We start from the raw sequence: 144,179 nt of genomic DNA on the forward strand, positions 1-144,179 counted from the left end.
AAATTAATGCTCATTTAGGCTTCAGGTGGTCATCCTGAACTAAATACATGTTGAAGTGTGTGCATAAGTCCTTTGGTTTAGGCGTGACACTCAATTTGAGTTTTTATTGCTTTAAATGCATTTTCAGCCTGAGCTGAGCGCGCTTTCTGACTTTGAATGTATCTTCATAGGAATGAGTTGTGTGGTCAAATTATTGCTCATTTAGGCTTCAGGAGGTCATCCTGAACAAAATACATGTTGAAATGTGTGCATAAGTCCTTTGGTTTAGGCGTGACACTCAATTTGAGTTTTTATTGCTTTAAATGCATTTTCAGCCCGAGCTGAGCACGTTTTGTGAGTTTGAATGTATCTTCATAGGAATGAGTTGTGTGGTCAAATTAATGCTCATTTAGGCTTCGGGTGGTCATCCTGAACAAAATACATGTTGAAGTGTGTGCATAAGTCCTTTGGTTTAGGTGTGACACTCAATTTGAGTTTTTATTGCTTTAAATGCATTTTCAGCCCGAGCTGAGCACGTTTTTTGAGTTTGAATGTATCTTCATAGCAATGAGTTGTGTGGTCAAATTATTGCTCATTTAGGCTTCAGGAGGTCATCCTGAACAAAATACATGTTGAAGTGTGTGCATAAGTCCTTTGGTTTAGGCGTGACACTCAATTTGAGTTTTTATTGCTTTAAATGCATTTTCAGCCCGAGCTGAGCACGTTTTGTGAGTTTGAATGTATCTTCATAGAATGAGTTGTGTGGTCAAATTAATGCTCATTTAGGCTTCAGGTGGTCATCCTGAACAAAATACATGTTGAAGTGTGTGCATAAGTCCTTTGGTTTAGGCGTGACATTCAATTTGAGTTTTTATTGCATTAAATGCATTTTCAGCCCGAGGTGAGCGTGTTTTGTGAGTTTGAATGTATCTTCATAGGAATGAGTTGTGTGGTCAAATTAATGCTCATTTAGGCTTCAGGTGGTCATCCTGAACAAAATACATGTTGAAGTGTGTGCATAAGTCCTTTGGTTTAGGTGTGACACTCAATTTGAGTTTTTATTGCTTTAAATGCATTTTCAGCCCGAGCTGAGCGCGTTTTGTGAGTTTGAATGTATCTTCATAGGAATGAGTTGTGTGGTCAAATTAATGCTCATTTAGGCTTCAGGAGGTCATCCTGAACAAAATACATGTTGAAGTGTGTGCATAAGTCCTTTGGTTTAGGCGTGACACTCAATTTGAGTTTTTATTGCTTTAAATGCATTTTCAGCCCGAGTTGAGCACGTTTTGTGAGTTTGAATGTATCTTCATAGGAATGAGTTGTGTAGACAAATTAATGCTCATATGGGCTTCAGGATGTCATCCTGAACTAAATACATGTTGAAGTGTGTGCATAAGTCCTTTGGTTTAGGTGTGACACTAAATTTGAGTTTTTATTGCTTTAAATGCATTTTCAGCCCGAGCTGAGCACGTTTTGTGAGTTTGAATGTATCTTCATAGGAATGAGTTGTGTAGTCAAATTAATGCTCATATGGGCTTCAGGAGGTCATCCTGAACAAAATACATGTTGAAGTGTGTGCATAAGTCCTTTGGTTTAGGCGTGACACTCAATTTGAGTTTTTATTGCTTTAAATGCATTTTCAGCCCGAGCTGAGCACGTTTTGTGAGTTTGAATGTATCTTCATAGGAATGAGTTGTGTGGTCAAATTAATGCTTATTTAGGCTTCAGGAGGTCATCCTGAACAAAATACATGTTGAAGTGTGTGCATAAGTCCTTTGGTTTAGGCGTGACACTCAATTTGAGTTTTTATTGCTTTAAATGCATTTTCAGCCCGAGCTGAGCACGTTTTGTGAGTTTGAATGTATCTTCATAGGAATGAGTTGTGTGGTCAAATTAATGCTCATTTAGGCTTCAGGTGGTCATCGTGAACAAAATACATGTTGAAGTGTGTGCATGAGTCCTTTGGTTTAGGCGTGACACTCAATTTGAGTTTTTATTGCTTTAAATTAAATGCATTTTCAGCCCGAGCTGAGCGCGCTTCCTGACTTTGAATGTATCTTCATAGGAATGAGTTGTGTGGTCAAATTATTGCTGATTTAGGCTTCAGGAGGTCATCCTGAACAAAATACATGTTGAAGTGTGTGCATAAGTCCTTTGGTTTAGGTGTGACACTCAATTTGAGTTTTTATTGCTTTAAATCCATTTTCAGCCCGAGCTGAGCACGTTTTTTGAGTTTGAATGTATCTTCATAGGAATGAGTTGTGTGGTCAAATTATTGCTCATTTAGGCTTCAGGAGGTCATCCTGAACAAAATACATGTTGAAGTGTTTGTATAAGTCCTTTGGTTTAGGCGTGACACTCAATTTGAGTTTTTATTGCTTTAAATGCATTTTCAGCCCGAGCTGAGCACGTTTTGTGAGTTTGAATGTATCTTCATAGGAATGAGTTGTGTAGTCAAATTAATGCTCATATGGGCTTCAGGAGGTCATCCTGAACAAAATACATGTTGAAGTGTGTGCATAAGTCCTTTGGTTTAGGCGTGAGACTCAATTTGAGTTTTTATTGCTTTAAATGCATTTTCAGCCCGAGCTGAGCACGTTTTGTGTGTTTGAATGTATCTTCATAGGAATTAGTTGTGTGGTCAAATTAATGCTCATATGGGCTTCGGGAGGTCATCCTGAACAAAATACATGTTGAAGTGTGTGCATAAGTCCTTTGGTTTAGGTGTGACACTCAATTTGAGTTTTTATTGCTTTAAATGCATTTTCAGCCCGAGCTGAGCACGTTTTTTGAGTTTGAATGTATCTTCATAGGAATGAGTTGTGTGGTCAAATTATTGCTCATTTAGGCTTCAGGAGGTCATCCTGAACAAAATACATGTTGAAGTGTTTGTATAAGTCCTTTGGTTTAGGCGTGACACTCAATTTGAGTTTTTATTGCTTTAAATGCATTTTCAGCCCGAGCTGAGCACGTTTTGTGAGTTTAAATGTATCTTCATAGGAATGAGTTGTGTAGTCAAATTAATGCTCATATGGGCTTCAGGAGGTCATCCTGAACAAAATACATGTTGAAGTGTGTGCATAAGTCCTTTGGTTTAGGCGTGAGACTCAATTTGAGTTTTTATTGCTTTAAATGCATTTTCAGCCCGAGCTGAGCACGTTTTGTGAGTTTGAATGTATCTTCATAGGAATGAGTTGTGTGGTCAAATTAATGCTCATTTAGGCTTCAGGTGGTCATCCTGAACTAAATACATGTTGAAGTGTGTGCATAAGTCCTTTGGTTTAGGCGTGACACTCAATTTGAGTTTTTATTGCTTTAAATTAAATGCATTTTCAACCTGAGCTGAGCGCACTTTCTGACTTTGAATGTATCTTCATAGGAATGAGTTGTGTGGTCTAATTATTGCTGATTTAGGCTTCAGGAGGTCATCCTGAACAAAATACATGTTGAAGTGTGTGCATAAGTCCTTTGGTTTAGGTGTGACACTCAATTTGAGTTTTTATTGCTTTAAATCCATTTTCAGCCCGAGCTGAGCACGTTTTTTGAGTTTGAATGTATCTTCATAGGAATGAGTTGTGTGGTCAAATTATTGCTCATTTAGGCTTCAGGAGGTCATCCTGAACAAAATACATGTTGAAGTGTTTGTATAAGTCCTTTGGTTTAGGCGTGACACTCAATTTGAGTTTTTATTGCTTTAAATGCATTTTCAGCCCGAGCTGAGCACGTTTTGTGAGTTTGAATGTATCTTCATAGGAATGAGTTGTGTAGTCAAATTAATGCTCATATGGGCTTCAGGAGGTCATCCTGAACAAAATACATGTTGAAGTGTGTGCATAAGTCCTTTGGTTTAGGCGTGAGACTCAATTTGAGTTTTTATTGCTTTAAATGCATTTTCAGCCCGAGCTGAGCACGTTTTGTGTGTTTGAATGTATCTTCATAGGAATTAGTTGTGTGGTCAAATTAATGCTCATATGGGCTTCGGGAGGTCATCCTGAACAAAATACATGTTGAAGTGTGTGCATAAGTCCTTTGGTTTAGGTGTGACACTCAATTTGAGTTTTTATTGCTTTAAATGCATTTTCAGCCCGAGCTGAGCACGTTTTTTGAGTTTGAATGTATCTTCATAGGAATGAGTTGTGTGGTCAAATTATTGCTCATTTAGGCTTCAGGAGGTCATCCTGAACAAAATACATGTTGAAGTGTTTGTATAAGTCCTTTGGTTTAGGCGTGACACTCAATTTGAGTTTTTATTGCTTTAAATGCATTTTCAGCCCGAGCTGAGCACGTTTTGTGAGTTTAAATGTATCTTCATAGGAATGAGTTGTGTAGTCAAATTAATGCTCATATGGGCTTCAGGAGGTCATCCTGAACAAAATACATGTTGAAGTGTGTGCATAAGTCCTTTGGTTTAGGCGTGAGACTCAATTTGAGTTTTTATTGCTTTAAATGCATTTTCAGCCCGAGCTGAGCACGTTTTGTGAGTTTGAATGTATCTTCATAGGAATGAGTTGTGTGGTCAAATTAATGCTCATTTAGGCTTCAGGTGGTCATCCTGAACTAAATACATGTTGAAGTGTGTGCATAAGTCCTTTGGTTTAGGCGTGACACTCAATTTGAGTTTTTATTGCTTTAAATTAAATGCATTTTCAACCTGAGCTGAGCGCACTTTCTGACTTTGAATGTATCTTCATAGGAATGAGTTGTGTGGTCTAATTATTGCTGATTTAGGCTTCAGGAGGTCATCCTGAACAAAATACATGTTGAAGTGTGTGCATAAGTCCTTTGGTTTAGGCGTGACACTCAATTTGAGTTTTTATTGCTTTAAATAGATTTTCAGCCCGAGCTGAGCACGTTTTGTGAGTTTGAATGTATCTTCATAGGAATGAGTTGTGTGGTCAAATTATTGCTCATTTAGGCTTCAGGAGGTCATCCTGAACAAAACACATGTTGAAGTGTGTGCATAAGTCCTTTGGTTTAGGCGTGACACTCAATTTGAGTTTTTATTGCTTTAAATGCATTTTCAGCCCGAGCTGAGCACGTTTTGTGAGTTTGAATGTATCTTCATAGAATGAGTTGTGTGGTCAAATTAATGCTCATTTAGGCTTCAGGTGGTCATCCTGAACAAAATACATGTTGAAGTGTATGCATAAGTCCTTTGGTTTAGGCGTGACATACAATTTGAGTTTTTATTGCTTTAAATGCATTTTCAGCCCGAGCTGAGCATGTTTTGTGAGTTTGAATGTATCTTCATAGGAATGAGTTGTGTGGTCAAATTAATGCTCATTTAGGCTTCAGGTGGTCATCCTGAACTAAATACATGTTGAAGTGTGTGCATAAGTCCTTTGGTTTAGGTGTGACACTCAATTTGAGTTTTTATTGCTTTAAATGCATTTTCAGCCCGAGCTGAGCGCTTTTTGTGAGTTTGAATGTATCTTCATAGGAATGAGTTGTGTGGTCAAATTAATGCTTATTTAGGCTTCAGGAGGTCATCCTGAACAAAATACATGTTGAAGTGTGTGCATAAGTCCTTTGGTTTAGGCGTGACACTCAATTTGAGTTTTTATTGCTTTAAATGCATTTTCAGCCCGAGCTGAGCGCTTTTTGTGAGTTTGAATGTATCTTCATAGGAATGAGTTGTGTGGTCAAATTAATGCTCATTTAGGCTTCAGGTGGTCATCCTGAACTAAATACATGTTGAAGTGTGTGCATAAGTCCTTTGGTTTAGGCGTGACACTCAATTTGAGTTTTTATTGCTTTAAATTAAATGCATTTTCAGCCCGAGCTGAGCGCGCTTTCTGACTTTGAATGTATCTTCATAGGAATGAGTTGTGTGGTCAAATTATTGCTGATTTAGGCTTCAGGAGGTCATCCTGAACAAAATACATGTTGAAGTGTGTGCATAAGTCCTTTGGTTTAGGCGTGACACTCAATTTGAGTTTTTATTGCTTTAAATGCATTTTCAGGCCGAGCTGAGCACGTTTTGTGAGTTTGAATGTATCTTCAGAGGAATGAGTTGTGTAGTCAAATTAATGCTCATATGGGCTTCAGAAGGTCATCCTGAACAAAATACATGTTGAAGTGTGTGCATAAGTCCTTTGGTTTAGGCGTGACACTCAATTTGAGTTTTTATTGCTTTAAATGCATTTTCAGCCCGAGCTGAGCACGTTTTGTGAGTTTGAATGTATCTTCATAGGAATGAGTTGTGTGGTCAAATTAATGCTCATTTAGGCTTCAGGTGGTCATCGTGAACAAAATACATGTTGAAGTGTGTGCATGAGTCCTTTGGTTTAGGCGTGACACTCAATTTGAGTTTTTATTGCCTTAAATGCATTTTCAGCCCGAGCTGAGCGCGCTTCCTGACTTTGAATGTATCTTCATAGGAATGAGTTGTGTGGTCAAATTATTGCTGATTTAGGCTTCAGGAGGTCATCCTGAACAAAATACATGTTGAAGTGTGTGCATAAGTCCTTTGGTTTAGGTGTGACACTCAATTTGAGTTTTTATTGCTTTAAATCCATTTTCAGCCCGAGCTGAGCACGTTTTTTGAGTTTGAATGTATCTTCATAGGAATGAGTTGTGTGGTCAAATTATTGCTCATTTAGGCTTCAGGAGGTCATCCTGAACAAAATACATGTTGAAGTGTTTGTATAAGTCCTTTGGTTTAGGCGTGACACTCAATTTGAGTTTTTATTGCTTTAAATGCATTTTCAGCCCGAGCTGAGCACGTTTTGTGAGTTTGAATGTATCTTCATAGGAATGAGTTGTGTAGTCAAATTAATGCTCATATGGGCTTCAGGAGGTCATCCTGAACAAAATACATGTTGAAGTGTGTGCATAAGTCCTTTGGTTTAGGCGTGAGACTCAATTTGAGTTTTTATTGCTTTAAATGCATTTTCAGCCCGAGCTGAGCACGTTTTGTGTGTTTGAATGTATCTTCATAGGAATTAGTTGTGTGGTCAAATTAATGCTCATATGGGCTTCGGGAGGTCATCCTGAACAAAATACATGTTGAAGTGTGTGCATCAGTCCTTTGGTTTAGGTGTGACACTCAATTTGAGTTTTTATTGCTTTAAATGCATTTTCAGCCCGAGCTGAGCACGTTTTTTGAGTTTGAATGTATCTTCATAGGAATGAGTTGTGTGGTCAAATTATTGCTCATTTAGGCTTCAGGAGGTCATCCTGAACAAAATACATGTTGAAGTGTTTGTATAAGTCCTTTGGTTTAGGCGTGACACTCAATTTGAGTTTTTATTGCTTTAAATGCATTTTCAGCCCGAGCTGAGCACGTTTTGTGAGTTTAAATGTATCTTCATAGGAATGAGTTGTGTAGTCAAATTAATGCTCATATGGGCTTCAGGAGGTCATCCTGAACAAAATACATGTTGAAGTGTGTGCATAAGTCCTTTGGTTTAGGCGTGAGACTCAATTTGAGTTTTTATTGCTTTAAATGCATTTTCAGCCCGAGCTGAGCACGTTTTGTGAGTTTGAATGTATCTTCATAGGAATGAGTTGTGTAGTCAAATTAATGCTCATATGGGCTTCAGGAGGTCATCCTGAACAAAATACATGTTGAAGTGTGTGCATAAGTCCTTTGGTTTAGGCGTGAGACTCAATTTGAGTTTTTATTGCTTTAAATGCATTTTCAGCCCGAGCTGAGCACGTTTTGTGAGTTTGAATGTATCTTCATAGGAATGAGTTGTGTAGTCAAATTAATGCTCATATGGGCTTCAGGAGGTCATCCTGAACAAAATACATGTTGAAGTGTGTGCATAAGTCCTTTGGTTTAGGCGTGAGACTCAATTTGAGTTTTTATTGCTTTAAATGCATTTTCAGCCCGAGCTGAGCACGTTTTGTGTGTTTGAATGTATCTTCATAGGAATTAGTTGTGTGGTCAAATTAATGCTCATATGGGCTTCGGGAGGTCATCCTGAACAAAATACATGTTGAAGTGTGTGCATCAGTCCTTTGGTTTAGGTGTGACACTCAATTTGAGTTTTTATTGCTTTAAATGCATTTTCAGCCCGAGCTGAGCACGTTTTTTGAGTTTGAATGTATCTTCATAGGAATGAGTTGTGTGGTCAAATTATTGCTCATTTAGGCTTCAGGAGGTCATCCTGAACAAAATACATGTTGAAGTGTTTGTATAAGTCCTTTGGTTTAGGCGTGACACTCAATTTGAGTTTTTATTGCTTTAAATGCATTTTCAGCCCGAGCTGAGCACGTTTTGTGAGTTTAAATGTATCTTCATAGGAATGAGTTGTGTAGTCAAATTAATGCTCATATGGGCTTCAGGAGGTCATCCTGAACAAAATACATGTTGAAGTGTGTGCATAAGTCCTTTGGTTTAGGCGTGAGACTCAATTTGAGTTTTTATTGCTTTAAATGCATTTTCAGCCCGAGCTGAGCACGTTTTGTGAGTTTGAATGTATCTTCATAGGAATGAGTTGTGTAGTCAAATTAATGCTCATATGGGCTTCAGGAGGTCATCCTGAACAAAATACATGTTGAAGTGTGTGCATAAGTCCTTTGGTTTAGGCGTGAGACTCAATTTGAGTTTTTATTGCTTTAAATGCATTTTCAGCCCGAGCTGAGCACGTTTTGTGTGTTTGAATGTATCTTCATAGGAATTAGTTGTGTGGTCAAATTAATGCTCATATGGGCTTCGGGAGGTCATCCTGAACAAAATACATGTTGAAGTGTGTGCATCAGTCCTTTGGTTTAGGTGTGACACTCAATTTGAGTTTTTATTGCTTTAAATTAAATGCATTTTCAACCTGAGCTGAGCGCACTTTCTGACTTTGAATGTATCTTCATAGGAATGAGTTGTGTGGTCTAATTATTGCTGATTTAGGCTTCAGGAGGTCATCCTGAACAAAATACATGTTGAAGTGTGTGCATAAGTCCTTTGGTTTAGGCGTGACACTCAATTTGAGTTTTTATTGCTTTAAATGCATTTTCAGCCCGAGCTGAGCACGTTTTGTGAGTTTGAATGTATCTTCATAGGAATGAGTTGTGTGGTCAAATTATTGCTCATTTAGGCTTCAGGAGGTCATCCTGAACAAAACACATGTTGAAGTGTGTGCATAAGTCCTTTGGTTTAGGCGTGACACTCAATTTGAGTTTTTATTGCTTTAAATGCATTTTCAGCCCGAGCTGAGCACGTTTTGTGAGTTTGAATGTATCTTCATAGAATGAGTTGTGTGGTCAAATTAATGCTCATGTAGGCTTCAGGTGGTCATCCTGAACAAAATACATGTTGAAGTGTATGCATAAGTCCTTTGGTTTAGGCGTGACATACAATTTGAGTTTTTATTGCTTTAAATGCATTTTCAGCCCGAGCTGAGCATGTTTTGTGAGTTTGAATGTATCTTCATAGGAATGAGTTGTGTGGTCAAATTAATGCTCATTTAGGCTTCAGGTGGTCATCCTGAACTAAATACATGTTGAAGTGTGTGCATAAGTCCTTTGGTTTAGGTGTGACACTCAATTTGAGTTTTTATTGCTTTAAATGCATTTTCAGCCCGAGCTGAGCGCTTTTTGTGAGTTTGAATGTATCTTCATAGGAATGAGTTGTGTGGTCAAATTAATGCTTATTTAGGCTTCAGGAGGTCATCCTGAACAAAATACATGTTGAAGTGTGTGCATAAGTCCTTTGGTTTAGGCGTGACACTCAATTTGAGTTTTTATTGCTTTAAATGCATTTTCAGCCCGAGCTGAGCACGTTTTGTGAGTTTGAATGTATCTTCATAGGAATGAGTTGTGTGGTCAAATTAATGCTCATTTAGGCTTCAGGTGGTCATCCTGAACTAAATACATGTTGAAGTGTGTGCATAAGTCCTTTGGTTTAGGCGTGACACTCAATTTGAGTTTTTATTGCTTTAAATTAAATGCATTTTCAGCCCGAGCTGAGCGCGCTTTCTGACTTTGAATGTATCTTCATAGGAATGAGTTGTGTGGTCAAATTATTGCTGATTTAGGCTTCAGGAGGTCATCCTGAACAAAATACATGTTGAAGTGTGTGCATAAGTCCTTTGGTTTAGGCGTGACACTCAATTTGAGTTTTTATTGCTTTAAATGCATTTTCAGGCCGAGCTGAGCACGTTTTGTGAGTTTGAATGTATCTTCATAGGAATGAGTTGTGTAGTCAAATTAATGCTCATATGGGCTTCAGAAGGTCATCCTGAACAAAATACATGTTGAAGTGTGTGCATAAGTCCTTTGGTTTAGGCGTGACACTCAATTTGAGTTTTTATTGCTTTAAATGCATTTTCAGCCCGAGTTGAGCACGTTTTGTGAGTTTGAATGTATCTTCATAGGAATGAGTTGTGTAGTCAAATTAATGCTCATATGGGCTTCAGGATGTCATCCTGAACTAAATACATGTTGAAGTGTGTGCATAAGTCCTTTGGTTTAGGTGTGACACTAAATTTGAGTTTTTATTGCTTTAAATGCATTTTCAGCCCGAGCTGAGCGCGTTTTGTGAGTTTGAATGTATCTTCATAGGAATGAGTTGTGTGGTCAAATTAATGCTCATTTAGGCTTCAGGTGGTCATCCTGAACTAAATACATGTTGAAGTGTGTGCATAAGTCCTTTGGTTTAGGCATGACACTCAATTTGAGTTTTTATTGCTTTAAATGCATTTTCAGCCCGAGTTGAGCACGTTTTGTGAGTTTGAATGTATCTTCATAGGAATGAGTTGTGTAGTCAAATTAATGCTCATATGGGCTTCAGGAGGTCATCCTGAACAAAATACATGTTGAAGTGTGTGCATAAGTCCTTTGGTTTAGGCGTGACACTCAATTTGAGTTTTTATTGCTTTAAATGCATTTTCAGCCCGAGTTGAGCACGTTTTGTGAGTTTGAATGTATCTTCATAGGACTGAGTTGTGTGGTCAAATTAATGCTCATTTAGGCTTCAGGTGGTCATCCTGAACTAAATACATGTTGAAATGTGTGCATAAGTCCTTTGGTTTAGGCGTGACACTCAATTTGAGTTTTTATTGCTTTAAATGCATTTTCAGCCCGAGCTGAGCACGTTTTGTGAGTTTGAATGTATCTTTATAGGAATGAGTTGTGTAGTCAAATTAATGCTCATATGGGCTTCAGGAGGTCATCCTGAACAAAATACATGTTGAAGTGTGTGCATAAGTCCTTTGGTTTAGGTGTGACACTCAATTTGAGTTTTTATTGCTTTAAATGCATTTTCAGCCCGAGCTGAGCACGTTTTGTGAGTTTGAATGTATCTTCATAGGAATGAGATGTGTAGTCAAATTAATGCTCATTTAGGCTTCAGGTGGTCATCCTGAACTAAATACATGTTAAAGTGTGAGCATAAGTCCTTTGGTTTAGGCGTGACACTCAATTTGAGTTTTTATTGCTTTAAATGCATTTTCAGCCCGAGTTGAGCACTTTTTGTGAGTTTGAATGTATCTTCATAGGAATGAGTTGTGTGGTCAAATTAATGCTCATTTAGGCGTCAGGTGGTCATCCTGAACAAAATACATGTTGAAGTGTGCGCATAAGTCCTTTGGTTTAGGCGTGACACTCAATTTGAGTTTTTATTAATTTAAATGCATTTTCAGCCCGAGCTGAGCACGTTTTGTGAGTTTGAATGTATCTTCATAGGAATGAGTTGTGTAGTCAAATTAATGCTCATATGGGCTTCAGGAGGTCATCCTGAACAAAATACATGTTGAAGTGTGTGCATAAGTCCTTTGGTTTAGGCGTGACACTCAATTTGAGTTTTTATTGCTTTAAATGCATTTTCAGCCCGAGTTGAGCACGTTTTGTGAGTTTGAATGTATCTTCATAGGAATGAGTTGTGTAGTCAAATTAATGCTCATATGGGCTTCAGGAGGTCATCCTGAACAAAATACATGTTGAAGTGTGTGAATAAGTCCTTTGGTTTAGGTGTGACACTCAATTTGAGTTTTATTGCTTTAAATGCATTTTCAGCCCGAGCTGAGCACGTTTTGTGAGTTTGAATGTATCTTTATAGGAATGAGTTGTGTGGTAAAAATTAATGCTCATTTAGGGTTCAGGTGGTCATCCGGAACTAAATACATGTTGAAGTGTGTGCATAAGTCGTTTGGTTTAGGTGTGACACTCAATTTGAGTTTTTATTGCTTTAAATGCATTTTCAGCCCGAGCTGAGCGCGCTTTCTGACTTTGAATGTATCTTCATAGGAATGAGTTGTGTGGTCAAATTATTGCTGATTTAGGCTTCAGGAGGTTATCCTGAACAAAATACATGTTGAAGTGTGTGCATAAGTCCTTTGGTTTAGGCGTGACACTCAATTTGATTTTTTTATTGCTTTAAATGCATTTTCAGCCCGAGCTGAGCGCGTTTTGTGAGTTTGAATGTATCTTCATAGGAATGAGTTGTGTGGTCAAATTAATGCTTATTTAGGCTTCAGGAGGTCATCCTGAACAAAATACATGTTGAAGTGTGTGCATAAGTCCTTTTGTTTAGGCGTGACACTCAATTTGAGTTTGTATTGCTTTAAATGCATTTTCAGCCCGAGCTGAGCACGTTTTGAGAGTTTGAATGTATCTTCATAGGAATGAGTTGTGTGGTCAAATTAATGCTCATTTAGGCTTCAGGTGGTCATCCTGAACTAAATACATGTTGAAGTGTGTGCATAAGTCCTTTGGTTTAGGCATGACACTCAATTTGAGTTTTTATTGCTTTAAATGCATTTTCAGCCCGAGTTGAGCACGTTTTGTGAGTTTGAATGTATCTTCATAGGAATGAGTTGTGTAGTCAAATTAATGCTCATATGGGCTTCAGGATGTCATCCTGAACTAAATACATGTTGAAGTGTGTGCATAAGTCCTTTGGTTTAGGTGTGACACTAAATTTGAGTTTTTATTGCTTTAAATGCATTTTCAGCCCGAGCTGAGCGCGTTTTGTGAGTTTGAATGTATCTTCATAGGAATGAGTTGTGTAGTCAAATTAATGCTCATATGGGCTTCAGAAGGTCATCCTGAACAAAATACATGTTGAAGTGTGTGCATAAGTCCTTTGGTTTAGGCGTGACACTCAATTTGAGTTTTTATTGCTTTAAATGCATTTTCAGCCCGAGTTGAGCACGTTTTGTGAGTTTGAATGTATCTTCATAGGAATGAGTTGTGTAGTCAAATTAATGCTCATATGGGCTTCAGAAGGTCATCCTGAACAAAATACATGTTGAAGTGTGTGCATAAGTCCTTTGGTTTAGGCGTGACACTCAATTTGAGTTTTTATTAATTTAAATGCATTTTCAGCCCGAGCTGAGCACGTTTTGTGAGTTTGAATGTATCTTCATAGGAATGAGTTGTGTAGTCAAATTAATGCTCATATGGGCTTCAGGAGGTCATCCTGAACAAAATACATGTTGAAGTGTGTGCATAAGTCCTTTGGTTTAGGCGTGACACTCAATTTGAGTTTTTATTGCTTTAAATGCATTTTCAGCCCGAGTTGAGCACGTTTTGTGAGTTTGAATGTATCTTCATAGGAATGAGTTGTGTAGTCAAATTAATGCTCATATGGGCTTCAGGAGGTCATCCTGAACAAAATACATGTTGAAGTGTGTGAATAAGTCCTTTGGTTTAGGTGTGACACTCAATTTGAGTTTTATTGCTTTAAATGCATTTTCAGCCCGAGCTGAGCACGTTTTGTGAGTTTGAATGTATCTTCATAGGAATGAGTTGTGTGGTCAAATTAATGCTCATTTAGGCGTCAGGTGGTCATCCTGAACAAAATACATGTTGAAGTGTGTGCATAAGTCCTTTGGTTTAGGCGTGACACTCAATTTGAGTTTTTATTGCTTTAAATGCATTTTCAGCCCGAGCTGAGCACGTTTTGTGAGTTTGAATGTATGTTCATAGGAATGAGTTGTGTAGTCAAATTAATGCTCATATGGGCTTCAGGAGGTCATCCTGAACAAAATACATGTTGAAGTGTGTGCATAAGTCCTTTGGTTTAGGCGTGACACTCAATTTGAGTTTTTATTGCTTTAAATGCATTTTCAGCCCGAGTTGAGCACGTTTTGTGAGTTTGAATGTATCTTTATAGGAATGAGTTGTGTAGTCAAATTAATGCTCATATGGGCTTCAGGAGGTCATCCTGAACAAAATACATGTTGAAGTGTGTGCATAAGTCCTTTGGTTTAGGTGTGACACTCAATTTGAGTTTTTATTGCTTTAAATGCATTTTCAGCCCGAGCTGAGCACGTTTTGTGAGTTTGAATGTATCTTCATAGGAATGAGATGTGTAGTCAAATTAATGCTCATTTAGGCTTCAGGTGGTCATCCTGAACTAAATACATGTTAAAGTGTGAGCATAAGTCCTTTGGTTTAGGCGTGACACTCAATTTGAGTTTTTATTGCTTTAAATGCATTTTCAGCCCGAGTTGAGCACGTTTTGTGAGTTTGAATGTATCTTCATAGGAATGAGTTGTGTGGTCAAATTAATGCTCATTTAGGCGTCAGGTGGTCATCCTGAACAAAATACATGTTGAAGTGTGCGCATAAGTCCTTTGGTTTAGGCGTGACACTCAATTTGAGTTTTTATTAATTTAAATGCATTTTCAGCCCGAGCTGAGCACGTTTTGTGAGTTTGAATGTATCTTCATAGGAATGAGTTGTGTAGTCAAATTAATGCTCATATGGGCTTCAGGAGGTCATCCTGAACAAAATACATGTTGAAGTGTGTGCATAAGTCCTTTGGTTTAGGCGTGACACTCAATTTGAGTTTCTATTGCTTTAAATGCATTTTCAGCCCGAGTTGAGCACGTTTTGTGAGTTTGAATGTATCTTCATAGGAATGAGTTGTGTAGTCAAATTAATGCTCATATGGGCTTCAGGAGGTCATCCTGAACAAAATACATGTTGAAGTGTGTGAATAAGTCCTTTGGTTTAGGTGTGACACTCAATTTGAGTTTTATTGCTTTAAATGCATTTTCAGCCCGAGCTGAGCACGTTTTGTGAGTTTGAATGTATCTTTATAGGAATGAGTTGTGTGGTAAAAATTAATGCTCATTTAGGGTTCAGGTGGTCATCCGGAACTAAATACATGTTGAAGTGTGTGCATAAGTCGTTTGGTTTAGGTGTGACACTCAATTTGAGTTTTTATTGCTTTAAATGCATTTTCAGCCCGAGCTGAGCGCGCTTTCTGACTTTGAATGTATCTTCATAGGAATGAGTTGTGTGGTCAAATTATTGCTGATTTAGGCTTCAGGAGGTTATCCTGAACAAAATACATGTTGAAGTGTGTGCATAAGTCCTTTGGTTTAGGCGTGACACTCAATTTGATTTTTTTATTGCTTTAAATGCATTTTCAGCCCGAGCTGAGCGCGTTTTGTGAGTTTGAATGTATCTTCATAGGAATGAGTTGTGTGGTCAAATTAATGCTTATTTAGGCTTCAGGAGGTCATCCTGAACAAAATACATGTTGAAGTGTGTGCATAAGTCCTTTTGTTTAGGCGTGACACTCAATTTGAGTTTGTATTGCTTTAAATGCATTTTCAGCCCGAGCTGAGCACGTTTTGTGAGTTTGAATGTATCTTCATAGGAATGAGTTGTGTAGTCAAATTAATGCTCATATGGGCTTCAGGATGTCATCCTGAACTAAATACATGTTGAAGTGTGTGCATAAGTCCTTTGGTTTAGGTGTGACACTAAATTTGAGTTTTTATTGCTTTAAATGCATTTTCAGCCCGAGCTGAGCGCGTTTTGTGAGTTTGAATGTATCTTCATAGGAATGAGTAGTGTGGTCAAATTAATGCTCATTTAGGCTTCAGGTGGTCATCCTGAACTAAATACATGTTGAAGTGTGTGCATAAGTCCTTTGGTTTAGGCATGACACTCAATTTGAGTTTTTATTGCTTTAAATGCATTTTCAGCCCGAGTTGAGCACGTTTTGTGAGTTTGAATGTATCTTCATAGGAATGAGTTGTGTAGTCAAATTAATGCTCATATGGGCTTCAGGAGGTCATCCTGAACAAAATACATGTTGAAGTGTGTGCATAAGTCCTTTGGTTTAGGCGTGACACTCAATTTGAGTTTTTATTGCTTTAAATGCATTTTCAGCCCGAGTTGAGCACGTTTTGTGAGTTTGAATGTATCTTCATAGGAATGAGTTGTGTAGTCAAATTAATGCTCATATGGGCTTCAGGAGGTCATCCTGAACAAAATACATGTTGAAGTGTGTGCATAAGTCCTTTGGTTTAGGCGTGACACTCAATTTGAGTTTCTATTGCTTTAAATGCATTTTCAGCCCGAGTTGAGCACGTTTTGTGAGTTTGAATGTATCTTCATAGGAATGAGTTGTGTAGTCAAATTAATGCTCATATGGGCTTCAGGAGGTCATCCTGAACAAAATACATGTTGAAGTGTGTGAATAAGTCCTTTGGTTTAGGTGTGACACTCAATTTGAGTTTTATTGCTTTAAATGCATTTTCAGCCCGAGCTGAGCACGTTTTGTGAGTTTGAATGTATCTTTATAGGAATGAGTTGTGTGGTAAAAATTAATGCTCATTTAGGGTTCAGGTGGTCATCCGGAACTAAATACATGTTGAAGTGTGTGCATAAGTCGTTTGGTTTAGGTGTGACACTCAATTTGAGTTTTTATTGCTTTAAATGCATTTTCAGCCCGAGCTGAGCGCGCTTTCTGACTTTGAATGTATCTTCATAGGAATGAGTTGTGTGGTCAAATTATTGCTGATTTAGGCTTCAGGAGGTTATCCTGAACAAAATACATGTTGAAGTGTGTGCATAAGTCCTTTGGTTTAGGCGTGACACTCAATTTGATTTTTTTATTGCTTTAAATGCATTTTCAGCCCGAGCTGAGCGCGTTTTGTGAGTTTGAATGTATCTTCATAGGAATGAGTTGTGTGGTCAAATTAATGCTTATTTAGGCTTCAGGAGGTCATCCTGAACAAAATACATGTTGAAGTGTGTGCATAAGTCCTTTTGTTTAGGCGTGACACTCAATTTGAGTTTGTATTGCTTTAAATGCATTTTCAGCCCGAGCTGAGCACGTTTTGTGAGTTTGAATGTATCTTCATAGGAATGAGTTGTGTAGTCAAATTAATGCTCATATGGGCTTCAGGATGTCATCCTGAACTAAATACATGTTGAAGTGTGTGCATAAGTCCTTTGGTTTAGGTGTGACACTAAATTTGAGTTTTTATTGCTTTAAATGCATTTTCAGCCCGAGCTGAGCGCGTTTTGTGAGTTTGAATGTATCTTCATAGGAATGAGTAGTGTGGTCAAATTAATGCTCATTTAGGCTTCAGGTGGTCATCCTGAACTAAATACATGTTGAAGTGTGTGCATAAGTCCTTTGGTTTAGGCATGACACTCAATTTGAGTTTTTATTGCTTTAAATGCATTTTCAGCCCGAGTTGAGCACGTTTTGTGAGTTTGAATGTATCTTCATAGGAATGAGTTGTGTAGTCAAATTAATGCTCATATGGGCTTCAGGAGGTCATCCTGAACAAAATACATGTTGAAGTGTGTGCATAAGTCCTTTGGTTTAGGCGTGACACTCAATTTGAGTTTTTATTGCTTTAAATGCATTTTCAGCCCGAGTTGAGCACGTTTTGTGAGTTTGAATGTATCTTCATAGGAATGAGTTGTGTGGTCAAATTAATGCTCATTTAGGCGTCAGGTGGTCATCCTGAACAAAATACATGTTGAAGTGTGTGCATAAGTCCTTTGGTTTAGGCGTGACACTCAATTTGAGTTTTTATTGCTTTAAATGCATTTTCAGCCCGAGCTGAGCACGTTTTGTGAGTTTGAATGTATCTTCATAGGAATGAGTTGTGTAGTCAAATTAATGCTCATATGGGCTTCAGGAGGTCATCCTGAACAAAATACATGTTGAAGTGTGTGCATAAGTCCTTTGGTTTAGGCGTGACACTCAATTTGAGTTTTTATTGCTTTAAATGCATTTTCAGCCCGAGTTGAGCACGTTTTGTGAGTTTGAATGTATCTTCATAGGACTGAGTTGTGTGGTCAAATTAATGCTCATTTAGGCTTCAGGTGGTCATCCTGAACTAAATACATGTTGAAATGTGTGCATAAGTCCTTTGGTTTAGGCGTGACACTCAATTTGAGTTTTTATTGCTTTAAATGCATTTTCAGCCCGAGCTGAGCACGTTTTGTGAGTTTGAATGTATCTTTATAGGAATGAGTTGTGTAGTCAAATTAATGCTCATATGGGCTTCAGGAGGTCATCCTGAACAAAATACATGTTGAAGTGTGTGCATAAGTCCTTTGGTTTAGGTGTGACACTCAATTTGAGTTTTTATTGCTTTAAATGCATTTTCAGCCCGAGCTGAGCACGTTTTGTGAGTTTGAATGTATCTTCATAGGAATGAGATGTGTAGTCAAATTAATGCTCATTTAGGCTTCAGGTGGTCATCCTGAACTAAATACATGTTAAAGTGTGAGCATAAGTCCTTTGGTTTAGGCGTGACACTCAATTTGAGTTTTTATTGCTTTAAATGCATTTTCAGCCCGAGTTGAGCACGTTTTGTGAGTTTGAATGTATCTTCATAGGAATGAGTTGTGTGGTCAAATTAATGCTCATTTAGGCGTCAGGTGGTCATCCTGAACAAAATACATGTTGAAGTGTGCGCATAGGTCCTTTGGTTTAGGCGTGACACTCAATTTGAGTTTTTATTGCTTTAAATGCATTTTCAGCCCGAGCTGAGCACGTTTTGTGAGTTTGAATGTATCTTCATAGGAATGAGTTGTGTAGTCAAATTAATGCTCATATGGGCTTCAGGAGGTCATCCTGAACAAAATACATGTTGAAGTGTGTGCATAAGTCCTTTGGTTTAGGCGTGACACTCAATTTGAGTTTTTATTGCTTTAAATGCATTTTCAGCCCGAGTTGAGCACGTTTTGTGAGTTTGAATGTATCTTCATAGGAATGAGTTGTGTAGTCAAATTAATGCTCATATGGGCTTCAGGAGGTCATCCTGAACAAAATACATGTTGAAGTGTGTGAATAAGTCCTTTGGTTTAGGTGTGACACTCAATTTGAGTTTTATTGCTTTAAATGCATTTTCAGCCCGAGCTGAGCACGTTTTGTGAGTTTGAATGTATCTTTATAGGAATGAGTTGTGTGGTAAAAATTAATGCTCATTTAGGGTTCAGGTGGTCATCCGGAACTAAATACATGTTGAAGTGTGTGCATAAGTCGTTTGGTTTAGGTGTGACACTCAATTGGAGTTTTTATTGCTTTAAATGCATTTTCAGCCCGAGCTGAGCGCGCTTTCTGACTTTGAATGTATCTTCATAGGAATGAGTTGTGTGGTCAAATTATTGCTGATTTAGGCTTCAGGAGGTTATCCTGAACAAAATACATGTTGAAGTGTGTGCATAAGTCCTTTTGTTTAGGCGTGACACTCAATTTGAGTTTTTATTGCTTTAAATGCATTTTCAGCCCGAGCTGAGCACGTTTTGTGAGTTTGAATGTATCTTCATAGGAATGAGTTGTGTGGTCAAATTAATGCTCATTTAGGCTTCAGGTGGTCATCCTGAACTAAATACATGTTGAAGTGTGTGCATAAGTCCTTTGGTTTAGGCGTGACACTCAATTTGAGTTTTTATTGCTTTAAATTAAATGCATTTTCAGCCCGAGCTGAGCGCGCTTTCTGACTTTGAATGTATCTTCATAGGAATGAGTTGTGTGGTCAAATTATTGCTGATTTAGGCTTCAGGAGGTCATCCTGAACAAAATACATGTTGAAGTGTGTGCATAAGTCCTTTGGTTTAGGCGTGACACTCAATTTGAGTTTTTATTGCTTTAAATGCATTTTCAGGCCGAGCTGAGCACGTTTTGTGAGTTTGAATGTATCTTCATAGGAATGAGTTGTGTAGTCAAATTAATGCTCATATGGGCTTCAGAAGGTCATCCTGAACAAAATACATGTTGAAGTGTGTGCATAAGTCCTTTGGTTTAGGCGTGACACTCAATTTGAGTTTTTATTGCTTTAAATGCATTTTCAGCCCGAGTTGAGCACGTTTTGTGAGTTTGAATGTATCTTCATAGGAATGAGTTGTGTAGTCAAATTAATGCTCATATGGGCTTCAGGATGTCATCCTGAACTAAATACATGTTGAAGTGTGTGCATAAGTCCTTTGGTTTAGGTGTGACACTAAATTTGAGTTTTTATTGCTTTAAATGCATTTTCAGCCCGAGCTGAGCGCGTTTTGTGAGTTTGAATGTATCTTCATAGGAATGAGTTGTGTGGTCAAATTAATGCTCATTTAGGCTTCAGGTGGTCATCCTGAACTAAATACATGTTGAAGTGTGTGCATAAGTCCTTTGGTTTAGGCATGACACTCAATTTGAGTTTTTATTGCTTTAAATGCATTTTCAGCCCGAGTTGAGCACGTTTTGTGAGTTTGAATGTATCTTCATAGGAATGAGTTGTGTAGTCAAATTAATGCTCATATGGGCTTCAGGAGGTCATCCTGAACAAAATACATGTTGAAGTGTGTGCATAAGTCCTTTGGTTTAGGCGTGACACTCAATTTGAGTTTTTATTGCTTTAAATGCATTTTCAGCCCGAGTTGAGCACGTTTTGTGAGTTTGAATGTATCTTCATAGGAATGAGTTGTGTGGTCAAATTAATGCTCATTTAGGCGTCAGGTGGTCATCCTGAACAAAATACATGTTGAAGTGTGTGCATAAGTCCTTTGGTTTAGGCGTGACACTCAATTTGAGTTTTTATTGCTTTAAATGCATTTTCAGCCCGAGCTGAGCACGTTTTGTGAGTTTGAATGTATCTTCATAGGAATGAGTTGTGTAGTCAAATTAATGCTCATATGGGCTTCAGGAGGTCATCCTGAACAAAATACATGTTGAAGTGTGTGCATAAGTCCTTTGGTTTAGGCGTGACACTCAATTTGAGTTTTTATTGCTTTAAATGCATTTTCAGCCCGAGTTGAGCACGTTTTGTGAGTTTGAATGTATCTTCATAGGACTGAGTTGTGTGGTCAAATTAATGCTCATTTAGGCTTCAGGTGGTCATCCTGAACTAAATACATGTTGAAATGTGTGCATAAGTCCTTTGGTTTAGGCGTGACACTCAATTTGAGTTTTTATTGCTTTAAATGCATTTTCAGCCCGAGCTGAGCACGTTTTGTGAGTTTGAATGTATATTTATAGGAATGAGTTGTGTAGTCAAATTAATGCTCATATGGGCTTCAGGAGGTCATCCTGAACAAAATACATGTTGAAGTGTGTGCATAAGTCCTTTGGTTTAGGTGTGACACTCAATTTGAGTTTTTATTGCTTTAAATGCATTTTCAGCCCGAGCTGAGCACGTTTTGTGAGTTTGAATGTATCTTCATAGGAATGAGATGTGTAGTCAAATTAATGCTCATTTAGGCTTCAGGTGGTCATCCTGAACTAAATACATGTTAAAGTGTGAGCATAAGTCCTTTGGTTTAGGCGTGACACTCAATTTGAGTTTTTATTGCTTTAAATGCATTTTCAGCCCGAGTTGAGCACGTTTTGTGAGTTTGAATGTATCTTCATAGGAATGAGTTGTGTGGTCAAATTAATGCTCATTTAGGCGTCAGGTGGTCATCCTGAACAAAATACATGTTGAAGTGTGCGCATAAGTCCTTTGGTTTAGGCGTGACACTCAATTTGAGTTTTTATTAATTTAAATGCATTTTCAGCCCGAGCTGAGCACGTTTTGTGAGTTTGAATGTATCTTCATAGGAATGAGTTGTGTAGTCAAATTAATGCTCATATGGGCTTCAGGAGGTCATCCTGAACAAAATACATGTTGAAGTGTGTGCATAAGTCCTTTGGTTTAGGCGTGACACTCAATTTGAGTTTCTATTGCTTTAAATGCATTTTCAGCCCGAGTTGAGCACGTTTTGTGAGTTTGAATGTATCTTCATAGGAATGAGTTGTGTAGTCAAATTAATGCTCATATGGGCTTCAGGAGGTCATCCTGAACAAAATACATGTTGAAGTGTGTGAATAAGTCCTTTGGTTTAGGTGTGACACTCAATTTGAGTTTTATTGCTTTAAATGCATTTTCAGCCCGAGCTGAGCACGTTTTGTGAGTTTGAATGTATCTTTATAGGAATGAGTTGTGTGGTAAAAATTAATGCTCATTTAGGGTTCAGGTGGTCATCCGGAACTAAATACATGTTGAAGTGTGTGCATAAGTCGTTTGGTTTAGGTGTGACACTCAATTTGAGTTTTTATTGCTTTAAATGCATTTTCAGCCCGAGCTGAGCGCGCTTTCTGACTTTGAATGTATCTTCATAGGAATGAGTTGTGTGGTCAAATTATTGCTGATTTAGGCTTCAGGAGGTTATCCTGAACAAAATACATGTTGAAGTGTGTGCATAAGTCCTTTGGTTTAGGCGTGACACTCAATTTGATTTTTTTATTGCTTTAAATGCATTTTCAGCCCGAGCTGAGCGCGTTTTGTGAGTTTGAATGTATCTTCATAGGAATGAGTTGTGTGGTCAAATTAATGCTTATTTAGGCTTCAGGAGGTCATCCTGAACAAAATACATGTTGAAGTGTGTGCATAAGTCCTTTTGTTTAGGCGTGACACTCAATTTGAGTTTGTATTGCTTTAAATGCATTTTCAGCCCGAGCTGAGCACGTTTTGTGAGTTTGAATGTATCTTCATAGGAATGAGTTGTGTAGTCAAATTAATGCTCATATGGGCTTCAGGATGTCATCCTGAACTAAATACATGTTGAAGTGTGTGCATAAGTCCTTTGGTTTAGGTGTGACACTAAATTTGAGTTTTTATTGCTTTAAATGCATTTTCAGCCCGAGCTGAGCGCGTTTTGTGAGTTTGAATGTATCTTCATAGGAATGAGTAGTGTGGTCAAATTAATGCTCATTTAGGCTTCAGGTGGTCATCCTGAACTAAATACATGTTGAAGTGTGTGCATAAGTCCTTTGGTTTAGGCATGACACTCAATTTGAGTTTTTATTGCTTTAAATGCATTTTCAGCCCGAGTTGAGCACGTTTTGTGAGTTTGAATGTATCTTCATAGGAATGAGTTGTATAGTCAAATTAATGCTCATATGGGCTTCAGGAGGTCATCCTGAACAAAATACATGTTGAAGTGTGTGCATAAGTCCTTTGGTTTAGGCGTGACACTCAATTTGAGTTTTTATTGCTTTAAATGCATTTTCAGCCCGAGTTGAGCACGTTTTGTGAGTTTGAATGTATCTTCATAGGAATGAGTTGTGTAGTCAAATTAATGCTCATATGGGCTTCAGGAGGTCATCCTGAACAAAATACATGTTGAAGTGTGTGCATAAGTCCTTTGGTTTAGGCGTGACACTCAATTTGAGTTTCTATTGCTTTAAATGCATTTTCAGCCCGAGTTGAGCACGTTTTGTGAGTTTGAATGTATCTTCATAGGAATGAGTTGTGTAGTCAAATTAATGCTCATATGGGCTTCAGGAGGTCATCCTGAACAAAATACATGTTGAAGTGTGTGAATAAGTCCTTTGGTTTAGGTGTGACACTCAATTTGAGTTTTATTGCTTTAAATGCATTTTCAGCCCGAGCTGAGCACGTTTTGTGAGTTTGAATGTATCTTTATAGGAATGAGTTGTGTGGTAAAAATTAATGCTCATTTAGGGTTCAGGTGGTCATCCGGAACTAAATACATGTTGAAGTGTGTGCATAAGTCGTTTGGTTTAGGTGTGACACTCAATTTGAGTTTTTATTGCTTTAAATGCATTTTCAGCCCGAGCTGAGCGCGCTTTCTGACTTTGAATGTATCTTCATAGGAATGAGTTGTGTGGTCAAATTATTGCTGATTTAGGCTTCAGGAGGTTATCCTGAACAAAATACATGTTGAAGTGTGTGCATAAGTCCTTTGGTTTAGGCGTGACACTCAATTTGATTTTTTTATTGCTTTAAATGCATTTTCAGCCCGAGCTGAGCGCGTTTTGTGAGTTTGAATGTATCTTCATAGGAATGAGTTGTGTGGTCAAATTAATGCTTATTTAGGCTTCAGGAGGTCATCCTGAACAAAATACATGTTGAAGTGTGTGCATAAGTCCTTTTGTTTAGGCGTGACACTCAATTTGAGTTTGTATTGCTTTAAATGCATTTTCAGCCCGAGCTGAGCACGTTTTGTGAGTTTGAATGTATCTTCATAGGAATGAGTTGTGTAGTCAAATTAATGCTCATATGGGCTTCAGGATGTCATCCTGAACTAAATACATGTTGAAGTGTGTGCATAAGTCCTTTGGTTTAGGTGTGACACTAAATTTGAGTTTTTATTGCTTTAAATGCATTTTCAGCCCGAGCTGAGCGCGTTTTGTGAGTTTGAATGTATCTTCATAGGAATGAGTAGTGTGGTCAAATTAATGCTCATTTAGGCTTCAGGTGGTCATCCTGAACTAAATACATGTTGAAGTGTGTGCATAAGTCCTTTGGTTTAGGCATGACACTCAATTTGAGTTTTTATTGCTTTAAATGCATTTTCAGCCCGAGTTGAGCACGTTTTGTGAGTTTGAATGTATCTTCATAGGAATGAGTTGTGTAGTCAAATTAATGCTCATATGGGCTTCAGGAGGTCATCCTGAACAAAATACATGTTGAAGTGTGTGCATAAGTCCTTTGGTTTAGGCGTGACACTCAATTTGAGTTTTTATTGCTTTAAATGCATTTTCAGCCCGAGTTGAGCACGTTTTGTGAGTTTGAATGTATCTTCATAGGAATGAGTTGTGTGGTCAAATTAATGCTCATTTAGGCGTCAGGTGGTCATCCTGAACAAAATACATGTTGAAGTGTGTGCATAAGTCCTTTGGTTTAGGCGTGACACTCAATTTGAGTTTTTATTGCTTTAAATGCATTTTCAGCCCGAGCTGAGCACGTTTTGTGAGTTTGAATGTATCTTCATAGGAATGAGTTGTGTAGTCAAATTAATGCTCATATGGGCTTCAGGAGGTCATCCTGAACAAAATACATGTTGAAGTGTGTGCATAAGTCCTTTGGTTTAGGCGTGACACTCAATTTGAGTTTTTATTGCTTTAAATGCATTTTCAGCCCGAGTTGAGCACGTTTTGTGAGTTTGAATGTATCTTCATAGGACTGAGTTGTGTGGTCAAATTAATGCTCATTTAGGCTTCAGGTGGTCATCCTGAACTAAATACATGTTGAAATGTGTGCATAAGTCCTTTGGTTTAGGCGTGACACTCAATTTGAGTTTTTATTGCTTTAAATGCATTTTCAGCCCGAGCTGAGCACGTTTTGTGAGTTTGAATGTATCTTTATAGGAATGAGTTGTGTAGTCAAATTAATGCTCATATGGGCTTCAGGAGGTCATCCTGAACAAAATACATGTTGAAGTGTGTGCATAAGTCCTTTGGTTTAGGTGTGACACTCAATTTGAGTTTTTATTGCTTTAAATGCATTTTCAGCCCGAGCTGAGCACGTTTTGTGAGTTTGAATGTATCTTCATAGGAATGAGATGTGTAGTCAAATTAATGCTCATTTAGGCTTCAGGTGGTCATCCTGAACTAAATACATGTTAAAGTGTGAGCATAAGTCCTTTGGTTTAGGCGTGACACTCAATTTGAGTTTTTATTGCTTTAAATGCATTTTCAGCCCGAGTTGAGCACGTTTTGTGAGTTTGAATGTATCTTCATAGGAATGAGTTGTGTGGTCAAATTAATGCTCATTTAGGCGTCAGGTGGTCATCCTGAACAAAATACATGTTGAAGTGTGCGCATAGGTCCTTTGGTTTAGGCGTGACACTCAATTTGAGTTTTTATTGCTTTAAATGCATTTTCAGCCCGAGCTGAGCACGTTTTGTGAGTTTGAATGTATCTTCATAGGAATGAGTTGTGTAGTCAAATTAATGCTCATATGGGCTTCAGGAGGTCATCCTGAACAAAATACATGTTGAAGTGTGTGCATAAGTCCTTTGGTTTAGGCGTGACACTCAATTTGAGTTTTTATTGCTTTAAATGCATTTTCAGCCCGAGTTGAGCACGTTTTGTGAGTTTGAATGTATCTTCATAGGAATGAGTTGTGTAGTCAAATTAATGCTCATATGGGCTTCAGGAGGTCATCCTGAACAAAATACATGTTGAAGTGTGTGAATAAGTCCTTTGGTTTAGGTGTGACACTCAATTTGAGTTTTATTGCTTTAAATGCATTTTCAGCCCGAGCTGAGCACGTTTTGTGAGTTTGAATGTATCTTTATAGGAATGAGTTGTGTGGTAAAAATTAATGCTCATTTAGGGTTCAGGTGGTCATCCGGAACTAAATACATGTTGAAGTGTGTGCATAAGTCGTTTGGTTTAGGTGTGACACTCAATTGGAGTTTTTATTGCTTTAAATGCATTTTCAGCCCGAGCTGAGCGCGCTTTCTGACTTTGAATGTATCTTCATAGGAATGAGTTGTGTGGTCAAATTATTGCTGATTTAGGCTTCAGGAGGTTATCCTGAACAAAATACATGTTGAAGTGTGTGCATAAGTCCTTTTGTTTAGGCGTGACACTCAATTTGAGTTTGTATTGCTTTAAATGCATTTTCAGCCCGAGCTGAGCACGTTTTGAGAGTTTGAATGTATCTTCATAGGAATGAGTTGTGTGGTCAAATTAATGCTCATATGGGCTTCAGGAGGTCATCCTGAACTAAATACATGTTGAAGTGTGTGCATAAGTCCTTTGGTTTAGGCGTGACACTCAATTTGAGTTTTTATTGCTTTAAATGCATTTTCACCCCGAGCTGAGCGCGCTTTCTGACTTTGAATGTATCTTCATAGGAATGAGTTGTGTGGTCAAATTATTGCTGATTTAGGCTTCAGGAGGTTATCCTGAACAAAATACATGTTGAAGTGTGTGCATAAGTCCTTTGGTTTAGGCGTGACACTCAATTTGATTTTTTTATTGCTTTAAATGCATTTTCAGCCCGAGCTGAGCGCGTTTTGTGAGTTTGAATGTATCTTCATAGGAATGAGTTGTGTGGTCAAATTAATGCTTATTTAGGCTTCAGGAGGTCATCCTGAACAAAATACATGTTGAAGTGTGTGCATAAGTCCTTTTGTTTAGGCGTGACACTCAATTTGAGTTTGTATTGCTTTAAATGCATTTTCAGCCCGAGCTGAGCACGTTTTGAGAGTTTGAATGTATCTTCATAGGAATGAGTTGTGTGGTCAAATTAATGCTCATATGGGCTTCAGGAGGTCATCCTGAACTAAATACATGTTGAAGTGTGTGCATAAGTCCTTTGGTTTAGGCGTGACACTCAATTTGAGTTTTTATTGCTTTAAATGCATTTTCACCCCGAGCTGAGCGCGCTTTCTGACTTTGAATGTATCTTAATAGGAATGAGATGTGTGGTCAAATTAATGCTTATTTAGGCTTCAGGAGGTCATCCTGAACAAAATACATGTTGAAGTGTGTGCATAAGTCCTTTTGTTTAGGCGTGACACTCAATTTGCCTTTTTTTTTTTGCTTTAAATGCATTTTCAGCCCGAACTGAGCACGTTTTGTGAGTTTGAATGTATCTTCATAGGAATGAGTTGTATGGTCAAATTAATGCTCATTTAGGCTTCAGGTGGTCATCCTGAACTAAATACATGTTGAAGTGTGTGCATAAGTCCTTTGGTTTAGGCGTGACACTCAATTTGAGTTTTTATTGCTTTAAATGCATTTTCAGCCCGAGCTGAGCGCGCTTTCTGACTTTGAATGTATCTTCATAGGAATGAGTTGTGTAGTCAAATTAATGCTCATTTAGGCTTCAGGAGGACATCCTGAACTAAATATATGTTGAAGTGTGTGCATAAGCCCTTTGGTTTAGGCGTGACACTCAATTTGAGTTTTTATTGCGAAATGCATTTTCAGGCCGAACTGAGGGCGTTTTCTGAGTTTGAATGTATCTTCATAGGAATGAGTGTGTGGTCAAATTAATGCTCATTTAGGCTTCAGAAGGTCATCCTGAACAAAATACATGTTGAAGTGTGTGCATAAGTCCTTTGGTTTAGGCGTGACACTCAATTTGAGTTTTTATTGCTTTTAATGCATTTTCAGCCCGAGCTGAGCGCGTTTTGTGAGTTTGAATGTATCTTCATAGGAATGAGTTGTGTAGACAAATTAATGCTCATATGGGCTTCAGGATGTCATCCTGAACTAAATACATGTTGAAGTGTCTGCATAAGTCCTTTGGTTTAGGTGTGACACTCAATTTGAGTTTTTATTTCTTTAAATGCATTTTCAGCCCGAGCTGAGCACGTTTTGTGAGTTTGAATGTATCTTCATAGGAATGAGTTGTGTGGTCAAATTAATGCTTATTTAGGCTTCAGGATGTCATCCTGAACAAAATACATGTTGAAGTGTGTGCATAAGTCCTTTGGTTTAGGCGTGACACTCAATTTGAGTTTTTATTTCTTTAAATGCATTCTCAGCCCGAGCTGAGCACGTTTTGTGAGTTTGAATGTATCTTCATAGGAATGAGTTGTGTGGTCAAAGTAATGCTCATTTAGGCTTCAGGTGGTCATCCTGAACAAAACACACGTTGAAGTGTGTGCATAAGTCCTTTGGTTTAGGCGTGACACTCAATTTGAGTTTTTATTGCTTTAAATGCATTTTCAGCCCGAGCTGAGCACGTTTTGTGAGTTTGAATGTATCTTCATAGGAATGAGTTGTGTAGTCAAATTAATGCTCATATGGGCTTCAGGAGGTCATCCTGAACAAAATACATGTTGAAGTGTGTGCATAAGTCCTTTGGTTTAGGCGTGACACTCAATTTGAGTTTTTATTGCTTTAAATGCATTTTCAGCCCGAGCTGAGCACGTTTTGTGAGTTTGAATGTATCTTCATAGGAATGAGTTGTGTGGTCAAATTAATGCTCATATAGGCTTCAGGAGGTCATCCTGAACAAAATACATGTTGAAGTGTGTGCATAATCCTTTGGTTTAGGTGTGACACTCAATTTGAGTTTTTATCGCTTTAAATGCATTTTCAGCCCGAGCTGAGCACGTTTTGTGAGTTTGAATGTATCTTCATAGGAATGAGTTGTGTGGTCAAATTAATGCTCATTTAGGCTTCAGGTGGTCATCCCGAACAAAATACATGTTGAAGTGTGTGCATAAGTCCTTTGGTTTAGGCGTGACACTCAATTTGAGTTTTTATTGCTTTAAATGCATTCTCAGCCCGAGCTGAGCACGTTTTGTGAGTTTGAATGTATCTTCATAGGAATGAGTTGTGTGGTCAAAGTAATGCTCATTTAGGCTTCAGGTGGTCATCCTGAACAAAACACACGTTGAAGTGTGTGCATAAGTCCTTTGGTTTAGGCGTGACACTTAAATGCATTTTAAGCCCGAGCTGAGCACGTTTTGTGAGTTTGAATGTATCTTCATAGGAATGAGTTGTGTAGTCAAATTAATGCTCATTTAGGCTTCAGGTGGTCATCCTGAACTCAATACATGTTGAAGTGTGTGCATAAGTCCTTTGGTTTAGGCGTGACACTCAATTTGAGTTTTTATTGCTTTAAATGCATTTTCAGCCCGAGCTGAGCGCGCTTTCTGACTTTGAATGTATCTTCATAGGAATGAGTTGTGTGGTCAAATTATTGCTCATTTAGGCTTCAGGAGGTCATCCTGAACAAAATACATGTTCAAGTGTGTGCATAAGTCCTTTGGTTTAGGCGTGACACTCAATTTGAGTTTTTATTGCTTTAAATGCATTTTCAGCCCGAGCTGAGCACGTTTTGTGAGTTTGAATGTATCTTCATAGGAATGAGTTGTGTGGTCAAATTAATGCTCTTTTAGGCGTCAGTCGGTCATCCTGAACAAAATACATGTTGAAGTGTGTGCATAAGTCCTTTGGTTTAGGCGTGACACTCAATTTGAGTTTTTATTGCTTTAAATGCATTTTCAGCCCGAGCTGAGCACGTTTTGTGTGTTTGAATGTATCTTCATAGGAATGAGTTGTGTGGTCAAATTAATGCTCATATGGGCTTCAGGAGGTCATCCTGAACAAAATACATGTTGAAGTGTGTGTATAAGTCCTTTGGTTTAGGCGTGACACTCAATTTGAGTTTTTATTGCTTTAAATGCATTTTCAGCCCGAGCTGAGCACGTTTTGTGAGTTTGAATGTATCTTCATAGGAATGAGTTGTGTGGTCAAATTAATGCTCATTTAGGCTTCAAGGAGGTCATCCTGAACAAAATACATGTTGAAGTGTGTGCATAAGTCCTTTTGTTTAGGCGTGACACTCAATTTGCGTTTTTTTTTTTTGCTTTAAATGCATTTTCAGCCCGAACTGAGCACGTTTTGTGAGTTTGAATGTATCTTCATAGGAATGAGTTGTGTGGTCAAATTAATGCTCATATGGGCTTCAGGAGGTCATCCTGAACTAAATACATGTTGAAGTGTGTGCATAAGTCCTTTGGTTTAGGCGTGACACTTAAATGCATTTTAAGCCCGAGCTGAGCACGTTTTGTGAGTTTGAATGTATCTTCATAGGAATGAGTTGTGTAGTCAAATTAATGCTCATTTAGGCTTCAGGTGGTCATCCTGAACTAAATACATGTTGAAGTGTGTGCATAAGTCCTTTGGTTTAGGCGTGACACTCAATTTGAGTTTTTATTGCTTTAAATGCATTTTCAGCCCGAGCTGAGCGCGCTTTCTGACTTTGAATGTATCTTCATAGGAATGAGTTGTGTGGTCAAATTATTGCTCATTTAGGCTTCAGGAGGTCATCCTGAACAAAATACATGTTCAAGTGTGTGCATAAGTCCTTTGGTTTAGGCGTGACACTCAATTTGAGTTTTTATTGCTTTAAATGCATTTTCAGCCCGAGCTGAGCACGTTTTGTGAGTTTGAATGTATCTTCATAGGAATGAGTTGTGTGGTCAAATTAATGCTCTTTTAGGCGTCAGTCGGTCATCCTGAACAAAATACATGTTGAAGTGTGTGCATAAGTCCTTTGGTTTAGGCGTGACACTCAATTTGAGTTTTTATTGCTTTAAATGCATTTTCAGCCCGAGCTGAGCACGTTTTGTGTGTTTGAATGTATCTTCATAGGAATGAGTTGTGTGGTCAAATTAATGCTCATATGGGCTTCAGGAGGTCATCCTGAACAAAATACATGTTGAAGTGTGTGTATAAGTCCTTTGGTTTAGGCGTGACACTCAATTTGAGTTTTTATTGCTTTAAATGCATTTTCAGCCCGAGCTGAGCACGTTTTGTGAGTTTGAATGTATCTTCATAGGAATGAGTTGTGTGGTCAAATTAATGCTCATTTAGGCTTCAAGGAGGTCATCCTGAACAAAATACATGTTGAAGTGTGTGCATAAGTCCTTTTGTTTAGGCGTGACACTCAATTTGCGTTTTTTTTTTTGCTTTAAATGCATTTTCAGCCCGAACTGAGCACGTTTTGTGAGTTTGAATGTATCTTCATAGGAATGAGTTGTGTGGTCAAATTAATGCTCATATGGGCTTCAGGAGGTCATCCTGAACTAAATACATGTTGAAGTGTGTGCATAAGTCCTTTGGTTTAGGCGTGACACTCAATTTGAGTTTTTATTGCTTTAAATGCATTTTCACCCCGAGCTGAGCGCGCTTTCTGACTTTGAATGTATCTTAATAGGAATGAGATGTGTGGTCAAATTAATGCTTATTTAGGCTTCAGGAGGTCATCCTGAACAAAATACATGTTGAAGTGTGTGCATAAGTCCTTTTGTTTAGGCGTGACACTCAATTTGCGTTTTTTTTTTTTGCTTTAAATGCATTTTCAGCCCGAACTGAGCACGTTTTGTGAGTTTGAATGTATCTTCATAGGAATGAGTTGTATGGTCAAATTAATGCTCATTTAGGCTTCAGGTGGTCATCCTGAACTAAATACATGTTGAAGTGTGTGCATAAGTCCTTTGGTTTAGGCGTGACACTCAATTTGAGTTTTTATTGCTTTAAATGCATTTTCAGCCCGAGCTGAGCGCGCTTTCTGACTTTGAATGTATCTTCATAGGAATGAGTTGTGTAGTCAAATTAATGCTCATTTAGGCTTCAGGAGGACATCCTGAACTAAATATATGTTGAAGTGTGTGCATAAGCCCTTTGGTTTAGGCGTGACACTCAATTTGAGTTTTTATTGCTTTAAATGCATTTTCAGCCCGAGCTGAGCGCGCTTTCTGACTTTGAATGTATCTTCATAGGAATGAGTTGTGTAGACAAATTAATGCTCATATGGGCTTCAGGATGTCATCCTGAACTAAATACATGTTGAAGTGTGTGCATAAGTCCTTTGGTTTAGGTGTGACACTCAATTTGAGTTTTTATTTCTTTAAATGCATTTTCAGCCCGAGCTGAGCACGTTTTGTGAGTTTGAATGTATCTTCATAGGAATGAGTTGTGTGGTCAAATTAATGCTTATTTAGGCTTCAGGATGTCATCCTGAACAAAATACATGTTGAAGTGTGTGCATAAGTCCTTTGGTTTAGGCGTGACACTCAATTTGAGTTTTTATTTCTTTAAATGCATTCTCAGCCCGAGCTGAGCACGTTTTGTGAGTTTGAATGTATCTTCATAGGAATGAGTTGTGTGGTCAAAGTAATGCTCATTTAGGCTTCAGGTGGTCATCCTGAACAAAACACACGTTGAAGTGTGTGCATAAGTCCTTTGGTTTAGGCGTGACACTCAATTTGAGTTTTTATTGCTTTAAATGCATTTTCAGCCCGAGCTGAGCACGTTTTGTGAGTTTGAATGTATCTTCATAGGAATGAGTTGTGTAGTCAAATTAATGCTCATATGGGCTTCAGGAGGTCATCCTGAACAAAATACATGTTGAAGTGTGTGCATAAGTCCTTTGGTTTAGGCGTGACACTCAATTTGAGTTTTTATTGCTTTAAATGCATTTTCAGCCCGAGCTGAGCACGTTTTGTGAGTTTGAATGTATCTTCATAGGAATGAGTTGTGTGGTCAAATTAATGCTCATATAGGCTTCAGGAGGTCATCCTGAACAAAATACATGTTGAAGTGTGTGCATAATCCTTTGGTTTAGGTGTGACACTCAATTTGAGTTTTTATCGCTTTAAATGCATTTTCAGCCCGAGCTGAGCACGTTTTGTGAGTTTGAATGTATCTTCATAGGAATGAGTTGTGTGGTCAAATTAATGCTCATTTAGGCTTCAGGTGGTCATCCCGAACAAAATACATGTTGAAGTGTGTGCATAAGTCCTTTGGTTTAGGCGTGACACTCAATTTGAGTTTTTATTGCTTTAAATGCATTCTCAGCCCGAGCTGAGCACGTTTTGTGAGTTTGAATGTATCTTCATAGGAATGAGTTGTGTGGTCAAAGTAATGCTCATTTAGGCTTCAGGTGGTCATCCTGAACAAAACACACGTTGAAGTGTGTGCATAAGTCCTTTGGTTTAGGCGTGACACTTAAATGCATTTTAAGCCCGAGCTGAGCACGTTTTGTGAGTTTGAATGTATCTTCATAGGAATGAGTTGTGTAGTCAAATTAATGCTCATTTAGGCTTCAGGTGGTCATCCTGAACTAAATACATGTTGAAGTGTGTGCATAAGTCCTTTGGTTTAGGCGTGACACTCAATTTGAGTTTTTATTGCTTTAAATGCATTTTCAGCCCGAGCTAAGCGCGCTTTCTGACTTTGAATGTATCTTCATAGGAATGAGTTGTGTGGTCAAATTATTGCTCATTTAGGCTTCAGGAGGTCATCCTGAACAAAATACATGTTCAAGTGTGTGCATAAGTCCTTTGGTTTAGGCGTGACACTCAATTTGAGTTTTTATTGCTTTAAATGCATTTTCAGCCCGAGCTGAGCACGTTTTGTGTGTTTGAATGTATCTTCATAGGAATGAGTTGTGTGGTCAAATTAATGCTCATATGGGCTTCAGGAGGTCATCCTGAACAAAATACATGTTGAAGTGTGTGTATAAGTCCTTTGGTTTAGGCGTGACACTCAATTTGAGTTTTTATTGCTTTAAATGCATTTTCAGCCCGAGCTGAGCACGTTTTGTGAGTTTGAATGTATCTTCATAGGAATGAGTTGTGTGGTCAAATTAATGCTCATTTAGGCTTCAAGGAGGTCATCCTGAACAAAATACATGTTGAAGTGTGTGCATAAGTCCTTTTGTTTAGGCGTGACACTCAATTTGCGTTTTTTTTTTTGCTTTAAATGCATTTTCAGCCCGAACTGAGCACGTTTTGTGAGTTTGAATGTATCTTCATAGGAATGAGTTGTATGGTCAAATTAATGCTCATTTAGGCTTCAGGTGGTCATCCTGAACTAAATACATGTTGAAGTGTGTGCATAAGTCCTTTGGTTTAGGCGTGACACTCAATTTGAGTTTTTATTGCTTTAAATGCATTTTCAGCCCGAGCTGAGCGCGCTTTCTGACTTTGAATGTATCTTCATAGGAATGAGTTGTGTGGTCAAATTAATGCTCATTTAGGCTTCAGGTGGTCATCCTGAACTAAATACATGTTGAAGTGTGTGCATAAGTCCTTTGGTTTAGGCGTGACACTCAATTTAAGTTTTCATTGCTTTAAATGCATTTTAAGCCCGAGCTGAGCACGTTTTGTGAGTTTGAATGTATCTTCATAGGAATGAGTTGTGTGGTCAAATTAATTTTCATTTAGGCTTCAGGATGTCATCCTGAACAAAATACATGTTGAAGTGTGTGCATAAGTCCTTTGGTTTGGGCGCGACACTCAATTTGAGTTTTTATTGCTTTAAATACATTTTCAGGCCGAGCTGAGCACGTTTTGTGACTTTGAATGTATCTTCATTGGAATGAGTTGTGTAGTCAAATTAATGCTCATTTATGCTTCAGGAGGCCATCCTGAACAAAAGACATGTTGAAGTGTGTGCATAAGTCCTTTGGTTTAGGTGTGACACTCAATTTGAGTTTTTATTGCTTTAAATGCATTTTCAGCCCGAGCTGAGCTCGTTTTCTGAGTTTGAATGTATCTTCATAGGAATGAGTTGTGTGGTCAAATTAATGCTTATTTAGGCTTCAGGAGGACATCCTGAACTAAATACATGTTCAAGTGTGTGCATAAGTCCTTTGGTTTAGGCGTGACACTCAATTTGAGTTTTTATTGCTTTAAATGCATTTTCAGCCCGAGCTGAGCACGTTTTGTGTGTTTGAATGTATCTTCATAGGAATGAGTTGTGTGGTCAAATTAATGCTCATATGGGCTTCAGGAGGTCATCCTGAACAAAATACATGTTGAAGTGTGTGTATAAGTCCTTTGGTTTAGGCGTGACACTCAATTTGAGTTTTTATTGCTTTAAATGCATTTTCAGCCCGAGCTGAGCACGTTTTGTGAGTTTGAATGTATCTTCATAGGAATGAGTTGTGTGGTCAAATTAATGCTCATTTAGGCTTCAAGGAGGTCATCCTGAACAAAATACATGTTGAAGTGTGTGCATAAGTCCTTTGGTTTAGGCGTGACACTCAATTTGAGTTTTTATTGCTTTAAATGCATTTTCAGCCCGAGCTGAGCACGTTTTGTGAGTTTGAATGTATCTTCATAGGAATGAGTTGTGTGGTCAAATTAATGCTCATTTAGGCTTCAGGTGGTCATCCTGAACTAAATACATGTTGAAGTGTGTGCATAAGTCCTTTGGTTTAGGCGTGACACTCAATTTAAGTTTTCATTGCTTTAAATGCATTTTAAGCCCGAGCTGAGCACGTTTTGTGAGTTTGAATGTATCTTCATAGGAATGAGTTGTGTGGTCAAATTAATTCTCATTTAGGCTTCAGGATGTCATCCTGAACAAAATACATGTTGAAGTGTGTGCATAAGTCCTTTGGTTTGGGCGCGACACTCAATTTGAGTTTTTATTGCTTTAAATACATTTTCAGGCCGAGCTGAGCACGTTTTGTGACTTTGAATGTATCTTCATTGGAATGAGTTGTGTAGTCAAATTAATGCTCATTTATGCTTCAGGAGGCCATCCTGAACAAAAGACATGTTGAAGTGTGTGCATAAGTCCTTTGGTTTAGGTGTGACACTCAATTTGAGTTTTTATTGCTTTAAATGCATTTTCAGCCCGAGCTGAGCTCGTTTTCTGAGTTTGAATGTATCTTCATAGGAATGAGTTGTGTGGTCAAATTAATGCTTATTTAGGCTTCAGGAGGACATCCTGAACTAAATACATGTTCAAGTGTGTGCATAAGTCCTTTGGTTTGGGCGCGACACTCAATTTGAGTTTTTATTGCTTTAAATGCATTTTCAGGCCGAGCTGAGCACGTTTTGTGACTTTGAATGTATCTTCATTGGAATGAGTTGTGTAGTCAAATTAATGCTCATTTAGGCTTCAGGAGGACATCCTGAACTAAATACATGTTGAAGTGTGTGCATAAGTCCTTTGGTTTAGGCGTGACACTCAATTTGAGTTTTTATTGCTTTAAATGCATTTTCAGCCCGAGCTGAGCACGTTTTGTGAGTTTGAATGTATCTTCATAGGAATATAGGCTTCAGGAGGTCATCCTGAACAAAATACATGTTGAAGTGTGTGCATAAGTCCTTTGGTTTAGGTGTGACACTAAATTTGAGTTTTTATTGCTTTAAATGCATTTTCAGCCCGAGCTGAGCACGTTTTGTGAGTTTGAATGTATCTTCATAGGAATGAGTTGTGTGATCAAAACAATGCTCATTTAGGCTTCAGGAGGACATCCTGAACTCAGTACATGTTGAAGTGTGTGCATAAGTCCTATGGTTTAGGCGTGACACTCAATTTGAGTTTTTATTGCTTTAAATGCATTTTCAGCCCGAGCTGAGCACGTTTTGTGAGTTTGAATGTATCTTCATAGGAATATAGGCTTCAGGAGGTCATCCTGAACAAAATACATGTTGAAGTGTGTGCAGAAGTCCTTTGGTTTAGGTGTGACACTAAATTTGAGTTTTTATTGCTTTGAATGCATTTTCAGCCCGAGCTGAGCGCGCTTTCTGACTTTGAATGTATCTTCATAGGAATGAGTTGTGTGGTCAAATTAATGCTTATTTAGGCTTCAGCAGGACATCCTGAACAAAATACATGTTCAAGTGTGTGCATAAGTCCTTTGGTTTAGGCGTGACACTCAATTTGATTTTTTTTTGCTTTAAATACATTTTCTGCCCAAGCTGAGCACGTTTTTTGAGTTAAATGTATCTTCATAGGAATGAGTTGTGTGGTCAAATTACTGCTCATTTAGGCTTCAGGAGGACATCCTGAACTAAATACATGTTGAAGTGTGTGCATAAGTCCTTTGGTTTAGGCGTGACACTCAATTTGAGTTTTTATTGCTTTAAATGCATTTTCAGCCCGAGCTGAGCACGTTTTGTGAGTTTGAATGTATCTTCATAGGAATGAGTTGTGTGATCAAAACAATGCTCATTTAGGCTTCAGGAGGACATCCTGAACTCAGTACATGTTGAAGTGTGTGCATAAGTCCTTTGGTTTGGGCGTGACAGTCAATTTGAGTTTTCATTGCTTTAAATGCATTTTCAGGCCGAGCTGAGCACGTTTTGTGAGTTTGAATGTATCTTCATAGGAATGAGTTGTATGGTCAAATTAATGCTCATTTAGGCTTCAGGAGGTCATCCTGAACAAAATCCATGTTGAAGTGTGTGCAGAAGTCCTTTGGTTTAGGTGTGACACTAAATTTGAGTTTTTATTGCTTTGAATGCATTTTCAGCCCGACCTGAGCGCGCTTTCTGACTTTGAATGTATCTTCATAGGAATGAGTTGTGTAGTCAAATTAATGCTCATTTAGGCTTCAGGAGGCCATCCTGAACAAAATACATGTTGAAGTGTGTGCATCAGTCCTTTGGTTTAGGCGTGACACTCAATTTGAGTTTTTATTGCTTTCAATGCATTTTTTGCCGAGCTGAGCACGTTTTTTGAGTTTGAATGTATCTTTATAGGAATGAGTTGTGTAGTCAAATTAATGCTCATTTAGGCTTCAGGAGGACATCCTGAACTAAATACATGTTGAAGTGTGTGCAAACGTCCTTTGTTTTGGGCGTGACACTCAATTTGAGTTTTTATTGCTTTAAATGCATTTTCAGGCCGAGCTGAGCACGTTTTGTGACTTTGAATGTATCTTCATTGGAATGAGTTGTGTAGTCAAATTAATGCTCATTTATGCTTCAGGAGGCCATCCTGAACAAAAGACATGTTGAAGTGTGTGCATAAGTCCTTTGGTTTAGGTGTGACACTCAATTTGAGTTTTTATTGCTTTAAATGCATTTTCAGCCCGAGCTGAGCTCGTTTTCTGAGTTTGAATGTATCTTCATAGCAATGAGTTGTGTGGTCAAATTAATGCTTATTTAGGCTTCAGGAGGACATCCTGAACTAAATACATGTTCAAGTGTGTGCATAAGTCCTTTGGTTTAGGCGTGACACTCAATTTGAGTTTTTTTTGCTTTAAATGCATTTTCAGCCCGAGCTGAGCACGTTTTGTGAGTTTGAATGTATCTTTATAGGAATGAGTTGTGTGGTAAAAATTAATGCTCATTTAGGGTTCAGGTGGTCATCCGGAACTAAATACATGTTGAAGTGTGTGCATAAGTCGTTTGGTTTAGGTGTGACACTCAATTTGAGTTTTTATTGCTTTAAATGCATTTTCAGCCCGAGCTGAGCGCGCTTTCTGACTTTGAATGTATCTTCATAGGAATGAGTTGTGTGGTCAAATTATTGCTGATTTAGGCTTCAGGAGGTTATCCTGAACAAAATACATGTTGAAGTGTGTGATTAAGTCCTTTGGTTTAGGCGTGACACTCAATTTGATTTTTTTATTGCTTTAAATGCATTTTCAGCCCGAGCTGAGCGCGTTTTGTGAGTTTGAATGTATCTTCATAGGAATGAGTTGTGTGGTCAAATTAATGCTTATTTAGGCTTCAGGAGGTCATCCTGAACAAAATACATGTTGAAGTGTGTGCATAAGTCCTTTTGTTTAGGCGTGACACTCAATTTGAGTTTGTATTGCTTTAAATGCATTTTCAGCCCGAGCTGAGCACGTTTTGAGAGTTTGAATGTATCTTCATAGGAATGAGTTGTGTGGTCAAATTAATGCTCATATGGGCTTCAGGAGGTCATCCTGAACTAAATACATGTTGAAGTGTGTGCATAAGTCCTTTGGTTTAGGCGTGACACTCAATTTGAGTTTTTATTGCTTTAAATGCATTTTCACCCCGAGCTGAGCGCGCTTTCTGACTTTGAATGTATCTTCATAGGAATGAGTTGTGTGGTCAAATTATTGCTGATTTAGGCTTCAGGAGGTTATCCTGAACAAAATACATGTTGAAGTGTGTGCATAAGTCCTTTGGTTTAGGCGTGACACTCAATTTGATTTTTTTATTGCTTTAAATGCATTTTCAGCCCGAGCTGAGCGCGTTTTGTGAGTTTGAATGTATCTTCATAGGAATGAGTTGTGTGGTCAAATTAATGCTTATTTAGGCTTCAGGAGGTCATCCTGAACAAAATACATGTTGAAGTGTGTGCATAAGTCCTTTTGTTTAGGCGTGACACTCAATTTGAGTTTGTATTGCTTTAAATGCATTTTCAGCCCGAGCTGAGCACGTTTTGAGAGTTTGAATGTATCTTCATAGGAATGAGTTGTGTGGTCAAATTAATGCTCATATGGGCTTCAGGAGGTCATCCTGAACTAAATACATGTTGAAGTGTGTGCATAAGTCCTTTGGTTTAGGCGTGACACTCAATTTGAGTTTTTATTGCTTTAAATGCATTTTCACCCCGAGCTGAGCGCGCTTTCTGACTTTGAATGTATCTTCATAGGAATGAGTTGTGTGGTCAAATTATTGCTGATTTAGGCTTCAGGAGGTTATCCTGAACAAAATACATGTTGAAGTGTGTGCATAAGTCCTTTGGTTTAGGCGTGACACTCAATTTGATTTTTTTATTGCTTTAAATGCATTTTCAGCCCGAGCTGAGCGCGTTTTGTGAGTTTGAATGTATCTTCATAGGAATGAGTTGTGTGGTCAAATTAATGCTTATTTAGGCTTCAGGAGGTCATCCTGAACAAAATACATGTTGAAGTGTGTGCATAAGTCCTTTTGTTTAGGCGTGACACTCAATTTGAGTTTGTATTGCTTTAAATGCATTTTCAGCCCGAGCTGAGCACGTTTTGAGAGTTTGAATGTATCTTCATAGGAATGAGTTGTGTGGTCAAATTAATGCTCATATGGGCTTCAGGAGGTCATCCTGAACTAAATACATGTTGAAGTGTGTGCATAAGTCCTTTGGTTTAGGCGTGACACTCAATTTGAGTTTTTATTGCTTTAAATGCATTTTCACCCCGAGCTGAGCGCGCTTTCTGACTTTGAATGTATCTTAATAGGAATGAGATGTGTGGTCAAATTAATGCTTATTTAGGCTTCAGGAGGTCATCCTGAACAAAATACATGTTGAAGTGTGTGCATAAGTCCTTTTGTTTAGGCGTGACACTCAATTTGCGTTTTTTTTTTTGCTTTAAATGCATTTTCAGCCCGAACTGAGCACGTTTTGTGAGTTTGAATGTATCTTCATAGGAATGAGTTGTATGGTCAAATTAATGCTCATTTAGGCTTCAGGTGGTCATCCTGAACTAAATACATGTTGAAGTGTGTGCATAAGTCCTTTGGTTTAGGCGTGACACTCAATTTGAGTTTTTATTGCTTTAAATGCATTTTCAGCCCGAGCTGAGCGCGCTTTCTGACTTTGAATGTATCTTCATAGGAATGAGTTGTGTAGTCAAATTAATGCTCATTTAGGCTTCAGGAGGACATCCTGAACTAAATATATGTTGAAGTGTGTGCATAAGCCCTTTGGTTTAGGCGTGACACTCAATTTGAGTTTTTATTGCGAAATGCATTTTCAGGCCGAACTGAGGGCGTTTTTTGAGTTTGAATGTATCTTCATAGGAATGAGTGTGTGGTCAAATTAATGCTCATTTAGGCTTCAGAAGGTCATCCTGAACAAAATACATGTTGAAGTGTGTGCATAAGTCCTTTGGTTTAGGCGTGACACTCAATTTGAGTTTTTATTGCTTTTAATGCATTTTCAGCCCGAGCTGAGCGCGTTTTGTGAGTTTGAATGTATCTTCATAGGAATGAGTTGTGTAGACAAATTAATGCTCATATGGGCTTCAGGATGTCATCCTGAACTAAATACATGTTGAAGTGTGTGCATAAGTCCTTTGGTTTAGGTGTGACACTCAATTTGAGTTTTTATTTCTTTAAATGCATTTTCAGCCCGAGCTGAGCACGTTTTGTGAGTTTGAATGTATCTTCATAGGAATGAGTTGTGTGGTCAAATTAATGCTTATTTAGGCTTCAGGATGTCATCCTGAACAAAATACATGTTGAAGTGTGTGCATAAGTCCTTTGGTTTAGGCGTGACACTCAATTTGAGTTTTTATTTCTTTAAATGCATTCTCAGCCCGAGCTGAGCACGTTTTGTGAGTTTGAATGTATCTTCATAGGAATGAGTTGTGTGGTCAAAGTAATGCTCATTTAGGCTTCAGGTGGTCATCCTGAACAAAACACACGTTGAAGTGTGTGCATTAGTCCTTTGGTTTAGGCGTGACACTCAATTTGAGTTTTTATTGCTTTAAATGCATTTTCAGCCCGAGCTGAGCACGTTTTGTGAGTTTGAATGTATCTTCATAGGAATGAGTTGTGTAGTCAAATTAATGCTCATTTAGGCTTCAGGTGGTCATCCTGAACAAAACACACGTTGAAGTGTGTGCATAAGTCCTTTGGTTTAGGCGTGACACTCAATTTGAGTTTTTATTGCTTTAAATGCATTTTCAGCCCGAGCTGAGCACGTTTTGTGAGTTTGAATGTATCTTCATAGGAATGAGTTGTGTAGTCAAATTAATGCTCATATGGGCTTCAGGAGGTCATCCTGAACAAAATACATGTTGAAGTGTGTGCATAAGTCCTTTGGTTTAGGCGTGACACTCAATTTGAGTTTTTATTGCTTTAAATGCATTTTCAGCCCGAGCTGAGCACGTTTTGTGAGTTTGAATGTATCTTCATAGGAATGAGTTGTGTGGTCAAATTAATGCTCATATAGGCTTCAGGAGGTCATCCTGAACAAAATACATGTTGAAGTGTGTGCATAATCCTTTGGTTTAGGTGTGACACTCAATTTGAGTTTTTATCGCTTTAAATGCATTTTCAGCCCGAGCTGAGCACGTTTTGTGAGTTTGAATGTATCTTCATAGGAATGAATTGTGTGGTCAAATTAATGCTCATTTAGGCTTCAGGTGGTCATCCCGAACAAAATACATGTTGAAGTGTGTGCATAAGTCCTTTGGTTTAGGTGTGACACTCAATTTGAGTTTTTATTGCTTTAAATGCATTTTCAGCCCGAGCTGAGCGCGCTTTCTGACTTTGAATGTATCTTCATAGGAATGAGTTGTGTGGTCAAATTATCTCTCATTTAGGCTTCAAGGAGGTCATCCTGAACAAAATACATGTTGAAGTGTGTGCATAAGTCCTTTGGTTTAGGCGTGACACTCAATTTGAGTTTTTATTGCTTTAAATGCATTTTTAGCCCGAGCTGAGCACGTTTTGTGAGTTTGAATGTATCTTCATAGGAATGAGTTGTGTGGTCAAATTAATGCTCATTTAGGCTTCAGGTGGTCATCCTGAACTAAATACATGTTGAAGTGTGTGCATAAGTCCTTTGGTTTAGGCGTGACACTCAATTTAAGTTTTCATTGCTTTAAATGCATTTTGAGCCCAAGCTGAGCACATTTTGTGAGTTTGAATGTATCTTCATAGGAATGAGTTGTGTGGTCAAATTAATGCTCATTTAGGCTTCAGGTGGTCATCCTGAACAAAACACACGTTGAAGTGTGTGCATAAGTCCTTTGGTTTAGGCGTGACACTCAATTTGAGTTTGTATTGCTTTAAATGCATTTTCAGCCCGAGCTGAGCACGTTTTGTGAGTTTGAATGTATCTTCATAGGAATGAGTTGTGTAGTCAAATTAATGCTCATTTAGGCTTCAGGATGTCATCCTGAACAAAATACATGTTGAAGTGTGTGCATAAGTCCTTTGGTTTGGGCGCGACACTCAATTTGAGTTTTTATTGCTTTAAATGCATTTTCAGGCCGAGCTGAGCACGTTTTGTGACTTTGAATGTATCTTCATTGGAATGAGTTGTGTAGTCAAATTAATGCTCATTTATGCTTCAGGAGGCCATCCTGAACAAAAGACATGTTGAAGTGTGTGCATAAGTCCTTTGGTTTAGGCGTGACACTCAATTTGAGTTTTTATTGCTTTAAATGCATTTTCAGCCCGAGCTGAGCACGTTTTGTGAGTTTGAATGTATCTTCATAGGAATGAGTTGTGTGGTCAAATCAATGCTCATTTAGGCTTCAGGTGGTCATCCCGAACAAAATACATGTTGAAGTGTGTGCATAAGTCCTTTGGTTTAGGTCTGACACTCAATTTGAGTTTTTATTGCTTTAAATGCATTTTCAGCCCGAGCTGAGCGCGCTTTCTGACTTTGAATGTATCTTCATAGGAATGAGTTGTGTGGTCAAATTATCGCTCATTTAGGCTTCAAGGAGGTCATCCTGAACAAAATACATGTTGAAGTGTGTGCATAAGTCCTTTGGTTTAGGCGTGACACTCAATTTGAGTTTTTATTGCTTTAAATGCATTTTTAGCCCGAGCTGAGCACGTTTTGTGAGTTTGAATGTATCTTCATAGGAATGAGTTGTGTGGTCAAATTAATGCTCATTTAGGCTTCAGGTGGTCATCCTGAACTAAATACATGTTGAAGTGTGTGCATAAGTCCTTTGGTTTAGGCGTGACACTCAATTTAAGTTTTCATTGCTTTAAATGCATTTTGAGCCCAAGCTGAGCACATTTTGTGAGTTTGAATGTATCTTCATAGGAATGAGTTGTGTGGTCAAATTAATGCTCATTTAGGCTTCAGGATGTCATCCTGAACAAAATACATGTTGAAGTGTGTGCATAAGTCCTTTGGTTTGGGCGCGACACTCAATTTGAGTTTTTATTGCTTTAAATGCATTTTCAGCCCGAGCTGAGCACGTTTTGTGACTTTGAATGTATCTTCATTGGAATGAGTTGTGTAGTCAAATTAATGCTCATTTATGCTTCAGGAGGCCATCCTGAACAAAAGACATGTTGAAGTGTGTGCATAAGTCCTTTGGTTTAGGCGTGACACTCAATTTGAGTTTTTATTGCTTTCAATGCATTTTCAGCCCGAGCTGAGCACGTTTTGTGAGTTTGGATGTATCTTCATAGGAATGAGTTGTGTGGTCATATTAATGCTCATATGGGCTTCAGGAGGTCATCCTGAACAAAATACATGTTGAAGTGTGTGCATAAGTCCTTTGGTTTAGGTGTGACACTCAATTTGAGTTTTTATTGCTTTAAATGCATTTTCAGCCCGAGCTGAGCACGTTTTGTGAGTTTGAATGTATCTTCATAGGAATGAGTTGTGTGGTCAAATTAATGCTCATTTAGGCTTCAGAGGTCATCCTGAACAAAATACATGTTGAAGTGTGTGCATAAGTCCTTTGGTTTAGGCGTGACACTCAATTTGAGTTTTTATTGCTTTAAATGCATTCTCAGCCCGAGCTGAGCACATTTTGTGAGTTTGAATGTATCTTCATAGGAATGAGTTGTGTGGTCAAATTAATGCTCATTTAGGCTTCAGGTGGTCATCCTGAACAAAATACATGTTGAAGTGTGTGCATAAGTCCTTTGGTTTAGGCGTGACACTCAATTTGAGTTTTTATTGCTTTAAATGCATTTTCAGCCCGAGCTGAGCACGTTTTGTGAGTTTGAATGTATCTTCATAGGAATGAGTTGTGTGGTCAAATTAATGCTCATATGGGTTTCAGGAGGTCATCCTGAACAAAATACATGTTGAAGTGTGTGCATAAGTCCTTTGGTTTAGGTGTGACACTCAATTTGAGTTTTTATTGCTTTAAATGCATTTTCAGCCCGAGCTGAGCACGTTTTGTGAGTTTGAATGTATCTTCATAGGAATGAGTTGTGTGGTCAAATTAATGCTCATTTAGGCTTCAGGTGGTCATCCTGAACCAAATACATGTTGAAGTGTGTGCATACGTCCTTTGTTTTAGGCGTGACACTCAATTTGAGTTTTTATTGCTTTAAATGCTTTTTCAGCCCGAGCTGAGCGCGCTTTCTGACTTTGAATGTATCTTCATAGGAATGAGTTGTGTGGTCAAATTATTGCTCATTTAGGCTTCAGGAGGTCATCCTGAACAAAATACATGTTGAAGTGTGTGTATAAGTCCTTTGGTTTAGGCGTGACACTCAATTTGAGTTTTTATTGCTTTAAATGCATTTTCAGCCCGAGCTGAGCACGTTTTGTGAGTTTGAATGTATCTTCATAGGAATGAGTTGTGTGGTCAAATTAATGCTTATTTAGGCGTCAGGTGGTCATCCTGAACAAAATACATGTTGAAGTGTGTGCATAAGTCCTTTGGTTTAGGCGTGACACTCAATTTGAGTTTTTATTGCTTTAAATGCATTTTAAGCCCGAGCTGAGCACGTTTTGTGAGTTTGAATGTATCTTCATAGGAATGAGTTGTGTAGTCAAATTAATGCTCATTTAGGCTTCAGGTGGTCATCCTGAACTAAATACATGTTGAAGTGTGTGCATAAGTCCTTTGGTTTAGGCGTGACACTCAATTTGAGTTTTTATTGCTTTAAATGCATTTTCAGCCCGAGCTGAGCGCGCTTTCTGACTTTGAATGTATCTTCATAGGAATGAGTTGTGTGGTCAAATTATTGCTCATTTAGGCTTCAGGAGGTCATCCTGAACAAAATACATGTTCAAGTGTGTGCATAAGTCCTTTGGTTTAGGCGTGACACTCAATTTGAGTTTTTATTGCTTTAAATGCATTTTCAGCCCGAGCTGAGCACGTTTTGTGAGTTTGAATGTATCTTCATAGGAATGAGTTGTGTGGTCAAATTAATGCTCTTTTAGGCGTCAGTCGGTCATCCTGAACTAAATACATGTTGAAGTGTGTGCATAAGTCCTTTGGTTTAGGCGTGACACTCAATTTAAGTTTTCATTGCTTTAAATGCATTTTAAGCCCGAGCTGAGCACGTTTTGTGACTTTGAATGTATCTTCATTGGAATGAGTTGTGTAGTCAAATTAATGCTCATTTATGCTTCAGGAGGCCATCCTGAACAAAAGACATGTTGAAGTGTGTGCATAAGTCCTTTGGTTTAGGTGTGACACTCAATTTGAGTTTTTATTGCTTTAAATGCATTTTCAGCCCGAGCTGAGCTCGTTTTCTGAGATTGAATGTATCTTCATAGGAATGAGTTGTGTGGTCAAATTAATGCTTATTTAGGCTTCAGGAGGACATCCTGAACTAAATACATGTTCAAGTGTGTGCATAAGTCCTTTGGTTTGGGCGCGACACTCAATTTGAGTTTTTATTGCTTTAAATGCATTTTCAGGCCGAGCTGAGCACGTTTTGTGACTTTGAATGTGTCTTCATTGGAATGAGTTGTGTAGTCAAATTAATGCTCATTTAGGCTTCAGGAGGACATCCTGAACTAAATACATGTTGAAGTGTGTGCATAAGTCCTTTGGTTTAGGCGTGACACTCAATTTGAGTTTTTATTGCTTTAAATGCATTTTCAGCCCGAGCTGAGCACGTTTTGTGAGTTTGAATGTATCTTCATAGGAATATAGGCTTCAGGAGGTCATCCTGAACAAAATACATGTTGAAGTGTGTGCATAAGTCCTTTGGTTTAGGTGTGACACTAAATTTGAGTTTTTATTGCTTTAAATGCATTTTCAGCCCGAGCTGAGCACGTTTTGTGAGTTTGAATGTATCTTCATAGGAATATAGGCTTCAGGAGGTCATCCTGAACAAAATACATGTTGAAGTGTGTGCAGAAGTCCTTTGGTTTAGGTGTGACACTAAATTTGAGTTTTTATTGCTTTGAATGCATTTTCAGCCCGAGCTGAGCGCGCTTTCTGACTTTGAATGTATCTTCATAGGAATGAGTTGTGTGATCAAAACAATGCTCATTTAGGCTTCAGGAGGACATCCTGAACTCAGTACATGTTGAAGTGTGTGCATAAGTCCTATGGTTTAGGCGTGACACTCAATTTGAGTTTTTATTGCTTTAAATGCATTTTCAGCCCAAGCTGAGCACGTTTTGTGAGTTTGAATGTATCTTCATAGGAATATAGGCTTCAGGAGGTCATCCTGAACAAAATACATGTTGAAGTGTGTGCAGAAGTCCTTTGGTTTAGGTGTGACACTAAATTTGAGTTTTTATTGCTTTGAATGCATTTTCAGCCCGAGCTGAGCGCGCTTTCTGACTTTGAATGTATCTTCATAGGAATGAGTTGTGTGGTCAAATTAATGCTTATTTAGGCTTCAGCAGGACATCCTGAACAAAATACATGTTCAAGTGTGTGCATAAGTCCTTTGGTTTAGGCGTGACACTCAATTTGATTTTTTTTTGCTTTAAATACATTTTCTGCCCAAGCTGAGCACGTTTTTTGAGTTAAATGTATCTTCATAGGAATGAGTTGTGTGGTCAAATTACTGCTCATTTAGGCTTCAGGAGGACATCCTGAACTAAATACATGTTGAAGTGTGTGCATTAGTCCTTTGGTTTAGGCGTGACACTCAATTTGAGTTTTTATTGCTTTAAATGCATTTTCAGCCCGAGCTGAGCACGTTTTGTGAGTTTGAATGTATCTTCATAGGAATGAGTTGTGTGGTCAAATTACTGCTCATTTAGGCTTCAGGAGGACATCCTGAACTAAATACATGTTGAAGTGTGTGCATAAGTCCTTTGGTTTAGGCGTGACAGTCAATTTGAGTTTTTATTGCTTTAAATGCATTTTCAGCCCGAGCTGAGCACGTTCTGTGAGTTTGAATGTATCTTCATAGGAATGAGTTGTGTGATCAAAACAATGCTCATTTAGGCTTCAGGAGGACATCCTGAACTCAGTACATGTTGAAGTGTGTGCATAAGTCCTTTGGTTTGGGCGTGACAGTCAATTTGAGTTTTCATTGCTTTAAATGCATTTTCAGCCCGAGCTGAGCACATTTTGTGAGTTTGAATGTATCTTCATAGGAATGAGTTGTGTGGTCAAATTAATGCTCATTTAGGCTTCAGGTGGTCATCCTGAACAAAATACATGTTGAAGTGTGTGCATAAGTCCTTTGGTTTAGGCGTGACACTCAATTTGAGTTTTTATTGCTTTAAATGCATTTTCAGCCCGAGCTGAGCACGTTTTGTGAGTTTGAATGTATCTTCATAGGAATGAGTTGTGTGGTCAAATTAATGCTCATATGGGTTTCAGGAGGTCATCCTGAACAAAATACATGTTGAAGTGTGTGCATAAGTCCTTTGGTTTAGGTGTGACACTCAATTTGAGTTTTTATTGCTTTAAATGCATTTTCAGCCCGAGCTGAGCACGTTTTGTGAGTTTGAATGTATCTTCATAGGAATGAGTTGTGTGGTCAAATTAATGCTCATTTAGGCTTCAGGTGGTCATCCTGAACTAAATACATGTTGAAGTGTGTGCATACGTCCTTTGTTTTAGGCGTGACACTCAATTTGAGTTTTTATTGCTTTAAATGCTTTTTCAGCCCGAGCTGAGCGCGCTTTCTGACTTTGAATGTATCTTCATAGGAATGAGTTGTGTGGTCAAATTATTGCTCATTTAGGCTTCAGGAGGTCATCCTGAACAAAATACATGTTGAAGTGTGTGTATAAGTCCTTTGGTTTAGGCGTGACACTCAATTTGAGTTTTTATTGCTTTAAATGCATTTTCAGCCCGAGCTGAGCACGTTTTGTGAGTTTGAATGTATCTTCATAGGAATGAGTTGTGTGGTCAAATTAATGCTTATTTAGGCGTCAGGTGGTCATCCTGAACAAAATACATGTTGAAGTGTGTGCATAAGTCCTTTGGTTTAGGCGTGACACTCAATTTGAGTTTTTATTGCTTTAAATGCATTTTAAGCCCGAGCTGAGCACGTTTTGTGAGTTTGAATGTATCTTCATAGGAATGAGTTGTGTGGTCAAATTACTGCTCATTTAGGCTTCAGGAGGACATCCTGAACTAAATACATGTTGAAGTGTGTGCATAAGTCCTTTGGTTTAGGCGTGACAGTCAATTTGAGTTTTTATTGCTTTAAATGCATTTTCAGCCCGAGCTGAGCACGTTTTGTGAGTTTGAATGTATCTTCATAGGAATGAGTTGTGTGATCAAAACAATGCTCATTTAGGCTTCAGGAGGACATCCTGAACTCAGTACATGTTGAAGTGTGTGCATAAGTCCTTTGGTTTGGGCGTGACAGTCAATTTGAGTTTTCATTGCTTTAAATGCATTTTCAGCCCGAGCTGAGCACATTTTGTGAGTTTGAATGTATCTTCATAGGAATGAGTTGTGTGGTCAAATTAATGCTCATTTAGGCTTCAGGTGGTCATCCTGAACAAAATACATGTTGAAGTGTGTGCATAAGTCCTTTGGTTTAGGCGTGACACTCAATTTGAGTTTTTATTGCTTTAAATGCATTTTCAGCCCGAGCTGAGCACGTTTTGTGAGTTTGAATGTATCTTCATAGGAATGAGTTGTGTGGTCAAATTAATGCTCATATGGGTTTCAGGAGGTCATCCTGAACAAAATACATGTTGAAGTGTGTGCATAAGTCCTTTGGTTTAGGTGTGACACTCAATTTGAGTTTTTATTGCTTTAAATGCATTTTCAGCCCGAGCTGAGCACGTTTTGTGAGTTTGAATGTATCTTCATAGGAATGAGTTGTGTGGTCAAATTAATGCTCATTTAGGCTTCAGGTGGTCATCCTGAACTAAATACATGTTGAAGTGTGTGCATACGTCCTTTGTTTTAGGCGTGACACTCAATTTGAGTTTTTATTGCTTTAAATGCTTTTTCAGCCCGAGCTGAGCGCGCTTTCTGACTTTGAATGTATCTTCATAGGAATGAGTTGTGTGGTCAAATTATTGCTCATTTAGGCTTCAGGAGGTCATCCTGAACAAAATACATGTTGAAGTGTGTGTATAAGTCCTTTGGTTTAGGCGTGACACTCAATTTGAGTTTTTATTGCTTTAAATGCATTTTCAGCCCGAGCTGAGCACGTTTTGTGAGTTTGAATGTATCTTCATAGGAATGAGTTGTGTGGTCAAATTAATGCTTATTTAGGCGTCAGGTGGTCATCCTGAACAAAATACATGTTGAAGTGTGTGCATAAGTCCTTTGGTTTAGGCGTGACACTCAATTTGAGTTTTTATTGCTTTAAATGCATTTTAAGCCCGAGCTGAGCACGTTTTGTGAGTTTGAATGTATCTTCATAGGAATGAGTTGTGTAGTCAAATTAATGCTCATTTAGGCTTCAGGTGGTCATCCTTAACTAAATACATGTTGAAGTGTGTGCATAAGTGCTTTGGTTTAGGCGTGACACTCAATTTGAGTTTTTATTGCTTTAAATGCATTTTCAGCCCGAGCTGAGCGCGCTTTCTGACTTTGAATGTATCTTCATAGGAATGAGTTGTGTGGTCAAATTATTGCTCATTTAGGCTTCAGGAGGTCATCCTGAACAAAATACATGTTCAAGTGTGTGCATAAGTCCTTTGGTTTAGGCGTGACACTCAATTTGAGTTTTTATTGCTTTAAATGCATTTTCAGCCCGAGCTGAGCACGTTTTGTGAGTTTGAATGTATCTTCATAGGAATGAGTTGTGTGGTCAAATTAATGCTCTTTTAGGCGTCAGTCGGTCATCCTGAACAAAATACATGTTGAAGTGTGTGCATAAGTCCTTTGGTTTAGGCGTGACACTCAATTTGAGTTTTTATTGCTTTAAATGCATTTTAAGCCCGAGCTGAGCACGTTTTGTGAGTTTGAATGTATCTTCATAGGAATGAGTTGTGTGGTCAAATTACTGCTCATTTAGGCTTCAGGAGGACATCCTGAACTAAATACATGTTGAAGTGTGTGCATAAGTCCTTTGGTTTAGGCGTGACAGTCAATTTGAGTTTTTATTGCTTTAAATGCATTTTCAGCCCGAGCTGAGCACGTTTTGTGAGTTTGAATGTATCTTCATAGGAATGAGTTGTGTGATCAAAACAATGCTCATTTAGGCTTCAGGAGGACATCCTGAACTCAGTACATGTTGAAGTGTGTGCATAAGTCCTTTGGTTTGGGCGTGACAGTCAATTTGAGTTTTCATTGCTTTAAATGCATTTTCAGCCCGAGCTGAGCACATTTTGTGAGTTTGAATGTATCTTCATAGGAATGAGTTGTGTGGTCAAATTAATGCTCATTTAGGCTTCAGGTGGTCATCCTGAACAAAATACATGTTGAAGTGTGTGCATAAGTCCTTTGGTTTAGGCGTGACACTCAATTTGAGTTTTTATTGCTTTAAATGCATTTTCAGCCCGAGCTGAGCACGTTTTGTGAGTTTGAATGTATCTTCATAGGAATGAGTTGTGTGGTCAAATTAATGCTCATATGGGTTTCAGGAGGTCATCCTGAACAAAATACATGTTGAAGTGTGTGCATAAGTCCTTTGGTTTAGGTGTGACACTCAATTTGAGTTTTTATTGCTTTAAATGCATTTTCAGCCCGAGCTGAGCACGTTTTGTGAGTTTGAATGTATCTTCATAGGAATGAGTTGTGTGGTCAAATTAATGCTCATTTAGGCTTCAGGTGGTCATCCTGAACTAAATACATGTTGAAGTGTGTGCATACGTCCTTTGTTTTAGGCGTGACACTCAATTTGAGTTTTTATTGCTTTAAATGCTTTTTCAGCCCGAGCTGAGCGCGCTTTCTGACTTTGAATGTATCTTCATAGGAATGAGTTGTGTGGTCAAATTATTGCTCATTTAGGCTTCAGGAGGTCATCCTGAACAAAATACATGTTGAAGTGTGTGTATAAGTCCTTTGGTTTAGGCGTGACACTCAATTTGAGTTTTTATTGCTTTAAATGCATTTTCAGCCCGAGCTGAGCACGTTTTGTGAGTTTGAATGTATCTTCATAGGAATGAGTTGTGTGGTCAAATTAATGCTTATTTAGGCGTCAGGTGGTCATCCTGAACAAAATACATGTTGAAGTGTGTGCATAAGTCCTTTGGTTTAGGCGTGACACTCAATTTGAGTTTTTATTGCTTTAAATGCATTTTAAGCCCGAGCTGAGCACGTTTTGTGAGTTTGAATGTATCTTCATAGGAATGAGTTGTGTAGTCAAATTAATGCTCATTTAGGCTTCAGGTGGTCATCCTTAACTAAATACATGTTGAAGTGTGTGCATAAGTGCTTTGGTTTAGGCGTGACACTCAATTTGAGTTTTTATTGCTTTAAATGCATTTTCAGCCCGAGCTGAGCGCGCTTTCTGACTTTGAATGTATCTTCATAGGAATGAGTTGTGTGGTCAAATTATTGCTCATTTAGGCTTCAGGAGGTCATCCTGAACAAAATACATGTTCAAGTGTGTGCATAAGTCCTTTGGTTTAGGCGTGACACTCAATTTGAGTTTTTATTGCTTTAAATGCATTTTCAGCCCGAGCTGAGCACGTTTTGTGAGTTTGAATGTATCTTCATAGGAATGAGTTGTGTGGTCAAATTAATGCTCTTTTAGGCGTCAGTCGGTCATCCTGAACAAAATACATGTTGAAGTGTGTGCATAAGTCCTTTGGTTTAGGCGTGACACTCAATTTGAGTTTTTATTGCTTTAAATGCATTTTCAGCCCGAGCTGAGCACGTTTTGTGTGTTTGAATGTATCTTCATAGGAATGAGTTGTGTGGTCAAATTAATGCTCATATGGGCTTCAGGAGGTCATCCTGAACAAAATACATGTTGAAGTGTGTGTATAAGTCCTTTGGTTTAGGCGTGACACTCAATTTGAGTTTTTATTGCTTTAAATGCATTTTCAGCCCGAGCTGAGCACGTTTTGTGAGTTTGAATGTATCTTCATAGGAATGAGTTGTGTGGTCAAATTAATGCTCATTTAGGCTTCAAGGAGGTCATCCTGAACAAAATACATGTTGAAGTGTGTGCATAAGTCCTTTGGTTTAGGCGTGACACTCAATTTGAGTTTTTATTGCTTTAAATTAAATGCATTTTCAGCCCGAGCTGAGCGCGCTTTCTGACTTTGAATGTATCTTCATAGGAATGAGTTGTGTGGTCAAATTATTGCTGATTTAGACTTGAGGAGGTCATCCTGAACAAAATACATGTTGAAGTGTGTGCATAAGTCCTTTGGTTTAGGCGTGACACTCAATTTAAGTTTTCATTGCTTTAAATGCATTTTAAGCCCGAGCTGAGCACGTTTTGTGAGTTTGAATGTATCTTCATAGGAATGAGTTGTGTGGTCAAATTAATTCTCATTTAGGCTTCAGGATGTCATCCTGAACAAAATACATGTTGAAGTGTGTGCATAAGTCCTTTGGTTTGGGCGCGACACTCAATTTGAGTTTTTATTGCTTTAAATACATTTTCAGGCCGAGCTGAGCACGTTTTGTGACTTTGAATGTATCTTCATTGGAATGAGTTGTGTAGTCAAATTAATGCTCATTTATGCTTCAGGAGGCCATCCTGAACAAAAGACATGTTGAAGTGTGTGCATAAGTCCTTTGGTTTAGGTGTGACACTCAATTTGAGTTTTTATTGCTTTAAATGCATTTTCAGCCCGAGCTGAGCTCGTTTTCTGAGTTTGAATGTATCTTCATAGGAATGAGTTGTGTGGTCAAATTAATGCTTATTTAGGCTTCAGGAGGACATCCTGAACTAAATACATGTTCAAGTGTGTGCATAAGTCCTTTGGTTTGGGCGCGACACTCAATTTGAGTTTTTATTGCTTTAAATGCATTTTCAGGCCGAGCTGAGCACGTTTTGTGACTTTGAATGTATCTTCATTGGAATGAGTTGTGTAGTCAAATTAATGCTCATTTAGGCTTCAGGAGGACATCCTGAACTAAATACATGTTGAAGTGTGTGCATAAGTCCTTTGGTTTAGGCGTGACACTCAATTTGAGTTTTTATTGCTTTAAATGCATTTTCAGCCCGAGCTGAGCACGTTTTGTGAGTTTGAATGTATCTTCATAGGAATATAGGCTTCAGGAGGTCATCCTGAACAAAATACATGTTGAAGTGTGTGCATAAGTCCTTTGGTTTAGGTGTGACACTAAATTTGAGTTTTTATTGCTTTAAATGCATTTTCAGCCCGAGCTGAGCACGTTTTGTGAGTTTGAATGTATCTTCATAGGAATGAGTTGTGTGATCAAAACAATGCTCATTTAGGCTTCAGGAGGACATCCTGAACTCAGTACATGTTGAAGTGTGTGCATAAGTCCTATGGTTTAGGCGTGACACTCAATTTGAGTTTTTATTGCTTTAAATGCATTTTCAGCCCGAGCTGAGCACGTTTTGTGAGTTTGAATGTATCTTCATAGGAATATAGGCTTCAGGAGGTCATCCTGAACAAAATACATGTTGAAGTGTGTGCAGAAGTCCTTTGGTTTAGGTGTGACACTAAATTTGAGTTTTTATTGCTTTGAATGCATTTTCAGCCCGAGCTGAGCGCGCTTTCTGACTTTGAATGTATCTTCATAGGAATGAGTTGTGTGGTCAAATTAATGCTTATTTAGGCTTCAGCAGGACATCCTGAACAAAATACATGTTCAAGTGTGTGCATAAGTCCTTTGGTTTAGGCGTGACACTCAATTTGATTTTTTTTTGCTTTAAATACATTTTCTGCCCAAGCTGAGCACGTTTTTTGAGTTAAATGTATCTTCATAGGAATGAGTTGTGTGGTCAAATTACTGCTCATTTAGGCTTCAGGAGGACATCCTGAACTAAATACATGTTGAAGTGTGTGCATTAGTCCTTTGGTTTAGGCGTGACACTCAATTTGAGTTTTTATTGCTTTAAATGCATTTTCAGCCCGAGCTGAGCACGTTTTGTGAGTTTGAATGTATCTTCATAGGAATGAGTTGTGTGGTCAAATTACTGCTCATTTAGGCTTCAGGAGGACATCCTGAACTAAATACATGTTGAAGTGTGTGCATAAGTCCTTTGGTTTAGGCGTGACAGTCAATTTGAGTTTTTATTGCTTTAAATGCATTTTCAGCCCGAGCTGAGCACGTTTTGTGAGTTTGAATGTATCTTCATAGGAATGAGTTGTGTGATCAAAACAATGCTCATTTAGGCTTCAGGAGGACATCCTGAACTCAGTACATGTTGAAGTGTGTGCATAAGTCCTTTGGTTTGGGCGTGACAGTCAATTTGAGTTTTCATTGCTTTAAATGCATTTTCAGCCCGACCTGAGCGCGCTTTCTGACTTTGAATGTATCTTCATAGGAATGAGTTGTGTAGTCAAATTAATGCTCATTTAGGCTTCAGGAGGCCATCCTGAACAAAATACATGTTGAAGTGTGTGCATCAGTCCTTTGGTTTAGGCGTGACACTCAATTTGAGTTTTTATTGCTTTAAATGCATTTTTTGCCGAGCTGAGCACGTTTTTTGAGTTTGAATGTATCTTTATAGGAATGAGTTGTGTAGTCAAATTAATGCTCATTTAGGCTTCAGGAGGACATCCTGAACTAAATACATGTTGAAGTGTGTGCAAACGTCCTTTGTTTTGGGCGTGACACTCAATTTGAGTTTTTATTGCTTTAAATGCATTTTCAGGCCGAGCTGAGCACGTTTTGTGACTTTGAATGTATCTTCATTGGAATGAGTTGTGTAGTCAAATTAATGCTCATTTATGCTTCAGGAGGCCATCCTGAACAAAAGACATGTTGAAGTGTGTGCATAAGTCCTTTGGTTTAGGTGTGACACTCAATTTGAGTTTTTATTGCTTTAAATGCATTTTCAGCCCGAGCTGAGCTCGTTTTCTGAGTTTGAATGTATCTTCATAGCAATGAGTTGTGTGGTCAAATTAATGCTTATTTAGGCTTCAGGAGGACATCCTGAACTAAATACATGTTCAAGTGTGTGCATAAGTCCTTTGGTTTAGGCGTGACACTCAATTTGAGTTTTTATTGCTTTAAATGCATTTTCAGCCCGAGCTGAGCACGTTTTGTGAGTTTGAATGTATCTTCATAGGAATGAGTTGTGTGGTCAAATTACTGCTCATTTAGGCTTCAGGAGGACATCCTGAACTAAATACATGTTGAAGTGTGTGCATAAGTCCTTTGGTTTAGGCGTGACAGTCAATTTGAGTTTTTATTGCTTTAAATGCATTTTCAGCCCGAGCTGAGCACGTTTTGTGAGTTTGAATGTATCTTCATAGGAATGAGTTGTGTGATCAAAACAATGCTCATTTAGGCTTCAGGAGGACATCCTGAACTCAGTACATGTTGAAGTGTGTGCATAAGTCCTTTGGTTTGGGCGTGACACTCAATTTGAGTTTTTATTGCTTTAAATGCATTTTAAGCCCGAGCTGAGCACGTTTTGTGAGTTTGAATGTATCTTCATAGGAATGAGTTGTGTAGTCAAATTAATGCTCATTTAGGCTTCAGGTGGTCATCCTGAACTAAATACATGTTGAAGTGTGTGCATAAGTCCTTTGGTTTAGGCGTGACACTCAATTTGAGTTTTTATTGCTTTAAATGCATTTTCAGCCCGAGCTGAGCGCTCTTTCTGACTTTGAATGTATCTTCATAGGAATGAGTTGTGTGGTCAAATTATTGCTCATTTAGGCTTCAGGAGGTCATCCTGAACAAAATACATGTTCAAGTGTGTGCATAAGTCCTTTGGTTTAGGCGTGACACTCAATTTGAGTTTTTATTGCTTTAAATGCATTTTCAGCCCGAGCTGAGCACGTTTTGTGAGTTTGAATGTATCTTCATAGGAATGAGTTGTGTGGTCAAATTAATGCTCTTTTAGGCGTCAGTCGGTCATCCTGAACAAAATACATGTTGAAGTGTGTGCATAAGTCCTTTGGTTTAGGCGTGACACTCAATTTGAGTTTTTATTGCTTTAAATGCATTTTCAGCCCGAGCTGAGCACGTTTTGTGTGTTTGAATGTATCTTCATAGGAATGAGTTGTGTGGTCAAATTAATGCTCATATGGGCTTCAGGAGGTCATCCTGAACAAAATACATGTTGAAGTGTGTGTATAAGTCCTTTGGTTTAGGCGTGACACTCAATTTGAGTTTGTATTGCTTTAAATGCATTTTCAGCCCGAGCTGAGCACGTTTTGTGAGTTTGAATGTATCTTCATAGGAATATAGGCTTCAGGAGGTCATCCTGAACAAAATACATGTTGAAGTGTGTGCATAAGTCCTTTGGTTTAGGTGTGACACTAAATTTGAGTTTTTATTGCTTTAAATGCATTTTCAGCCCGAGCTGAGCACGTTTTGTGAGTTTGAATGTATCTTCATAGGAATGAGTTGTGTGATCAAAACAATGCTCATTTAGGCTTCAGGAGGACATCCTGAACTCAGTACATGTTGAAGTGTGTGCATAAGTCCTATGGTTTAGGCGTGACACTCAATTTGAGTTTTTATTGCTTTAAATGCATTTTCAGCCCGAGCTGAGCACGTTTTGTGAGTTTGAATGTATCTTCATAGGAATATAGGCTTCAGGAGGTCATCCTGAACAAAATACATGTTGAAGTGTGTGCAGAAGTCCTTTGGTTTAGGTGTGACACTAAATTTGAGTTTTTAATGCTTTGAATGCATTTTCAGCCCGAGCTGAGCGCACTTTCTGACTTTGAATGTATCTTCATAGGAATGAGTTGTGTGGTCAAATTAATGCTTATTTAGGCTTCAGCAGGACATCCTGAACAAAATACATGTTCAAGTGTGTGCATAAGTCCTTTGGTTTAGGCGTGACACTCAATTTGATTTTTTTTTGCTTTAAATACATTTTCTGCCCAAGCTGAGCACGTTTTTTGAGTTAAATGTATCTTCATAGGAATGAGTTGTGTGGTCAAATTACTGCTCATTTAGGCTTCAGGAGGACATCCTGAACTAAATACATGTTGAAGTGTGTGCATTAGTCCTTTGGTTTAGGCGTGACACTCAATTTGAGTTTTTATTGCTTTAAATGCATTTTCAGCCCGAGCTGAGCACGTTTTGTGAGTTTGAATGTATCTTCATAGGAATGAGTTGTGTGGTCAAATTACTGCTCATTTAGGCTTCAGGAGGACATCCTGAACTAAATACATGTTGAAGTGTGTGCATAAGTCCTTTGGTTTAGGCGTGACAGTCAATTTGAGTTTTTATTGCTTTAAATGCATTTTCAGCCCGAGCTGAGCACGTTTTGTGAGTTTGAATGTATCTTCATAGGAATGAGTTGTGTGATCAAAACAATGCTCATTTAGGCTTCAGGAGGACATCCTGAACTCAGTACATGTTGAAGTGTGTGCATAAGTCCTTTGGTTTGGGCGTGACAGTCAATTTGAGTTTTCATTGCTTTAAATGCATTTTCAGGCCGAGCTGAGCACGTTTTGTGAGTTTGAATGTATCTTCATAGGAATGAGTTGTATGGTCAAATTAATGCTCATTTAGGCTTCAGGAGGTCATCCTGAACAAAATCCATGTTGAAGTGTGTGCAGAAGTCCTTTGGTTTAGGTGTGACACTAAATTTGAGTTTTTATTGCTTTGAATGCATTTTCAGCCCGACCTGAGCGCGCTTTCTGACTTTGAATGTATCTTCATAGGAATGAGTTGTGTAGTCAAATTAATGCTCATTTAGGCTTCAGGAGGCCATCCTGAACAAAATACATGTTGAAGTGTGTGCATCAGTCCTTTGGTTTAGGCGTGACACTCAATTTGAGTTTTTATTGCTTTAAATGCATTTTTTGCCGAGCTGAGCACGTTTTTTGAGTTTGAATGTATCTTTATAGGAATGAGTTGTGTAGTCAAATTAATGCTCATTTAGGCTTCAGGAGGACATCCTGAACTAAATACATGTTGAAGTGTGTGCAAACGTCCTTTGTTTTGGGCGTGACACTCAATTTGAGTTTTTATTGCTTTAAATGCATTTTCAGGCCGAGCTGAGCACGTTTTGTGACTTTGAATGTATCTTCATTGGAATGAGTTGTGTAGTCAAATTAATGCTCATTTATGCTTCAGGAGGCCATCCTGAACAAAAGACATGTTGAAGTGTGTGCATAAGTCCTTTGGTTTAGGTGTGACACTCAATTTGAGTTTTTATTGCTTTAAATGCATTTTCAGCCCGAGCTGAGCTCGTTTTCTGAGTTTGAATGTATCTTCATAGCAATGAGTTGTGTGGTCAAATTAATGCTTATTTAGGCTTCAGGAGGACATCCTGAACTAAATACATGTTCAAGTGTGTGCATAAGTCCTTTGGTTTAGGCGTGACACTCAATTTGAGTTTTTTTTGCTTTAAATACATTTTCTGCCCAAGCTGAGCACGTTTTTTGAGTTAAATGTATCTTCATAGGAATGAGTTGTGTGGTCAAATTACTGCTCATTTAGGCTTCAGGAGGACATCCTGAACTAAATACATGTTGAAGTGTGTGCATAAGTCCTTTGGTTTAGGCGTGACACTCAATTTGAGTTTTTATTGCTTTAAATGCATTTTCAGCCCGAGCTGAGCACGTTTTGTGAGTTTGAATGTATCTTCATAGGAATGAGTTGTGTGGTCAAATTACTGCTCATTTAGGCTTCAGGAGGACATCCTGAACTAAATACATGTTGAAGTGTGTGCATAAGTCCTTTGGTTTAGGCGTGACAGTCAATTTGAGTTTTTATTGCTTTAAATGCATTTTCAGCCCGAGCTGAGCACGTTTTGTGAGTTTGAATGTATCTTCATAGGAATGAGTTGTGTGATCAAAACAATGCTCATTTAGGCTTCAGGAGGACATCCTGAACTCAGTACATGTTGAAGTGTGTGCATAAGTCCTTTGGTTTGGGCGTGACAGTCAATTTGAGTTTTTATTGCTTTAAATGCATTTTCAGGCTGAGCTGAGCACGTTTTGTGAGTTTGAATGTATCTTCATAGGAATGAGTTGTATGGTCAAATTAATGCTCATTTAGGCTTCAGGAGGTCATCCTGAACAAAATCCATGTTGAAGTGTGTGCAGAAGTCCTTTGGTTTAAGTGTGACACTAAATTTGAGTTTTTATTGCTTTGAATGCATTTTCAGCCCGACCTGAGCGCGCTTTCTGACTTTGAATGTATCTTCATAGGAATGAGTTGTGTAGTCAAATTAATGCTCATTTAGGCTTCAGGAGGCCATCCTGAACAAAATACATGTTGAAGTGTGTGCATCAGTCCTTTGGTTTAGGCGTGACACTCAATTTGAGTTTTTATTGCTTTAAATGGATTTTTTGCCGAGCTGAGCACGTTTTTTGAGTTTGAATGTATCTTTATAGGAATGAGTTGTGTAGTCAAATTAATGCTCATTTAGGCTTCAGGAGGACATCCTGAACTAAATACATGTTGAAGTGTGTGCAAACGTCCTTTGTTTTGGGCGTGACACTCAATTTGAGTTTTTATTGCTTTAAATGCATTTTCAGGCCGAGCTGAGCACGTTTTGTGACTTTGAATGTATCTTCATTGGAATGAGTTGTGTAGTCAAATTAATGCTCATTTATGCTTCAGGAGGCCATCCTGAACAAAAGACATGTTGAAGTGTGTGCATAAGTCCTTTGGTTTAGGTGTGACACTCAATTTGAGTTTTTATTGCTTTAAATGCATTTTCAGCCCGAGCTGAGCTCGTTTTCTGAGTTTGAATGTATCTTCATAGCAATGAGTTGTGTGGTCAAATTAATGCTTATTTAGGCTTCAGGAGGACATCCTGAACTAAATACATGTTCAAGTGTGTGCATAAGTCCTTTGGTTTAGGCGTGACACTCAATTTGAGTTTTTATTGCTTTAAATGCATTTTCAGCCCGAGCTGAGCACGTTTTGTGAGTTTGAATGTATCTTCATAGGAATATAGGCTTCAGGAGGTCATCCTGAACAAAATACATGTTGAAGTGTGTGCATAAGTCCTTTGGTTTAGGTGTGACACTAAATTTGAGTTTTTATTGCTTTAAATGCATTTTCAGCCCGAGCTGAGCACGTTTTGTGAGTTTGAATGTATCTTCATAGGAATGAGTTGTGTGATCAAAACAATGCTCATTTAGGCTTCAGGAGGACATCCTGAACTCAGTACATGTTGAAGTGTGTGCATAAGTCCTTTGGTTTGGGCGTGACAGTCAATTTGAGTTTTTATTGCTTTAAATGCATTTTCAGGCCGAGCTGAGCACGTTTTGTGAGTTTGAATGTATCTTCATAGGAATGAGTTGTATGGTCAAATTAATGCTCATTTAGGCTTCAGGAGGTCATCCTGAACAAAATACATGTTGAAGTGTGTGCAGAAGTCCTTTGGTTTAGGTGTGACACTAAATTTGAGTTTTTATTGCTTTGAATGCATTTTCAGCCCGACCTGAGCGCGCTTTCTGACTTTGAATGTATCTTCATAGGAATGAGTTGTGTAGTCAAATTAATGCTCATTTAGGCTTCAGGAGGCCATCCTGAACAAAATACATGTTGAAGTGTGTGCATCAGTCCTTTGGTTTAGGCGTGACACTCAATTTGAGTTTTTATTGCTTTAAATGCAGTTTTTGCCGAGCTGAGCACGTTTTTTGAGTTTGAATGTATCTTTATAGGAATGAGTTGTGTAGTCAAATTAATGCTCATTTAGGCTTGAGGAGGACATCCTCAACTAAATACATGTTGAAGTGTGTGCAAAAGTCCTTTGTTTTGGGCGTGACACTCAATTTGAGTTTTTATTGCTTTAAATGCATTTTCAGGCCGAGCTGAGCACGTTTTGTGACTTTGAATGTATCTTCATAGGAATGAGTTTTGTGGTAAAATTAATGCTCATATAGGCTTCAGGAGGTCATCCTGAACAAAATACATGTTAAAGTGTGTGCATAGGTCCTTTGGTTTAGGTGTGACACTCAATTTGAGTTTTTATTGCTTTAAATGCATTTTCAACACGAGCTGAGCACGTTTTCTGAGTTTGAATGTATCTTCATAGGAATGAGTTGTGTGGTCAAATTAATGCTTATTTCGGCTTCAGGAGGACATCCTGAACTAAATACATGTTCAAGTGTGTGCATAAGTCCTTTGGTTTAGGCGTGACACTCAATTTGAGTTTTTTTTTTTGCTTTAAATGCATTTTCAGCCCGAGCTGAGCACGTTTTGTGAGTTTGAATGTATCTTCATAGGAATGAGTTGTGTGGTCAAATTACTGCTCATTTAGGCTTCAGGAGGACATCCTGAACTAAATACATGTTGAAGTGTGTGCATAAGTCCTTTGGTTTGGGCGTGACAGTCAATTTGAGTTTTTATTGCTTTAAATGCATTTTCAGGCCGAGCTGAGCACGTTTTGTGAGTTTGAATGTATCTTCATAGGAATGAGTTGTGTGGTCAAATTACTGCTCATTTAGGCTTCAGGAGGACATCCTGAACTAAATACATGTTGAAGTGTGTGCATAAGTCCTTTGGTTTAGGCGTGACACTCAATTTGAGTTTTTATTGCTTTAAATGCATTTTCAGCTCGAGCTGAGCACGTTTTTTGAGTTAAATGTATCTTCATAGGAATGAGTTGTGTGGTCAAATTACTGCTCATTTAGGCTTCAGGAGGACATCCTGAACTAAATACATGTTGAAGTGTGTGCATAAGTCCTTTGGTTTAGGTGTGACACTCAATTTGAGTTTGTATTGCTTTAAATGCATTTTCAGCCCGAGCTGAGCACGTTTTGTGAGTTTGAATGTATCTTCATAGGAATGAGTTGTGTGGTCAAATTACTGCTCATTTAGGCTTCAGGAGGACATCCTGAACTAAATACATGTTGAAGTGTGTGCATAAGTCCTTTGGTTTGGGCGTGACAGTCAATTTGAGTTTTTATTGCTTTAAATGCATTTTCAGGCCGAGCTGAGCACGTTTTGTGAGTTTGAATGTATCTTCATAGGAATGAGTTGTGTGGTCAAATTACTGCTCATTTAGGCTTCAGGAGGACATCCTGAACTAAATACATGTTGAAGTGTGTGCATAAGTCCTTTGGTTTAGGCGTGACACTCAATTTGAGTTTTTATTGCTTTAAATGCATTTTCAGCCCGAGCTGAGCACGTTTTGTGAGTTTGAATGTATCTTCATAGGAATGAGTTGTGTGATCAAAACAATGCTCATTTAGGCTTCAGGAGGACATCTGAACTCAGTACATGTTGAAGTGCGTGCATAAGTCCTATGGTTTAGGCGTGACACTCAATTTGAGTTTTTATTGCTTTAAATGCATTTTCAACACGAGCTGAGCACGTTTTCTGAGTTTGAATGTATCTTCATAGGAAAGAGTTGTGTGGTCAAATTAATGCTTATTTCGGCTTCAGGAGGACATCCTGAACTAAATACATGTTCAAGTGTGTGCATAAGTCCTTTGGTTTAGGCGTGACACTCAATTTGAGTTTTTTTTTTGCTTTAAATGCATTTTCTGCCCAAGCTGAGCACGTTTTTTGAGTTAAATGTATCTTCATAGGAATGAGTTGTGTGGTCAAATTACTGCTCATTTAGGCTTCAGGAGGACATCCTGAACTAAATACATGTTGAAGTGTGTGCATAAGTCCTTTTGTTTAGGTGTGACACTCAATTTGAGTTTGTATTGCTTTAAATGCATTTTCAGCCCGAGCTGAGCACGTTTTGTGAGTTTGAATGTATCTTCATAGGAATATAGGCTTCAGGAGGTCATCCTGAACAAAATACATGTTGAAGTGTGTGCATAAGTCCTTTGGTTTAGGTGTGACACTAAATTTGAGTTTTTATTGCTTTAAATGCATTTTCAGCCCGAGCTGAGCACGTTTTGTGAGTTTGAATGTATCTTCATAGGAATGAGTTGTGTGATCAAAACAATGCTCATTTAGGCTTCAGGAGGACATCCTGAACTCAGTACATGTTGAAGTGTGTGCATAAGTCCTATGGTTTAGGCGTGACACTCAATTTGAGTTTTTATTGCTTTAAATGCATTTTCAGCCCGAGCTGAGCACGTTTTGTGAGTTTGAATGTATCTTCATAGGAATATAGGCTTCAGGAGGTCATCCTGAACAAAATACATGTTGAAGTGTGTGCAGAAGTCCTTTGGTTTAGGTGTGACACTAAATTTGAGTTTTTAATGCTTTGAATGCATTTTCAGCCCGAGCTGAGCGCGCTTTCTGACTTTGAATGTATCTTCATAGGAATGAGTTGTGTGGTCAAATTAATGCTTATTTAGGCTTCAGCAGGACATCCTGAACAAAATACATGTTCAAGTGTGTGCATAAGTCCTTTGGTTTAGGCGTGACACTCAATTTGATTTTTTTTTGCTTTAAATACATTTTCTGCCCAAGCTGAGCACGTTTTTTGAGTTAAATGTATCTTCATAGGAATGAGTTGTGTGGTCAAATTACTGCTCATTTAGGCTTCAGGAGGACATCCTGAACTAAATACATGTTGAAGTGTGTGCATTAGTCCTTTGGTTTAGGCGTGACACTCAATTTGAGTTTTTATTGCTTTAAATGCATTTTCAGCCCGAGCTGAGCACGTTTTGTGAGTTTGAATGTATCTTCATAGGAATGAGTTGTGTGGTCAAATTACTGCTCATTTAGGCTTCAGGAGGACATCCTGAACTAAATACATGTTGAAGTGTGTGCATAAGTCCTTTGGTTTAGGCGTGACAGTCAATTTGAGTTTTTATTGCTTTAAATGCATTTTCAGCCCGAGCTGAGCACGTTTTGTGAGTTTGAATGTATCTTCATAGGAATGAGTTGTGTGATCAAAACAATGCTCATTTAGGCTTCAGGAGGACATCCTGAACTCAGTACATGTTGAAGTGTGTGCATAAGTCCTTTGGTTTGGGCGTGACAGTCAATTTGAGTTTTCATTGCTTTAAATGCATTTTCAGGCCGAGCTGAGCACGTTTTGTGAGTTTGAATGTATCTTCATAGGAATGAGTTGTATGGTCAAATTAATGCTCATTTAGGCTTCAGGAGGTCATCCTGAACAAAATCCATGTTGAAGTGTGTGCAGAAGTCCTTTGGTTTAGGTGTGACACTAAATTTGAGTTTTTATTGCTTTGAATGCATTTTCAGCCCGACCTGAGCGCGCTTTCTGACTTTGAATGTATCTTCATAGGAATGAGTTGTGTAGTCAAATTAATGCTCATTTAGGCTTCAGGAGGCCATCCTGAACAAAATACATGTTGAAGTGTGTGCATCAGTCCTTTGGTTTAGGCGTGACACTCAATTTGAGTTTTTATTGCTTTAAATGCATTTTTTGCCGAGCTGAGCACGTTTTTTGAGTTTGAATGTATCTTTATAGGAATGAGTTGTGTAGTCAAATTAATGCTCATTTAGGCTTCAGGAGGACATCCTGAACTAAATACATGTTGAAGTGTGTGCAAACGTCCTTTGTTTTGGGCGTGACACTCAATTTGAGTTTTTATTGCTTTAAATGCATTTTCAGGCCGAGCTGAGCACGTTTTGTGACTTTGAATGTATCTTCATTGGAATGAGTTGTGTAGTCAAATTAATGCTCATTTATGCTTCAGGAGGCCATCCTGAACAAAAGACATGTTGAAGTGTGTGCATAAGTCCTTTGGTTTAGGTGTGACACTCAATTTGAGTTTTTATTGCTTTAAATGCATTTTCAGCCCGAGCTGAGCTCGTTTTCTGAGTTTGAATGTATCTTCATAGCAATGAGTTGTGTGGTCAAATTAATGCTTATTTAGGCTTCAGGAGGACATCCTGAACTAAATACATGTTCAAGTGTGTGCATAAGTCCTTTGGTTTAGGCGTGACACTCAATTTGAGTTTTTTTTGCTTTAAATACATTTTCTGCCCAAGCTGAGCACGTTTTTTGAGTTAAATGTATCTTCATAGGAATGAGTTGTGTGGTCAAATTACTGCTCATTTAGGCTTCAGGAGGACATCCTGAACTAAATACATGTTGAAGTGTGTGCATAAGTCCTTTGGTTTAGGCGTGACACTCAATTTGAGTTTTTATTGCTTTAAATGCATTTTCAGCCCGAGCTGAGCACGTTTTGTGAGTTTGAATGTATCTTCATAGGAATGAGTTGTGTGGTCAAATTACTGCTCATTTAGGCTTCAGGAGGACATCCTGAACTAAATACATGTTGAAGTGTGTGCATAAGTCCTTTGGTTTAGGCGTGACAGTCAATTTGAGTTTTTATTGCTTTAAATGCATTTTCAGCCCGAGCTGAGCACGTTTTGTGAGTTTGAATGTATCTTCATAGGAATGAGTTGTGTGATCAAAACAATGCTCATTTAGGCTTCAGGAGGACATCCTGAACTCAGTACATGTTGAAGTGTGTGCATAAGTCCTTTGGTTTGGGCGTGACAGTCAATTTGAGTTTTTATTGCTTTAAATGCATTTTCAGGCTGAGCTGAGCACGTTTTGTGAGTTTGAATGTATCTTCATAGGAATGAGTTGTATGGTCAAATTAATGCTCATTTAGGCTTCAGGAGGTCATCCTGAACAAAATCCATGTTGAAGTGTGTGCAGAAGTCCTTTGGTTTAAGTGTGACACTAAATTTGAGTTTTTATTGCTTTGAATGCATTTTCAGCCCGACCTGAGCGCGCTTTCTGACTTTGAATGTATCTTCATAGGAATGAGTTGTGTAGTCAAATTAATGCTCATTTAGGCTTCAGGAGGCCATCCTGAACAAAATACATGTTGAAGTGTGTGCATCAGTCCTTTGGTTTAGGCGTGACACTCAATTTGAGTTTTTATTGCTTTAAATGGATTTTTTGCCGAGCTGAGCACGTTTTTTGAGTTTGAATGTATCTTTATAGGAATGAGTTGTGTAGTCAAATTAATGCTCATTTAGGCTTCAGGAGGACATCCTGAACTAAATACATGTTGAAGTGTGTGCAAACGTCCTTTGTTTTGGGCGTGACACTCAATTTGAGTTTTTATTGCTTTAAATGCATTTTCAGGCCGAGCTGAGCACGTTTTGTGACTTTGAATGTATCTTCATTGGAATGAGTTGTGTAGTCAAATTAATGCTCATTTATGCTTCAGGAGGCCATCCTGAACAAAAGACATGTTGAAGTGTGTGCATAAGTCCTTTGGTTTAGGTGTGACACTCAATTTGAGTTTTTATTGCTTTAAATGCATTTTCAGCCCGAGCTGAGCTCGTTTTCTGAGTTTGAATGTATCTTCATAGCAATGAGTTGTGTGGTCAAATTAATGCTTATTTAGGCTTCAGGAGGACATCCTGAACTAAATACATGTTCAAGTGTGTGCATAAGTCCTTTGGTTTAGGCGTGACACTCAATTTGAGTTTTTATTGCTTTAAATGCATTTTCAGCCCGAGCTGAGCACGTTTTGTGAGTTTGAATGTATCTTCATAGGAATATAGGCTTCAGGAGGTCATCCTGAACAAAATACATGTTGAAGTGTGTGCATAAGTCCTTTGGTTTAGGTGTGACACTAAATTTGAGTTTTTATTGCTTTAAATGCATTTTCAGCCCGAGCTGAGCACGTTTTGTGAGTTTGAATGTATCTTCATAGGAATGAGTTGTGTGATCAAAACAATGCTCATTTAGGCTTCAGGAGGACATCCTGAACTCAGTACATGTTGAAGTGTGTGCATAAGTCCTTTGGTTTGGGCGTGACAGTCAATTTGAGTTTTTATTGCTTTAAATGCATTTTCAGGCCGAGCTGAGCACGTTTTGTGAGTTTGAATGTATCTTCATAGGAATGAGTTGTATGGTCAAATTAATGCTCATTTAGGCTTCAGGAGGTCATCCTGAACAAAATACATGTTGAAGTGTGTGCAGAAGTCCTTTGGTTTAGGTGTGACACTAAATTTGAGTTTTTATTGCTTTGAATGCATTTTCAGCCCGACCTGAGCGCGCTTTCTGACTTTGAATGTATCTTCATAGGAATGAGTTGTGTAGTCAAATTAATGCTCATTTAGGCTTCAGGAGGCCATCCTGAACAAAATACATGTTGAAGTGTGTGCATCAGTCCTTTGGTTTAGGCGTGACACTCAATTTGAGTTTTTATTGCTTTAAATGCAGTTTTTGCCGAGCTGAGCACGTTTTTTGAGTTTGAATGTATCTTTATAGGAATGAGTTGTGTAGTCAAATTAATGCTCATTTAGGCTTGAGGAGGACATCCTCAACTAAATACATGTTGAAGTGTGTGCAAAAGTCCTTTGTTTTGGGCGTGACACTCAATTTGAGTTTTTATTGCTTTAAATGCATTTTCAGGCCGAGCTGAGCACGTTTTGTGACTTTGAATGTATCTTCATAGGAATGAGTTTTGTGGTAAAATTAATGCTCATATAGGCTTCAGGAGGTCATCCTGAACAAAATACATGTTAAAGTGTGTGCATAGGTCCTTTGGTTTAGGTGTGACACTCAATTTGAGTTTTTATTGCTTTAAATGCATTTTCAACACGAGCTGAGCACGTTTTCTGAGTTTGAATGTATCTTCATAGGAATGAGTTGTGTGGTCAAATTAATGCTTATTTCGGCTTCAGGAGGACATCCTGAACTAAATACATGTTCAAGTGTGTGCATAAGTCCTTTGGTTTAGGCGTGACACTCAATTTGAGTTTTTTTTTTTGCTTTAAATGCATTTTCAGCCCGAGCTGAGCACGTTTTGTGAGTTTGAATGTATCTTCATAGGAATGAGTTGTGTGGTCAAATTACTGCTCATTTAGGCTTCAGGAGGACATCCTGAACTAAATACATGTTGAAGTGTGTGCATAAGTCCTTTGGTTTGGGCGTGACAGTCAATTTGAGTTTTTATTGCTTTAAATGCATTTTCAGGCCGAGCTGAGCACGTTTTGTGAGTTTGAATGTATCTTCATAGGAATGAGTTGTGTGGTCAAATTACTGCTCATTTAGGCTTCAGGAGGACATCCTGAACTAAATACATGTTGAAGTGTGTGCATAAGTCCTTTGGTTTAGGCGTGACACTCAATTTGAGTTTTTATTGCTTTAAATGCATTTTCAGCTCGAGCTGAGCACGTTTTTTGAGTTAAATGTATCTTCATAGGAATGAGTTGTGTGGTCAAATTACTGCTCATTTAGGCTTCAGGAGGACATCCTGAACTAAATACATGTTGAAGTGTGTGCATAAGTCCTTTGGTTTAGGTGTGACACTCAATTTGAGTTTGTATTGCTTTAAATGCATTTTCAGCCCGAGCTGAGCACGTTTTGTGAGTTTGAATGTATCTTCATAGGAATGAGTTGTGTGGTCAAATTACTGCTCATTTAGGCTTCAGGAGGACATCCTGAACTAAATACATGTTGAAGTGTGTGCATAAGTCCTTTGGTTTGGGCGTGACAGTCAATTTGAGTTTTTATTGCTTTAAATGCATTTTCAGGCCGAGCTGAGCACGTTTTGTGAGTTTGAATGTATCTTCATAGGAATGAGTTGTGTGGTCAAATTACTGCTCATTTAGGCTTCAGGAGGACATCCTGAACTAAATACATGTTGAAGTGTGTGCATAAGTCCTTTGGTTTAGGCGTGACACTCAATTTGAGTTTTTATTGCTTTAAATGCATTTTCAGCCCGAGCTGAGCACGTTTTGTGAGTTTGAATGTATCTTCATAGGAATGAGTTGTGTGATCAAAACAATGCTCATTTAGGCTTCAGGAGGACATCTGAACTCAGTACATGTTGAAGTGCGTGCATAAGTCCTATGGTTTAGGCGTGACACTCAATTTGAGTTTTTATTGCTTTAAATGCATTTTCAACACGAGCTGAGCACGTTTTCTGAGTTTGAATGTATCTTCATAGGAAAGAGTTGTGTGGTCAAATTAATGCTTATTTCGGCTTCAGGAGGACATCCTGAACTAAATACATGTTCAAGTGTGTGCATAAGTCCTTTGGTTTAGGCGTGACACTCAATTTGAGTTTTTTTTTTGCTTTAAATGCATTTTCTGCCCAAGCTGAGCACGTTTTTTGAGTTAAATGTATCTTCATAGGAATGAGTTGTGTGGTCAAATTACTGCTCATTTAGGCTTCAGGAGGACATCCTGAACTAAATACATGTTGAAGTGTGTGCATAAGTCCTTTTGTTTAGGTGTGACACTCAATTTGAGTTTGTATTGCTTTAAATGCATTTTCAGCCCGAGCTGAGCACGTTTTGTGAGTTTGAATGTATCTTCATAGGAATGAGTTGTGTGGTCAAATTACTGCTCATTTAGGCTTCAGGAGGTCATCCTGAACAAAATACATGTTGAAGTGTGTGCAGAAGTCCTTTGGTTTAGGTGTGACACTAAATTTGAGTTTTTATTGCTTTGAATGCATTTTCAGCCCGACCTGAGCGCGCTTTCTGACTTTGAATGTATCTTCATAGGAATGAGTTGTGTAGTCAAATTAATGCTCATTTAGGCTTCAGGAGGCCATCCTGAACAAAATACATGTTGAAGTGTGTGCATCAGTCCTTTGGTTTAGGCGTGACACTCAATTTGAGTTTTTATTGCTTTAAATGCATTTTTTGCCGAGCTGAGCACGTTTTTTGAGTTTGAATGTATCTTTGTAGGAATGAGTTGTGTAGTCAAATGAATGCTCATTTAGGCTTCAGGAGGACATCCTGAACTAAATACATGTTGAAGTGTGTGCAAAAGTCCTTTGTTTTGGGTGTGACACTCAATTTGAGTTTTTATTGCTTTAAATGCATTTTCAGGCCGAGCTGAGCACGTTTTGTGAGTTTGAATGTATCTTCATAGGAATGAGTTGTGTGGTCAAATTACTGCTCATTTAGGCTTCAGGAGGACATCCTGAACTAAATACATGTTGAAGTGTGTGCATAAGTCCTTTGGTTTAGGCGTGACACTCAATTTGAGTTTTTATTGCTTTAAATGCATTTTCAGCCCGAGCTGAGCACGTTTTGTGAGTTTGAATGTATCTTCATAGGAATGAGTTGTGTGATCAAAACAATGCTCATTTAGGCTTCAGGAGGACATCTGAACTCAGTACATGTTGAAGTGCGTGCATAAGTCCTATGGTTTAGGCGTGACACTCAATTTGAGTTTTTATTGCTTTAAATGCATTTTCAACACGAGCTGAGCACGTTTTCTGAGTTTGAATGTATCTTCATAGGAAAGAGTTGTGTGGTCAAATTAATGCTTATTTCGGCTTCAGGAGGACATCCTGAACTAAATACATGTTCAAGTGTGTGCATAAGTCCTTTGGTTTAGGCGTGACACTCAATTTGAGTTTTTTTTTTGCTTTAAATGCATTTTCTGCCCAAGCTGAGCACGTTTTTTGAGTTAAATGTATCTTCATAGGAATGAGTTGTGTGGTCAAATTACTGCTCATTTAGGCTTCAGGAGGACATCCTGAACTAAATACATGTTGAAGTGTGTGCATAAGTCCTTTTGTTTAGGTGTGACACTCAATTTGAGTTTGTATTGCTTTAAATGCATTTTCAGCCCGAGCTGAGCACGTTTTGTGAGTTTGAATGTATCTTCATAGGAATGAGTTGTGTGGTCAAATTACTGCTCATTTAGGCTTCAGGAGGTCATCCTGAACAAAATACATGTTGAAGTGTGTGCAGAAGTCCTTTGGTTTAGGTGTGACACTAAATTTGAGTTTTTATTGCTTTGAATGCATTTTCAGCCCGACCTGAGCGCGCTTTCTGACTTTGAATGTATCTTCATAGGAATGAGTTGTGTAGTCAAATTAATGCTCATTTAGGCTTCAGGAGGCCATCCTGAACAAAATACATGTTGAAGTGTGTGCATCAGTCCTTTGGTTTAGGCGTGACACTCAATTTGAGTTTTTATTGCTTTAAATGCATTTTTTGCCGAGCTGAGCACGTTTTTTGAGTTTGAATGTATCTTTGTAGGAACGAGTTGTGTAGTCAAATGAATGCTCATTTAGGCTTCAGGAGGACATCCTGAACTAAATACATGTTGAAGTGTGTGCAAAAGTCCTTTGTTTTGGGTGTGACACTCAATTTGAGTTTTTATTGCTTTAAATGCATTTTCAGGCCAAGCTGAGCACGTTTTGTGAGTTTAAATGTATCTTCATAGGAATGAGTTGTGTGGTCAAATTACTGCTCATTTAGGCTTCAGGAGGACATCCTGAACTAAATACATGTGGAAGTGTGGGCACAAGTCCTTTGGTTTAGGCGTGACACTCAATTTGAGTTTTTATTGCTTTAAATGCATTTTCAGCCCGAGCTGAGCACGTTTTTTGAGTTTGAATGTATCTTCATAGGAATGAGTTGTGTGGTCAAATTACTGCTCATTTAGGCTTCAGGAGGACATCCTGAACTAAATACATGTTGAAGTGTGGGCATAAGTCCTTTGGTTTAGGCGTGACACTCAATTTGAGTTTTTATTGCTTTAAATGCATTTTCAGCCCGAGCTGAGCACGTTTTGTGACTTTGAATGTATCTTCATTGGAATGAGTTGTGTGATCAAAAATATGCTCATTTAGGCTTCAGGAGGACATCCTGAACTCAGTACATGTTGAAGTGTGTGCATAAGTCCTTTGGTTTGGGCGCGACACTCAATTTGAGTTTTTATTGCTTTAAATGCATTTTCAGGCCGAGCTGAGCACGTTTTGTGACTTTGAATGTATCTTCATTGGAATGAGTTGTGTAGTCAAATTAATGCTCATTTATGCTTCAGGAGGCCATTCTGAACAAAAGACATGTTGAAGTGTGTGCATCAGTCCTTTGGTTTAGGCGTGACACTCAATATGAGTTTTTATTGCTTTAAATGCATTTTCAGCCCGAGCTGAGCGCGCTTTCTGACTTTGAATGTATCTTCATAGGAATGAGTTGTGTAGTCAAATTAATGCTCATTTAGGCTTCAGGATTCCATCCTGAACAAAACACATGTTGAAGTGTGTGCATCAGTCCTTTGGTTTAGGCGTGACACTCAATTTGAGTTTTTATTGCTTTAAATGCGTTTTTTGCCAAGCTGAGCACGTTTTTTGAGTTTGAATGTATCTTCATAGGAATGAGTTGTGTGATCAAATTAATGCTCATTTAGGCTTCAGGAGGACATCCTGAACTAAGTACATGTTGAAGTGTGTGCATAAGTCCCTTGGTTTGGGCGTGACACTCAATTTGAGTTTTTATTGCTTTAAATGCATTTTCAGGCCGAGCTGAGCACGTTTTGTGAGTTGGAATGTATCTTCATAGGAATGAGTTGTGTGGTCAAATTAATGCTCATTTAGGCTTCAGGAGGTCATCCTGAACAAAATACATGTTGAAGTGTGTGCATAAGTCCTTTGGTTTAGGCGTGACACTCAATTTGAGTTTTTATCGCTTTAAATGCATTTTCAGCCCGAGCTGAGCACGTTTTGTGAGTTTGAATGTATCTTCATAGGAATGAGTTTTGTGGTCAAATTAATGCTCATATAGGCTTCAGGAGGTCATCCTGAACAAAATACATGTTAAAGTGTGTGCATAGGTCCTTTGGTTTAGGTGTGACACTCAATTTGAGTTTTTAATGCTTTAAATGCATTTTCAACACGAGCTGAGCACGTTTTCTGAGTTTGAATGTATCTTCATAGGAATGAGTTGTGTGGTCAAATTAATGCTTATTTAGGCTTCAGGAGGACATCCTGAACTAAATACATGTTCAAGTGTGTGCATAAGTCCTTTGGTTTAGGTGTGACACTCAATTTGAGTTTTTTTTTGCTTTAAATGCATTTTCTGCCCAAGCTGAGCACGTTTTTTGAGTTAAATGTATCTTCATAGGAATGAGTTGTGTGGTCAAATTACTGCTCATTTAGGCTTCAGGAGGACATCCTGAACAAAATACACGTTGAAGTGTGTGCATAAGTCCTTTGGTTTAGGTGTGACACTCAATTTGAGTTTGTATTGCTTTAAATGCATTTTCAGCCCGAGCTGAGCACGTTTTGTGAGTTTGAATGTATCTTCATAGGAATGAGTTGTGTGGTCAAATTACTGCTCATTTAGGCTTCAGGAGGACATCCTGAACTAAATACATGTTGAAGTGTGTGCATAAGTCCTTTGGTTTAGGCGTGACACTCAATTTGAGTTTTTATTGCTTTAAATGCATTTTCAGCCCGAGCTGAGCACGTTTTGTGAGTTTGAATGTATCTTCATAGGAATGAGTTGTGTGATCAAAACAATGCTCATTTAGGCTTCAGGAGGACATCTGAACTCAGTACATGTTGAAGTGCGTGCATAAGTCCTATGGTTTAGGCGTGACACTCAATTTGAGTTTTTATTGCTTTAAATGCATTTTCAGCCCGAGCTGAGCACGTTTTGTGAGTTTGAATGTATCTTCATAGGAATGAGTTGTGTGATCAAAACAATGCTCATTTAGGCTTCAGGAGGACATCTGAACTCAGTACATGTTGAAGTGCGTGCATAAGTCCTATGGTTTAGGCGTGGCACTCAATTTGAGTTTTTATTGCTTTAAATGCATTTTCAGCCCGAGCTGAGCGCGTTTTGTGAGTTTGAATGTATCTTCATAGTAATGAGTTGTGTGGTCAAATTAATGCTCATATAGGCTTCAGGCGGTCATCCTGAACATAATACATGTTCAAGTGCGTGCATAAGTCCTTTGGTTTAGGCGTGACACTCAATTTGAGTTTTTATTGCGAAATGCATTTTCAGGCCGAGCTGAGCACGTTTTCTGAGTTTGAATGTATCTTCATAGGAATGAGGGTTGTGGTCAAATTAATGCTCATTTAGGCTTCAGGATGTCATCCTGAACAAAATACATGTTGAAGTGTGTGCATAAGTCCTTTTGTTTAGGCGTGACACTCAATTTGAGTTTTTATTGCTTTAAATGCATTTTCAGCCCGAGCTGAGCAAGTTTTGTGAGTTTGAATGTATCTTCATAGGAATATAGGCTTCAGGAGGTCATCCTGAACAAAATAAATGTTGAAGTGTGTGCATAAGTCCTTTGGTTTAGGTGTGACACTCAATTTGAGTTTTTATTGCTTTAAATGCATTTTCAACCCGAGCTGAGCGCGCTTTCTGGCTTTGAATGTATCTTCATAGGAATGAGTTGTGTAGTCAAATTAATGCTCATTTAGGCTTCAGGAGGCCATCCTGAACAAAATACATGTTGAAGTGTGTGCATCAGTCCTTTGGTTTAGGCGTGACACTCAACTTGAGTTTTTATTGCTTAAAATGCATTTTCAGCCTGAGCTGAGCGCGCTTTCTGACTTTGAATGTATCTTCATAGGAATGAGTTGTGTGGTCAAATTACTGCTCATTTAGGCTTCAGGTGGTTATCCTGAACTAAATACATGTTGAAGTGTGTGCATAAGTCCTTTGGTTTAGGCGTGACACTCAATTTGAGTTTTTATTGCTTTAAATGCATTTTCAGCCCAAGCTGAGCGCGCTTTCTGACTTTGAATGTATCTTCATAGGAATGAGTTGTGTGGTCAAATTAATGCTCATATAGGCTTCAGGAGGTCATCCTGAACAAAATACATGTTGAAGTGTGTGCATAATCCTTTGGTTTAGGTGTGACACTCAATTTGAGTTTTTATTGCTTTAAATGCATTTTCAGCCCGAGCTGAGCACGTTTTGTGAGTTTGAATGTATCTTCATAGGAATGAGTTGTGTGGTCAAATTAATGCTCATTTAGGCTTCAGGTGGTCATCCTGAACTAAATACATGTTGAAGTGTGTGCATAAGTCCTTTGGTTTAGGCGTGACACTCAATTTGAGTTTTTATTGCTTTAAATGCATTTTCAGCCCGAGCTGAGCACGTTTTGTGAGTTTGAATGTATCTTCATAGGAATGAGTTGTGTGGTCAAATTAATGCTCATTTAGGCTTCAGGTGGTCATCCTGAACTAAATACATGTTGAAGTGTGTGCATAAGTCCGTTGGTTTAGGCGTGACACTCAATTTGAGTTTTTATTGCTTTAAATGCATTTTCAGCCCGAGCTGAGCACGTTTTGTGAACTTGAATGTATCTTCATAGGAATGAGTTGTGTGGTCAAATTAATGCTCATATAGGCTTCAGGAGGTCATCCTGAACAAAATACATGTTGAAGTGTGTGCATAATCCTTTGGTTTAGGTGTGACACTCAATTTGAGTTTTTATTGCTTTAAATGCATTTTCAACCCGAGCTGAGCATGTTTTGTGAGTTTTAATGTATCTTCATAGGAATGAGTTGTGTGGTCAAATGAATGCTCATATAGGCTTCAGGAGGTCATCCTGAACAAAATACATGTTGAAGTGTGTGCATAAGTCCTTTGGTTTAGGTGTGACACTCAATTTGAGTTTTTGTTGCTTTAAATGCATTTTCAGCCCGAGCTGAGCGCGCTTTCTGACTTTGAATGTATCTTCATAGGAATGAGTTGTGTGGTCAAATTATCGCTCATTTAGGCTTCAAGGAGGTCATCCTGAACAAAATACATGTTGAAGTGTGTGCATAAGTCCTTTGGTTTAGGCGTGACACTCAATTTGAGTTTTTATTGCTTTAAATGCATTTTCAGCCCGAGCTGAGCACGTTTTGTGAGTTTGAATGTATCTTCATAGGAATGAGTTGTGTGGTCAAATTAATGCTCATTTAGGCTTCAGGTGGTCATCCTGAACTAAATACATGTTGAAGTGTGTGCATAAGTCCGTTGGTTTAGGCGTGACACTCAATTTGAGTTTTTATTGCTTTAAATGCATTTTCAGCCCGAGCTGAGCACGTTTTGTGAACTTGAATGTATCTTCATAGGAATGAGTTGTGTGGTCAAATTAATGCTCATATAGGCTTCAGGAGGTCATCCTGAACAAAATACATGTTGAAGTGTGTGCATAATCCTTTGGTTTAGGTGTGACACTCAATTTGAGTTTTTATTGCTTTAAATGCATTTTCAACCCGAGCTGAGCACGTTTTGTGAGTTTTAATGTATCTTCATAGGAATGAGTTGTGTGGTCAAATGAATGCTCATATAGGCTTCAGGAGGTCATCCTGAACAAAATACATGTTGAAGTGTGTGCATAAGTCCTTTGGTTTAGGTGTGACACTCAATTTGAGTTTTTGTTGCTTTAAATGCATTTTCAGCCCGAGCTGAGCGCGCTTTCTGACTTTGAATGTATCTTCATAGGAATGAGTTGTGTGGTCAAATTATCGCTCATTTAGGCTTCAAGGAGGTCATCCTGAACAAAATACATGTTGAAGTGTGTGCATAAGTCCTTTGGTTTAGGCGTGACACTCAATTTGAGTTTTTATTGCTTTAAATGCATTTTCAGCCCGAGCTGAGCACGTTTTGTGAGTTTGAATGTATCTTCATAGGAATGAGTTGTGTGGTCAAAGTAATGCTCATTTAGGCTTCAGGTGGTCATCCTGAACAAAACACACGTTGAAGTGTGTGCATAAGTCCTTTGGTTTAGGCATGACACTCAATTTGAGTTTTTATTGCTTTAAATGCATTTTCAGCCCGAGCTGAGCACGTTTTGTGAGTTTGAATGTATCTTCATAGGAATGAGTTGTGTAGTCAAATTAATGCTCTTATGGGCTTCAGGAGGTCATCCTGAACAAAATACATGTTGAAGTGTGTGCATAAGTCCTTTGGTTTAGGCGTGTCACTCAATTTGAGTTTTTATTGCTTTAAATGCATTTTCAGCCCGAGCTGAGCACGTTTTGTGAGTTTGAATGTATCTTCATAGGAATGAGTTGTGTGGTCAAGTTAATGCTCATTTAGGCTTCAGGTGGTCATCCTGAACTAAATACATGTTGAAGTGTGTGCATAAGTCCTTTGGTTTAGGCGTGACATTCAATTTGAGTTTTCATTGCTTTAAATGCATTTTCAGCCCGAGCTGAGCGCGCTTTCTTACTTTGAATGTATCTTCATAGGAATGAGTTGTGTGGTCAAATTAATGGTCATTTAGGCTTCAGGTGGTCATCCTGAACAAAATACATGTTGAAGTGTGTGCATAAGTCCTTTGGTTTAGGCGTGACACTCAATTTGAGTTTTTATTGCTTTAAATGCATTTTCAGCCCGAGCTGAGCGCGTTTTCTGACTTTGAATGTATCTTCATAGGAATGCGTTGTGTAGTCAAATTATTGCTCATTTAGGCTTCAGGAGGACATCCTGAAATAAATACATGTTGAAGTATGTGCATAAGTCCTTTGGTTTAGGCGTGACACTCAATTTGAGTTTTTATTGCTTTAAATGCATTTTGAGCCCAAGCTGAGCACATTTTGTGAGTTTGAATGTATCTTCATAGGAATGAGTTGTGTGGTCAAATTAATGCTCATTTAGGCTTCAGGTGGTCATCCTGAACAAAATACATGTTGAAGTGTGTGCATAAGTCCTTTGGTTTAGGCGTGACACTCAATTTGAGTTTTTATTGCTTTAAATGCATTTTCAGCCCGAGCTGAGCGCGCTTTCTGACTTTGAATGTATCTTCATAGGAATGAGTTGTGTGGTCAAATTATCGCTCATTTAGGCTTCAAGGAGGTCATCCTGAACAAAATACATGTTGAAGTGTGTGCATAAGTCCTTTGGTTTAGGCGTGACACTCAATTTGAGTTTTTATTGCTTTAAATGCATTTTGAGCCCAAGCTGAGCGCGCTTTCTGACTTTGAATGTATCTTCATAGGAATGAGTTGTGTGGTCAAATTAATGCTCATTTAGGCTTCAGGTGGTTATCCTGAACTAAATACATGTTGAAGTGTGTGCATAAGTCCTTTGGTTTAGGCGTGACACTCAATTTGAGTTTTTATTGCTTTAAATGCATTTTCAGCCCAAGCTGAGCGCGCTTTCTGACTTTGAATGTATCTTCATAGAAATGAGTTGTGTGGTCAAATTAATGCTCATATAGGCTTCAGGAGGTCATCCTGAACAAAATACATGTTGAAGTGTGTGCATAATCCTTTGGTTTAGGTGTGACACTCAATTTGAGTTTTTATTGCTTTAAATGCATTTTCAGCCCGAGCTGAGCACGTTTTGTGAGTTTGAATGTATCTTCATAGGAATGAGTTGTGTGGTCAAATTAATGCTCATTTAGGCTTCAGGTGGTCATCCTGAACAAAATACATGTTGAAGTGTGTGCATAAGTCCTTTGGTTTAGGCGTGACACTCAATTTGAGTTTTTATTGCTTTAAATGCATTTTCAGCCCGAGCTGAGCACGTTTTGTGAGTTTGAATGTATCTTCATAGGAATGAGTTGTGTGGTCAAATTAATGCTCATTTAGGCTTCAGGTGGTCATCCTGAACTAAATACATGTTGAAGTGTGTGCATAAGTCCGTTGGTTTAGGCGTGACACTCAATTTGAGTTTTTATTGCTTTAAATGCATTTTCAGCCCAAGCTGAGCACGTTTTGTGAACTTGAATGTATCTTCATAGGAATGAGTTGTGTGGTCAAATTAATGCTCATATAGGCTTCAGGAGGTCATCCTGAACAAAATACATGTTGAAGTGTGTGCATAATACTTTGGTTTAGGTGTGACACTCAATTTGAGTTTTTATTGCTTTAAATGCATTTTCAGCCCGAGCTGAGCACGTTTTGTGAGTTTTAATGTATCTTCATAGGAATGAGTTGTGTGGTCAAATTAATGCTCATATGGGCTTCAGGAGGTCATCCTGAACAAAATACATGTTGAAGTGTGTGCATAAGTCCTTTGGTTTAGGCGTGACACTCAATTTGAGTTTTTATTGCTTTAAATGCATTTTCAGCCCGAGATGAGCACGTTTTGTGAGTTTGAATGTATCTTCATAGGAATGAGTTGTGTGGTCAAATTAATGCTCATATGGGCTTCAGGAGGTCATCCTGAACAAAATACATGTTGAAGTGTGTGCATAAGTCCTTTGGTTTAGGCGTGACACTCAATTTGAGCTTTTATTGCTTTAAATGCATTTTCAGCCCGAGTTGAGCACGTTTTGTGAGTTTGAATGTATCTTCATAGGAATGAGTTGTGTGGTCAAATTAATGCTCATATAGGCTTCAGGAGGCCATCCTGAACAAAATACATGTTGAAGTGTGTGCATAAGTCCTTTGGTTTAGGCGTGACACTCAATTTGAGTTTTTATTGCTTTAAATGCATTTTCAGCCCGAGCTGAGCACGTTTTGTGAGTTTGAATGTATCTTCATAGGAATGAGTTGTGTGGTCAAATTAATGCTCATATGGGCTTCAGGAGGTCATCCTGAACAAAATACATGTTGAAGTGTGTGCATAAGTCCTTTGGTTTAGGCGTGACACTCAATTTGAGTTTTTATTGCTTTAAATGCATTTTCAGCCCAAGCTGAGCACGTTTTGTGAGTTTGAATGTATCTTCATAGGAATGAGTTGTGTGGTCAAAGTAATGCTCATTTAGGCTTCAGGTGGTCATCCTGAACAAAACACACGTTGAAGTGTGTGCATAAGTCCTTTGGCTTGGGCGTGACACTCAATTTGAGTTTTTATTGCTTTAAATGCATTTTCAGGCCGAGCTGAGCACGTTTTGTGAGTTTGAATGTATCTTCATAGGAATGAGTTGTGTGGTCAAATTAATGCTTATTTAGGCTTCAGGAGGTCATCCTGAACAAAATACATGTTGAAGTGTGTGCATAAGTCCTTTGGTTTAGGCGTGACACTCAATTTGAGTTTTTATTGCTTTAAATGCATTTTCAGCCCGAGCTGAGCGCGCTTTCTGACTTTGAATGTATCTTCATAGGAATGAGTTGTGTGGTCAAATTAATGCTCATTTAGGCTTCAGGTGGTTATCCTGAACTAAATACATGTTGAAGTGTGTGCATAAGTCCTTTGGTTTAGGCGTGACACTCAATTTGAGTTTTTATTGCTTTAAATGCATTTTCAGCCCAAGCTGAGCGCGCTTTCTGACTTTGAATGTATCTTCATAGGAATGAGTTGTGTGGTCAAATTAATGCTCATATAGGCTTCAGGAGGTCATCCTGAACAAAATACATGTTGAAGTGTGTGCATAATCCTTTGGTTTAGGTGTGACACTCAATTTGAGTTTTTATTGCTTTAAATGCATTTTCAGCCCGAGCTGAGCACGTTTTGTGAGTTTGAATGTATCTTCATAGGAATGAGTTGTGTGGTCAAATTAATGCTCATTTAGGCTTCAGGTGGTCATCCTGAACTAAATACATGTTGAAGTGTGTGCATAAGTCCTTTGGTTTAGGCGTGACACTCAATTTGAGTTTTTATTGCTTTAAATGCATTTTCAGCCCGAGCTGAGAAGTTTTGTGAGTTTGAATGTATCTTCATAGGAATCAGTTGTGTGGTCAAATTAATGCTCATTTAGGCTTCAGGTGGTCATCCTGAACTAAATACATGTTGAAGTGTGTGCATAAGTCCGTTGGTTTAGGCGTGACACTCAATTTGAGTTTTTATTGCTTTAAATGCATTTTCAGCCCGAGCTGAGCACGTTTTGTGAACTTGAATGTATCTTCATAGGAATGAGTTGTGTGGTCAAATTAATTTTCATATAGGCTTCAGGAGGTCATCCTGAACAAAATACATGTTGAAGTGTGTGCATAATCCTTTGGTTTAGGTGTGACACTCAATTTGAGTTTTTATTGCTTTAAATGCATTTTCAGCCCGAGCTGAGCACGTTTTGTGAGTTTTAATGTATCTTCATTGGAATGAGTTGTGTGGTCAAATTAATGCTCATATGGGCTTCAGGAGGTCATCCTGAACAAAATACATGTTGAAGTGTGTGCATAAGTCCTTTGGTTTAGGCGTGACACTCAATTTGAGTTTTTATTGCTTTAAATGCATTTTCAGCCCGAGATGAGCACGTTTTGTGAGTTTGAATGTATCTTCATAGGAATGAGTTGTGTGGTCAAATTAATGCTCATATGGGCTTCAGGAGGTCATCCTGAACAAAATACATGTTGAAGTGTGTGCATAAGTCCTTTGGTTTAGGCGTGACACTCAATTTGAGCTTTTATTGCTTTAAATGCATTTTCAGCCCGAGTTGAGCACATTTTGTGAGTTTGAATGTATCTTCATAGGAATGAGTTGTGTGGTCAAATTAATGCTCATATAGGCTTCAGGAGGCCATCCTGAACAAAATACATGTTGAAGTGTGTGCATAAGTCCTTTGGTTTAGGCGTGACACTCAATTTGAGTTTTTATTGCTTTAAAAGCATTTTCAGCCCGAGCTGAGCACGTTTTGTGAGTTTGAATGTATCTTCATAGGAATGAGTTGTGTGGTCAAATTAATGCTCATATGGGCTTCAGGAGGTCATCCTGAACAAAATACATGTTGAAGTGTGTGCATAAGTCCTTTGGTTTAGGTGTGACACTCAATTTGAGTTTTTATTGCTTTAAATGCATTTTCAGCCCGAGCTGAGCACGTTTTTTGAGTTTGAATGTATCTTCATAGGAATGAGTTGTGTGGTCAAATTATTGCTCATTTAGGCTACAGGAGGTCATCCTGAACAAAATACATGTTGAAGTGTGTGCATAAGTCCTTTGGTTTAGGCGTGACACTCAATTTGAGTTTTTATTGCTTTAAATGCATTTTCAGCCCGAGCTGAGCACGTTTTGTGAGTTTGAATGTATCTTCATAGAATGAGTTGTGTGGTCAAATTAATGCTCATTTAGGCTTCAGGAGGTCATCCTGAACAAAATACATGTTGAAGTGTGTGCATAAGTCCTTTGGTTTAGGTGTGACACTCAATTTGAGTTTTTGTTGCTTTAAATGCATTTTCAGCCCGAGCTGAGCGCGCTTTCTGACTTTGAATGTATCTTCATAGGAATGAGTTGTGTGGTCAAATTATCGCTCATTTAGGCTTCAAGGAGGTCATCCTGAACAAAATACATGTTGAAGTGTGTGCATAAGTCCTTTGGTTTAGGCGTGACACTCAATTTGAGTTTTTATTGCTTTAAATGCATTTTCAGCCCAAGCTGAGCACGTTTTGTGAGTTTGAATGTATCTTCATAGGAATGAGTTGTGTGGTCAAAGTAATGCTCATTTAGGCTTCAGGTGGTCATCCTGAACAAAACACACGTTGAAGTGTGTGCATAAGTCCTTTGGCTTGGGCGTGACACTCAATTTGAGTTTTTATTGCTTTAAATGCATTTTCAGGCCGAGCTGAGCACGTTTTGTGAGTTTGAATGTATCTTCATAGGAATGAGTTGTGTGGTCAAATTAATGCTTATTTAGGCTTCAGGAGGTCATCCTGAACAAAATACATGTTGAAGTGTGTGCATAAGTCCTTTGGTTTAGGCGTGACACTCAATTTGAGTTTTTATTGCTTTAAATGCATTTTCAGGCCGAGCTGAGCACGTTTTGTGAGTTTGAATGTATCTTCTTAGGAATGAGTTATGTGGTCAAATTAATGCTTATTTAGGCTTCAGGAGGTCATCCTGAACAAAATACATGTTGAAGTGTGTGCATAAGTTCTTTGGTTTAGGCGTGACACTCAATTTGAGTTTTTATTGCTTTAAATGCATTTTCAGCCCGAGCTGAGCACGTTTTGTGAGTTTGAATGTATCTTCATAGGAATGAGTTGTGTGGTCAAATTAATGCTCATATGGTCTTCAGGAGGTCATCCTGAACAAAATAAATGTTGAAGTGTGTGCATAAGTCCTTTGGTTTAGGTGTGACACTCAATTTGAGTTTTTATTGCTTTAAATGCATTTTCATCCCGAGCTGAGCGCGCTTTCTGACTTTGAATGTATCTTCATAGGAATGAGTTGTGTGGTCAAATTAATGCTCATTTAGGCTTCAGGTGGTCATCCTGAACAAAATTCATGTTGAAGTGTGTGCATAAGTCCTTTGGTTTAGGCGTGACACTCATTTTGAGTTTTTATTGCTTTAAATGCATTTTCAGCCCGAGCTGAGCACGTTTTGTGAGTTTGAATGTATCTTCATAGGAATGAGTTGTGTGGTCAAATTAATGCTCTTTAGGCTTCAGGTGGTCATCCTGAACTAAATACATGTTGAAGTGTGTGCATAAGTCCTTTGGTTTAGGCGTGACACTCAATTTGAGTTTTTATTGCTTTAAATGCATTTTCAGCCCGAGCTGAGCGCGCTTTCTGACTTTGAATGTATCTTCATAGAAATGAGTTGTGTGGTCAAATTATTGCTCATTTAGGCTTCAGGAGGTCATCCTGAACAAAATTCATGTTGAAGTGTGTGCATAAGTCCTTTGGTTTAGGCGTGACACTCATTTTGAGTTTTTATTGCTTTAAATGCATTTTCAGCCCGAGCTGAGCACGTTTTGTGAGTTTGAATGTATCTTCATAGGAATGAGTTGTGTGGTCAAATTAATGCTCATTTAGGCTTCAGGTGGTTATCCTGAACTAAATACATGTTGAAGTGTGTGCATAAGTCCTTTGGTTTAGGCGTGACACTCAATTTGAGTTTTTATTGCTTTAAATGCATTTTCAGCCCGAGCTGAGCGCGCTTTCTGACTTTGAATGTATCTTCATAGGAATGAGTTGTGTGGTCAAATTAATGCTCATATAGGCTTCAGGAGGTCATCCTGAACAAAATACATGTTGAAGTGTGTGCATAATCCTTTGGTTTAGGTGTGACACTCAATTTGAGTTTTTATTGCTTTAAATGCATTTTCAGCCCGAGCTGAGCACGTTTTGTGAGTTTGAATGTATCTTCATAGGAATGAGTTGTGTGGTCAAATTAATGCTCATTTAGGCTTCAGGTGGTCATCCTGAACTAAATACATGTTGAAGTGTGTGCATAAGTCCTTTGGTTTAGGCGTGACACTCAATTTGAGTTTTTATTGCTTTAAATGCATTTTCAGCCCGAGCTGAGCACGTTTTGTGAGTTTGAATGTATCTTCATAGGAATGAGTTGTGTGGTCAAATTAATGCTCATTTAGGCTTCAGTAGGTCATCCTGAACTAAATACATGTTGAAGTGTGTGCATAAGTCCGTTGGTTTAGGCGTGACACTCAATTTGAGTTTTTATTGCTTTAAATGCATTTTCAGCCCGAGCTGAGCACGTTTTGTGAACTTGAATGTATCTTCATAGGAATGAGTTGTGTGGTCAAATGAATGCTCATATAGGCTTCAGGAGGTCATCCTGAACAAAATACATGTTGAAGTGTGTGCATAAGTCCTTTGGTTTAGGTGTGACACTCAATTTGAGTTTTTGTTGCTTTAAATGCATTTTCAGCCCGAGCTGAGCGCGCTTTCTGACTTTGAATGTATCTTCATAGGAATGAGTTGTGTGGTCAAATTATCGCTCATTTAGGCTTCAAGGAGGTCATCCTGAACAAAATACATGTTGAAGTGTGTGCATAAGTCCTTTGGTTTAGGCGTGACACTCAATTTGAGTTTTTATTGCTTTAAATGCATTTTCAGCCCGAGCTGAGCACGTTTTGTGAGTTTGAATGTATCTTCATAGGAATGAGTTGTGTGGTCAAAGTAATGCTCATTTAGGCTTCAGGTGGTCATCCTGAACAAAACACACGTTGAAGTGTGTGCAAAAGTCCTTTGGTTTAGGCATGACACTCAATTTGAGTTTTTATTGCTTTAAATGCATTTTCAGCCCGAGCTGAGCACGTTTTGTGAGTTTGAATGTATCTTCATAGGAATGAGTTGTGTAGTCAAATTAATGCTCTTATGGGCTTCAGGAGGTCATCCTGAACAAAATACATGTTGAAGTGTGTGCATAAGTCCTTTGGTTTAGGCGTGACACTCAATTTGAGTTTTTTATTGCTTTAAAGCATTTTCAGCCCAAGCTGAGCACGTTTTGTGAGTTTGAATGTATCTTCATAGGAATGAGTTGTGTGGTCAAATTAATGCTCATTTAGGCTTCAGGTGGTCATCCTGAACTAAATACATGTTGAAGTGTGTGCATAAGTCCTTTGGTTTAGGCGTGACATTCAATTTGAGTTTTCATTGCTTTAAATGCATTTTCAGCCCGAGCTGAGCGCGCTTTCTGACTTTGAATGTATCTTCATAGGAATGAGTTGTGTGGTCAAATTAATGGTCATTTAGGCTTCAGGTGGTCATCCTGAACAAAATACATGTTGAAGTGTGTGCATAAGTCCTTTGGTTTAGGCGTGACACTCAATTTGAGTTTTTATTGCTTTAAATGCATTTTCAGCCCGAGCTGAGCGCGTTTTCTGACTTTGAATGTATCTTCATAGGAATGCGTTGTGTAGTCAAATTATTGCTCATTTAGGCTTCAGGAGGACATCCTGAACTAAATACATGTTGAAGTGTGTGCATAAGTCCTTTGGTTTAGGCGTGACACTCAATTTGAGTTTTTATTGCTTTAAATGCATTTTCAGCCCAAGCTGAGCGCGCTTTCTGACTTTGAATGTATCTTCATAGGAATGAGTTGTGTGGTCAAATTAATGCTCATATAGGCTTCAGGAGGTCATCCTGAACAAAATACATGTTGAAGTGTGTGCATAATCCTTTGGTTTAGGTGTGACACTCAATTTGAGTTTTTATTGCTTTAAATGCATTTTCAGCCCGAGCTGAGCACGTTTTGTGAGTTTGAATGTATCTTCATAGGAATGAGTTGTGTGGTCAAATTAATGCTCATTTAGGCTTCAGGTGGTCATCCTGAACTAAATACATGTTGAAGTGTGTGCATAAGTCCTTTGGTTTAGGCGTGACACTCAATTTGAGTTTTTATTGCTTTAAATGCATTTTCAGCCCGAGCTGAGCACCTTTTGTGAGTTTAAATGTATCTTCATAGGAATGAGTTGTGTGGTCAAATTAATGCTCATTTAGGCTTCAGGTGGTCATCCTGAACTAAATACATGTTGAAGTGTGTGCATAAGTCCGTTGGTTTAGGCGTGACACTCAATTTGAGTTTTTATTGCTTTAAATGCATTTTCAGCCCGAGCTGAGCACGTTTTGTGAACTTGAATGTATCTTCATAGGAATGAGTTGTGTGGTCAAATTAATGCTCATATAGGCTTCAGGAGGTCATCCTGAACAAAATACATGTTGAAGTGTGTGCATAATCCTTTGGTTTAGGTGTGACACTCAATTTGAGTTTTTATTGCTTTAAATGCATTTTCAGCCCGAGCTGAGCACGTTTTGTGAGTTTTAATGTATCTTCATAGGAATGAGTTGTGTGGTCAAATTAATGCTCATATGGGCTTCAGGAGGTCATCCTGAACAAAATACATGTTGAAGTGTGTGCATAAGTCCTTTGGTTTAGGAGTGACACTCAATTTGAGTTTTTATTGCTTTAAATGCATTTTCAGCCCGAGCTGAGCACGTTTTGTGAGTTTGAATGTATCTTCATAGGAATGAGTTGTGTAGTCAAATTAATGCTCTTATGGGCTTCAGGAGGTCATCCTGAACAAAATACATGTTGAAGTGTGTGCATAAGTCCTTTGGTTTAGGCGTGACACTCAATTTGAGTTTTTATTGCTTTAAATGCATTTTCAGCCCGAGCTGAGCACGTTTTGTGAGTTTGAATGTATCTTCATAGGAATGAGTTGTGTGGTCAAGTTAATGCTCATTTAGGCTTCAGGTGGTCATCCTGAACTAAATACATGTTGAAGTGTGTGCATAAGTCCTTTGGTTTAGGCGTGACATTCAATTTGAGTTTTCATTGCTTTAAATGCATTTTCAGCCCGAGCTGAGCGCGCTTTCTGACTTTGAATGTATCTTCATAGGAATGAGTTGTGTGGTCAAATTAATGGTCATTTAGGCTTCAGGTGGTCATCCTGAACAAAATACATGTTGAAGTGTGTGCATAAGTCCTTTGGTTTAGGCGTGACACTCAATTTGAGTTTTTATTGCTTTAAATGCATTTTCAGCCCGAGCTGAGCGCGTTTTCTGACTTTGAATGTATCTTCATAGGAATGCGTTGTGTAGTCAAATTATTGCTCATTTAGGCTTCAGGAGGACATCCTGAACTAAATACATGTTGAAGTGTGTGCATAAGTCCTTTGGTTTAGGCGTGACACTCAATTTGAGTTTTTATTGCTTTAAATGCATTTTCAGCCCAAGCTGAGCGCGCTTTCTGACTTTGAATGTATCTTCATAGGAATGAGTTGTGTGGTCAAATTAATGCTCATATAGGCTTCAGGAGGTCATCCTGAACAAAATACATGTTGAAGTGTGTGCATAATCCTTTGGTTTAGGTGTGACACTCAATTTGAGTTTTTATTGCTTTAAATGCATTTTCAGCCCGAGCTGAGCACGTTTTGTGAGTTTGAATGTATCTTCATAGGAATGAGTTGTGTGGTCAAATTAATGCTCATTTAGGCTTCAGGTGGTCATCCTGAACTAAATACATGTTGAAGTGTGTGCATAAGTCCTTTGGTTTAGGCGTGACACTCAATTTGAGTTTTTATTGCTTTAAATGCATTTTCAGCCCGAGCTGAGCACGTTTTGTGAGTTTAAATGTATCTTCATAGGAATGAGTTGTGTGGTCAAATTAATGCTCATTTAGGCTTCAGGTGGTCATCCTGAACTAAATACATGTTGAAGTGTGTGCATAAGTCCGTTGGTTTAGGCGTGACACTCAATTTGAGTTTTTATTGCTTTAAATGCATTTTCAGCCCGAGCTGAGCACGTTTTGTGAACTTGAATGTATCTTCATAGGAATGAGTTGTGTGGTCAAATTAATGCTCATATAGGCTTCAGGAGGTCATCCTGAACAAAATACATGTTGAAGTGTGTGCATAATCCTTTGGTTTAGGTGTGACACTCAATTTGAGTTTTTATTGCTTTAAATGCATTTTCAGCCCGAGCTGAGCACGTTTTGTGAGTTTTAATGTATCTTCATAGGAATGAGTTGTGTGGTCAAATTAATGCTCATATGGGCTTCAGGAGGTCATCCTGAACAAAATACATGTTGAAGTGTGTGCATAAGTCCTTTGGTTTAGGCGTGACACTCAATTTGAGTTTTTATTGCTTTAAATGCATTTTCAGCCCGAGATGAGCACGTTTTGTGAGTTTGAATGTATCTTCATAGGAATGAGTTGTGTGGTCAAATTAATGCTCATATGGGCTTCAGGAGGTCATCCTGAACAAAATACATGTTGAAGTGTGTGCATAAGTCCTTTGGTTTAGGCGTGACACTCAATTTGAGCTTTTATTGCTTTAAATGCATTTTCAGCCCGAGTTGAGCACGTTTTGTGAGTTTGAATGTATCTTCATAGGAATGAGTTGTGTGGTCAAATTAATGCTCATATAGGCTTCAGGAGGCCATCCTGAACAAAATACATGTTGAAGTGTGTGCATAAGTCCTTTGGTTTAGGCGTGACACTCAATTTGAGTTTTTATTGCTTTAAATGCATTTTCAGCCCGAGCTGAGCACGTTTTGTGAGTTTGAATGTATCTTCATAGAATGAGTTGTGTGGTCAAATTAATGCTCATTTAGGCTTCAGGAGGTCATCCTGAACAAAATACATGTTGAAGTGTGTGCATAAGTCCTTTGGTTTAGGTGTGACACTCAATTTGAGTTTTTGTTGCTTTAAATGCATTTTCAGCCCGAGCTGAGCGCGCTTTCTGACTTTGAATGTATCTTCATAGGAATGAGTTGTGTGGTCAAATTATCGCTCATTTAGGCTTCAAGGAGGTCATCCTGAACAAAATACATGTTGAAGTGTGTGCATAAGTCCTTTGGTTTAGGCGTGACACTCAATTTGAGTTTTTATTGCTTTAAATGCATTTTCAGCCCGAGCTGAGCACGTTTTGTGAGTTTGAATGTATCTTCATAGGAATGAGTTGTGTAGTCAAATTAATGCTCATATGGGCTTCAGGAGGTCATCCTGAACAAAATACATGTTGAAGTGTGTGCATAAGTCCTTTGGTTTAGGCGTGACACTCAATTTGAGTTTTTATTGCTTTAAATGCATTTTCAGCCCGAGCTGAGCACGTTTTGTGAGTTTGAATGTATCTTCATAGGAATGAGTTGTGTGGTCAAGTTAATGCTCATTTAGGCTTCAGGTGGTCATCCTGAACTAAATACATGTTGAAGTGTGTGCATAAGTCCTTTGGTTTAGGCGTGACACTCAATTTGAGTTTTCATTGCTTTAAATGCATTTTCAGCCCGAGCTGAGCGCGCTTTCTGACTTTGAATGTATCTTCATAGGAATGAGTTGTGTGGTCAAATTAATGGTCATTTAGGCTTCAGGTGGTCATCCTGAACAAAATACATGTTGAAGTGTGTGCATAAGTCCTTTGGTTTAGGTGTGACACTCAATTTGAGTTTTTGTTGCTTTAAATGCATTTTCAGCCCGAGCTGAGCGCGCTTTCTGACTTTGAATGTATCTTCATAGGAATGAGTTGTGTGGTCAAATTATCGCTCATTTAGGCTTCAAGGAGGTCATCCTGAACAAAATACATGTTGAAGTGTGTGCATAAGTCCTTTGGTTTAGGTGTGACACTCAATTTGAGTTTTTATTGCTTTAAATGCATTTTCAGCCCGAGCTGAGCACGTTTTGTGAGTTTGAATGTATCTTCATAGGAATGAGTTGTGTAGTCAAATTAATGCTCATATGGGCTTCAGGAGGTCATCCTGAACAAAATACATGTTGAAGTGTGTGCATAAGTCCTTTGGTTTAGGCGTGACACTCAATTTGAGTTTTTATTGCTTTAAATGCATTTTCAGCCCGAGCTGAGCACGTTTTGTGAGTTTGAATGTATCTTCATAGGAATGAGTTGTGTGGTCAAGTTAATGCTCATTTAGGCTTCAGGTGGTCATCCTGAACTAAATACATGTTGAAGTGTGTGCATAAGTCCTTTGGTTTAGGCGTGACACTCAATTTGAGTTTTCATTGCTTTAAATGCATTTTCAGCCCGAGCTGAGCGCGCTTTCTGACTTTGAATGTATCTTCATAGGAATGAGTTGTGTGGTCAAATTAATGGTCATTTAGGCTTCAGGTGGTCATCCTGAACAAAATACATGTTGAAGTGTGTGCATAAGTCCTTTGGTTTAGGCGTGACACTCAATTTGAGTTTTTATTGCTTTAAATGCATTTTCAGCCCGAGCTGAGCGCGTTTTCTGACTTTGAATGTATCTTCATAGGAATGCGTTGTGTAGTCAAATTATTGCTCATTTAGGCTTCAGGAGGACATCCTGAAATAAATACATGTTGAAGTATGTGCATAAGTCCTTTGGTTTAGCCGTGACACTCAATTTGAGTTTTTATTGCTTTAAATGCATTTTGAGCCCAAGCTGAGCACATTTTGTGAGTTTGAATGTATCTTCATAGGAATGAGTTGTGTGGTCAAATTAATGCTCATTTAGGCTTCAGGTGGTCATCCTGAACAAAATACATGTTGAAGTGTGTGCATAAGTCCTTTTGTTTAGGCGTGACACTCAATTTGAGTTTTTATTGCTTTAAATGCATTTTCAGCCCGAGCTGAGCGCGCTTTCTGACTTTGAATGTATCTTCATAGGAATGAGTTGTGTGGTCAAAGTAATGCTCATTTAGGCTTCAGGTGGTCATCCTGAACAAAACACACGTTGAAGTGTGTGCATAAGTCCTTTGGTTTAGGCGTGACACTCAATTTGAGTTTTTATTGCTTTAAATGCATTTTCAGCCCGAGCTGAGCACGTTTTGTGAGTTTGAATGTATCTTCATAGGAATGAGTTGTGTAGTCAAATTAATGCTCATATGGGCTTCAGGAGGTCATCCTGAACAAAATACATGTTGAAGTGTGTGCATAAGTCCTTTGGTTTAGGCGTGACACTCAATTTGAGTTTTTATTGCTTTAAATGCATTTTCAGCCCGAGCTGAGCACGTTTTGTGAGTTTGAATGTATCTTCATAGGAATGAGTTGTGTGGTCAAATTAATGCTCATTTAGGCTTCAGGTGGTCATCCTGAACTAAATACATGTTGAAGTGTGTGCATAAGTCCTTTGGTTTAGGCGTGACACTCAATTTGAGTTTTCATTGCTTTAAATGCATTTTCAGCCCGAGCTGAGCGCGCTTTCTGACTTTGAATGTATCTTCATAGGAATGCGTTGTGTAGTCAAATTATTGCTCATTTAGGCTTCAGGAGGACATCCTGAAATAAATACATGTTGAAGTATGTGCATAAGTCCTTTGGTTTAGGCGTGACAAGCAATTTGAGTTTTTATTGCTTTAAATGCATTTTGAGCCCAAGCTGAGCACATTTTGTGAGTTTGAATGTATCTTCATAGGAATGAGTTGTGTGGTCAAATTAATGCTCATTTAGGCTTCAGGTGGTCATCCTGAACAAAATACATGTTGAAGTGTGTGCATAAGTCCTTTGGTTTAGGCGTGACACTCAATTTGAGTTTTTATTGCTTTAAATGCATTTCCAGCCCGAGCTGAGCACGTTTTGTGAGTTTGAATGTATCTTTATAGGAATGAGTTGTGTGGTCAAATTAATGCTCATTTAGGCTTCAGGTGGTCATCCTGAACTAAATACATGTTGAAGTGTGTGCATTAGTCCTTTGGTTTAGGCGTGACACTCAATTTGAGTTTTTATTGCATTAAATGCATTTTCAGCCCGAGCTGAGCGCGCTTTCTGACTTTGAATGTATCTTCATAGGAATGAGTTGTGTGGTCAAATTATTGCTCATTTAGGCTTCAGGAGGTCATCCTGAACAAAATACATGTTGAAGTGTGTGCATAAGTCCTTTGGTTTAGGCGTGACACTCATTTTGAGTTTTTATTGCTTTAAATACATTTTCAGCCCGAGCTGAGCACGTTTTGTGAGTTTGAATGTATCTTCATAGGAATGAGTTGTGTGGTCAAATTAATGCTCATTTAGGCTTCAGGTGGTTATCCTGAACTAAATACATGTTGAAGTGTGTGCATAAGTCCTTTGGTTTAGGCGTGACACTCAATTTGAGTTTTTATTGCTTTAAATGCATTTTCAGCCCGAGCTGAGCGCGCTTTCTGACTTTGAATGTATCTTCATAGGAATGAGTTGTGTGGTCAAATTAATCCTCATATAGGCTTCAGGAGGTCATCCTGAACAAAATACATGTTGAAGTGTGTGCATAATCCTTTGGTTTAGGTGTGACACTCAATTTGAGTTTTTATTGCTTTAAATGCATTTTCAGCCCGAGCTGAGCATGTTTTGTGAGTTTGAATGTATCTTCATAGGAATGAGGTGTGTGGTCAAATTAATGCTCATTTAGGCTTCAGGTGGTCATCCTGAACAAAATACATGTTGAAGTGTGTGCATAAATCCTTTGGTTTAGGTGTGACACTCAATTTGAGTTTTCATTGCTTTAAATGCATTTTCAGCCCGAGCTGAGCGCACTTTCTGACTTTGAATGTATCTTCATAGGAATGAAATGTGTGGTCAAATTATCGCTCATTTAGGCTTCAAGGAGGTCATCCTCAACAAAATACATGTTGAAGTGTGTGCATAAGTCCTTTGGTTTAGGCGTGACACTCAATTTGAGTTTTTATTGCTTTAAATGCATTTTCAGCCCGAGCTGAGCACGTTTTGTGAGTTTGAATGTATCTTCATAGGAATGAGTTGTGTGGTCAAAACAATGCTCATTTAGGCTTCAGGAGGACATCCTGAACTAAGTACATGTGAAGTGTGTGCATAAGTCCTTTGCTTCAGGCGTGACACTCAATTTGAGTTTTTATTGCTTTAAATGCATTTTTAGACCGAGCCGAGCACCTTTTTTGAGTTTGAATGTATCTTCATAGGAATGAGTTGTGTGGTCAAATGAATGCCCATTTAGGCTTCAGGAGGTCATCCTGAACAAAATACATGTTGAAGTGTGTGCATAAGTCCTTTGGTTTAGGCGTGACACTCAATTTGAGTTTTTATTGCTTTAAATGCATTTTCAGCCCGAGCTGAACACGTTTTGTGATTTTGAATGTATCTTCATAGGAATGAGTTGTGTAGTCAAATTAATGCTCATTTAGGCTTCAGGAGGACATCCTGAACTAAATACATTGAAGTGTGTGCAAAAGTCCTTTGGTTTGGGAGTGACACTCAATTTGAGTTATTATTGCTTTAAATGCATTTTCAGGCCGAGTGGAACAAGTTTTCAAAATGTGTCTTGAATCATGTTTTGGTCTATGTTACCCTCTACTGACCAAAGTCCGTTATTGTCTCCGAGGCCTGAAACCATTTTACATTTATATGACTGTATAACTGTACTCTTGAGCCAATTATTCAATTTCTCTTTGTTCTTGAACTAATTATAACTCAACGCGGGTACCATGACTATACTCAATTTCAGTTTTTATTGCTTTAAGTGCAGTTTCGGGCCGAGCTGAGCACGTGTTCTGAGTTTGAATGTATCTTCATAGGAATGAGATGTGTGATCATATTAATGCTCATTTAGGCTTCAGGAGGACATCTTGAACAAAATACATGTTGAAGTGTGTGCATAAGTCCTTTGGTTTGGGCGTGACACTCAATTTGAGTTTTTATTGCTTTAAATGCATTTTCAGCCCGAGCTGAGCGCGCATTCTGACTTTGAATGTATCTTCATAGGAATGAGTTGTGCAGTCAAATTAATGCTCATTTAGGCTTCAGGAGGACATCCTGAACTAAATACATGTTGAAGTGTGTGCATAAGCCCTTTGGTTTAGGCGTGACACTCAATTTGAGTTTTTATTGCGAAATGCATTTTCAGGCCGAACTGAGCGCGTTTTCTGAGTTTGAATGTATCTTCATAGGAATGAGTTGTGTGGTCAAATTAATGCTCATTTAGGCTTCAGGAGGTCATCCTGAACAAAATACATGTTGAAGTGTGTGCATAAGTCCTTTGGTTTAGGCGTGACACTCAATTTGAGTTTTTATTGCTTTTAATGCATTTTCAGCCCGAACTGAGCGCGCTTTCTGACCTTGAATGTATCTTCATAGGAATGAGTTGTGTGGTCAAATTAATGCTCATTTAAGCTTCAGGTGGTCATCCTGAACAAAATACATGAAGTGTGTGCATAAGTCCTTTGGTTTAGGCGTGACACTCAATTTGAGTTTTTATTAATTTAAATGCATTTTCAGCCCGAGCTGAGCACGTTTTGTGAGTTTGAATGTATCTTCATAGGAACGAGTTGTGTGGTCAAATTAATGCTCATTTGGGCTTCAGGTGGTCATCCTGAACTAAATACATGTTGAAGTGTGTGCATAAGTCCTTTGGTTTAGGCGTGACACTCAATTTGAGTTTTTATTGCTTTAAATGCTTTTTCAGCCCGAGCTGAGCGCGCTTTCTGACTTTGAATGTATCTTCATAGGAATGAGTTGTGTGGTCAAATTAATGCTCATATGGGCTTCAGGAGGTCATCCTGAACAAAATACATGTTGAAGTGTGTATAAGTCCTTTGGTTTATGCGTTACACTCAATTTGAGTTTTTATTGCTTTAAATGCATTTTCAGCCCGAGCTGAGCACGTTTTGTGAGTTTGAATGTATCTTCATAGAATGAGTTGTGTGGTCAAATTAATGCTCATTTAGGCTTCAGGTGGTCATCCTGAACAAAATACATGTTGAAGTGTGTGCATAAGTCCTTTGGTTTAGGCGTGAGACTCAATTTGAGTTTTTATTGCTTTAAATGCATTTTCAGCCCGAGCTGAGCGCGCTTTCTGACTTTGAATGTATCTTCTTAGGAATGAGTTGTGTGGTCAAATTAATGCTCATTTAGGCTTCAGGTGGTCATCCTGAACTAAATACATGTTGAAGTGTGTGCATAAGTCCTTTGGTTTAGGCGTGCCCCTCAATTTGAGTTTTTATTTTTTTACATGCATTTTCAGGCCGAGCTGAGCAGGTTTTGTGAGTTTGAATGTATCTTCATAGGAATGAGTTGTGTAGTCAAATTAATGCTCATATGGGCTTCAGGAGGTCATCCTGAACAAAATACATGTTGAAGTGTGTGCATAAGTCCTTTGGTTTAGGCGTGAGACTCAATTTGAGTTTTTATTGCTTTAAATGCATTTTCAGCCCGAGCTGAGCGCGCTTTGTGAGTTTTGAATGTATCTTCATAGGAATGAGTTGTGTGGTCAAATTATTGCTCATTTAGGCTTCAGGTGGTCATCCTGAACAAAATACATGTTGAAGTGTGTGCATAAGTCCTTTGGTTTAGGCGTGACACTCAATTTGAGTTTTTATTGCTTTAAATGCTTTTTCAGCCCGAGCTGAGCGCGCTTTCTGACTTTGAATGTATCTTCATAGGAATGAGTTGTGTAGTCAAACTAATGCTCATTTAGGCTTCAGGAGGCCGTCCTGAACAAAATACATGTTGAAGTGTGTGCATAAGTCCTTTGGTTTAGGTGTGACACTCAATTTGAGTTTTTATTGCTTTAAATGCATTTTCAGCCCGAGCTGAGCACGTTTTCTGAGTTTGAATGTATCTTCATAGGAATGAGTTGTGTGGTCAAATTACTGCTCATTTAGGCTTCAGGAGGACATCCTGAACTAAATACATGTTGAAGTGTGTGCATAAGTCCTTTAGTTTAGGCGTGACACTCAATTTGAGTATTTATTGCTTTAAATGCATTTTCAGCCCGAGCTGAGCAAGTTTTGTGAGTTTGAATGTATCTTCATAGGAATGAGTTGTGTGATCAAATTAATGCTCATTTAGGCTTCAGGAGGACATCCTGAACTAAGTACATGTTGAAGTGTGTGCATAAGTCCCTTGGTTTGGGCGTGACATTCAATTTGAGTTTTTATTGCTTTAAATGCATTTTCAGGCCGAGCTGAGCACGTTTTGTGAGTTTGAATGTATCTTCATAGGAATGAGTTGTGTGGTCAAATTAATGCTCATTTAGGCTTCAGGATGTCATCCTGAACAAAATACATGTTGAAGTGTGTGCATAAGTCCTTTGGTTTGGGCGTGACATTCAATTTGAGTTTTTATTGCTTTAAATGCATTTTCAGGCCGAGCTGAGCACGTTTTGTGACTTTGAATGTATCTTCATTGGAATGAGTTGTGTAGTCAAATTAATGCTCATTTATGCTTCAGGAGGCCATCCTGAACAAAAGACATGTTGAAGTGTGTGTATAAGTCCTTTGGTTTAGGAGTGACACTCAATTTGAGTTTAATTGCTTTAAATGCATTTTCAGCACGAGCTGAGCACGTTTTGTGAGTTTGAATGTATCTTCATAGATATGAGTTGTGTGGTCAAATTAATGCTCATATAGGCTTCAGGAGGTCATCCTGAACAAAATACATGTTGAAGTGTGTGCATAAGTCCTTTGGTTTAGGCATGACACTCAATTTGAGTTTTTATTGCTTTAAATGCATTTTCAGCCCGAGCTGAGCACGTTTTGTGAGTTTGAATGTATCTTCATAGGAATGAGTTGTGTGGTCAAATTAATGCTCATTTAGGCTTCAGGAGGTCATCCTGAACAAAATACATGTTGAAGTGTGTGCATAAGTCCTTTGGTTTAGGCGTGACACTCAATTTGAGTTTTTATTGCTTTAAATGCATTTTCAGCCCGAGCTGAGCACGTTTTGTGAGTTTAAATGTATCTTCATAGGAATGAGTTGTGTGGTCAAATTAATGCTCATTTAGGCTTCAGGTGGTCATCTTGAACAAAATGCATGTTGAAGTGTGTGCATAAGTCCTTTGGTTTAGGCGTGACACTCAATTTGAGTTTTTATCGCTTTAAATGCATTTTCAGCCCGAGCTGAGCACGTTTTGTGAGTTTGAATGTATCTTCATAGGAATGAGTTGTGTGGTCAAATTAATGCTCATATAGGCTTCAGGAGGTCATCCTGAACAAAATACATGTTAAAGTGTGTGCATAGGTCCTTTGGTTTAGGTGTGACACTCAATTTGAGTTTTTATTGCTTTAAATGCATTTTCAGCCCGAGCTGAGCACGTTTTGTGAGTTTAAATGTATCTTCATAGGAATGAGTTGTGTGGTCAAATTACTGCTCATTTAGGCTTCAGGAGGACATCCTGAACTAAATACATGTTGAAGTGTGTGCATAAATCCTTTGGTTTAGGCGTGACACTCAATATGAGTTTTTATTGCTTTAAATGCATTTTCAGCCCGAGCTGAGCGCGCTTTCTGACTTTGAATGTATCTTCATAGGAATGAGTTGTGTAGTCAAATTAATGATCATTTAGGCTTCAGGAGGCCATCCTGAACAAAACACATGTTGAAGTGTGTGCATCAGTCCTTTGGTTTAGGCGTGACAATCAATTTGAGTTTTTATTGCTTTAAATGCGTTTTTTGCCAAGCTGAGCACGTTTTTTGAGTTTGAATGTATCTTCATAGGAATGAGTTGTGTGATCAAATTAATGCTCATTTAGGCTTCAGGAGGACATCCTGAACTAAGTACATGTTGAAGTGTGTGCATAAGTCCCTTGGTTTGGGCGTGACACTCAATTTGAGTTTTAATTGCTTTAAATGCATTTTCAGGCCGAGCTGAGCACGTTTTGTGAGTTTGAATGTATCTTCATAGGAATGAGTTGTGTGGTCAAATTACTGCTCATTTAGGCTTCAGGAGGACATCCTGAACTAAATACATGTTGAAGTGTAAGCATAAGTCCTTTGGTTTAGGCGTGACACTCAATTTGAGTTTTTATCGCTTTAAATGCATTTTCAGCCCGAGCTGAGCACGTTTTGTGAGTTTGAATGTATCTTCATAGGAATGAGTTGTGTGGTCAAATTAATGCTCATATAGGCTTCAGGAGGTCATCCTGAACAAAATACATGTTAAAGTGTGTAAATAGGTCCTTTGGTTTAGGTGTGACACTCAATTTGAGTTTTTATTGCTTTAAATGCATTTTCAGCCCGAGCTGAGCGCGCTTTCTGACTTTGAATATATCTTCATAGGAATGAGTTGTGTAGTCAAAATAATGATCATTTAGGCTTCAGGAGGCCATCCTGAACAAAACACATGTTGAAGTGTGTGCATCAGTCCTTTGGTTTAGGCGTGACACTCAATTTGAGTTTTTATTGCTTTAAATGCGTTTTTTGCCAAGCTGAGCACGTTTTTTGAGTTTGAATGTATCTTCATAGGAATGAGTTGTGTGATCAAAGTAATGCTCATTTAGGCTTCAGGAGGACATCCTGAACTAAGTACATGTTGAAGTGTGTTCATAAGTCCCTTGGTTTGGGCGTGACACTCAATTTGAGTTTTTATTGCTTTAAATGCATTTTCAGGCCGAGCTGAGCACGTTTTGTGAGTTTGAATGTATCTTCATAGGACTGAGTTGTGTGGTCAAATTACTGCTCATTTAGGCTTCAGGAGGACATCCTGAACTAAATACATGTTGAAGTGTAAGCATATGTCCTTTGGTTTAGGCGTGACACTCAATTTGAATTTTTATCGCTTTAAATGCATTTTCAGCCCGAGCTGAGCACGTTTTGTGAGTTTGAATGTATCTTCATAGGAATGAGTTGTGTGGTCAAATTAATGCTCATATAGGCTTCAGGAGGTCATCCTGAACAAAATACATGTTAAAGTGTGTGCATAGGTCCTTTGGTTTAGGTGTGACACTCAATTTGAGTTTTTATTGCTTTAAATGCATTTTCAGCCCGAGCTGAGTGCGCTTTCTGACTTTGAATGTATCTTCATAGGAATGAGTTGTGTAGTCAAATTAATGCTCATTTAGGCTTCAGGAGACCATCCTGAACAAAATACATGTTGAAGTGTGTGCATTAGTCCTTTGGTTTAGGCGTGACACTCAATTTGAGTTTTAATTGCTTTAAATGCATTTTCTGCCCAAGCTGAGCACGTTTTTTGAGTTAATAATAATAATAATAATAATAATAATAATACATTTTATTTATAAGCGCCTTTCAAGACACCCAAGGACACTTTACAAGAACAAAAAACACAAAACAATACGGGTTGAGCAGCGGCAGCCAAAACGCGCCAGCGTTCACTCAACCCGAAGGTCAGAAAGAAACCACAGGGGAGGGAGAGAGGGAGAAAAAAACCCACGCTCGAACTACCCTCATTTTGAGGATAATTTGAGTGAGGCAAAAAAACTCCTGCACAAGCATATGACAGTTACAACAGGTTAAATGTATCTTCATAGGAATGAGTTGTGTGGTCAAATTACTGCTCATTTAGGCTTCAGGAGGACATCCTGAACTAAATACATGTTGATGTGTGTGCATAAGTCCTTTGGTTTAGGCGTGACACTCAATTTGAGTTTTTATTGCTTTAAATGCATTTTCAGCCCGAGCTGAGCACGTTTTGTGAGTTTGAATGTATCTTCATAGGAATGAGTTGTGTGGTCAAATTACTGCTCATTTAGGCTTCAGGAGGACATCCTGAACTAAATACATGTTGAAGTGTGTGCATAAGTCCTTTGGTTTAGGCGTGACACTCAATTTGAGTTTTAATTGCTTTAAATGCATTTTCAGGCCGAGCTGAGCACGTTTTTAGAGTTTGAATGTATCTTCATAGGAATGAGTTGTGTGGTCAAATTACTGCTCATTTAGGCTTCAGGAGGACATCCTGAACTAAATACATGTTGAAGTGTGTGCATAAGTCCTTTAGTTTAGGCGTGACACTCAATTTGAGTATTTATTGCTTTAAATGCATTTTCAGCCCGAGCTGAGCAAGTTTTGTGAGTTTGAATGTATCTTCATAGGAATGAGTTGTGTGATCAAATTAATGCTCATTTAGGCTTCAGGAGGACATCCTGAACTAAGTACATGTTGAAGTGTGTGCATAAGTCCCTTGGTTTGGGCGTGACATTCAATTTGAGTTTTTATTGCTTTAAATGCATTTTCAGGCCGAGCTGAGCACGTTTTGTGAGTTTGAATGTATCTTCATAGGAATGAGTTGTGTGGTCAAATTAATGCTCATTTAGGCTTCAGGATGTCATCCTGAACAAAATACATGTTGAAGTGTGTGCATAAGTCCTTTGGTTTGGGCGTGACATTCAATTTGAGTTTTTATTGCTTTAAATGCATTTTCAGGCCGAGCTGAGCACGTTTTGTGACTTTGAATGTATCTTCATTGGAATGAGTTGTGTAGTCAAATTAATGCTCATTTATGCTTCAGGAGGCCATCCTGAACAAAAGACATGTTGAAGTGTGTGTATAAGTCCTTTGGTTTAGGAGTGACACTCAATTTGAGTTTAATTGCTTTAAATGCATTTTCAGCACGAGCTGAGCACGTTTTGTGAGTTTGAATGTATCTTCATAGATATGAGTTGTGTGGTCAAATTAATGCTCATATAGGCTTCAGGAGGTCATCCTGAACAAAATACATGTTGAAGTGTGTGCATAAGTCCTTTGGTTTAGGCATGACACTCAATTTGAGTTTTTATTGCTTTAAATGCATTTTCAGCCCGAGCTGAGCACGTTTTGTGAGTTTGAATGTATCTTCATAGGAATGAGTTGTGTGGTCAAATTAATGCTCATTTAGGCTTCAGGAGGTCATCCTGAACAAAATACATGTTGAAGTGTGTGCATAAGTCCTTTGGTTTAGGCGTGACACTCAATTTGAGTTTTTATTGCTTTAAATGCATTTTCAGCCCGAGCTGAGCACGTTTTGTGAGTTTAAATGTATCTTCATAGGAATGAGTTGTGTGGTCAAATTAATGCTCATTTAGGCTTCAGGTGGTCATCTTGAACAAAATGCATGTTGAAGTGTGTGCATAAGTCCTTTGGTTTAGGCGTGACACTCAATTTGAGTTTTTATCGCTTTAAATGCATTTTCAGCCCGAGCTGAGCACGTTTTGTGAGTTTGAATGTATCTTCATAGGAATGAGTTGTGTGGTCAAATTAATGCTCATATAGGCTTCAGGAGGTCATCCTGAACAAAATACATGTTAAAGTGTGTGCATAGGTCCTTTGGTTTAGGTGTGACACTCAATTTGAGTTTTTATTGCTTTAAATGCATTTTCAGCCCGAGCTGAGCACGTTTTGTGAGTTTAAATGTATCTTCATAGGAATGAGTTGTGTGGTCAAATTACTGCTCATTTAGGCTTCAGGAGGACATCCTGAACTAAATACATGTTGAAGTGTGTGCATAAATCCTTTGGTTTAGGCGTGACACTCAATATGAGTTTTTATTGCTTTAAATGCATTTTCAGCCCGAGCTGAGCGCGCTTTCTGACTTTGAATGTATCTTCATAGGAATGAGTTGTGTAGTCAAATTAATGATCATTTAGGCTTCAGGAGGCCATCCTGAACAAAACACATGTTGAAGTGTGTGCATCAGTCCTTTGGTTTAGGCGTGACACTCAATTTGAGTTTTTATTGCTTTAAATGCGTTTTTTGCCAAGCTGAGCACGTTTTTTGAGTTTGAATGTATCTTCATAGGAATGAGTTGTGTGATCAAATTAATGCTCATTTAGGCTTCAGGAGGACATCCTGAACTAAGTACATGTTGAAGTGTGTGCATAAGTCCCTTGGTTTGGGCGTGACACTCAATTTGAGTTTTAATTGCTTTAAATGCATTTTCAGGCCGAGCTGAGCACGTTTTGTGAGTTTGAATGTATCTTCATAGGAATGAGTTGTGTGGTCAAATTACTGCTCATTTAGGCTTCAGGAGGACATCCTGAACTAAATACATGTTGAAGTGTAAGCATAAGTCCTTTGGTTTAGGCGTGACACTCAATTTGAGTTTTTATCGCTTTAAATGCATTTTCAGCCCGAGCTGAGCACGTTTTGTGAGTTTGAATGTATCTTCATAGGAATGAGTTGTGTGGTCAAATTAATGCTCATATAGGCTTCAGGAGGTCATCCTGAACAAAATACATGTTAAAGTGTGTAAATAGGTCCTTTGGTTTAGGTGTGACACTCAATTTGAGTTTTTATTGCTTTAAATGCATTTTCAGCCCGAGCTGAGTGCGCTTTCTGACTTTGAATATATCTTCATAGGAATGAGTTGTGTAGTCAAAATAATGATCATTTAGGCTTCAGGAGGCCATCCTGAACAAAACACATGTTGAAGTGTGTGCATCAGTCCTTTGGTTTAGGCGTGACACTCAATTTGAGTTTTTATTGCTTTAAATGCGTTTTTTGCCAAGCTGAGCACGTTTTTTGAGTTTGAATGTATCTTCATAGGAATGAGTTGTGTGATCAAAGTAATGCTCATTTAGGCTTCAGGAGGACATCCTGAACTAAGTACATGTTGAAGTGTGTTCATAAGTCCCTTGGTTTGGGCGTGACACTCAATTTGAGTTTTTATTGCTTTAAATGCATTTTCAGGCCGAGCTGAGCACGTTTTGTGAGTTTGAATGTATCTTCATAGGACTGAGTTGTGTGGTCAAATTACTGCTCATTTAGGCTTCAGGAGGACATCCTGAACTAAATACATGTTGAAGTGTAAGCATATGTCCTTTGGTTTAGGCGTGACACTCAATTTGAATTTCTATCGCTTTAAATGCATTTTCAGCCCGAGCTGAGCACGTTTTGTGAGTTTGAATGTATCTTCATAGGAATGAGTTGTGTGGTCAAATTAATGCTCATATAGGCTTCAGGAGGTCATCCTGAACAAAATACATGTTAAAGTGTGTGCATAGGTCCTTTGGTTTAGGTGTGACACTCAATTTGAGTTTTTATTGCTTTAAATGCATTTTCAGCCCGAGCTGAGTGCGCTTTCTGACTTTGAATGTATCTTCATAGGAATGAGTTGTGTAGTCAAATTAATGCTCATTTAGGCTTCAGGAGACCATCCTGAACAAAATACATGTTGAAGTGTGTGCATTAGTCCTTTGGTTTAGGCGTGACACTCAATTTGAGTTTTAATTGCTTTAAATGCATTTTCTGCCCAAGCTGAGCACGTTTTTTGAGTTAATAATAATAATAATAATAATAATAATAATACATTTTATTTATAAGCGCCTTTCAAGACACCCAAGGACACTTTACAAGAACAAAAAACACAAAACAATACGGGTTGAGCAGCGGCAGCCAAAACGCGCCAGCGTTCACTCAACCCGAAGGTCAGAAAGAAACCACAGGGGAGGGAGAGAGGGAGAAAAAAACCCACGCTCGAACTACCCTCATTTTGAGGATAATTTGAGTGAGGCAAAAAAACTCCTGCACAAGCATATGACAGTTACAACAGGTTAAATGTATCTTCATAGGAATGAGTTGTGTGGTCAAATTACTGCTCATTTAGGCTTCAGGAGGACATCCTGAACTAAATACATGTTGATGTGTGTGCATAAGTCCTTTGGTTTAGGCGTGACACTCAATTTGAGTTTTTATTGCTTTAAATGCATTTTCAGCCCGAGCTGAGCACGTTTTGTGAGTTTGAATGTATCTTCATAGGAATGAGTTGTGTGGTCAAATTACTGCTCATTTAGGCTTCAGGAGGACATCCTGAACTAAATACATGTTGAAGTGTGTGCATAAGTCCTTTGGTTTAGGCGTGACACTCAATTTGAGTTTTTATTGCGCTAAATGCATTTTCAGCCCGAGCTGAGCACGTTTTGTGAGTTTGAATGTATCTTCATAGGAATGAGTTGTGTGATCAAAACAATGCTCATTTAGGCTTCAGGAGGACATCCTGAACTCAGTACATGTTGAAGTGCGTGCATAAGTCCTTTGGTTTAGGCGTGACACTCAATTTGAGTTTTTATTGCTTTAAATGCATTTTCAGCCCGAGCTGAGCACGTTTTGTGAGTTTGAATGTATCTTCATAGGAATGAGTTGTGTGATCAAAACAATGCTCATTTAGGCTTCAGGAGGTCATCCTGAACAAAATACATGTTGAAGTGTGTGCATAAGTCCTTTGGTTTGGGCGTGACACTCAATTTGAGTTTTTATTGCTTTAAATGCATTTTCAGGCCGAGCTGAGCACGTTTTGTGAGTTTGAATGTATCTTCATAGGAATGAGTTGTGTGGTCAAATTACTGCTCATTTAGGCTTCAGGAGGACATCCTGAACTAAATACATGTTGAAGTGTGGGCATAAGTCCTTTGGTTTAGGCGTGACACTCAATTTGAGTTTTTATTGCTTTAAATGCATTTTCAGCCCGAGCTGAGCACGTTTTGAGTTTGAATGTATCTTTATAGGAATGAGTTGTGTGGTCAAATTAATGCTCATATAGGCTTCAGGAGGTCATCTTGAACAAAATACATGTTGAAGTGTGTGCATTTAGGCGTGACACACAATTCGAGTTTTTATTGCTTTAAATGCATTTTCAGCCCGAGCTGAGTGCGCTTTCTGACTTTGAATGTATCTTCATAGGAATGAGTTGTGTAGTCAAATTAATGCTCATTTAGGCTTCAGGAGGCCATCCTGAACAAAATACATGTTGAAGTGGTGCATAAGTCCTTTGGTTTAGGCGTGACACTCAATTTGAGTTTTTATTGCTTTAAATGCATTTTCAGCCCGAGCAGAGCACGTTTTGTGAGTTTAAATGTATCTTCATAGGAATGAGTTGTGTGGTCAAATTATTGCTCATTTAGGCTTCAGGAGGTCATCCTGAACAAAATACATGTTGAAGTGTGTGCATAAGTCCTTTGGTTTAGGTGTGACACACAATTCGAGTTTTTATTGTTTTAAATGCATTTTCAGCCCGAGCTGAGTGCGCTTTCTGACTTTGAATGTATCTTCATAGGAATGAGTTGTGTAGTCAAATTAATGCTCATTTAGGCTTCAGGAGGCCATCCTGAACAAAATACATGTTGAAGTGGTGCATAAGTCCTTTGGTTTAGGCGTGACACTCAATTTGAGTTTTTATTGCTTTAAATGCATTTTCAGCCCGAGCAGAGCACGTTTTGTGAGTTTAAATGTATCTTCATAGGAATGAGTTGTGTGGTCAAATTATTGCTCATTTAGGCTTCAGGAGGTCATCCTGAACAAAATACATGTTGAAGTGTGTGCATAAGTCCTTTGGTTTAGATGTGACACTCAATTTGAGTTTTTATTGCTTTAAATGCATTTTCAGCCCGACCTGAGCGCGCTTTCTGACTTTGAATGTATCTTCATAGGAATGAGTTTTGTAGTCAAATTAATGCTCATTTAGGCTTCAGGAGGCCATCCTGAACAAAATACATGTTGAAGTGTGTGCATAAGTCCTTTGGTTTAGGCGTGACACTCAATTTGAGTTTTAATTGCTTTAAATGCATTTTCAGCCCGAGCTGAGCACGTTTTGTGAGTTTGAATGTATCTCCATAGGAATGAGTTGTGTGGTCAAATTAATGCTCATATAGGCTTCAGGAGGCCATCCTGAACAAAATATATGTTGAAGTGTGTGCATCAGTCCTTTGGTTTAGGCGTGACACTCAATTTGAGTTTTTATTGCTTTAAATGCATTTTTTGCCGAGCTGAGCACGTTTTTTGAGTTTGAATGTATCTTTATAGGAATGAGTTGTGTAGTCAAATTACTGCTCATTTAGGCTTCAGGGGGACATCCTGAACTAAATACATGTTGAAGTGTAAGCATAAGTCCTTTGGTTTAGGCGTGACACTCAATTTGAGTTTTTATCGCTTTAAATGCATTTTCAGCCCAAGCTGAGCACGTTTTGTGAGTTTGAATGTATCTTCATAGGAATGAGTTGTGTGGTCAAATTAATGCTCATATAGGCTTCAGGAGGTCATCCTGAACAAAATACATGTTAAAGTGTGTAAATAGGTCCTTTGGTTTAGGTGTGACACTCAATTTGAGTTTTTATTGCTTTAAATGCATTTTCAGCCCGAGCTGAGCGCGCTTTCTGACTTTGAATGTATCTTCATAGGAATGAGTTGCGTAGTCAAAATAATGATCATTTAGGCTTCAGGAGGCCATCCTGAACAAAACACATGTTGAAGTGTGTGCATCAGTCCTTTGGTTTAGGCGTGACACTCAATTTGAGTTTTTATTGCTTTAAATGCGTTTTTTGCCAAGCTGAGCACGTTTTTTGAGTTTGAATGTATCTTCATAGGAATGAGTTGTGTGATCAAAACAATGCTCATTTAGGCTTCAGGAGGACATCCTGAACTCAGTACATGTTGAAGTGTGTGCATAAGTCCTTTGGTTTGGGCGTGACAGTCAATTTGAGTTTTTATTGCTTTAAATGCATTTTCAGGCCGAGCTGAGCACGTTTTGTGAGTTTGAATGTATCTTCATAGGAATGAGTTGTATGGTCAAATTAATGCTCATTTAGGCTTCAGGAGGTCATCCTGAACAAAATACATGTTGAAGTGTGTGCATAAGTCCTTTGGTTTAGGCGTGACACTCAATTTGAGTTTTTATTGCTTTAAATGCATTTTCAGCCCGAGCTGAGCACGTTTTGTGAGTTTGAATGTATCTTCATAGGAATGAGTTGTGTGATCAAAACAATGCTCATTTAGGCTTCAGGAGGACATCCTGAACTCAGTACATGTTGAAGTGCGTGCATAAGTCCTTTGGTTTAGGCGTGACACTCAATTTGAGTTTTTATTGCTTTAAATGCATTTTCAGCCCGAGCTGAGCACGTTTTGTGAGTTTGAATGTATCTTCATAGGAATGAGTTGTGTGATCAAAACAATGCTCATTTAGGCTTCAGGAGGTCATCCTAAACAAAATACATGTTGAAGTGTGTGCATAAGTCCTTTGGTTTGGGCGTGACACTCAATTTGAGTTTTTATTGCTTTAAATGCATTTTCAGGCCGAGCTGAGCACGTTTTGTGAGTTTGAATGTATCTTCATAGGAATGAGTTGTGTGGTCAAATTACTGCTCATTTAGGCTTCAGGAGGACATCCTGAACTAAATACATGTTGAAGTGTGGGCATAAGTCCTTTGGTTTAGACGTGACACTCAATTTGAGTTTTTATTGCTTTAAATGCATTTTCAGCCCGAGCTGAGCACGTTTTGAGTTTGAATGTATCTTTATAGGAATGAGTTGTGTGGTCAAATTAATGCTCATATAGGCTTCAGGAGGTCATCTTGAACAAAATACATGTTGAAGTGTGTGCATATAGGCGTGACACACAATTCGAGTTTTTATTGCTTTAAATGCATTTTCAGCCCGAGCTGAGTGCGCTTTCTGACTTTGAATGTATCTTCATAGGAATGAGTTGTGTAGTCAAATTAATGCTCATTTAGGCTTCAGGAGGCCATCCTGAACAAAATACATGTTGAAGTGGTGCATAAGTCCTTTGGTTTAGGCGTGACACTCAATTTGAGTTTTTATTGCTTTAAATGCATTTTCAGCCCGAGCAGAGCACGTTTTGTGAGTTTAAATGTATCTTCATAGGAATGAGTTGTGTGGTCAAATTATTGCTCATTTAGGCTTCAGGAGGTCATCCTGAACAAAATACATGTTGAAGTGTGTGCATAAGTCCTTTGGTTTAGATGTGACACTCAATTTGAGTTTTTATTGCTTTAAATGCATTTTCAGCCCGACCTGAGCGCGCTTTCTGACTTTGAATGTATCTTCATAGGAATGAGTTTTGTAGTCAAATTAATGCTCATTTAGGCTTCAGGAGGCCATCCTGAACAAAATACATGTTGAAGTGTGTGCATAAGTCCTTTGGTTTAGGCGTGACACTCAATTTGAGTTTTAATTGCTTTAAATGCATTTTCAGCCCGAGCTGAGCACGTTTTGTGAGTTTGAATGTATCTCCATAGGAATGAGTTGTGTGGTCAAATTAATGCTCATATAGGCTTCAGGAGGCCATCCTGAACAAAATATATGTTGAAGTGTGTGCATCAGTCCTTTGGTTTAGGCGTGACACTCAATTTGAGTTTTTATTGCTTTAAATGCATTTTTTGCCGAGCTGAGCACGTTTTTTGAATTTGAATGTATCTTTATAGGAATGAGTTGTGTAGTCAAATTACTGCTCATTTAGGCTTCAGGGGGACATCCTGAACTAAATACATGTTGAAGTGTAAGCATAAGTCCTTTGGTTTAGGCGTGACACTCAATTTGAGTTTTTATTGCTTTAAATGCATTTTCAGCCCGAGCTGAGCGCGCTTTCTGACTTTGAATGTATCTTCATAGGAATGAGTTGCGTAGTCAAAATAATGATCATTTAGGCTTCAGGAGGCCATCCTGAACAAAACACATGTTGAAGTGTGTGCATCAGTCCTTTGGTTTAGGCGTGACACTCAATTTGAGTTTTTATTGCTTTAAATGCGTTTTTTGCCAAGCTGAGCACGTTTTTTGAGTTTGAATGTATCTTCATAGGAATGAGTTGTGTGATCAAAACAATGCTCATTTAGGCTTCAGGAGGACATCCTGAACTCAGTACATGTTGAAGTGTGTGCATAAGTCCTTTGGTTTGGGCGTGACAGTCAATTTGAGTTTTTATTGCTTTAAATGCATTTTCAGGCCGAGCTGAGCACGTTTTGTGAGTTTGAATGTATCTTCATAGGAATGAGTTGTATGGTCAAATTAATGCTCATTTAGGCTTCAGGAGGTCATCCTGAACAAAATACATGTTGAAGTGTGTGCATAAGTCCTTTGGTTTAGGCGTGACACTCAATTTGAGTTTTTATTGCTTTAAATGCATTTTCAGCCCGAGCTGAGCACGTTTTTTGAGTTTGAATGTATCTTCATAGGAATGAGTTGTGTGATCAAAACAATGCTCATTTAGGCTTCAGGAGGACATCCTGAACTCAGTACATGTTGAAGTGCGTGCATAAGTCCTTTGGTTTAGGCGTGACACTCAATTTGAGTTTTTATTGCTTTAAATGCATTTTCAGCCCGACCTGAGCGCGCTTTCTGACTTTGAATGTATCTTCATAGGAATGAGTTGTGTAGTCAAATTAATGCTCATTTAGGCTTCAGGAGGACATCCTGAACTAAATACATGTTGAAGTGTGTGCAAAAGTCCTTTGTTTTGGGCGTGACACTCAATTTGAGTTTTTATTGCTTTAAATGCATTTTCAGGCCGAGCTGAGCACGTTTTGTGACTTTGAATGTATCTTCATTGGAATGAGTTGTGTAGTCAAATTAATGCTCATTTAGGCTTCAGGAGGCCATCCTGAACAAAAGACATGTTGAAGTGTGTGCATCAGTCCTTTGGTTTAGGCGTGACACTCAATATGAGTTTTTATTGCTTTAAATGCATTTTCAGCCCGAGCTGAGCGCGCTTTCTGACTTTGAATGTATCTTCATAGGAATGAGTTGTGTAGTCAAATTAATGATCATTTCGGCTTCAGGAGGCCATCCTGAACAAAACACATGTTGAAGTGTGTGCATCAGTCCTTTGGTTTAGGCGTGACACTCAATTTGAGTTTTTATTGCTTTAAATGCATTTTCAGCCCGAGCTGAGCACGTTTTGTGACTTTGAATGTATCTTCATTGGAATGAGTTGTGTGGTCAAATTAATGCTCATTTAGGCTTCAGGTGGTCATCCTGAACTAAATACATGTTGAAGTGTGTGCATAAGTCCTTTGGTTTAGGCGTGACACTCAATTTGAGTTTTTATTGCTTTAAATTAAATGCATTTTCAGCCCGAGCTGAGCGCGCTTTCTGACTTTGAATGTATCTTCATAGGAATGAGTTGTGTGGTGAAATTATTGCTGATTTAGGCTTCAGGAGGTCATCCTGAACAAAATACATGTTGAAGTGTGGGCATAAGTCCTTTGGTTTAGGCGTGACACTCAATTTGAGTTTTTATTGCTTTAAATTAAATGCATTTTCAGCCCGAGCTGAGCGCGCTTTCTGACTTTGAATGTATCTTCATAGGAATGAGTTGTGTGGTCAAATTAATGCTCATTTAGGCTTCAGGTGGTCATCCTGAACAAAATACATGTTGAAGTGTGTGCATAAGTCCTTTGGTTTAGGTATGACACTCAATTTGAGTTTTTATTGCTTTAAATGCATTTTCAGCCCGAGCTGAGCGCGTTTTGTGAGTTTGAATGTATCTTCATAGGAATGAGTTGTGTGGTCAAATTAATGCTTATTTAGGCTTCAGGTGGTCATCCTGAATAAAATACATGTTGAAGTGTGTGCATAAGTCCTTTGGTTTAGGCGTGACACTCAATTTGAGTTTTTATTGCTTTAAATGCATTTTCAGCCCGAGCTAAGCAAGTTTTGTGAGTTTAAATGTATCTTCATAGGAATGAGTTGTGTAGTCAAATCAATGCTCATATGGGGTTCAGAGGGTCATCCTGAACAAAATACATGTTGAAGTGTGTGCATAAGTCCTTTGGTTTAGGTGTGACACTCAATTTGAGTTTTTATTGCTTTAAATGCATTTTCAGCCCGAGCTGAGCGCGTTTTGTGAGTTTGAATGTATCGTCATAGGAATGAGTTGTGTGGTCAAATTAATGCTTATTTAGGCTTCAGGAGGTCATCCTGAACAAAATACATGTTGAAGTGTGTGCATAAGTCCTTTGGTTTAGGCGTGACACTCAATTTGAGTTTTTATTGCTTTAAATGCATTTTCAGCCCGAGCTGAGCACGTTTTGTGAGTTTGAATGTATCTTCATAGGAATGAGTTGTGTAGTCAAATTAATGCTCATATGGGCTTCGGGAGGTCATCCTGAACAAAATACATGTTGAAGTGTGTGCATAAGTCCTTTGGTTTAGGCGTGACACTCAATTTGAGTTTTTATTGCTTTAAATGCATTTTCAGCCCGAGCTGAGCACGTTTTGTGAGTTTGAATGTATCTTCATAGGAATGAGTTGTGTAGTCAAATTAATGCTCATATGGGCTTCGGGAGGTCATCCTGAACAAAATACATGTTGAAGTGTGTGCATAAGTCCTTTGGTTTAGGTGTGACACTCAATTTGAGTTTTTATTGCTTTAAATGCATTTTCAGCCCGAGCTGAGCACGTTTTGTGAGTTTGAATGTATCTTCATAGGAATGAGTTGTGTGGTCAAATTAATGCTCATTTAGGCTTCAGGTGGTCATCCTGAACTAAATACATGTTGAAGTGTGTGCATAAGTCCTTTGGTTTAGGCGTGACACTCAATTTGAGTTTTTATTGCTTTAAATTAAATGCATTTTCAGCCCGAGCTGAGCGCGCTTTCTGACTTTGAATGTATCTTCATAGGAATGAGTTGTGTGGTCAAATTAATGCTCATTTAGGCGTCAGGTGGTCATCCTGAACAAAATACATGTTGAAGTGTGTGCATAAGTCCTTTGGTTTAGGCGTGACACTCAATTTGAGTTTTTATTGCTTTAAATGCATTTTCAGCCCGAGCTGAGCACGTTTTCTGAGTTTGAATGTATCTTCATAGGAATGAGTTGTGTGGTCAAATTAATGCTCATTTAGGCGTCAGGCTGTCATCCTGAACTAAATACATGTTGAAGTGTGTGCATAAGTCCTTTGGTTTAGGCGTGACACTCAATTTGAGTTTTTATTGCTTTAAATGCATTTTCAGGCCGAGCAGAGCACGTTTTGTGTGTTTGAATGTATCTTCATAGGAATGAGTTGTGTGGTCAAATTAATGCTCATTTAGGCTTCAGGTGGTCATCCTGAACTAAATACATGTTGAAGTGTGTGCATAAGTCCTTTGGTTTAGGCGTGACACTCAATTTGAGTTTTTATTGCTTTAAATGCATTTTCAGCCCGAGCTGAGCACGTTTTGTGAGTTTGAATGTATCTTTATAGGAATGAGTTGTGTAGTCAAATTAATGCTCATATGGGCTTCAGGAGGTCATCCTGAACAAAATACATGTTGAAGTGTGTGCATGAGTCCTTTGGTTTAGGTGTGACACTCAATTTGAGTTTTTATTGCTTTAAATGCATTTTCAGCCCGAGTTGAGCACGTTTTGTGAGTTTGAATGTATCTTCATAGGAATGAGTTGTGTAGTCAAATTAATGCTCATATGGGCTTCAGGAGGTCATCCTGAACAAAATACATGTTGAAGTGTGTGCATGAGTCCTTTGGTTTAGGTGTGACACTCAATTTGAGTTTTTATTGCTTTAAATTAAATGCATTTTCAGCCCGAGCTGAGCGCGCTTTCTGACTTTGAATGTATCTTCATAGGAATGAGTTGTGTGGTCAAATTAATGCTCATTTAGGCGTCAGGTGGTCATCCTGAACAAAATACATGTTGAAGTGTGTGCATAGGTCCTTTGGTTTAGGCGTGACACTCAATTTGAGTTTTTATTGCTTTAAATGCATTTTCAGCCCGAGCTGAGCACGTTTTGTGAGTTTGAATGTATCTTCATAGGAATGAGTTGTGTAGTCAAATTAATGCTCATATGGGCTTCAGGATGTCATCCTGAACTAAATACATGTTGAAGTGTGTGCATAAGTCCTTTGGTTTAGGCGTGACACTCAATTTGAGTTTTTATTGCTTTAAATGCATTTTCAGCCCGAGCTGAGCACGTTTTGTGAGTTTGAATGTATCTTCATAGGAATGAGTTGTGTGGTCAAATTAATGCTCATATGGGCTTCAGGAGGTCATCCTGAACAAAATACATGTTGAAGTGTGTGCATAAGTCCTTTGGTTTAGGTGTGACACTCAATTTGAGTTTTTATTGCTTTAAATGCATTTTCAGCCCAAGCTGAGCACGTTTTGTGAGTTTGAATGTATCTTCATAGGAATGAGTTGTGTGGTCAAATTAATGCTCATTTAGGCTTCAGGTGGTCATCCTGAACTAAATACATGTTGAAGTGTGTGCATAAGTCCTTTGGTTTAGGCGTGACACTCAATTTGAGTTTTTATTGCTTTAAATTAAATGCATTTTCAGCCCGAGCTGAGCGCGCTTTCTGACTTTGAATGTATCTTCATAGGAATGAGTTGTGCGGTCAAATTAATTCTGATTTAGGCTTCAGGAGGTCATCCTGAACAAAATACATGTTGAAGTGTGTGCATAAGTCCTTTGGTTTAGGCTTGACACTCAATTTGAGTTTTTATTGCTTTAAATGCATTTTCAGCCCGAGCTGAGCACGTTTTGTGAGTTTGAATGTATCTTCATAGGAATGAGTTGTGTGGTCAAATTAATGCTCATTTAGGCGTCAGGTGGTCATCCTGAACAAAATACATGTTGAAGTGTGTGCATAAGTCCTTTGGTTTAGGCGTGACACTCAATTTGAGTTTTTATTGCTTTAAATGCATTTTCAGCCCGAGCTGAGCACGTTTTGTGAGTTTGAATGTATCTTCATAGGAATGAGTTGTGTGGTCAAATTAATGCTCATATGGGCTTCAGGAGGTCATCCTGAACAAAATACATGTTGAAGCGTGTGCATAAGTCCTTTGGTTTAGGTGTGACACTCAATTTGAGTTTTTATTGCTTTAAATGCATTTTCAGCCCGAGCTGAGCACGTTTTTTGAGTTTGAATGTATCTTCATAGGAATGAGTTGTGTGGTCAAATTATTGCTCATTTAGGCTTCAGGAGGTCATCCTGAACAAAATACATGTTGAAGTGTGTGCATAAGTCCTTTGGTTTAGGCGTGACACTCAATTTGAGTTTTTATTGCTTTAAATGCATTTTCAGCCCGAGCTGAGCACGTTTTGTGAGTTTGAATGTATCTTCATAGAATGAGTTGTGTGGTCAAATTAATGCTCATTTAGGCTTCAGGTGGTCATCCTGAACAAAATACATGTTGAAGTGTGTGCATAAGTCCTTTGGTTTAGGCGTGACATTCAATTTGAGTTTTTATTGCTTTAAATGCATTTTTAGCCCGAGCTGAGCATGTTTTGTGAGTTTGAATGTATCTTCATAGGAATGAGTTGTGTGGTCAAATTAATGCTCATTTAGGCTTCAGGTGGTCATCCTGAACTAAATACATGTTGAAGTGTGTGCATAAGTCCTTTGGTTTAGGTGTGACACTCAATTTGAGTTTTTATTGCTTTAAATGCATTTTCAGCCCGAGCTGAGCGCGTTTTGTGAGTTTGAATGTATCTTCATAGGAATGAGTTGTGTTGTCAAAATCATGCTTATTTAGGCTTCAGGAGGTCATCCTGAACAAAATACATGTTGAAGTGTGTGCATAAGTCCTTTGGTTTAGGCGTGACACTCAATTTGAGTTTTTATTGCTTTAAATTAAATGCATTTTCAGCCCGAGCTGAGCGCGCTTTCTGACTTTGAATGTATCTTCATAGGAATGAGTTGTGTGGTCAAATTAATGCTCATTTAGGCGTCAGGTGGTCATCGTGAACAAAATACATGTTGAAGTGTGTGCATAAGTCCTTTGGTTTAGGCGTGACACTCAATTTGAGTTTTTATTGCTTTAAATGCATTTTCAGCCTGAGCTGAGCACGTTTTGTGAGTTTGAATGTATCTTTATAGGAATGAGTTGTGTAGTCAAATTAATGCTCATTTAGGCGTCAGGTGGTCATCCTGAACAAAATACATGTTGAAGTGTGTGCATAAGTCCTTTGGTTTAGGCGTGACACTCAATTTGAGTTTTTATCACTTTAAATGCATTTTCAGCCCGAGCTGAGCACGTTTTGTGAGTTTGAATGTATCTTCATAGGAATGAGTTGTGTAGTCAAATTAATGCTCATTTAGGCTTCAGGTGGTCATCCTGAACTAAATACATGTTGAAGTGTGTGCATAAGTCCTTTGGTTTAGGCGTGACACTCAATTTGAGTTTTTATTGCTTTAAATGCATTTTCAGCCCGAGCTGAGCACGTTTTGTGAGTTTGAATGTATCTTCATAGGAATGAGTTGTGTAGTCAGATTAATGCTCATATGGGCTTCAGGAGGTCATCCTGAACAAAATACATGTTAAAGTGTGTGCATAAGTCCTTTGGTTTAGGCGTGACATTCAATTTGAGTTTTTATTGCTTTAAATGCATTTTCAGCCCGAGCTGAGCATGTTTTGTGAGTTTGAATGTATCTTCATAGGAATGAGTTGTGTGGTCAAATTAATGCTCATTTAGGCTTCAGGTGGTCATCCTGAACAAAATACATGTTGAAGTGTGTGCATAAGTCCTTTGGTTTAGGTGTGACACTCAATTTGAGTTTTTATTGCTTTAAATGCATTTTCAGCCCGAGCTGAGCGCGTTTTGTGAGTTTGAATGTATCTTCATAGGAATGAGTTGTGTGGTCAAATTAATGCTTATTTAGGCTTCAGGAGGTCATCCTGAACAAAATACATGTTGAAGCGTGTGCATAAGTCCTTTGGTTTAGGCGTGACACTCAATTTGAGTTTTTATTGCTTTAAATGCATTTTCAGCCCGAGCTGAGCACGTTTTGTGAGTTTGAATGTATCTTCATAGGAATGAGTTGTGTGGTCAAATTAATGCTCATTTAGGCGTCAGGTGGTCATCCTGAACAAAATACATGTTGAAGTGTGTGCATAAGTCCTTTGGTTTAGGCGTGTCACTCAATTTGAGTTTTTATTGCTTTAAATTCATTTTCAGCCCGAGCTGAGCACGTTTTGTGTGTTTGAATGTATCTTCATAGGAATGAGTTGTGTGGTCAAATTAATGCTCATATGGGCTTCAGGAGGTCATCCTGAACAAAATACATGTTGAAGTGTGTGCATAAGTCCTTTGGTTTAGGCGTGACACTCAATTTGAGCTTTTATTGCTTTAAATGCATTTTCAGCCCGAGTTGAGCACGTTTTGTGAGTTTGAATGTATCTTCATAGGAATGAGTTGTGTGGTCAAATTAATGCTCATTTAGGCTTCAGGTGGTCATCGTGAACAAAATACATGTTGAATTGTGTTCATAAGTCCTTAGATTTAGGCGTGACACTCAATTTGAGTTTTTATTGCTTTAAATGCATTTTCAGCCCGAGCTGAGCACGTTTTGTGAGTTTGAATGTATCTTCATAGGAATGAGTTGTGTGGTCAAATTAATGCTCATTTAGGCTTCAGGTGGTCATCCTGAACTAAATACATGTTGAAGTGTGGGCATAAGTCCTTTGGTTTAGGCGTGACACTCAATTTGAGTTTTTATTGCTTTAAATGCATTTTCAGCCCGAGCTGAGCACGTTTTGTGAGTTTGAATGTATCTTCATAGGAATGAGTTGTGTGGTCAAATTAATGCTCATTTAGGCTTCAGGTGGTCATCCTGAACAAAATACATGTTGAAGTGTGTGCATAAGTCCTTTGGTTTAGGCGTGACATTCAATTTGAGTTTTTATTGCTTTAAATGCATTTTCAGCCCGAGCTGAGCATGTTTTGTGAGTTTGAATGTATCTTCATAGGAATGAGTTGTGTGGTCAAATTAATGCTCATTTAGGCTTCAGGTGGTCATCCTGAACAAAATACATGTTGACGTGTGTGCATAAGTCCTTTGGTTTAGGTGTGACACTCAATTTGAGTTTTTATTGCTTTAAATGCATTTTCAGCCCGAGTTGAGCACGTTTTGTGAGTTTGAAAATATCTTCATAGGAATGAGTTGTGTGGTCAAATTAATGCTCATTTAGGCTTCAGGTGGTCATCCTGAACTAAATACATGTTGAAGTGTGTGCATAAGTCCTTTGGTTTAGGCGTGACACTCAATTTGAGTTTTTATTGCTTTAAATGCATTTTCAGCCCGAGCTGAGCACGTTTTGTGAGTTTGAATGTTTCTTCATAGGAATGAGTTGTGTAGTCAAATTAATGCTCATATGGGCTTCAGGAGGTCATCCTGAACAAAATACATGTTGAAGTGTGTGCATAAGTCCTTTGGTTTAGGTGTGACACTCAATTTGAGTTTTTATTGCTTTAAATGCATTTTCAGCCCGAGTTGAGCACGTTTTGTGAGTTTGAAAATATCTTCATAGGAATGAGTTGTGTGGTCAAATTAATGCTCATTTAGGCTTCAGGTGGTCATCCTGAACTAAATACATGTTGAAGTGTGTGCATAAGTCCTTTGGTTTAGGCGTGACACTCAATTTGAGTTTTTATTGCTTTAAATGCATTTTCAGCCCGAGCTGAGCACGTTTTGTGAGTTTGAATGTTTCTTCATAGGAATGAGTTGTGTAGTCAAATTAATGCTCATATGGGCTTCAGGAGGTCATCCTGAACAAAATACATGTTGAAGTGTGTGCATAAGTCCTTTGGTTTAGGCGTGACACTCAATTTGAGTTTTTATTGCTTTAAATGCATTTTCAGCCCGAGCTGAGCACGTTTTGTGAGTTTGAATGTATCTTCATAGGAATGAGTTGTGTAGTCAAATTAATGCTCATTTAGGCTTCAGGTGGTCATCCTGAACTAAATACATGTTGAAGTGTGTGCATAAGTCCTTTGGTTTAGGCGTGACACTCAATTTGAGTTTTTATTGCTTTAAATTAAATGCATTTTCAGCCCGAGCTGAGCGCGCTTTCTGACTTTGAATGTATCTTCATAGGAATGAGTTGTGTGGTCAAATTAATGCTCATTTAGGCTTCAGGAGGTCATCCTGAACAAAATACATGTTAAAGTGTGTGCATAAGTCCTTAGATTTAGGCGTGACACTCAATTTGAGTTTTTATTGCTTTAAATGCATTTTCAGCCCGAGCTGAGCACGTTTTGTGAGTTTGAATGTATCTTCATAGGAATGAGTTGTGTGGTCAAATTAATGCTCATTTAGGCTTCAGGTGGTCATCCTGAACAAAATACATGTTGAAGTGTGTGCATAAGTCCTTTGGTTTAGGCGTGACATTCAATTTGAGTTTTTATTGCTTTAAATGCATTTTCAGCCCGAGCTGAGCACGTTTTGTGAGTTTGAATGTATCTTCATAGGAATGAGTTGTGTGGTCAAATTAATGCTCATTTAGGCTTCAGGTGGTCATCCTGAACAAAATACATGTTGAAGTGTGTGCATAAGTCCTTTGGTTTAGGCGTGACACTCAATTTGAGTTTTTATTGCTTTAAATGCATTTTCAGCCCGAGCTGAGCACGTTTTGTGAGTTTGAATGTATCTTCATAGAATGAGTTGTGTGGTCAAATTAATGCTCATTTAGGCTTCAGGAGGTCATCCTGAACAAAATACATGTTGAAGTGTGTGCATAAGTCCTTTGGTTTAGGCGTGACACTCAATTTGAGTTTTTATTGCTTTAAATGCATTTTCAGCCCGAGCTGAGCACGTTTTGTGAGTTTGAATGTATCTTTATAGGAATGAGTTGTGTAGTCAAATTAATGCTCATTTAGGCGTCAGGTGGTCATCCTGAACAAAATACATGTTGAAGTGTGTGCATAAGTCCTTTGGTTTAGGCGTGACACTTAATTTGAGTTTTTATTGCTTTAAATGCATTTTCAGCCCGAGCTGAGCACGTTTTGTGAGTTTGAATGTATCTTCATAGGAATGAGTTGTGTAGTCAAATTAATGCTCATTTAGGCTTCAGGTGGTCATCCTGAACTAAATACATGTTGAAGTGTGTGCATAAGTCCTTTGGTTTAGGCGTGACACTCAATTTGAGTTTTTATTGCTTTAAATTAAATGCATTTTCAGCCCGAGCTGAGCGCGCTTTCTGACTTTGAATGTATCTTCATAGGAATGAGTTGTGTGGTCAAATTAATGCTCATTTAGGCTTCAGGAGGTCATCCTGAACAAAATACATGTTAAAGTGTGTGCATAAGTCCTTTGGTTTAGGCGTGACACTCAATTTGAGCTTTTATTGCTTTAAATGCATTTTCAGCCCGAGTTGAGCACGTTTTGTGAGTTTGAATGTATCTTCATAGGAATGAGTTGTGTGGTCAAATTAATGCTCATTTAGGCTTCAGGTGGTCATCGTGAACAAAATACATGTTGAAGTGTGTGCATAAGTCCTTAGATTTAGGCGTGACACTCAATTTGAGTTTTTATTGCTTTAAATGCATTTTCAGCCCGAGCTGAGCACGTTTTGTGAGTTTGAATGTATCTTCATAGGAATGAGTTGTGTGGTCAAATTAATGCTCATTTAGGCTTCAGGTGGTCATCCTGAACTAAATACATGTTGAAGTGTGGGCATAAGTCCTTTGGTTTAGGCGTGACACTCAATTTGAGTTTTTATTGCTTTAAATGCATTTTCAGCCCGAGCTGAGTGTGTTTTGTGAGTTTGAATGTATCTTCATAGGAATGAGTTGTGTGGTCAAATTAATGCTCATTTAGGCTTCAGGTGGTCATCCTGAACAAAATACATGTTGAAGTGTGTGCATAAGTCCTTTGGTTTAGGCGTGACATTCAATTTGAGTTTTTATTGCTTTAAATGCATTTTCAGCCCGAGCTGAGCATGTTTTGTGAGTTTGAATGTATCTTCATAGGAATGAGTTGTGTGGTCAAATTAATGCTCATTTAGGCTTCAGGTGGTCATCCTGAACTAAATACATGTTGAAGTGTGTGCATAAGTCCTTTGGTTTAGGCGTGACACTCAATTTGAGTTTTTATTGCTTTAAATGCATTTTCAGCCCGAGCTGAGCACGTTTTGTGAGTTTGAATGTTTCTTCATAGGAATGAGTTGTGTAGTCAAATTAATGCTCATATGGGCTTCAGGAGGTCATCCTGAACAAAATACATGTTGAAGTGTGTGCATAAGTCCTTTGGTTTAGGTGTGACACTCAATTTGAGTTTTTATTGCTTTAAATGCATTTTCAGCCCGAGCTGAGCACGTTTTGTGAGTTTGAATGTATCTTCATAGGAATGAGTTGTGTGGTCAAATTAATGCTCATTTAGGCTTCAGGTGGTCATCCAGAACTAAATACATGTTGAAGTGTGTGCATAAGTCCTTTGGTTTAGGCGTGACACTCAATTTGAGTTTTTATTGCTTTAAATTAAATGCATTTTCAGCCCGAGCTGAGCGCGCTTTCTGACTTTGGATGTATCTTCATAGGAATGAGTTGTGTGGTGAAATTATTGCTGATTTAGGCTTCAGGAGGTCATCCTGAACAAAATACATGTTGAAGTGTGTGCATAAGTCCTTTGGTTTAGGCGTGACACTCAATTTGAGTTTTTATTGCTTTAAATGCATTTTCAGCCCGAGCTGAGCACGTTTTGTGAGTTTGAATGTATCTTCATAGAAATGAGTTGTGTGGTCAAATTAATGCTCATTTAGGCTTCAGGTGGTCATCCTGAACTAAATACATGTTGAAGTGTGTGCATAAGTCCTTTGGTTTAGGCGTGACACTCAATTTGAGTTTTTATTGCTTTAAATGCATTTTCAGCCCGAGCTGAGCACGTTTTGTGTGTTTGAATGTATCTTTATAGGAATGAGTTGTATAGTCAAATTAATGCTCATATGGGCTTCAGGAGGTCATCCTGAACAAAATACATGTTGAAGTGTGTGCATAAGTCCTTTGGTTTAGGTGTGACACTCAATTTGAGTTTTTATTGCTTTAAATGCATTTTCAGCCCAGGCTGAGCACGTTTTGTGAGTTTGAATGTATCTTCATAGGAATGAGTTTTGTAGTCAAATTAATGCTCATTTAGGCTTCAGGTGGTCATCCTGAACTAAATACATGTTGAAGTGTGTGCATAAGTCCTTTGGTTTAGGCGTGACACTCAATTTGAGTTTTTATTGCTTTAAATTAAATGCATTTTCAGCCCGAGCTGAGCGCGCTTTCTGACTTTGAATGTATCTTCATAGGAATGAGTTGTGTGGTCAAATTAATGCTCATTTAGGCGTCAGGTGGTCATCCTGAACAAAATACATGTTGAAGTGTGTGCATAAGTCCTTTGGTTTAGGCGTGACACTCAATTTGAGTTTTTATTGCTTTAAATGCATTTTCAGCCCGAGCTGAGCACGTTTTGTGAGTTTGAATGTATCTTCATAGGAATGAGTTGTGTAGTCAAATTAATGCTCATATGGGCTTCAGGAGGTCATCCTGAACAAAATACATGTTGAAGTGTGTGCATAAGTCCTTTGGTTTAGGCGTGACATTCAATTTGAGTTTTTATTGCTTTAAATGCATTTTCAGCCCGAGCTGAGCATGTTTTGTGAGTTTGAATGTATCTTCATAGGAATGAGTTGTGTGGTCAAATTAATGCTCATTTAGGCTTCAGGTGGTCATCCTGAACAAAATACATGTTGAAGTGTGTGCATAAGTCCTTTGGTTTAGGTGTGACACTCAATTTGAGTTTTTATTGCTTTAAATGCATTTTCAGCCCGAGCTGAGCGCGTTTTGTGAGTTTGAATGTATCTTCATAGGAATGAGTTGTGTGGTCAAATTAATGCTTATTTAGGCTTCAGGAGGTCATCCTGAACAAAATACATGTTGAAGTGTGTGCATAAGTCCTTTGGTTTAGGCGTGACACTCAATTTGAGTTTTTATTGCTTTAAATTAAATGCATTTTCAGCCCGAGCTGAGCGCGCTTTCTGACTTTGAATGTATCTTCATAGGAATGAGTTGTGTGGTCAAATTAATGCTCATTTAGGCTTCAGGAGGTCATCCTGAACAAAATACATGTTAAAGTGTGTGCATAAGTCCTTTGGTTTAGGCGTGACACTCAATTTGAGCTTTTATTGCTTTAAATGCATTTTCAGCCCGAGTTGAGCACGTTTTGTGAGTTTGAATGTATCTTCATAGGAATGAGTTGTGTGGTCAAATTAATGCTCATTTAGGCTTCAGGTGGTCATCGTGAACAAAATACATGTTGAAGTGTGTGCATAAGTCCTTAGATTTAGGCGTGACACTCAATTTGAGTTTTTATTGCTTTAAATGCATTTTCAGCCCGAGCTGAGCACGTTTTGTGAGTTTGAATGTATCTTCATAGGAATGAGTTGTGTGGTCAAATTAATGCTCATTTAGGCTTCAGGTGGTCATCCTGAACTAAATACATGTTGAAGTGTGGGCATAAGTCCTTTGGTTTAGGCGTGACACTCAATTTGAGTTTTTATTGCTTTAAATGCAATTTCAGCCCGAGCTGAGCACGTTTTGTGAGTTTGAATGTATCTTCATAGGAATGAGTTGTGTGGTCAAATTAATGCTCATTTAGGCTTCAGGTGGTCATCCTGAACAAAATACATGTTGAAGTGTGTGCATAAGTCCTTTGGTTTAGGCGTGACACTCAATTTGAGTTTTTATTGCTTTAAATGCATTTTCAGCCCGAGCTGAGCACGTTTTGTGAGTTTGAATGTTTCTTCATAGGAATGAGTTGTGTAGTCAAATTAATGCTCATATGGGCTTCAGGAGGTCATCCTGAACAAAATGTATGTTGAAGTGTGTGCATAAGTCCTTTGGTTTAGGTGTGACACTCAATTTGAGTTTTTATTGCTTTAAATGCATTTTCAGCCCGAGCTGAGCACGTTTTGTGAGTTTGAAAGTATCTTCATAGGAATGAGTTGTGTGGTCAAATTAATGCTCATTTAGGCTTCAGGTGGTCATCCAGAACTAAATACATGTTGAAGTGTGTGCATAAGTCCTTTGGTTTAGGCGTGACACTCAATTTGAGTTTTTATTGCTTTAAATTAAATGCATTTTCAGCCCGAGCTGAGCGCGCTTTCTGACTTTGGATGTATCTTCATAGGAATGAGTTGTGTGGTGAAATTATTGCTGATTTAGGCTTCAGGAGGTCATCCTGAACAAAATACATGTTGAAGTGTGTGCATAAGTCCTTTGGTTTAGGCGTGACACTCAATTTGAGTTTTTATTGCTTTAAATGCATTTTCAGCCCGAGCTGAGCATGTTTTGTGAGTTTGAATGTATCTTCATAGAAATGAGTTGTGTGGTCAAATTAATGCTCATTTAGGCTTCAGGTGGTCATCCTGAACTAAATACATGTTTAAGTGTGTGCATAAGTCCTTTGGTTTAGGCGTGACACTCAATTTGAGTTTTTATTGCTTTAAATGCATTTTCAGCCCGAGCTGAGCACGTTTTGTGAGTTTGAATGTATCTTCATAGGAATGAGTTGTGTGGTCAAATTAATGCTCATTTAGGCTTCAGGTGGTCATCGTGAACAAAATACATGTTGAAGTGTGTGCATAAGTCCTTTGGTTTAGGCGTGACATTCAATTTGAGTTTTTATTGCTTTAAATTAAATGCATTTTCAGCCCGAGCTGAGCGCGCTTTCTGACTTTGAATGTATCTTCATAGGAATGAGTTGTGTAGTCAAATCAATGCTCATATGGGCTTCAGGAGGTCATCCTGAACAAAATACATGTTAAAGTGTGTGCATAAGTCCTTTGGTTTAGGCGTGACATTCAATTTGAGTTTTTATTGCTTTAAATGCATTTTCAGCCCGAGCTGAGCATGTTTTGTGAGTTTGAATGTATCTTCATAGGAATGAGTTGTGTGGTCAAATTAATGCTCATTTAGGCTTCAGGTGGTCATCCTGAACAAAATACATGTTGAAGTGTGTGCATAAGTCCTTTGGTTTAGGTGTGACACTCAATTTGAGTTTTTATTGCTTTAAATGCATTTTCAGCCCGAGCTGAGCGCGTTTTGTGAGTTTGAATGTATCTTCATAGGAATGAGTTGCGTGGTCAAATTAATGCTTATTTAGGCTTCAGGTGGTCATCCTGAACAAAATACATGTTGAAGTGTGTGCATAAGTCCTTTGGTTTAGGCGTGACACTCAATTTGAGTTTTTATTGCTTTAAATGCATTTTCAGCCCGAGTTGAGCACGTTTTGTGAGTTTGAATGTATCTTCATAGGAATGAGTTGTGTGGTCAAATTAATGCTCATTTAGGCTTCAGGTGGTCATCCTGAACAAAATACATGTTGAAGTGTGTGCATAAGTCCTTTGGTTTAGGTGTGACACTCAATTTGAGTTTTTATTGCTTTAAATGCATTTTCAGCCCAGGCTGAGCACGTTTTGTGAGTTTGAATGTATCTTCATAGGAATGAGTTTTGTAGTCAAATTAATGCTCATTTAGGCTTCAGGTGGTCATCCTGAACTAAATACATGTTGAAGTGTGTGCATAAGTCCTTTGGTTTAGGCGTGACACTCAATTTGAGTTTTTATTGCTTTAAATTAAATGCATTTTCAGCCCGAGCTGAGCGCGCTTTCTGACTTTGAATGTATCTTCATAGGAATGAGTTGTGTGGTCAAATTAATGCTCATTTAGGCGTCAGGTGGTCATCCTGAACAAAATACATGTTGAAGTGTGTGCATAAGTCCTTTGGTTTAGGCGTGACACTCAATTTGAGTTTTTATTGCTTTAAATGCATTTTCAGCCCGAGCTGAGCACGTTTTGTGAGTTTGAATGTATCTTCATAGGAATGAGTTGTGTAGTCAAATTAATGCTCATATGGGCTTCAGGAGGTCATCCTGAACAAAATACATGTTGAAGTGTGTGCATAAGTCCTTTGGTTTAGGCGTGACATTCAATTTGAGTTTTTATTGCTTTAAATGCATTTTCAGCCCGAGCTGAGCATGTTTTGTGAGTTTGAATGTATCTTCATAGGAATGAGTTGTGTGGTCAAATTAATGCTCATTTAGGCTTCAGGTAGTCATCCTGAACAAAATACATGTTGAAGTGTGTGCATAAGTCCTTTGGTTTAGGCGTGACACTCAATTTGAGTTTTTATTGCTTTAAATGCATTTTCAGCCCGAGCTGAGCGCGTTTTGTGAGTTTGAATGTATCTTCATAGGAATGAGTTGTGTGGTCAAATTAATGCTTATTTAGGCTTCAGGAGGTCATCCTGAACAAAATACATGTTGAAGTGTGTGCATAAGTCCTTTGGTTTAGGCGTGACACTCAATTTGAGTTTTTATTGCTTTAAATTAAATGCATTTTCAGCCCGAGCTGAGCGCGCTTTCTGACTTTGAATGTATCTTCATAGAAATGAGTTGTGTGGTCAAATTAATGCTCATTTAGGCTTCAGGAGGTCATCCTGAACAAAATACATGTTAAAGTGTGTGCATAAGTCCTTTGGTTTAGGCGTGACACTCAATTTGAGCTTTTATTGCTTTAAATGCATTTTCAGCCCGAGTTGAGCACGTTTTGTGAGTTTGAATGTATCTTCATAGGAATGAGTTGTGTGGTCAAATTAATGCTCATTTAGGCTTCAGGTGGTCATCGTGAACAAAATACATGTTGAAGTGTGTGCATAAGTCCTTAGATTTAGGCGTGACACTCAATTTGAGTTTTTATTGCTTTAAATGCATTTTCAGCCCGAGCTGAGCACGTTTTGTGAGTTTGAATGTATCTTCATAGGAATGAGTTGTGTGGTCAAATTAATGCTCATTTAGGCTTCAGGTGGTCATCCTGAACTAAATACATGTTGAAGTGTGGGCATAAGTCCTTTGGTTTAGGCGTGACACTCAATTTGAGTTTTTATTGCTTTAAATGCATTTTCAGCCCGAGCTGAGCACGTTTTGTGAGTTTGAATGTATCTTCATAGGAATGAGTTGTGTGGTCAAATTAATGCTCATTTAGGCTTCAGGTGGTCATCCTGAACAAAATACATGTTGAAGTGTGTGCATAAGTCCTTTGGTTTAGGCGTGACACTCAATTTGAGTTTTTATTGCTTTAAATGCATTTTCAGCCCGAGCTGAGCACGTTTTGTGAGTTTGAATGTTTCTTCATAGGAATGAGTTGTGTAGTCAAATTAATGCTCATATGGGCTTCAGGAGGTCATCCTGAACAAAATGTATGTTGAAGTGTGTGCATAAGTCCTTTGGTTTAGGTGTGACACTCAATTTGAGTTTTTATTGCTTTAAATGCATTTTCAGCCCGAGCTGAGCACGTTTTGTGAGTTTGAATGTATCTTCATAGGAATGAGTTGTGTGGTCAAATTAATGCTCATTTAGGCTTCAGGTGGTCATCCAGAACTAAACACATGTTGAAGTGTGTGCATAAGTCCTTTGGTTTAGGCGTGACACTCAATTTGAGTTTTTATTGCTTTAAATTAAATGCATTTTCAGCCCGAGCTGAGCGCGCTTTCTGACTTTGGATGTATCTTCATAGGAATAAGTTGTGTGGTGAAATTATTGCTGATTTAGGCTTCAGGAGGTCATCCTGAACAAAATACATGTTGAAGTGTGTGCATAAGTCCTTTGGTTTAGGCGTGACACTCAATTTGAGTTTTTATTGCTTTAAATGCATTTTCAGCCCGAGCTGAGCACGTTTTGTGAGTTTGAATGTATCTTCATAGAAATGAGTTGTGTGGTCAAATTAATGCTCATTTAGGCTTCAGGTGGTCATCCTGAACTAAATACATGTTGAAGTGTGTGCATAAGTCCTTTGGTTTAGGCGTGACACTCAATTTGAGTTTTTATTGCTTTAAATGCATTTTCAGCCCGAGCTGAGCACGTTTTGTGAGTTTGAATGTATCTTCATAGAAATGAGTTGTGTGGTCAAATTAATGCTCATTTAGGCTTCAGGTGGTCATCCTGAACTAAATACATGTTGAAGTGTGTGCATAAGTCCTTTGGTTTAGGCGTGACACTCAATTTGAGTTTTTATTGCTTTAAATGCATTTTCAGCCCGAGCTGAGCACGTTTTGTGAGTTTGAATGTATCTTCATAGGAATGAGTTGTGTGGTCAAATTAATGCTCATTTAGGCTTCAGGTGGTCATCCTGAACTAAATACATGTTGAAGTGTGTGCATAAGTCCTTTGGTTTAGGCGTGACATTCAATTTGAGTTTTTATTGCTTTAAATTAAATGCATTTTCAGCCCGAGCTGAGCGCGCTTTCTGACTTTGAATGTATCTTCATAGGAATGAGTTGTGTAGTCAAATCAATGCTCATATGGGCTTCAGGAGGTCATCCTGAACAAAATACATGTTAAAGTGTGTGCATAAGTCCTTTGGTTTAGGCGTGACATTCAATATGAGTTTTTATTGCTTTAAATGCATTTTCAGCCCGAGCTGAGCATGTTTTGTGAGTTTGAATGTATCTTCATAGGAATGAGTTGTGTGGTCAAATGAATGCTCATTTAGGCTTCAGGTGGTCATCCTGAACAAAATACATGTTGAAGTGTGTGCATAAGTCCTTTGGTTTAGGTGTGACACTCAATTTGAGTTTTTATTGCTTTAAATGCATTTTCAGCCCGAGCTGAGCGCGTTTTGTGAGTTTGAATGTATCTTCATAGGAATGAGTTGTGTGGTCAAATTAATGCTTATTTAGGCTTCAGGTGGTCATCCTGAACAAAATACATGTTGAAGTGTGTGCATAAGTCCTTTGGTTTAGGCGTGACACTCAATTTGAGTTTTTATTGCTTTAAATGCATTTTCAGCCCGAGTTGAGCACGTTTTGTGAGTTTGAATGTATCTTCATAGGAATGAGTTGTGTGGTCAAATTAATGCTCATTTAGGCTTCAGGTGGTCATCCTGAACAAAATACATGTTGAAGTGTGTGCATAAGTCCTTTGGTTTAGGCGTGACACTCAATTTGAGTTTTTATTGCTTTAAATGCATTTTCAGGCCGAGCTGAGCACGTTTTGTGTGTTTGAATGTATCTTCATAGGAATGAGTTGTGTGGTCAAATTAATGCTCATATGGGCTTCAGGAGGTCATCCTGAACAAAATACATGTTGAAGTGTGTGCATAAGTCCTTTGGTTTAGGCGTGACACTCAATTTGAGCTTTTATTGCTTTAAATGCATTTTCAGCCCGAGTTGAGCACGTTTTGTGAGTTTGAATGTATCTTCATAGGAATGAGTTGTGTGGTCAAATTAATGCTCATTTAGGCTTCAGGTGGTCATCGTGAACAAAATACATGTTGAAGTGTGTGCATAAGTCCTTTGATTTAGGCGTGACACTCAATTTGAGTTTTTATTGCTTTAAATGCATTTTCAGCCCGAGCTGAGCACGTTTTGTGAGTTTGAATGTATCTTCATAGGAATGAGTTGTGTGGTCAAATTAATGCTCATTTAGGCTTCAGGTGGTCATCCTGAACTAAATACATGTTGAAGTGTGTGCATAAGTCCTTTGGTTTAGGCGTGACACTCAATTTGAGTTTTTATTGCTTTAAATTAAATGCATTTTCAGCCCGAGCTGAGCGCGCTTTCTGACTTTGAATGTATCTTCATAGGAATGAGTTGTGTGGTCAAATTAATGCTCATTTAGGCGTCAGGTGGTCATCCTGAACAAAATACATGTTGAAGTGTGTGCATAAGTCCTTTGGTTTAGGCGTGACACTCAATTTGAGTTTTTATTGCTTTAAATGCATTTTCAGCCCGAGCTGAGCACGTTTTGTGAGTTTGAATGTATCTTCATAGGAATGAGTTGTGTGGTCAAATTAATGCTCATTTAGGCTTCAGGTGGTCATCCTGAACAAAATACATGTTGAAGTGTGTGCATAAGTCCTTTGGTTTAGGCGTGACACTCAATTTGAGTTTTTATTGCTTTAAATGCATTTTCAGGCCGAGCTGAGCACGTTTTGTGTGTTTGAATGTATCTTCATAGGAATGAGTTGTGTGGTCAAATTAATGCTCATATGGGCTTCAGGAGGTCATCCTGAACAAAATACATGTTGAAGTGTGTGCATAAGTCCTTTGGTTTAGGCGTGACACTCAATTTGAGCTTTTATTGCTTTAAATGCATTTTCAGCCCGAGTTGAGCACGTTTTGTGAGTTTGAATGTATCTTCATAGGAATGAGTTGTGTGGTCAAATTAATGCTCATTTAGGCTTCAGGTGGTCATCGTGAACAAAATACATGTTGAAGTGTGTGCATAAGTCCTTTGATTTAGGCGTGACACTCAATTTGAGTTTTTATTGCTTTAAATGCATTTTCAGCCCGAGCTGAGCACGTTTTGTGAGTTTGAATGTATCTTCATAGGAATGAGTTGTGTGGTCAAATTAATGCTCATTTAGGCTTCAGGTGGTCATCCTGAACTAAATACATGTTGAAGTGTGTGCATAAGTCCTTTGGTTTAGGCGTGACACTCAATTTGAGTTTTTATTGCTTTAAATTAAATGCATTTTCAGCCCGAGCTGAGCGCGCTTTCTGACTTTGAATGTATCTTCATAGGAATGAGTTGTGTGGTCAAATTAATGCTCATTTAGGCGTCAGGTGGTCATCCTGAACAAAATACATGTTGAAGTGTGTGCATAAGTCCTTTGGTTTAGGCGTGACACTCAATTTGAGTTTTTATTGCTTTAAATGCATTTTCAGCCCGAGCTGAGCACGTTTTGTGAGTTTGAATGTATCTTCATAGGAATGAGTTGTGTAGTCAAATTAATGCTCATATGGGCTTCAGGAGGTCATCCTGAACAAAATACATGTTGAAGTGTGTGCATAAGTCCTTTGGTTTAGGCGTGACATTCAATTTGAGTTTTTATTGCTTTAAATGCATTTTCAGCCCGAGCTGAGCATGTTTTGTGAGTTTGAATGTATCTTCATAGGAATGAGTTGTGTGGTCAAATTAATGCTCATTTAGGCTTCAGGTGGTCATCCTGAACAAAATACATGTTGAAGTGTGTGCATAAGTCCTTTGGTTTAGGTGTGACACTCAATTTGAGTTTTTATTGCTTTAAATGCATTTTCAGCCCGAGCTGAGCGCGTTTTGTGAGTTTGAATGTATCTTCATAGGAATGAGTTGTGTGGTCAAATTAATGCTTATTTAGGCTTCAGGAGGTCATCCTGAACAAAATACATGTTGAAGTGTGTGCATAAGTCCTTTGGTTTAGGCGTGACACTCAATTTGAGTTTTTATTGCTTTAAATGCATTTTCAGCCCGAGTTGAGCACGTTTTGTGAGTTTTAATGTATCTCCATAGGAATGAGTTGTGTGGTCAAATGAATGCTCATTTAGGCGTCAGGTGGTCATCCTGAACAAAATACATGTTGAAGTGTGTGCATAAGTCCTTTGGTTTAGGCGTGACACTCAATTTGAGTTTTTATTGCTTTAAATGCATTTTCAGGCCGAGCTGAGCACGTTTTGTGTGTTTGAATGTATCTTCATAGGAATGAGTTGTGTGGTCAAATTAATGCTCATATGGGCTTCAGGAGGTCATCCTGAACAAAATACATGTTGAAGTGTGTGCATAAGTCCTTTGGTTTAGGCGTGACACTCAATTTGAGCTTTTATTGCTTTAAATGCATTTTCAGCCCGAGCTGAGCACGTTTTGTGAGTTTGAATGTTTCTTCATAGGAATGAGTTGTGTAGTCAAATTAATGCTCATATGGGCTTCAGGAGGTCATCCTGAACAAAATGTATGTTGAAGTGTGTGCATAAGTCCTTTGGTTTAGGTGTGACACTCAATTTGAGTTTTTATTGCTTTAAATGCATTTTCAGCCCGAGCTGAGCACGTTTTGTGAGTTTGAATGTATCTTCATAGGAATGAGTTGTGTGGTCAAATTAATGCTCATTTAGGCTTCAGGTGGTCATCCAGAACTAAATACATGTTGAAGTGTGTGCATAAGTCCTTTGGTTTAGGCGTGACACTCAATTTGAGTTTTTATTGCTTTAAATTAAATGCATTTTCAGCCCGAGCTGAGCGCGCTTTCTGACTTTGGATGTATCTTCATAGGAATGAGTTGTGTGGTGAAATTATTGCTGATTTAGGCTTCAGGAGGTCATCCTGAACAAAATACATGTTGAAGTGTGTGCATAAGTCCTTTGGTTTAGGCTTGACACTCAATTTGAGTTTTTATTGCTTTAAATGCATTTTCAGCCCGAGCTGAGCACGTTTTGTGAGTTTGAATGTATCTTCATAGAAATGAGTTTTGTGGTCAAATTAATGCTCATTTAGGCTTCAGGTGGTCATCCTGAACTAAATACATGTTGAAGTGTGTGCATAAGTCCTTTGGTTTAGGCGTGACACTCAATTTGAGTTTTTATTGCTTTAAATGCATTTTCAGCCCGAGCTGAGCACGTTTTGTGAGTTTGAATGTATCTTCATAGGAATGAGTTGTGTGGTCAAATTAATGCTCATTTAGGCTTCAGGTGGTCATCGTGAACAAAATACATGTTGAAGTGTGTGCATAAGTCCTTTGGTTTAGGCGTGACATTCAATTTGAGTTTTTATTGCTTTAAATTAAATGCATTTTCAGCCCGAGCTGAGCGCGCTTTCTGACTTTGAATGTATCTTCATAGGAATGAGTTGTGTAGTCAAATCAATGCTCATATGGGCTTCAGGAGGTCATCCTGAACAAAATACATGTTAAAGTGTGTGCATAAGTCCTTTGGTTTAGGCGTGACATTCAATTTGAGTTTTTATTGCTTTAAATGCATTTTCAGCCCGAGCTGAGCATGTTTTGTGAGTTTGAATGTATCTTCATAGGAATGAGTTGTGTGGTCAAATTAATGCTCATTTAGGCTTCAGGTGGTCATCCTGAACAAAATACATGTTGAAGTGTGTGCATAAGTCCTTTGGTTTAGGTGTGACACTCAATTTGAGTTTTTATTGCTTTAAATGCATTTTCAGCCCGAGCTGAGCGCGTTTTGTGAGTTTGAATGTATCTTCATAGGAATGAGTTGTGTGGTCAAATTAATGCTTATTTAGGCTTCAGGTGGTCATCCTGAACAAAATACATGTTGAAGTGTGTGCATAAGTCCTTTGGTTTAGGCGTGACACTCAATTTGAGTTTTTATTGCTTTAAATGCATTTTCAGCCCGAGTTGAGCACGTTTTGTGAGTTTGAATGTATCTTCATAGGAATGAGTTGTGTGGTCAAATTAATGCTCATTTAGGCTTCAGGTGGTCATCCTGAACAAAATACATGTTGAAGTGTGTGCATAAGTCCTTTGGTTTAGGCGTGACACTCAATTTGAGTTTTTATTGCTTTAAATGCATTTTCAGGCCGAGCTGAGCACGTTTTGTGTGTTTGAATGTATCTTCATAGGAATGAGTTGTGTGGTCAAATTAATGCTCATATGGGCTTCAGGAGGTCATCCTGAACAAAATACATGTTGAAGTGTGTGCATAAGTCCTTTGGTTTAGGCGTGACACTCAATTTGAGCTTTTATTGCTTTAAATGCATTTTCAGCCCGAGTTGAGCACGTTTTGTGAGTTTGAATGTATCTTCATAGGAATGAGTTGTGTGGTCAAATTAATGCTCATTTAGGCTTCAGGTGGTCATCGTGAACAAAATACATGTTGAAGTGTGTGCATAAGTCCTTTGATTTAGGCGTGACACTCAATTTGAGTTTTTATTGCTTTAAATGCATTTTCAGCCCGAGCTGAGCACGTTTTGTGAGTTTGAATGTATCTTCATAGGAATGAGTTGTGTGGTCAAATTAATGCTCATTTAGGCTTCAGGTGGTCATCCTGAACTAAATACATGTTGAAGTGTGTGCATAAGTCCTTTGGTTTAGGCGTGACACTCAATTTGAGTTTTTATTGCTTTAAATTAAATGCATTTTCAGCCCGAGCTGAGCGCGCTTTCTGACTTTGAATGTATCTTCATAGGAATGAGTTGTGTGGTCAAATTAATGCTCATTTAGGCGTCAGGTGGTCATCCTGAACAAAATACATGTTGAAGTGTGTGCATAAGTCCTTTGGTTTAGGCGTGACACTCAATTTGAGTTTTTATTGCTTTAAATGCATTTTCAGCCCGAGCTGAGCACGTTTTGTGAGTTTGAATGTATCTTCATAGGAATGAGTTGTGTAGTCAAATTAATGCTCATATGGGCTTCAGGAGGTCATCCTGAACAAAATACATGTTGAAGTGTGTGCATAAGTCCTTTGGTTTAGGCGTGACATTCAATTTGAGTTTTTATTGCTTTAAATGCATTTTCAGCCCGAGCTGAGCATGTTTTGTGAGTTTGAATGTATCTTCATAGGAATGAGTTGTGTGGTCAAATTAATGCTCATTTAGGCTTCAGGTGGTCATCCTGAACAAAATACATGTTGAAGTGTGTGCATAAGTCCTTTGGTTTAGGTGTGACACTCAATTTGAGTTTTTATTGCTTTAAATGCATTTTCAGCCCGAGCTGAGCGCGTTTTGTGAGTTTGAATGTATCTTCATAGGAATGAGTTGTGTGGTCAAATTAATGCTTATTTAGGCTTCAGGAGGTCATCCTGAACAAAATACATGTTGAAGTGTGTGCATAAGTCCTTTGGTTTAGGCGTGACACTCAATTTGAGTTTTTATTGCTTTAAATGCATTTTCAGCCCGAGTTGAGCACGTTTTGTGAGTTTTAATGTATCTCCATAGGAATGAGTTGTGTGGTCAAATGAATGCTCATTTAGGCGTCAGGTGGTCATCCTGAACAAAATACATGTTGAAGTGTGTGCATAAGTCCTTTGGTTTAGGCGTGACACTCAATTTGAGTTTTTATTGCTTTAAATGCATTTTCAGGCCGAGCTGAGCACGTTTTGTGTGTTTGAATGTATCTTCATAGGAATGAGTTGTGTGGTCAAATTAATGCTCATATGGGCTTCAGGAGGTCATCCTGAACAAAATACATGTTGAAGTGTGTGCATAAGTCCTTTGGTTTAGGCGTGACACTCAATTTGAGTTTTTATTGCTTTAAATGCATTTTCAGCCCGAGCTGAGCACGTTTTGTGAGTTTGAATGTATCTTCATAGGAATGAGTTGTGTGGTCAAATTAATGCTCATATGGGCTTCAGGAGGTCATCCTGAACAAAATACATGTTGAAGTGTGTGCATAAGTCCTTTGGTTTAGGCGTGACACTCAATTTGAGCTTTTATTGCTTTAAATGCATTTTCAGCCCGAGTTGAGCACGTTTTGTGAGTTTGAATGTATCTTCATAGGAATGAGTTGTGTGGTCAAATTAATGCTCATTTAGGCTTCAGGTGGTCATCCTGACAAAATACATGTTGAAGTGTGTGCATAAGTCCTTTGGTTTAGGCGTGACACTCAATTTGAGTTTTTATTGCTTTAAATGCATTTTCAGCCCGAGCTGAGCACGTTTTTTGAGTTTGAATGTATCTTCATAGGAATGAGTTGTGTAATCAAATTATTGCTCATTTAGGCTTCAGGAGGTCATCTTGAACAAAATCCATGTTGAAGTGTGTGCATAAGTCCTTTGGTTTAGGCGTGACACTCAATTTGAGTTTCTATTGCTTTAAATGCATTTTCAGCCCGAGCTGAGCGTGTTTTGTGAGTTTGAATGTATCTTCATAGGAATGAGTTGTGTGGTCAAATTAATGCTTATTTAGGCTTCAGGAGGTCATCCTGAATAAAATACATGTTGAAGTGTGTGCATAAGTCCTTTGGTTTAGGCGTGACACTCAATTTGAGTTTTTATTGCTTTAAATGCATTTTCAGCCCGAGCTGAGCACGTTTTGTGAGTTTGAATGTATCTTCATAGGAATGAGTTGTGTGGTCAAATTAATGATTATTTAGGCTTCAGGTGGTCATCCTGAACTAAATACATGTTAAAGTGTGTGCATAAGTCCTTTGGTTTAGGCGTGACACTCAATTGGAGTTTTCATTGCTTTAAATTAAATGCATTTTCAGCCCGAGCTGAGCGCACTTTCTGACTTTGAATGTATCTTCTTAGGAATGAGTTGTGTGGTCAAATTATTGCTGATTTAGGCTTCAGGAGGTCATCCTGAACAAAATACATGTTGAAGTGTGTGCATAAGTCCTTTGGTTTAGGCGTGACACTCAATTTGAGTTTTTATTGCTTTAAATGCATTTTCAGCCCGAGCTGAGTGCGCTTTCTGACTTTGAATGTATCTTCATAGGAATGAGTTGTGTGGTCAAATTATTGCTCATTTAGGCTTCAGGAGGTCATCCTGAACAAAATACATGTTGAAGTGTGTGCATAAGTCCTTTGGTTTAGGCGTGACACTCAATTTGAGTTTTTATTGCTTTAAATGCATTTTCAGCCCGAGCTGAGCAAGTTTTGTGAGTTTGAATGTATCTTCATAGGAATGAGTTGTGTGGTCAAATTAATGCTCATTTAGGCTTCAGGTGGTCATCCTGAACAAAATACATGTTGAAGTGTGTGCATGAGTCCTTTGGTTTAGGCGTGACATTAAATTTGAGTTTTTATTGCTTTAAATGCATTTTCAGCCCGAGCTGAGCATGTTTTGTGAGTTTGAATGTATCTTTATAGGAATGAGTTGTGTGGTCAAATTAATGCTCATTTAGGCTTCAGGTGGTCATCCTGAACAAAATACATGTTGACGTGTGTGCATAAGTCCTTTGGTTTAGGCGTGACACTCAATTTGAGTTTTTATTGCTTTAAATGCATTTTCAGCCCGAGCTGAGCACGTTTTGTGAGTTTGAATGTATCTTCATAGAATGAGTTGTGTGGTCAAATTAATGCTCATTTAGGCTTCAGGTGGTCATCCTGAACAAAATACATGTTGAAGTGTGTGCATAAGTCCTTTGGTTTAGGCGTGACATTCAATTTGAGTTTTTATTGCTTTAAATGCATTTTTAGCCCGAGCTGAGCATGTTTTGTGAGTTTGAATGTATCTTCATAGGAATGAGTTGTGTGGTCAAATTAATGCTCATTTAGGCTTCAGGTGGTCATCCTGAACTAAATACATGTTGAAGTGTGTGCATAAGTCCTTTGGTTTAGGTGTGACACTCAATTTGAGTTTTTATTGCTTTAAATGCATTTTCAGCCCGAGCTCAGCGTGTTTTGTGAGTTTGAATGTATCTTCATAGGAATGAGTTGTGTGGTCAAATTATGCTTATTTAGGCTTCAGGAGGTCATCCTGAATAAAATACATGTTGAAGTGTGTGCATAAGTCCTTTGGTTTAGGCGTGACACTCAATTTGAGTTTTTATTGCTTTAAATGCATTTTCAGCCCGAGCTGAGCACGTTTTGTGAGTTTGAATGTATCTTCATAGGAATGAGTTGTGTAGTCAAATTAATGCTCATATGGGGTTCAGAAGGTCATCCTGAACAAAATACATGTTGAAATGTGTGCATAAGTCCTTTGGTTTAGGTGTGACACTCAATTTGAGTTTTTATTGCTTTAAATGCATTTTCAGCCCGAGCTGAGCACGTTTTGTGAGTTTGAATGTATCTTCATAGGAATGAGTTGTGTGGTCAAATTAATGCTCATTTAGGCTTCAGGTGGTCATCCTGAACTAAATACATGTTGAAGTGTGTGCATAAGTCCTTTGGTTTAGGCGTGACACTCAATTGGAGTTTTTATTGCTTTAAATTAAATGCATTTTCAGCCCGAGCTGAGCGCACTTTCTGACTTTGAATGTATCTTCATGGGAATGAGTTGTGTGGTCAAATTATTGCTGATTTAGGCTTCAGGAGGTCATCCTGAACAAAATACATGTTGAAGTGTGTGCATAAGTCCTTTGGTTTAGGCGTGACACTCAATTTGAGTTTTTATTGCTTTAAATGCATTTTCAGCCCGAGCTGAGTGCGCTTTCTGACTTTGAATGTATCTTCATAGGAATGAGTTGTGTGGTCAAATTAATGCTCATTTAGGCTTCAGGTGGTCATCCTGAACAAAATACATGTTGAAGTGTGTGCATGAGTCCTTTGGTTTAGGCGTGACATTCAATTTGAGTTTTTATTGCTTTAAATGCATTTTCAGCCCGAGCTGAGCATGTTTTGTGAGTTTGAATGTATCTTTATAGGAATGAGTTGTGTGGTCAAATTAATGCTCATTTAGGCTTCAGGTGGTCATCCTGAACAAAATACATGTTGACGTGTGTGCATAAGTCCTTTGGTTTAGGTGTGACACTCAATTTGAGTTTTTATTGCTTTAAATGCATTTGCAGCCCGAGCTGAGCGCGTTTTATGAGTTTGAATGTATCTTCATAGGAATGAGTTGTGTGGTCAAATTAATGCTTATTTAGGCTTCAGGAGGTCATCCTGAATAAAATACACGTTGAAGTGTGTGCATAAGTCCTTTGGTTTAGGCGTGACACTCAATTTGAGTTTTTATTGCTTTAAATGCATTTTCAGCCCGAGCTGAGCACGTTTTGTGAGTTTGAATGTATCTTCATAGGAATGAGTTGTGTAGTCAAATTAATGCTCATATGGGGTTCAGAAGGCCATCCTGGACAAAATACATGTTGAAATGTGTGCATAAGTCCTTTGGTTTAGGTGTGACACTCAATTTGAGTTTTTATTGCTTTAAATGCATTTTCAGCCCGAGCTGAGCACGTTTTGTGAGTTTGAATGTATCTTCATAGGAATGAGTTGTGTGGTCAAATTAATGATTATTTAGGCTTCAGGTGGTCATCCTGAACTAAATACATGTTAAAGTGTGTGCATAAGTCCTTTGGTTTAGGCGTGACACTCAATTGGAGTTTTCATTGCTTTAAATTAAATGCATTTTCAGCCCGAGCTGAGCGCACTTTCTGACTTTGAATGTATCTTCTTAGGAATGAGTTGTGTGGTCAAATTATTGCTGATTTAGGCTTCAGGAGGTCATCCTGAACAAAATACATGTTGAAGTGTGTGCATAAGTCCTTTGGTTTAGGCGTGACACTCAATTTGAGTTTTTATTGCTTTAAATGCATTTTCAGCCCGAGCTGAGTGCGCTTTCTGACTTTGAATGTATCTTCATAGGAATGAGTTGTGTGGTCAAATTATTGCTCATTTAGGCTTCAGGAGGTCATCCTGAACAAAATACATGTTGAAGTGTGTGCATAAGTCCTTTGGTTTAGGCGTGACACTCAATTTGAGTTTTTATTGCTTTAAATGCATTTTCAGCCCGAGCTGAGCAAGTTTTGTGAGTTTGAATGTATCTTCATAGGAATGAGTTGTGTGGTCAAATTAATGCTCATTTAGGCTTCAGGTGGTCATCCTGAACAAAATACATGTTGAAGTGTGTGCATGAGTCCTTTGGTTTAGGCGTGACATTAAATTTGAGTTTTTATTGCTTTAAATGCATTTTCAGCCCGAGCTGAGCATGTTTTGTGAGTTTGAATGTATCTTTATAGGAATGAGTTGTGTGGTCAAATTAATGCTCATTTAGGCTTCAGGTGGTCATCCTGAACAAAATACATGTTGACGTGTGTGCATAAGTCCTTTGGTTTAGGCGTGACACTCAATTTGAGTTTTTATTGCTTTAAATGCATTTTCAGCCCGAGCTGAGCACGTTTTGTGAGTTTGAATGTATCTTCATAGAATGAGTTGTGTGGTCAAATTAATGCTCATTTAGGCTTCAGGTGGTCATCCTGAACAAAATACATGTTGAAGTGTGTGCATAAGTCCTTTGGTTTAGGCGTGACATTCAATTTGAGTTTTTATTGCTTTAAATGCATTTTTAGCCCGAGCTGAGCATGTTTTGTGAGTTTGAATGTATCTTCATAGGAATGAGTTGTGTGGTCAAATTAATGCTCATTTAGGCTTCAGGTGGTCATCCTGAACTAAATACATGTTGAAGTGTGTGCATAAGTCCTTTGGTTTAGGTGTGACACTCAATTTGAGTTTTTATTGCTTTAAATGCATTTTCAGCCCGAGCTGAGCGTGTTTTGTGAGTTTGAATGTATCTTCATAGGAATGAGTTGTGTGGTCAAATTATGCTTATTTAGGCTTCAGGAGGTCATCCTGAATAAAATACATGTTGAAGTGTGTGCATAAGTCCTTTGGTTTAGGCGTGACACTCAATTTGAGTTTTTATTGCTTTAAATGCATTTTCAGCCCGAGCTGAGCACGTTTTGTGAGTTTGAATGTATCTTCATAGGAATGAGTTGTGTAGTCAAATTAATGCTCATATGGGGTTCAGAAGGTCATCCTGAACAAAATACATGTTGAAATGTGTGCATAAGTCCTTTGGTTTAGGTGTGACACTCAATTTGAGTTTTTATTGCTTTAAATGCATTTTCAGCCCGAGCTGAGCACGTTTTGTGAGTTTGAATGTATCTTCATAGGAATGAGTTGTGTGGTCAAATTAATGCTCATTTAGGCTTCAGGTGGTCATCCTGAACTAAATACATGTTGAAGTGTGTGCATAAGTCCTTTGGTTTAGGCGTGACACTCAATTGGAGTTTTTATTGCTTTAAATTAAATGCATTTTCAGCCCGAGCTGAGCGCACTTTCTGACTTTGAATGTATCTTCATGGGAATGAGTTGTGTGGTCAAATTATTGCTGATTTAGGCTTCAGGAGGTCATCCTGAACAAAATACATGTTGAAGTGTGTGCATAAGTCCTTTGGTTTAGGCGTGACACTCAATTTGAGTTTTTATTGCTTTAAATGCATTTTCAGCCCGAGCTGAGTGCGCTTTCTGACTTTGAATGTATCTTCATAGGAATGAGTTGTGTGGTCAAATTAATGCTCATTTAGGCTTCAGGTGGTCATCCTGAACAAAATACATGTTGAAGTGTGTGCATGAGTCCTTTGGTTTAGGCGTGACATTCAATTTGAGTTTTTATTGCTTTAAATGCATTTTCAGCCCGAGCTGAGCATGTTTTGTGAGTTTGAATGTATCTTTATAGGAATGAGTTGTGTGGTCAAATTAATGCTCATTTAGGCTTCAGGTGGTCATCCTGAACAAAATACATGTTGACGTGTGTGCATAAGTCCTTTGGTTTAGGTGTGACACTCAATTTGAGTTTTTATTGCTTTAAATGCATTTGCAGCCCGAGCTGAGCGCGTTTTATGAGTTTGAATGTATCTTCATAGGAATGAGTTGTGTGGTCAAATTAATGCTTATTTAGGCTTCAGGAGGTCATCCTGAATAAAATACACGTTGAAGTGTGTGCATAAGTCCTTTGGTTTAGGCGTGACACTCAATTTGAGTTTTTATTGCTTTAAATGCATTTTCAGCCCGAGCTGAGCACGTTTTGTGAGTTTGAATGTATCTTCATAGGAATGAGTTGTGTAGTCAAATTAATGCTCATATGGGGTTCAGAAGGCCATCCTGGACAAAATACATGTTGAAATGTGTGCATAAGTCCTTTGGTTTAGGTGTGACACTCAATTTGAGTTTTTATTGCTTTAAATGCATTTTCAGCCCGAGCTGAGCACGTTTTGTGAGTTTGAATGTATCTTCATAGGAATGAGTTGTGTGGTCAAATTAATGCTCATTTAGGCTTCAGGTGGTCATCCTGAACTAAATACATGTTGAAGTGTGTGCATAAGTCCTTTGGTTTAGGCGTGACACTCAATTGGAGTTTTTATTGCTTTAAATGAAATGCATTTTCAGCCCGAGCTGAGCGCACTTTCTGACTTTGAATGTATCTTCATAGGAATGAGTTGTGTGGTCAAATTATTGCTGATTTAGGCTTCAGGAGGTCATCCTGAACAAAATACATGTTGAAGTGTGTGCATAAGTCCTTTGGTTTAGGCGTGACACTCAATTTGAGTTTTTATTGCTTTAAATGCATTTTCAGCCCGAGCTGAGTGCGCTTTCTGACTTTGAATGTATCTTCATAGGAATGAGTTGTGTGGTCAAATTATTGCTCATTTAGGCTTCAGGAGGTCATCCTGAACAAAATACATGTTGAAGTGTGTGCATAAGTCCTTTGGTTTAGGCGTGACACTCAATTTGAGTTTTTATTGCTTTAAATGCATTTTCAGCCCGAGCTGAGCAAGTTTTGTGAGTTTGAATGTATCTTCATAGGAATGAGTTGTGTGGTCAAATTAATGCTCATTTAGGCTTCAGGTGGTCATCCTGAACAAAATACATGTTGAAGTGTGTGCATGAGTCCTTTGGTTTAGGCGTGACATTCAATTTGAGTTTTTATTGCTTTAAATGCATTTTCAGCCCGAGCTGAGCATGTTTTGTGAGTTTGAATGTATCTTTATAGGAATGAGTTGTGTGGTCAAATTAATGCTCATTTAGGCTTCAGGTGGTCATCCTGAACAAAATACATGTTGACGTGTGTGCATAAGTCCTTTGGTTTAGGTGTGACACTCAATTTGAGTTTTTATTGCTTTAAATGCATTTGCAGCCCGAGCTGAGCACGTTTTGTGAGTTTGAATGTATCTTCATAGGAATGAGTTGTGTAGTCAAATTAATGCTCATTTAGGCTTCAGGTGGTCATCCTGAACTAAATACATGTTGAAGTGTGTGCATAAGTCCTTTGGTTTAGGCGTGACACTCAATTTGAGTTTTTATTGCTTTAAATGCATTTTCAGCCCGAGCTGAGCACGTTTTGTGAGTTTGAATGTATCTTCATAGGAATGAGTTGTGTAGTCAAATTAATGCTCATATGGGCTTCAGGAGGTCATCCTGAACAAAATACATGTTGAAGTGTGTGCATAAGTCCTTTGGTTTAGGTGTGATACTCAATTTGAGTTTTTATTGCTTTAAATGCATTTTCAGCCCGAGCTGAGCACGTTTTGTGAGTTTGAATGTATCTTCATAGGAATGAGTTGTGTAGTCAAATTAATGCTCATATGGGCTTCAGGAGGTCATCCTGAACAAAATACATGTTGAAGTGTGTGCATAAGTCCTTTGGTTTAGGTGTGACACTCAATTTGAGTTTTTATTGCTTTAAATGCATTTTCAGCCCGAGCTGAGCACGTTTTGTGAGTTTGAATGTATCTTCATAGAATGAGTTGTGTGGTCAAATTAATGCTCATTTAGGCTTCAGGTGGTCATCCTGAACAAAATACATGTTGAAGTGTGTGCATAAGTCCTTTGGTTTAGGCGTGACACTCAATTTGAGTTTTTATTGCTTGAAATGCATTTTCAGCCCGAGCTCAGCACGTTTTGTGAGTTTGAATGTATCTTCATAGGAATGAGTTGTGTGGTCAAATTAATGCTCATTTAGGCTTCAGGTGGTCATCCTGAACTAAATACATGTTGAAGTGTGTGCATAAGTCCTTTGGTTTAGGCGTGACACTCAATTGGAGTTTTTATTGCTTTAAATGAAATGCATTTTCAGCCCGAGCTGAGCGCACTTTCTGACTTTGAATGTATCTTCATAGGAATGAGTTGTGTGGTCAAATTATTGCTGATTTAGGCTTCAGGAGGTCATCCTGAACAAAATACATGTTGAAGTGTGTGCATAAGTCCTTTGGTTTAGGCGTGACACTCAATTTGAGTTTTTATTGCTTTAAATGCATTTTCAGCCCGAGCTGAGTGCGCTTTCTGACTTTGAATGTATCTTCATAGGAATGAGTTGTGTGGTCAAATTATTGCTCATTTAGGCTTCAGGAGGTCATCCTGAACAAAATACATGTTGAAGTGTGTGCATAAGTCCTTTGGTTTAGGCGTGACACTCAATTTGAGTTTTTATTGCTTTAAATGCATTTTCAGCCCGAGCTGAGCAAGTTTTGTGAGTTTGAATGTATCTTCATAGGAATGAGTTGTGTGGTCAAATTAATGCTCATTTAGGCTTCAGGTGGTCATCCTGAACAAAATACATGTTGAAGTGTGTGCATGAGTCCGTTGGTTTAGGTGTGACACTCAATTTGAGTTTTTATTGCTTTAAATGCATTTGCAGCCCGAGCTGAGCGCGTTTTATGAGTTTGAATGTATCTTCATAGGAATGAGTTGTGTGGTCAAATTAATGCTTATTTAGGCTTCAGGAGGTCATCCTGAACAAAATACATGTTGAAGTGTGTGCATAAGTCCTTTGGTTTAGGTGTGACACTCAATTTGAGTTTTAATTGCTTTAAATGCATTTTCAGCCCGAGCTGAGCACGTTTTGTGAGTTTGAATGTATCTTCATAGGAATGAGTTGTGTAGTCAAATTAATGCTCATTTAGGCTTCAGGTGGTCATCCTGAACTAAATACATGTTGAAGTGTGTGCATAAGTCCTTTGGTTTAGGCGTGACACTCAATTTGAGTTTTTATTGCTTTAAATGCATTTTCAGCCCGAGTTGAGCACGTTTTGTGAGTTTGAATGTATCTTCATAGGAATGAGTTGTGTGGTCAAATTAATGCTCATTTAGGCTTCAGGTGGTCATCCTGAACTAAATACATGTTGAAGTGTGTGCATAAGTCCTTTGGTTTAGGCGTGACACTCAATTTGAGTTTTTATTGCTTTAAATGCATTTTCAGCCCGAGCTGAGCACGTTTTGTGAGTTTGAATGTATCTTCATAGGAATGAGTTGTGTAGTCAAATTACTGCTCATATGGGCTTCAGGAGGTCATCCTGAACAAAATACATGTTGAAGTGTGTGCATAAGTCCTTTGGTTTAGGTGTGACACTCAATTTGAGTTTTTATTGCTTTAAATGCATTTTCAGCCCGAGCTGAGCACGTTTTGTGAGTTTGAATGTATCTTCATAGGAATGAGTTGTGTGGTCAAATTAATGCTCATTTAGGCTTCAGGTGGTCATCCTGAACTAAATACATGTTGAAGTGTGTGCATAAGTCCTTTGGTTTAGGCGTGACACTCAATTTGAGTTTTTATTGCTTTAAATTAAATGCATTTTCAGCCCGAGCTGAGCGCGCTTTCTGACTTTGAATGTATCTTCATAGGAATGAGCTGTGTGGTGAAATTTTTGCTGATTTAGGCTTCAGGAGGTCATCCTGAACAAAATACATGTTGAAGGGTGTGCATAAGTCCTTTGGTTTAGGCGTGACACTCAATTTGAGTTTTTATTGCTTTAAATGCATTTTCAGCCCGAGCTGAGCACGTTTTGTGAGTTTGAATGTATCTTCATAGCAATGAGTTGTGTGGTCAAATTAATGCTCATTTAGGCTTCAGGTGGTCATCCTGAACTAAATACATATTGAAGTGTGGGCATAAGTCCTTTGGTTTAGGCGTGACACTCAATTTGAGTTTTTATTGCTTTAAATGCATTTTCAGCCCGAGCTGAGCACGTTTTGTGAGTTTGAATGTATCTTCATAGAATGAGTTGTGTGGTCAAATTAATGCTCATTTAGGCTTCAGGTGGTCATCCTGAACAAAATACATGTTGAAGTGTGTGCATAAGTCCTTTGGTTTAGGCGTGACATTCAATTTGAGTTTTTATTGCTTTAAATGCATTTTCAGCCCGAGCTGAGCATGTTTTGTGAGTTTGAATGTATCTTCATAGGAATGAGTTGTGTGGTCAAATTAATGCTCATTTAGGCTTCAGGTGGTCATCCTGAACAAAATACATGTTGACGTGTGTGCATAAGTCCTTTGGTTTAGGCGTGACA

Source organism: Hippocampus guttulatus, chromosome 14 (genome assembly GCF_054856545.1).
Source record: "Hippocampus guttulatus isolate MCC_2025c chromosome 14, RoL_Hgut_1.0, whole genome shotgun sequence".
NCBI lineage: Eukaryota > Metazoa > Chordata > Actinopteri > Syngnathiformes > Syngnathidae > Hippocampus > Hippocampus guttulatus.